The sequence below is a fragment of the Nycticebus coucang genome, chromosome 16 (genome assembly GCF_027406575.1).
Source record: "Nycticebus coucang isolate mNycCou1 chromosome 16, mNycCou1.pri, whole genome shotgun sequence".
Lineage (NCBI taxonomy): Eukaryota > Metazoa > Chordata > Mammalia > Primates > Lorisidae > Nycticebus > Nycticebus coucang.
The window spans coordinates 94,878,803-95,000,698 of record NC_069795.1 but is presented as its reverse complement, the minus strand read 5'-3'; the positions used below and the strand labels follow the sequence as shown (position 1 = coordinate 95,000,698).

At 37.9% G+C, this 121,896-nt stretch overlaps 1 pseudogene; it reads left to right on the top strand.

The window, feature by feature from the left end:
• Positions 1 to 13,582: 13,582 nt before the first annotated feature.
• On the top strand, positions 13,583 to 92,655 carry LOC128567500 (F-actin-capping protein subunit alpha-1-like; annotated as a pseudogene).
• Positions 92,656 to 121,896: the final 29,241 nt, after the last annotated feature.

Here is a 121,896-nt window from a genome sequence, read left to right as displayed (position 1 = left end):
GCTAAGTCTTCACCAGAGTCACTGATATACCAGGATCAGACAAGAACCAGTTGAATACAAGACCGAGCCACCTAACCCCACCACACCAAGCAGGTTTCCCAGCCTCAGACTGTAATTCTGTACAGGTCCTTTGCAAAGCTAAAGGGGAAAAAGATGCACTCATCAGTCCCAGATCCTTAACAAAGGGCTGGTTAACCACAACCCCAGGAAACCCCAATCCAATCTCACCTTACCACCTAGCCAACAGTGAAAAATAATCATGAGGCAGAATCAGCGGAAAAACTCTGGCAACATGAACAATCAGAATAGATCAACTTCCCCAAGAAATGATAAAGCAGACACAGCACAAGATCCTATTCACAAACAAATGGCTGAGATGTCAGAAATCGAGTTCAGAATTTGGATAGCAAATAGGATCAACAAAATGAAGGAAATGATGAAATTAGAATTTAAAGCAGAAATTCAAAAGATGTCTGAAGAATTTAACAAATTTAAAGACAAATGACCAAAGATTTTGACACATTAAAGCAAGGATTTGTGATCTAAAAAATACAGTAGAATCCCTCAGTAACAGAATGGAGCAGGTAGAAGAAAGGATCTCTGATATTGAAGACAAAGCTTTTGAATGCTCCCAAACACTCAAAGAGGAAAAAAAGTGGAGAACAAAAACGGATCATTTCCTCAGAGAGCTCTGGGATTATTTGAAGACGTCTAATATTCACCTTATAGGAATACCTGAAAGTGATGAGGTTGCTGAGAAGGATACAGATGCTTTGCATCATGAAATAATTAAAGAGAATTTTCCAGACATGCCCAGAGATTCTGAAATTCAGATAGCATACAGTTTCAGAATGCTGGCATGACTCAACCTGAATAAAAATTCCCACAGACACATTATAATTAATTTCTCTATAGTTAATATGAAGGACAAAATTTTGAAAGCTGTAAGACGTAAGAAAATCATTACATACAAGGGGCAGAACATTAGAATGACTGCAGATCTCCCCACTGCAAACTTTCATGCTAGAAGAGGGTGGTCATCAACCTTTAATCTCCTTAAACAAAATAACTTTCAACTCAGATCCTATATCCAGCTAAACTGAGTTTCATCTATGATGGAGAAATTAAATACTTTAATGACATTCATATGTTGAAGAAATTTGCCATAACTGACCCAGCTCTTCAGGTCTATTCTCAGACCTATCCTCAATAATGAATAACACCATCCTCTACCACCAAAGTAAAATCACTCAGAAACTTTTGATCAAATTCTAACTTCCATAGTGGTAAAAGGATTAAAAATGTCCACTGGACTTTTGAAAAACTCGATACCCAAAATTCTGTTTGGTTTATTATTACTCTTAATTAATGTGAATGGCTTAAATTGCCCTCTAAAGAGACACAGGTTGGCCGACTGGATACAAAAACTCAGGCCAGACATCTGCTACATTCAAGAATCTCACTTACATTAAAAGATAAACATAAACTCAGGGTGAAGAGATGGTCATCTATAATTCAGGCAAATGGAAATCAGAAAAAAGCAGGTGTTGCAATTTTATTCGCGGATACGATAGGCTTTAAACCAATCAAAGTAAGAAAAGAGAATGATGGTCACTTCTTATTTGTTAAGGGCAACACTCAACATGATGAGATTTCAATTATCAACATCTATGCACCCAACCAGAATGCACCTCAATTTATAAGAGAAACTCTACCTGAAATGAGCAATTTGATTTCCCCAAGCACCATAATTGTTGGAGACTTTAAAACTCATCTGGCACTGTTGGATAGACCCTCAAAAAAGAAGCTAAACAATGAAATTTTACAATAAGCTTAACCATTTAACATTCGCATCTAATAGACATCTATAGAACATTTCATCCTAACAAAACCAAATACACATTCTTCTCATCAGCCCATGGATCATCCTCCAAAATTCATCACATCTTAGGTCACAGGTCTAACCTCAGCAAATTTAAAAGAATTTGTATTTTATCATTTATCATTTATCATTCCTTGTATTTTCTTGGACCACCACAGAATAAAAGTTGAACTCAGTAACAACAGGAATCTCCAAATGCTTACAAAAACATGGAAACTAAATAACCTCATGCTGAATGATAGCTGGGTCATAGACATGATTCAGAAGAAAATTACCAAATTTTTGGAACAAACAATAATGAAGAAACAAACTATCAAACCTCTGGGATACAGCAAAGGCAGTCCTAAGAGGAAAATTTATAGCATTGCAAGTCTTCCTCAAGAGAACGAAAAGAGAAGAAGTCAATAACTTAATGGGTTATCTCAAGCAATGGGAAAAGGAAGAACTTTCCAACCCTAAACCCAGCAGAAGAAAAGAAATAACTAAAATTAGAGCAGAACTTAATGAAATTGAAAACAAAAGAATCATAGAACAGATCAACCAAATAGTTGGTTTTTTGAAAAGGTCAATAAAATAGATAAATTGTTGGCTAACCTAACCAGAATTAGAAGAGAAAAATCCCTAATTTCATCAATCAGAAATGATAAAGACCAAATAACAATGAAATCCTCAGAAATTCAGCAACTCCTTCATGAATACTACATAAAACTCTACTCTCAGAAGTATGAAAATCTGAAGGAAATAGACCAATACTTGGAAACATGTCACCCTCCCAGACTTAGCCAGAAAGAAGTGGAAATGTTGAACAAGCCTATAACAAGCTCTGAAATAGCATCAACTATAAGAAATCTTCCCAATAAGAAAAGCCCGGGACCAGATGGCTTCACATCAGTATTCTACGAAACCTTTAAAGAGGAACTAGTATCTATATTACTTAATCTTTTCCAAAACATAGAAAAAGAAGGAATACTTCCCAACTCATTCTATGAAGCAAATATTACCCTGATACCAACACCAGGAAAACACCCAACAAGAAAATAAAATTATGGACCAATATCTCTAGGGAATATTGATGCAAAAATATTCAATAAGATCCTAGCAAACAGAATCCAACAACACATCAAACAAATTATACACCACAACCAGGTGGGTTTCATCCCAGGATCCCAAGGATGGTTCAATATACATAAATCCATAAATATAATACATCACAGAAACAAATTAAAAAACAAAGGCCATATGATTCTCTCAATTGATGCAGAAAAAGCTTTTGACAATATCCAGCATCCTTTCTTGATCAGAATGCTTAAGAAAATCGGTATAAAAGGAACATTTCTTAAACTGATAGAGGCCATCTACAGCAAACCCACAGCCAATATCATAGTGAAAGGAGTAAAATTGAAATCATTTCCACTCAGATCAGGAACCAGGCAAGGATGCCCACTGTCTCCACTGCTTTCTAACATTGTAATGGAAGTCTTAGCCAGTGCAATCAGGCAAGAGAAGGCAATCAAGGGGATCCAAATAGGACCAGAGGATATCAAATTGTCACTCTTTGCAGACAATATGATCGTATATGTGGAAAACAGCAGGGATTCTACTACAAAACTCCTAGAAGTGATCAAGGAATATAGTAACATCTCAGGATACAAAAGTAACACTCATAAATCTGTAGCCTTTATATACACTAACAATGGTCAAGGGGAACAAACAATCAAAGATTCTATTCCCTTTACAATAGTGCCAAAGAAGATGAAATATCTGGGAGTGTATCTAACTAAGGATGTGAAAGATCTCCATAAAGAGAATTATGAAACTCTAAGAAAAGAAATAGCTGAAGATGTTAACAAATGGAAAAATATACCATGCTCATGCCTGGGAAGAATCAACATTGTTAAAATGTCTATACTACCTAAAGCAATTTACAGATTTAACGTGACTCCCATTAAAGCACCTCTCTCATGTTTTAGAGACCTGGAAAAATTAGTACTTCATTTTATATGGAAACAGAAATAACCTTGACTAGCCAAGACATTACTCAGAAATAAAAACAAATCGGGAGGAATCACGCTTCCAAACTTCAGACTATATTATAAATCGATAGTGATCAAAACAGCCTGGTACTAACACAAAAATAGAGAGGTAGATGTATGGAACAGAATTGAAGACCAAGAGGTGAACCCAGACACTTATCTTCATTTGATTTTTGATAAGCTTATTAAAAATATAAATTAGGAGAAAGGTTCCCTATTCAATAAATGGTGCTGGATGAATTGGCTGGCAACTTGTAGAAGACTGAACCTGGACCCACACCTTTCTCCTCTAACAAAAATTGACCCTCACTAATTAAACGTCTTAAACTTAAGACACGAAACTATAAATATTCTTACAGAGAGTACAGGGGAAATGCTTGAGAAAATTGGCCTGGGAGAATACTTCATGAGGAAGACACCCTGGGCAATTGAAGCAACATCAAAAATCCATTACTGGGATCTTATCAAATTGAAAAGCTTCTGCACTGCCAAGAACACACTAAGTAAAGCAAATAGCCCTCAGAATGGGAGAGGATTTTTGCAAGTTATACTACTGACAAAGGTCTAATAACCAGAATCCACAGAGAACTCAAACTGATTACTAAGCAAAAAACAAGTGATCCCATTTCATTGTGGGCAAGAGACATGAACAGAATCTTCTCTGAAGAAGACAGGCGCATGGCCTACAGACACATGAAAAAATGCTCATTGTCTTTAATCATCAGAGAAATGCAAACCAAAACTACTCTGAGATACCATCTAACTCCAGTAAGAGTAGCCCACATCACAAAATCCCCAAACGTCAGATGTTGGCGTGGATGTGGAGAAAAGGGAACACTTCAGTGCTGGTGGAATTACAAGCTAGTACGTTCCTTTTGGAAAGCAGTTTGGAGGGATCTAAATGTAGACCCTCTGTTTGATCCTGCAATTCCTCTACTAGGTGTATACCCAAAGGACAAAAAACCATTTGGCAATAAAGATATTTGCACCAGATTGTTCATTGCAGCTCAATTCATAATTGCCAAGTCATCAAAGAAGCCCAAGTGCCCATGGACCCAGGAATGGATTAATAAATTGTGGTATCTGTATACCATGGAATATTATGCAGCAGTAAAAAAAATTGAGACTTTACCTCCTTTATGTTTACATGGATGGACCTGGAAAATATTCTTAGTAAAGTATCTCAGGAATGGAAAAAAAAAGTATCCAATGTACTCAGTACTACTGTGAAACCAATTTATAATAACTCACACTTGCATATTAAAAATGAAACACAACTTTAGTCTATGATGAAGGAGGGAAAGGGAGGATGAGGGATGGGGAGGGGGTGGGAGGAATAGTAAGGAATAGTAGGGGGACCACAACTATTGAGCACATTGCCAGTACAAGTTGGTTCTATCATGTGTAGAACACAAATGTCCTAATGCTATGGTTGGGTAAATGAGATGAAAGCTATGCTGATTAGTATGATGAAAGCACTCCAATTTGTACAAATAATCTGAACACACTGAAATGGCCATAAATGTATTTATGATCTATGTACAAATACTTAATAAAAAAATTTTTCCTCTTCAAAAAAAAAAAATAAATAAATTTAGGAAAGGGTTCTCACTCTCTCACCCAGGCTGGAGTGAGTGTAGTGGTACAAAGTTCTTTATTACCTTAAACTCCTGATTTAAGTGATCATCCTGCCTCAGCCTTCTGAGTACCTGGACTACAGGCATGTAGCACTGTGCCCAGCTAATATTTATTTATTTATTATCATATTTGTTGTAGAAGAGTAGTCTCATTATTTTGCTCAGGTTGGTCTTAAACTCCTGGGCTCAAATATTTCCCCTTCCTCAGCCTCTCAAAGTGCTGGGATTACAGATGTGAGCTACTATGCCTGGCCAGTAATTCTTTACATATTGCGTATCTTGGTCTTTTTCTACTTTCTTTTACTTTTATTTTTGATGTCTTTTGTGCTTCAAACTTTAAAATATTTCATATTTTCTTCCAGAATTTTTATGTCTTACTTTTTTATCTTTTCTAGTTTAATCCACAAAGAATTTTTTATTGCAGTAAATAGAACTTCCCTTTTTTACCCTTTTTTGGTGGCATTAAGTACATTCACATTGTTGTGCAACCATCACCACCACCCATCTCTACTACTTTTTCTTTTGAAACTCTGAAACTGAAACGCTGTGGCCATTAAATAATAATTCCCTATGGTGTCCTCCCCTCATTCCCTGGAAACTGCTATTCTTCTTTCTGTCACTGTCAATTTGACTACTCTGGGTAGCTCATGTAATTGGAATCACAGAATATTTGCCTTTTTGTCTGTCTTATTTCACTTAGCATAATGTATCGAAGGTGCAGCCACATTGTAGCATGTGTCAGAACTTCTTTTCCTTTTAAGGCTAATAATCCATTGTGTATACATATGCCACATTTTTTTCACCCATTCATCTGGTGATAGACATTTGGGCTGTTTTAGCTACAGTGAATAAAGCTGCTGTGAACACGGATGTACAAACACTTATTCAAGTAGGAATTTGTTTCTAAGTGTGGTGGAAGATTGGAATATAATTTTCTTTTCCCCCAAGTGAATAGAAATTGTCCCAACAGTATGTATAGATAATTATTTCTTTCTTTGATACTTTGTTTTTTAAATTTTTAAATTTATTTTTATTTTTTGATGTCCCAACAGTATGTATAGATAATTATTTCTTTCTTTGATACTTTGTTTTTTAAATTTTTAAATTTATTTTTATTTTTTGATGTAGAGTCTCAAACTGTCCCCCTGGGTGAAGTACTGTGCATGGTGTCATAGCTCATAGCAACCTCCAGCTCTTGGGCTCAAGCGATCCTCTTGCCTCAATTTTTCTGTTTTTAATAGAGACAGAGGTCTCGTTTTTTGCTCAGTCTTGTCTTGAATTCATGAGCTCAAGCTATCCACCTGCCTTGGCCTCCCAGACTGCTAGGATTACAGGTGTGAGCCACACCATGCCCAGTCTCTTTGATACTTTGAAATGATACCATTATAATATACTAAATTCCCATATGTACATGGCCCTGTTTAGGAATTCGCTTTGTGATGCTGTGATGTATTGGTCTATTCCTTAACTAATTTTATAATGTTTTAATTATTATAGTTTTATACTATATTTTGATATCTGATAAGATATATTACCTTTACGGTTACTCTTTTATGATGATTATTTTAGTGCATTTTCTCTTCCAGATGAATTTTAGAATGAGATTGTCTACTCATGTTATTTCTGGGTTTCATATGCTACTATTTTTGAAGATGTTTGTGTTCATGCTTATAAAGGACAGTAGTCTGTAGAGTTCTGATAATGTTCTCTGTCTGATTTTGATATGAGGGTGATGCTGGTCTCATAAAATGAGTTGGAAATAGTTCTCTTCTCTTCCCTAGAAGAAATTATGTAGAACTGTTATATTTCTTTCTTAAGTATTTCTCCTTAAATGGTAGATTAGCCATCTGGCTTGCAGTTTTATTTTCTATAAAATTATTTATTTATTTTATTTATTTATTTTTTATTGTTGGGGATTCATTGAGTTTTCTGTAAAATTTTTAACTGTGAATTAAATTTATTTAATAGATGAAGAATAATTCAGGTAACATATTTCTTCCTGAATGAATATAGTTAGTTAGGGTCCTTCAGGAAATTGATTTATTTAATCTAAGTTACTAAATTTATGGGCAGTAGAATTCTCATTTTTTTCATGTCTATTTTTTTTCATGTCTGTAGTTATATATTCTAGCTTTTGCTACTGACAGTAATAATCTGTGTCTTTTCTTGTGTAATGATTTGGTCAAAGTTTATTACTTTCACTGGTCTTTCCAAAGGATTAACTTTAGATTTTATTGATTTACTCTGTTCTCAATTTCATTTACTTCTGCTCTGGTCTTTATTTAAATTATTTTTCATGCTTTGGGTTTGATTTGCTCTTCTTTTTCTGTTTCTTAAGGGGAAGCTTAATTATTCAGCTGAGACCCTTCTCTAATATAAGCATTTAATATTATAATTTTTCCATTAAGTGCTGATTTATTTGCATACCACAACTCTTGATATATTTTATTTTATTTGCATTCAGCTCAATACATTTTTATGAAAAAATTTATTATTCACATTATATATATATTGAAGTACATATGACACGTGTCAGATAAAACATCTTTAAACTCTTAGACTTATATTGAGATATTCTCTGTTATTCATGAGTTATTTAGAACTGTGTGTCCAATTTTAAATACTTGGCAGAAGATGGAGAGTGGTTTCCAGATATCTTTCTGCTACTGCTTTCTAGTTTATTTTCTTTATGGTCTTAGAGCATACTTTGTATAATTTCTATTCTATTAAAATAGTTAAGGATTGTTTTATGTCCTAGAATATGAGCTATCTTGATGAATAATCCATTTGAATTTGAAAATTATTATTCTGCTATTTTTTGTATTCTACAGATGTCATTTAAGTCCTGCTAGTTAATAGTGTTACTTAGATCTTTATTCTACATGATTTTCTTTTTTTTTTTTCTTTATTGTTTGGGATTCATTGAGGGTACAAAGAATGAGGTTACTCTGATTGCATTTGTTAGGTGGAAGTCCCTCTGATACTTGTATCCTGCCCTAAGAGGTGTGCCACACACACTGTACAGCATGACTCCCATCTCCCTCCCTCCTTCCCTCTCTGCAATCCGTCATTCCTCTGCCCCCACCTTGTATTAGATCCTACATAATTTTCTATTGATAACTGTTTAAGTCTTCACTTGCAGTTGTGGACATCTATTTCTCTTTTTATTTCCATCAGTTTTTGCCTCTTGTATTTTGAAGTACTATTTTTTTTTAGGTACATCCAGATTTAGAATTAATTTATCTTCATGGAGAATTGACCCATTTATTGGTATATAATACTATTATCTTTGTTAATATTCCTATCTCTTATTATTAAATCCAGTTGGTTTGATTTTAATCTAACTACTCAAAGCTTCTTCTAGTTTGTGTTTGTATGATGTATCTTTCTCTTTTATTTTTATACCTTTCCCTTTTATTTTTAACCTATTTATGTCTTTAAACTTTATGTGGCTTTTTAACATAGACAGTATTGTCAATAAGTCTTATTTTTTATCCAATCTGAAAAAATCTGTGTTTTTAATTTGTCATGTTTATTTTTTAACTGAAAAATAAAAAAATTATATATATCTGTGCTTATAAAAGGATGTTTTAGTTATACATTATGACTAAAGTGAGCAAATTACATATGTATAACCAGTATACTTGTCATTTTTTATGTGGTTAGAACCCTTAAAATATGCTCTCTCTTAGCAATTTTTAAGCATATATATACTTCTAATTAACAATTGAAACTTTCTATCTTTTAACTGGTATGTTTTGATCATTCATATTTAGTGTGATTAATGCTATAGTTAATTGAAAATATAACATTTTGCTTACTGTTTTCTTCTGTTCCATTTGTTCTGTGCTACTTTTTTCCTCTTGTCTACCTGCCCTTGTAATAATTGAGTATCTTTTATAATATCAATTTATCTATTCTCTGACTTACTATTTGTTCCTTTATTATTTTTTTAGTTGTTACACTAGGAGCCAGAATTTATATCTTTAATTAAACAGAGTTTACTTGCAAATAATATTAGTACCTGTTGCATAATTGTAAGAACTTATAATGGTATATTTCCAATCATTATCTACCATTCTTTATGTTATTGTTGGTAAGCCTTTAACCTATTCGATAAACATATGTTACATTGTTTCTATTCTACCTTAACATCAGTTATCTTTCAGAGAAATTAAAAATAAAAAAGTAATTTTGTCTTCATTTACACCACTTATAGTGTTCCTTATTTCTATGTGTGTATCTGTGTTTCAGTATAAATATATATTCCTTCTGTTTGAAGAACTTCTTTAGCACTTCTTGTTGAGTAGTTCTGTTGGTAACGCCCACTGGGCTTTGTTTGCTTGATAATGTCTTTATTTGTTTTTTATTTTTTTATTATTTTTTTTTTTTTGTAGAGACAGAGTCTCACTGTACCGCCCTCGGTAGAGTGCTGTGGCCTCACACAGCTCACAGCAACCTCTAACTCTTGGGCTTACGCGATTCTCTTGCCTCAGCCTCCCAAGCAGCTGGGACTACAGGCGCCCGCCACAACGCCCGGCTATTTTTTGGTTGCAGTTTGGCCGGGCCGGGTTTGAACCCGCCACCCTCGGCATATGGGGCCGGCGCCCTGCTCACTGAGCCACAGGCGCCGCCCCTGTTTTTTATTTTTAAGACAGATTTCCATGAGGTACATAACTGTGTTGACAGTGTATTTCCTTCAGAACGTAAAAGATGTCACCCCATCATCTGCTGGCTTGCATGGGTTTTGATGCGAAGTCTGCTGAAATGCTTATCTTTGTTCCTATAAATCCTAAGCTGCTAACTCTTGTTTATTTCCTTTCTCTCTTTTTCTGCTTACTCTCACTTATTTATTTTTTTATCTGTGATTGCTTTCAGAATACCTCCAATTTTGTTTTTTAGCAGTTTGAAATATATTTAGTAATTTGAGGTTTAGATCAATTAATTGATTGATTAATTAATTAATTGTGTGTTCATCCTGTTTTATGTTCTCTAAGCTGCTTGGATTTGTGCTTTAGTGTCTCTCATTAATTTATTTATTAAAATATTTCTTCTGTCCATTTTTCACTGTTATACTTTTTCAATTCCAATTAGGTATACATCAGAATGGCTGACTTTTTGCAGTTCTTGGGTATTCTCTTTTGCTTCTGTCACTATTTGTTTCTCTTTAAGTTTCTGTTCAGTTTCTATTGCCCTATCTCCAAGTCTTTTATTTTTTCTTTAGCTATGTTCAGTCTACTGATGCACTTATAGAAAAAAAAATTATTCTTTTTGGTGTTAAGTATCCATTCTTAGTATTGTCTTTAATCATTGTTCTTTTTTACAATTTTCATTCCTGGTTAAAATTACCTATCTGATTTTTCATATTTTCTGCCTTTTTCAGTAGATTTTTTCACATATTCATTATAATTATTTTAAATTTTCTGTCAGATAGTTCCAACATCTGTGTAATAATCCAGGTTAGTGCTAGTGTTTTCTTTGTTATATTTTATGTAATAATTCTGCATCTATATTCACAGATGAAATTGATCCATATTTTCCTTTTTCGAGTGTTATTCTTGCTAATTTTTTGCATTATGGTCATAATGTGATCTGGGAATTGCTTTATCTTTTTCTGTGCTGTGGAACAGTTTATATTACATAAGAAGTAATAAATGTAATCTCAGAACTACTACATCCACCTTACATCCTCCTGTATGGTTACCTAGGTGATAGGATGCTATTCTAGCTTGGGCTTTCCTGCTCAATCCTCTCTAGTGTATTTCCCCACAGTTAGCGTGAGTATATAATTTATCACTCAAGTAGGGAAAGTTTTGAGTATACAAGGATACACTAATAATAGTTATAGCAGTTTAAAATAGGTGAAAAGCAGGATGTTGGAGAATAAGAGGTGATGGTGAGCACACCTGTAGGTGACTGTCTCAATGTTATGATTCTCAAAGGCAATTCAGTTTTAAGAATTACTTGAAGGGAGAAAATGAAAGGAAGAAAAGGGAGAGAGGGAGAAGAGAACCTCAAAGGTCACATATATGTTAGATACCTACTTAGTGATTAATATTCTGATGGTGATTGAAGTAGAATAGGGAAAGAGGTTTTGTTTTTTTTTTATTGTTGGGGATTCATTGAGGGTACAATAAGCCAGGTTACACTGATTGCAATTGTTAGGTAAAGTCCCTCTTGCAATCATGTCTTGCCCCCATAAAGTGTGACACACACCAAGGCCCCACCCCCCTCCCTCCTTCCCTCTTTCTGTTCCCCCCCATAACCTCAATTGTCATTAATTGTCCTCATATCAAAATTGAGTACATAGGATTCATGCTTCTCCATTCTTGTGATGCTTTACTAAGAATAATGTCTTCCACGTCCATCCAGGTTAATACGAAGGATGTAAAGTCTCCATTTTTTTTGGCTGAATAGTATTCCATGGTATACGTATACCACAGCTTGTTAATCCATTCCTGGGTTGGTGGGCATTTAGGCTGTTTCCACATTTTGGCGATTGTAAATTAAGCTGCAATGAACAGTCTAGTACAAGTGTCCTTATGATAAAAGGATTTTTTTCCTTCTGGGTAGATGCCCAGTAATGTGGTAGGTAAAAGAGGTAGGACACCAAAATTGTACAAGTTCTTGCTTCTTCCCTAGAGGGCTCATATTGTAGTTATGGGAACAATATTAATAGGTAGAAAAAAATAACTGCATAAGAGAAACTATAGTTATGTTTTCAATTGTGAGCAAAAGAGTCTGAAAGCATCAGAGGAAAGGGTAATAAGTGAGACAAATTAATGAATATTGCACTCAAGAAGTCTTATTTTTCAAATAGAGAAAGCTATAAGTACTTCAGAGAAAGGAATTTGTCCCTGTGACAAAATATCTGGCATATTCAGCACAGTTCCTGACGAATGCCTGATAATTGTGGTTATTGTTATTATAGACCACTTAAAGCATTTAAAGACTGAATGAAAAAAGGAATGACATACAAAATAAATTTGGATATGCCTTGCTTGGAAAAGCTGCATTGCTTATGTTATTTTAGGATCAAATCATTCATTCATTTACTGTCTTTCATTTATTGAGTTTCTTAAAATCCTTATTGGATAAATGAAAGAATGGCGTAATGCTGGCTACTAGGGATTTTCTGTATGAAAAACCCATTTCTGAGCAGCTCATAATCTAGCAAGAACAGTGAGAGAGGGATCCAGCACATTCCCAAAAAAACACAATACAGAAACTTATCTGGAGGAGAGAAAACCACGTAGGGAGGTGGAAGTTCAGTTTCATGTGAAAGCTACAACCCAGTTATAACCTAAGAATAGGGGGAAGGGGGAAAGGGAGGGGAGGGAGGGGGAGATGGGTAGAAGGAAGGGGATTGGTGGGATTACACCAGCGGTGCATTTTACGAGGGTATATGTGAAACTTGGTAAACGGTCTGTGAAGCTAGTGAATGATGCCCCACGATTATATCAATGTACACAGCTATGATTTAATAAAAAAAAATTATGAGGAACTATTTTTTTTTAGCAGTGGTAGAGGGAAGGAAGTTCTTCACTGTGTGCCCTAACACCCTATATAAACAATACCTATTTGCATCACATAAAGATGCCCTGGATTCTGAGGCAGGAGATAAGACTGGGGACACAGCTGGGGCAGAATGGTGGGAAAAAACCATGGCCAAGCTGCAATTGCACCATTGTAGAAACACCTTGCTTGCTCTGGTTTGGGGGAGGCCCCTTGGGAGGTGCCTACATAGACAGATACAAGAGTGTCCTCAGTGACTGTGACTTTATCATACCATCATCACCATAGTACAGCATTGCTGCTTGACTCCTAAATGGGCTTTGGAAGCCACAACACATTGGGATCTTAACAAATAAAGTAAATAAAGTGAAAATCTCCCCTGTCTGACAGATAGGTGGAGATTACATTCCTTTGGCCTAAGGGACAACAATGTAGAAAGAGGAAAGAAAAGGAAGGAAAAAACAAAAAACAAAGAAAGGGAGCCCTGCAGCCAGGCTGGGCCAGTGAAAACCAAGATGGCCGGCTTTGAGGATCGGGTGTCAGATGAGCAGAAGGTACCATAGCTGCAAATTCATTGCTCATGCACGCCCAGAGGAATTTAATGAAGTATTCAGTGATGTTTGTCTACTACTTAATAATGACAGTCTCCACAGGGAAGGGACAGCACATAGCCCATTATAATATGGGCCAGTTCACACCTGTGAAGATGGAAGGATATGAAGATAGATCTTAATCACAGAACACGGTGGCCTGGGTAAAAGCAGATTTTTAGATCCTAGACACAAAATTTTCTTTAAGTTTCTCCATAAGAAGTAGATGGAGGTCTGAAGTCTTAGAGAGAATCCTGTGATAGTGCCTTAAGCGCCTATGTGAAAGATCATTACTCTAATGGCTTCTGTACTATTTATGCTAAAACTACAGATGGGCAACAGACTATTACTGCATGTATTGAAAGCCACCAGTTTCAGCCTAAAACTTATGGAATGGTCATTGGAGATCAGAGTGGAAGTTCACCATCACACCACCTACAGCCCAGGTGGGTGGAGTGCTTAAGATTCAGCTTCACTATTATGAAGATGACAATGTTCGCATGGTTAGTCATAAAGATGTGCAGGATTCAATAACTGTTTTGAGTGAAGTTCAAACTGCCAGGGAGTTTATTAAAATCATAGAGAATACAGAAAATGAGTATGAGACAGCAATTAGTGAAAACTATCCAACAATGTCAGATACCACATTCAAGGCTTTACGCCGGCAGCTTCCAGTTACCAGCATCAAAAATTGGTTGGAACAAGATATTCTGTGGCTCTAGGAGCAGGGTACCAGCCCTATATAGCGGAGGTGGCAGGTTCAAACCCAGCCCTGGCCAAAAACTGCAAAAAAACAAAACAAACAAAAAAAACGTATTCAATGTGTGGTCATATGATAAATAAGTGCTTTATAAATGAGAATGATATTTTGCCAGGGCTTTCAAAGTTATCAGGTTTGCTAGCCTTGTTGGAATACCATTGAACTTGTAGCATTGTCTTGATTCTTTTGGGTTCTCTGCTTTGTAATTTTCTGTTATCACTATATCTACTTGTTAATTTTTTTGTTGTCATTAATTTTGCTACATTTAATGTTACTGAAAGAGGTCTATCCTGGAGTCATTTTACTATTTAGAAAATTTTCATAGCCACGAAGCCCTGTTACTGATTTGGACAAGGTAATAATGTTCAGTACTTTTCTACCCCTTGTCCTTTAAAGAACTTCTGATATTTCAGGGTGGCGCCTGTGGCTCTTTCGGTAGGGTGCCAGCCTCATATACGGAGGGTGGTTGGTTCAAACCCGGCCCCGGCCAAACTGCAACCAAAACATAGCCGGGCATCATGGTGGGCACCTATAGTTCTAGCTACTCAGGAAGCTGAGGCAAGAGAATTGCCTAAGCCCAAGAGCTGGAGGTTGCTGTGAGCTGTAACTTGACAGCACTCTACCGAGGGTGACAAAGTAAGACTCTGTCTCTAAAATAAAAAGGAACTTCTGGTACTTCAGTGGTTTTTACTTACCCACCAACAGCTAAAGAGGCTGTGCTATATAAGCTGTAGTTAAATGTAAGACATGTTCACCCTTCTGCTTCCAGCTGCTCTGATTACCATTTATTAGCATCTCGTAACAGTAGTTTTCCAAAGTTTGGATTAGGACTTTTCAGGTCCTTTTTGGGGGCAAAGGAAGTTTTCTGGAAATTCCATTACAGCCAGCTTCTCTGGGGAACTTGTTTTTAAATCCAAAGACATGAAACACACTCCTTGCTCATGAACATATTGATTTTTTCCCGTCCCTCACTGTCTTCTTCTCATCTAGTATCATTGTAGTTACAGACATCTGCAATTTTTTTTCTTTTTTTTAATTTTATTTTTTATTTTATCATAGCTGTGAACATTAATGCAATCATGGGGTACAATGTGCTGGTTTTATACAATTTGAAATATTTTCATTGAACTGGTTAACATAGCCTTCATGGCATTTTCTTAGTTATTGTGTTCAGACATTTATATTCTGCATTTAGTAAGTTTCACCTGTACCCTTCTAAGATGCACCATCATCTGCATTTTTAGAAAAGTTTTACCCCTTTTTTTAATAAAAAATTTTAAAACTACTGACATACTGTGGATGTAGTAGAATATAAAACTTGAAAAATGCAGAGCTTGGGGCAGCGCCTGTGGCTCAGTGGGTAGGGCGCCAGCCCCATATACTGAGAGTTGTGGGTTCAAACCCAGCTCCGGCCAAACTGCAACATCAACAACAAAAAAAATAACCCAGCATTGTGGTGGATGCCTGTGGTCCCAGCTACTCAGGAAGCTGAGGCAAGAGAATCGCCTATGCCCAGGAATTGGAGGTTGCTGTGAGCTGTGGCGCCATGGCACTTTACCAAGGGCAACATAGTGAGACTCTGTCTCTAAAACAAAACAAAAAAAAAGATTCATTTATTAAAAAAAAAAAAAGAAAAGAAAAATGCAGAGCTTGAAGGAATAAGTATCTTGTGCTTTAATACTTTGTGGCAGGATTGTGCTATAAGCAAATGAATCAAACAGCTATATGAATCACAAACAGAAACTAAAAATGAACTGACGTGAAAAGGACAACTTCCAGGCAGTATCTTTCTATTGTAACCTGTTATTTAAGGGAATACTAGTGAGTTCTTCTAAATAGGATATAAAACTTGTTCTGAACTACTCTTCCTCAGTCCTGCCTGCTAAGAACTCAAATGTAGCTGTGATATAACAACACTTCCCAGGTATATTGGCAGGTCTGTGTGTGATCTCAGAATACATAGACGCACAGATATGTCAGGATCTGACAGCTGGTAATGGTGGATTCATTTACATTGTTTGCAATTCAATGACCAGGCCTTAAGGGAAGGTCAGTTTCTTTTCTTTTTTTTTTTTTATTGTTGGGGATTCATCGAGGGTACAATAAGCCAGTTACACTGATTACAATTGTTAGGTAAAGTCCCTCTTGCAATCATGTCTTGCCCCCATAAAGTGTGACACACGCTAAGGCCCCACCCACCCCCCTCCCTCCATCCCTCTTTCTGCTTCCCCCCCCATAACCTTAATTGTCATTAATTGTTCTCATATCAAGATTGAGTACATAGGATTCATGCTTCTCCATTCTTGTGATGCTTTACTAAGAATAATGTCTTCCGCTTCCATCCAGGTTAATACGAAGGATGTAAAGTCTCCATTTTTTTTAATGGCTGAATAGTATTCCATGGTATACATACACCACAGCTTGTTAATCCATTCCTGGGTTGGTGGGCATTTAGGCTGTTTCCACATTTTGGCGATTGTAAATTGAGCTGCAATAAACAGTCTAGTACAAGTGTCCTTATGATAAAAGGATTTTTTTCCTTCTGGGTAGATGCCCAGTAATGGGATTGCAGGATCGAATGGGAAGTCTAGCTTGAGTGCTTTGAGGTTTCTCCATACTTGGGAAGGTCAGTTTCTTAAAAAAAACCAAGTAGTGTCTTCTTACCTATCTCCAAATACATGTCAATAAAGAAGGGCATTTCTGCTTAAATTTTGTTTTTGCTCAGTAATACAGTCAAGCAAGTTTGTTTCCAAGTGACCCATTGATTGTGTAAGCATTTTTATTTATTTCAAATAAAATATATTTGTATTAAAAAAAAAAAGAAAGAAAAAAATGGAAGGAGCTAATCAGACCCCCAACACCACTGTCTCTTGGACGTACTCCGACCCCTTTGGAGTGTCCTGTTGCCTGCTTGTGTCTGAGAGTGGGCTCCCAAACTTTATGCTTATGCTTCACTATTTTGGTGTTTGGTTTCAATTCTTTGTCACCAGACACAAGGGCTGAGGAAGATCACTCACAAGTAACAATTTCATTAACCACACATTTGTATTGAATTATGCTTTTAAAGTATTTTTGTATATGAAAGTTTCACATTATTGAATCAGGAAATACATTACATTAATAGAAGTTAAACCTGCTATCACAGTTTATAAACATCATTAGAAGCTTAATTGCAAATCACATTAGTCTTAAAAAGCATGTGGCAGTTTAAGGCTTGAAATCTATAGGAATGTAACTCTGAGAATTTTTTTTTTTTTTTTTTTTTTTTTTTTGTGGTTTTTGTCCGGGGCTGGGTTTGAACCCGCCACCTCTGGCATATGGGACCAGCACCCTACTCCTTGAGCCACAGGTGCTGCCCGTAACTCTGAGAATTTAAAAAAAGAGATCCAAAATGAATATCACATGGGGAAGAGATCATTGCTGAATGAAAGAACCTCACTGAGAGAAAGAAATTGATCTTAGAGGGAGGTTGCTGATATCTAGTCAACCTAGGTATCAGAATGATACGATACTTGCAGGAAATCTTACTTCCATGACTTATAAAAGTATTTATTAGTTATTTTTCTCTAGTCAGGCTTTAAAATCACCCTGCATAATGTTTACAATGAATAGTCTGAGAGACTGACACTTATTTTTTAAGTGATGTTCCTGGAAAAACCCTAAGTCCATGCTGCAATCCATGAGGCAGCTGGAGGTGGTGGGTTTAAACCCAAACCCAGCCAAAAACTGCCAAAAATGGTATCATCCAAATAAATGTAATCAAGTAAGCTTCAGAAGGGCTATGTACCACATTCTTCTTTTAGAGATTCATAATCCACATTATCACATAAAAAGCTCTGAGAATTTTTTCAGTAAATGAAACTCTATCTTTGTTTTATCTATTTTGTTATAATTGACAACAGAATACCACCCATTCTTTAACTCAAATATTGCCCAACAGATACTTGTCCAGCAGACACTGTAATTTTCAACTGAGGAACTCTTCATGTTTGCCATTAGCCACTTACAGACTTTTATTTAGCTGCTATTCAATAATTTTCCATTTTGAAATCAAAATTATAAGACTTAAATCTGGAACTGGCCTTGGGTAAAATAAAAATGACTTATATAGCATAATGGCATTTGATGAGAAATCCTTGCAGAAAATATTCTTGTTGATGAGAAAAAAATAAGTCTTTGAAAATTCCAGAGCTGTGCTGTTTACTGCTCTTTGTAGCAAGATAAAAAGGAGAAGGATAATGAATATTAATATTCCAGGGACCATAAAAGCACAATGAATGAAGAAATTGTTGGAAACTAGAGGATTGTGAGAAATATCTTATGTAATTTAAAAACTTTCTTGTTTTCTGTTATGATCACAGTTTTTCTTTTCTTCATATTCAAAGCAAGAAGAACAAGAAGCTCTTTGGGATGTTCAACTGTTTTAACTACAAAGTTTAAAAAATTCCTTATGAAGAAACACTTAATCTTGAGGCTTGCAATAACCACAAATCCTACACAATGTATTGCTGTAGGAATCTTATTTGTTTACTTAAGTTGTAGGTGAACTCCCCAGACTTGTGTTAATTTTAATACAATCCTATAAATGAACTCTTCTTCAAAAGCCTAGTGTAATTATATATATGTGTGTGTATGAGTATTATATATATGTGTGTGTATGTGTAGTGTGGATTCTTCTGTTACAGAGAAGTAGTTGACTATAGTTCACTTCCTCCCCACAGACCTAACGGAAAGAGTGCCTCTCACAGAGTCTGACCCAAATGGTAGGTTGATAGCAAGAAATCTGGCTCTCCTGAGGAAAAAGGACAGTGCAGAAGCCCCCAGGCCCCCGTCTCACCTTCATCCTGTCTGGAGTGAGTGCTCACCCCTGGGGAGGAGGGAGCACCCCTCCAGTCTCCCAGTCAGATCTCAGTGTGCCACTGCAGAAGGACGTGGAAGACTCTGCAGCCCAGAGGCCTGGCAGCTGTACCGTGAGTCCTGAAGGTGACAGCAGCCTTGAGACCAATTATCATGTAATTAGCTTAACTCTACATTTTAGTCCATACTTACAGTCCACAATGGGCTTCCTGAGAGGCCCCTAGGAGGTCCGTATGCACAGGAAGACTCTGCTTCTAATGTGACCTCTGCCCTCTGGTGTAGGCATGATCCAGATAGTATAACACAGAACTGCAGCTGTAAACCAGGCCCCTTTTTGTCAGGACAATGGAGGCCCTTTACTATCTATCATGAATGTACCTTTTTTTTTTTTTGAGACAAAGTCTCACTATGTCACCCTTGGTAGAGTCCCATGACGTTGCAGCTCACAGCAACCTCAAACTCTTGGGCATAAGCGATTCTCTTGCCTCAGCCTCCCAAGTAGCTGGGACTACAGGTGCCCACCACAAATCCTGGAGAGGAGGTCTAAAGGCTCAGGCTCGTCTGGAACCTGCGAGGTCGGGCAGTCCAACCACCTCAACCTCCCAGAGTGCTAGGATTACAGGTATGAGTGACCATGCCTGGCCCCAACTGAATTGCTTTAAAAGAGGCCTCTTCCCTTAACTCAGCACTGTCTGTCACCATTTTGGGGGCCAGCCCACGTGTTTGCAGATGCTCTTCCTAAATCTCTGCTATTAACTCTGCTTGGCCTGGTTCTTATGGCACCTTTCTGCCTTTTGACAGATAACTCCTATGTTTGTGGGTGTCTTAGAACAGGCATAGGAGAAGAAAAATATTTTTCCTCCATACTTCATAGTTAGAAAGGGCCCCTCCAACAAGAGACAGACTATCAAAAGAAAAAACCCCACAAATTCATTAATATTTATACTTCACAGATACATGGACGATACCAAGAAGAATGAGTAAATCTCAAAAAGATGGCTTCAAATTCAAGATTAAATATTGTTCTCCACCAAAAAAAAAAAAAAAAAAAAACAACAAGCAAGCCCAGGAAATAGGGGAGTGCCCAGGAAAAGCTCTGTAAACAAGGGCAGGATTTTCTGTGCAGATTTGTGTTCACGTCCTCTCCACTGAGAAGGGTGCGTAGGGTCTGGAGACACCCTTACAAATGGTGATTTTCTTATTCTCCTTAGTGAAGTATCACAAGAATGGGAAAGTAAGTATCCAATATTTGCAATACTAATATGAAACCAGTAGATGAACAACTTCACACCCACATGCCCACTGGAGAGAAAAACACAATTAAATAAAAGTGGCAGGGAGGAGGGAGGAGAGAGGGAGCAGAGGCTAGGAGAGAGGGGCATTGGTGCATTCACACCTGATGGGCACCAAGTAAGGGTATATGGCACACCTCTTGGGTGACGGGCTCAACTGCAACTTTGATTCTACCTGACAAAAGTGAACAATGTAACCTAATCATTTGTATCCTCATATTAATCTCAAATTTTAAAAAATGTGCATTTCTCTTATAAAAGATAACTTATCTGTTTTCAGAGCTTCTCCTATATCTGTAGTTTCTCAAAACAATCAGCTCAAAATTTCAAAATTATTCTCATGCCAAAGAGGCATATTTGGGGAAGGTATATTCTGGTCAACTACAGTCAGACTTTGGGGTGGGGTATTCTGATCTCCAATGTAGGCATTAGGATGGTTCTGTTGTTTGGAAGAGATTGTAATGTGTTTCATTCCTCATTTTTTAAAAAAAATTTTTTATTTTTAATTTCAGCTTGCTTGTTCATTCTTCTTCGTTTGAAGTACTCTTTTTTTTTTTTTTTTTTTGTTCATTTTCTTCTTCCTTTGGCGATGCTCTGTCCTGCTGTTTTTGATGTTAGTAGAGATGGGGTCTTACTCTGGCTCACTGCTGGTCATACTGGTCTCAAACCTCTGAGCTCAGGCAATCCACCCGCCTCTGCCTCCCACAGTGCTGGGACTATAAGCATGAGCCACCACGCCCGGCCCCTCATTTTCTTTTACTTATCTTGGTGTTTCAGGAAGATGAGGACCCATATGGAGGTAAGGCTTTATTTCAGCCGGCAGAGCCATGGTGGACTAACATGGCTCACCACTGGCTCTGTCTTTTCCCTTTTATCTCCAGCTGAGGCCTCCTTGGTCCCTTCTCATTGTTTAGTTTGAATTGTGCTAGAGAAGGAGGGCATGGGTTTTCATGTAAGTGGAAGGAAGCTTAGTTTCCACGTCCCAGGAAGTTATGTTTCTACAAATTCCAAAGAGCTGAGTCTGGCAGGAGTAACCTTGGGTTCCTGTGAGAAGACTTTTGGTTTTTTAGACCTTATTTTTTCTGGGTATCCTCTCTCATTGGCAACTCTGCTTCATAAAGTATATCAATATCTTCTTCCATAGCATAACAATTTCTGCAGATTTTGATGAATTTAGGAAAACTGTCTTTCTACTTGAATGTGAATTTAAGCTATATTATTTCTCAAAATTACTTAGTCCTTGTGGGTTGTGTGTGTATGTCTGTGAATTTGAAGTGATTTTTCTCGCAAAAATTACACCAGGAAGAACAAATAGTATGGGGGAAGGGACTAATAAGGGAGCAGATGGGCTGGATTGCACTGTGCAGTGGTGGGAAAAGGGAGCCAATCCCATGTTCCAAACATCTAGAATTCTCTGTCATACCCAGGATTGCAAAGTCCACCTGGCCTGTTTTCCTGTCCTCCACCTCCCACTCAGACACACGGCCACACCCCGTGGACTTGTTAAGGGGGGATTTATTACAAACCTGCTTGTCACTGGAAACACTTGAGGAGGTTTTAAGCATACCCAGGGCCAAGAGCCCACTGCAGATCTCTTAAGTTAGTTGATGTGGAGTGAAGCCCAAGCATAGTCCTATTTGAAATACTTATTAAAAACTTAATTTACAGTGACAATAGCAGTCGTTCATTCAGTGCAAACAATTGCTGTCTGTGATTTAGGAGTTTCCCAGATTAAGGTGTGTGTGGGGGGCAACTGCTGAGGGATGTCATGGGTGGGGACAGGGCCAACTCTCCTCTCTAGTTCTTCATTTGCTGGAGGAAGTCGCCCTTGAAGATCTTTTGAAGATGGAGAGAGTCTGACACTGAATTATAGTTTGAAAGCTTGAAAATTTCATTTTAAAGAAGGCTTTATTTTCTTTGTTCTTGTTGAGAGATTTGATGAGGTCATGAAGTAGTAAAATTATAAATACTGGTTTGTTATTATTGGTCTTAAACCAGAGAAAATAGTGCAAACTGTACCTGTAGCTGGCATTAAACTGGCCACTCTCAAGATCAAAGAAGATTTTGTTTCTTTTTCTAGTTCCAGCGTGTGTAGCAGACTGTGCACATAGGGTTTTCTCTTTCCTTTCTTTTGAAATTTCTTTTTTTTAAAAGCTATGTTTTAAGGCTGAAGATCTCTCTATTTAAACTTTAAAGAAATAAAAGATAACTCTGTGTCCCTTGACTGTCCATTATGTAAATGAGGTGTCTACAAGTGGAAAATTATTTGGGTATTGTTTTTCCTTTTGAGTTTCTGTGAGGTACTTTGTTACTTTTGGCTTCCTGTAATTGTGCACTGTGATAATTTACAATAAGGCTGGCACAAAGGTGTTCTTGTTCAACTAAAGGACTGCTCTTGAAATCTGTAACTGATACACCATTAAAAAAAAATCACTTACTTGATGAATAATGTGGCTAAGTAAGACCTTTCAGCCCAGTAAAGTAAGGAGAAATCAATTAGTATATTTTAAGTACACTTTTGTCTGACTTCTGAGATACAAACAACTTTCTTCAAAAAGAAAGAATTTTGCTGGGTGCAGTAGCTCACGCCTGTAATCCTAGCACTCTGGGAGACCAAGGCGGGTGAATAACCTGAGGTCACAGGTTCAAGACAGGTCTGAGGGAGAGGGAGAGCGAGATCTCATCACTAAAAATAGCCGGGCGTTGTGGTGGGTGCCTGTAGTCCCAGCTACTTGGGAGGCTGAGGCAAGAGAATCGCTTAAGCCCAAAAGTGGGAGGTTGCTGTGAGCTGTGATGTCATAGCACTCTACAAAGTGACACTTTGTCTCAAAAAAAAAAAAAATTTTATTCATTGCATGCCTATTATGTACAAATTTTTGTGCCCTTTTTTCAATAGTTATTTCTAAAGATACTCTCTCAAAGAGACACTTTGAGGATAATTATCTTGAAAATATCCTATTTAGTCTTCACTTTATGGTTATGGAAAACATGAAGGAATGAGGTCGATACCCCTCTCCCTACTCATGCCCTTTTCCAAAAGATATAAACATTAGCAGACCCTGTCAGGATAAGAAACAAATACTCCAGCTGTGATACTGTGATGCAGACTTGGGTTCTGAAGCAAATAATTAGGTCTCACAAAATCATTTACCAGGAATAGGCAATCTTTGTAAAGGTAATTTCTGTGAATTAAGCAGAAAATCCTTAGCTTATCACTTGGGTGAACAGAGCCAAACAAGTATTAAGTTGGGGAATAAAAGTCTTTTTAGAAAGTCTCTTGTAATTTGTTGTTAAATGAATAGTCTATGTTTTATTTTACTCTGTGTTAAAGTATAGTTTAAGAGGATGTGTTATTTTTCATAAAATATTTTCTTAAAGTATAAATACTCAGAGACTGTGTTTCAGAAAAATTAAAGAATGGTAAACCAATTACTTAAACTATCAGGGTTCATTAGATATTTGCAATTTTGTTTTGTTGAAATACCATAATTTTTGGTTTGCTTCTTTATTCCATTTTGCTAATTGATCTTCAACTCCTTATTTGGCAACTCTTAGCTTTTATCTGATATAATACGTATTTCCAAAGTAGTTTTTACTTCTTCTTTTAAGACTTTCATTTAGGAGACATTATATAGAAATTACATTAAACTTTAGCATCTTAGCGGTTATCCTTTTTTATTGGTTTGTTCATATTTTAAAGGCAGAGAGTAGTTTTTTTAAGAACTGGAAAGTTTACATATGATAATCCTGAAAACTCATTTTAGGAAGAGAATATTTTAGGTGCAATGTGGGGGCTGGGTTTTAAGCACTTCACTTTCTTTTACAGCAGTTATTTTAAGCAGCAGCTGTCATTTCTTCTCTATGTGCCAGGTCCTGGAGTAAATGCTTCACATACATTGTTTCATGTAATCTTCATAAGCAGATCGCTTAAGCCCAGTGGAGGCTGCCGTCAGCTATGATGACACTACTGTACTCTAGTTCCAGAAACAGAGGGAGACCCTGTCTCAAAAAAAATTATTTTAAGGCAAAAGAAACTAGAAATTTGTTTTTATTACTCACCCTGATAATACAGGTCACTAAAAATTTGAGTGGGAAAAATGGGACACATTTTTAGGATGTCAGTACTGAGAAGCTCACTAGTGTGATCGCCATTTTTCCTCCTAATTACTAACTGAGACACCAGTGCTTGAACACTTAGGATGATCACAGATAGAATCTTCATTTTGTTCTTTATGGTTTTTTTTTTTTTTTTTATGCTTTGCCAAGAGAAAGCACAATAAATGGAAGGGCTTAAAAGCCATAGAGCAAATGTGACAGAGACTTCTGACTGTGCTGGCAAGCCCCCGTCATTGAGAAGGTCTCATTTTAACTTACAACTGATACGAAAACAGGAGATGTTTTAAGGGAAATGACTCTACCTCTTAGAGTCTCAGACTTGGAAATGAAACTTCAAACAGGTGCAAACAAAATACTTTTCTAATAAAGCCTAGGGAAATGACCAGAATTGCGTGAGTGAAGACTGACCACAGTTGAGAGTCTCTGAGAAGTGTGCCCACCATGAAAATCTGCCCATTCAGTGACATCCATAAATCCCAAAGAGATTGCACTATTGAAAGTCAACACTTTTATAAAAGGTGAGGCTGAGAAGAAAAGATGCAATGAAACTGATTCAGTCAATCAACAAATATTACTGATAGTTGTATCAGCTCTGAATGCATTCCTTGGCAAGCAACAGAAAGCCAGAGTAACATCAGATGAACTCATAGGGCTTTATTTGTCTCTAGATGAGCCAGTCTAGAGCTGACAGGTATAGATGGATCAATAGAGTCCATCTAAGAGATGGACTGAGCTCCTCTGTCGTTCTATTCTGACATCTTTAATCTTTAGTGTTTTTTATTTTTATCTTTTGATCTCACAATCTAAAGTGTTCTCTTAGACCCACCTCTAGGCAAAAAGAAGACAGAAGAACATAGAAACAAAAAATAAAAAAGTAATGTTTTAACTTGGTTTCCTATTATCTGTTATTGTATATCAAATTACTCCAAATTTAATGGTTTTAAAAAACAAACTAAAAATATATGTCATAATTTTGTGCAGCAGGAAATTGAAATATCTGAGAGCTTGTCCCTGTCCCACCATATAGTCCCTCTCTGCACGGCCAGCTTGGGCTTCCTCACAGCTGGGTCCCCTCAGGATAATCAGAGTCCTATATACTGGCTCAGGAGTCCAACAGGAAGGAAGAGAAAAGTGCCGTGTGTCATAAAGGCTAAACGTGGGGGTGGCAGGGAACCACTTTCACCACACTGTGTTGGTCAAGGCAGCCACAGGCCAGCCCTTAGTAGAAAGAAACAGATATAAAGTCCTCTCCAAACCTTCTCAGTAGGAAGAATATCAGAGTACGCTTCCTTCTTTACCACAGACTGCACTGTTGTCATAAATTCCTTATATTTCTCCATGTGCAAATATACAATTAGCCTCTTCCAAGACCCCAAAAGTCTCATTTCATTACGGCATCAAGCTCAGGCTCCAAGTCTAGGAACTTATGTCCTGCATCATGTCCAGATGAAGATAAAGCTTCTCAAGTGTGACTCTTTGATTCTAGTTCTACAAGTACTGTTTCTCTTTAGCTGAAAAACCTATAAGCTAAAGAGACAAGTTCTCTGTCTTCCATACACCCCATATACGAATGGTGAAACAGACTTAGGATAACCAAAATAAAGACTATTCAAATAAAGGGGCTTTTATCACTTCTATCTTATTTTCTTGGTCAAAGCAGTTGCAGGCTAACCTAGATCAAAGGTGGAGGGGGGGACACTGAGGCTAGGACCCATTTTTTGATGGGATAAACATCAAAAGATATGTAGTCGTTTTTTTTTAAACCTGCATGCAGTGATAATTTTCTCTTTATTTGGAAAAGAAAACCATCAAAAACCATCCATAGAACTTCTACCTACCTATGATTGACCAGAAGTGTGTAGCAATGGCCACCCTTGACTGCTGAGGAGGGTAGAAAGTTGCATACAGTAAAGGAAGAAAGTATGAAGAGAATTCTACGTAGCAACAACAGTGCTTGCAGAAAACTTTTCTCTGTGCCAGACATTGTGTCAAACATGGGGGAAAAACCTTCCTTGGCTTTCAAAGAAATTGTCATAAAAGAGTAAAGACAGATAAAACAGATAGTGATTTTAGAGTATTAAAGGATAAGACAGGGACAAGAGGAAACCAGATGAGTGGGTCCCATCCAGGAAAAAGAGGGTCAGAAAATCACTCCAGGGAAGGTGCTGCCTTGACTGGATCTTGTATATGCACATGAGCTATCAGGTTAAGGCATGTGTAATGAAGACCAGGGAGCAGTGATTGAGGATTTTTCAGAGCAAAGAAGAATGGGCAAAGGTCCAGAGTCAACAGAGAAGGCAATATATTTAGGGAGAACAAATAGTTCATAAAGACTGCAGTGTTGTTTGAGAGGATGAAGGGTGGAGAGCTGAGACTGTCTTTGTATTTGGAATTTAATAAAAAGCACTTCAGTATTTCTTGAGACACGAGCTGAGTCATTTTATAGAACAAAACCACAAAAGAAGTAATTCACCAACAGCCCAATTGGAAATGAAAACTTGTGTATTACTGTAAATTTCCAGGTTAAAATGTAAAATTCAGGGTGCTTGCAACCAAGCTTTTCAGCACTGACAACTGCATGTTATGATTATCAGGCATTCTATCATGTACTCCAATTTACACTGTTCCTGTTTAAGCCATTTCAATCACTATGTAAAAGTCCTATTGTATACTAGCTCTATTTATAAAAGCAACAGCAACATTTAATGAAATATCATTTTGCAGATGCTCACTTTTAGAGCAACCTCTTTATACATGGAAAATATAGTTGTCATAAGATTTTGAATAAGCTTGTCTAGTAAAATATTCCTTGCTTCTTTATCTAACGTACTTGTCTTATTTACTCCTCTCCTCTCATTCTTCCCTCACTTCCTCCTTCTTTCCTTGCTTCCTTCCTCCCTTTCTCCCTTCCTTCCTTTCTGCCTCTTCCCTCTCTCCCTCCCTTCCTTCACTTTCTTGTTCTCACCCTCCCTTCTCTACTTTCCTAATTATAGTCTTCATTTTACTTTTTTTCCTTTTATGACAGATGGTTCTCTCATGGCTTAAAAAAACCTCTCCTATAACTCTGAGAACTCTTACTATTGCCATGTCAAATGCCATACATAAACATCTAGAACATTTAAATGTTCTACATTTTAAATCCCTGAAGGTAGTAAATTTGTCACATTGCTTCTTTTCTTTCTTAATTCTAGTCAACTAATTTCAGTTAATTATCTTTTGCCCTGTCACTCAAAGAGAGAAAGGAATAATTGGCTGTAAAAATAATCAGTGTCCTCCTTATAGCAGTGAAAAGTCAATATAGTTTATCCTTATTTATTGACTATTTTGCAAGATAGTTTATGTAGTGACATTTCAAAGATGTTTTATTTCAGGTAGAAATTCAGTACACTTTTTGGCCTCTATTTGTTTAAAACTTTTATAATATCCTGAAGTGATAGAATTTTATGAATAAAAGACCATCTGGCTCACTAGTGTGTGTGAAATTTTTTTCAGTATCTTTGAATGGGATTTATTTTCAACACGCTACATTTAAAAAATAGATTTTTGATGAATAAACCAGTGAGGCCTCACAAAGTGCTAATTTTGTCTTTCAAATGACCCTTTCTTTATCTCTTGTTTCTATATTTTTTCCTATGGTCATAGGAAATGAAAACTGGCCTAGTTCTCTATTACCTGCTTTTATCTTGTCTTGAGTTTTTAGCTGGAGTAGTCTGGGATTGAATCACAATGGGCCACGGTAACTGATCCCTCTGAACGTCAAGGCCTTCTGTGTAAATTGGGGAAGATAGTCTATTCCCCCTGTCCTGAGAGTCCAATGAGAATAATCCAGTCAATAGTTCAAAACCCAAGAGATACACCTGCATCAGTTCTGGAAATGAAGTATTCTGTCATTCATATTTTAATATGATCAGTAATTTTCTCTTAATTGCATGCAGGTGGGACAGGACAGATAGAGACAGAGGGTTGACTCATAACTTTTCTCTATGAAACAAAAATTATGCTAGGGAATTAAGTGGTAAGCGTTAACTAGGTTTTATTCTATAACAAACAACCCTAGAATCTCAGTAACACAAACACACAACACATAATTATTTATTATTTCCCAAACAACTAAATTATTTCAACACATAAGTGCTCATGTACAATGATACTAGAAGAGATAATGAAGTAGTTAGATGTCTGTAATTATACATAGAATAACAAAGTATTAAAGCTACAAATGCAGATTTATGGAGATATAATGCTTTAGTGGTTTGCTTTACAAGAAACATTGCCCTTGAGGAAGTTACTTCCTGGCCCATCATTTGCTCAAATTCTGAACAAAAGAAAGTAGTTGTATTTTACGAAATTCAGTATTTCCTAAAATTATTTTAAAAATTGCTCTTCCATATGAAATATATAAATATGCTCTAAGATAACTATAGCATTTGCTTACATAACTATACAGTGGATTGTATAAAATTATATGGGCATGAAAATAATCATCATTCTATGGAACTTTTCTTCACATTGTAAGATGTCTAGTATCTTGTATTTATTATCTACATGTTAAAGAACAATAGTCCCAGCCTCTGTGCAAAACAGTATGGCAACTCCTTAAAAAAATGAAAAATAGAATTTCCATCTACTTCTACAATTCAACTTCTGAGTATATATGAAGAAGAATTGAAAGTTGGATCTTGAAGTGACATGCATTATTTTTTTTTTTTCACAAACTGTTGTTGCAGTTTGGCTGGGACCAGGACACCCTTGGTATATAGGGTCAGTGCCTTACTCACTGAGCCACAGGCACCGCCCATCAGCTAAAATTTTTAACAAATTACTGAAGGCCAAATGTGGAACAGCTTGAGAATATAGAATACCTACGACCACAGATATAAGGAGATTTTGTACCAATTCACAAGGTATTCTCATATCCCTGTACTGGGGCCTTATAAGAAAGACTGAGTGGGAGATTAGAGAAAGGCTCTGTGGGTAGTGCAGTTCTAGAAAAAGAGAGTGTCCTGTATGGGAAAGGTACTCTGTCTGGGTGCCACATAACTATAGAACAGAAGCCTTAAACCTCTGAAGGAAGAAAGCAAAAGATGTTCCCTCTGAGACACAGGTGAAGACTTATTGCAGCTGGGGAACAGGTAAAAGCTAAACCAAAACCCAAACCCTCTATCTTTTTTTTTTTTTTTTATTGTTGGGGATTCATTGAGGGTACAATAAGCCAGGTTACACTGATTGCAATTGTTAGGTAAAGTCCCTCTTGCAATTATGTCTTGCCCCCCATAAAGTGTGACACACACCAAGGCCCCCATTTCCTGCAATCCCATTACTGCGCATCTACCCAGAAGGAAAAAAATCCTTTCATCATAAGGACACTTGTACTAGACTGTTTATTGCAGCTCAATTTACAATTGCCAAAATGTGGAAACAGCCTAGATGCCCACCAACCCAGGAATGGATTAACAAGCTGTGGTATATGTATACCAAGGAATACTATTCAGCCATTAAAAAAAAAAGGGAGACTTTACATCCTTCGTATTAACCTGGATGGAAGTGGAAGACAAACCCTCTATCTTAAGTAGGGCTGATGGAAAATTCTCCCCTTCCCTATCCCCCACCATGTACTAGGTCATTAATTGTCCTCATAACAAAACCAAGTACATAGGATTCATGCTTCTCCATTATTGTGATGCTTTACTAAGAATAATATGTTCCACTTCCATCCAGGTTAATACAAACGATGTAAAGTCTCCATCTTTTGTAATGGCTGAATAGTATTCCATGGTACACATATATCACTGCTTGTTAATCCATTCCTGGGTTGATGGACATTTAGATTGTTTCTACATTTTGGTGATTGTAAACTGAGCTGCAATAAACAGTCTAGTGCAAGTTTCTTTATGGTAGAAGGATTTTTTTCCTTCTGGGTAGATGCCCAGTAATGGGATTGCAGGATCAAAAAGGAGGTCTAGCTTGAGTTCTTTGAGGGTTCTCCATACTTAATTCCAAAAAGGTTGTATTAGTTTTCAGTCCCACCAGCAGTGTAAAAGTACTCCTTTCTTTCCACATCCATGCCAGCATCTGCAGTTTTGAGATTTTGTGATGTGGGCCATTCTTACGGGGTTAGAGGGTATCTTGAGGTGATTTTGATTTGCATTTCTCTAGTAATTAGGGATAGGGATGATGAGCATTTTTCATATGTTTGTTAGCCCTTCATCTGTCTTCTTTAGAGAAGGTTCTATTTATTTCTCTTGCCCATTGATACATGGGATTGTTGGCTTTTTTCATGTGGATTAATTTGAGTTCTCTATAGATCCTAGTTATTAAACTTTGGTCTAATTCGAAATATGCAAATATCCTTTCCCATTGTGTAGGTTGTCTATTTGTTTTGCTTGTTGTCTCCTTAGCTATATAGAAGCTTTTCAGTTTATTTAAGTCCCATTTGTTTATTTTTGTTGTTGTTGCAATTACCATGGCAGTCTTCTTCATAAAGTCTTTCCCCAGGCCGATATCTTTCAGTGTTTTTCCTATGCTTTGAGATTTTTATTGTTTCATGCTTTAAATTTAAGTCTTTAATCCATCTTGAATCAATCAGTTTTTGTGAATGGAGAAAGGTTCAGGTTTCAGTCCTATACATGTGGATATCCAGTTCTCCCAGCACCATTTATTGAATAGGGATTATTCCCCCCAGTGTATGTTCTTGTTTGGTTTATTAAAGATTAGATGGCTTTTAAGATGTTAGTTTCATTTCCTGGTTTTCTATTCGACTCCAAGTGTCTAGGTCTTCATTTTTGTGCCAGTACCATGCTGTCTTGACCACAATGGCCTTGTAGTACAGCCTAAAATCTGGTATGATGCCCCTGGCTTTGTTTGTATTACTAAGAACTGCCTTAGCTATATGGGTTTTTTTTTTGGTTCCATACAAAACACAGAATCATTTTTTCCAAGTCTTGAAAGTACAATGTTGGTATTTTAACGGGGATGGCATTGAATCTGTAGATTTTTTGGGAAGTATAGACATTTTAACAATGTTGATTCTTCCCAGCCATGAGCATAGTATGTTCTTCCTTTTTTAAATGTCTTCTGCTATTTCCTTTCTTAGAATTTCATAATTTTCTTTATAGCAGTACTTCACCTCTTTTGTTAGGTATATTCCTAGGTATTTCATTTTTTTTGAAGCTATGGTGATGGGAGTTGTGTCCTTAATTAGCCTCTCATCTTGGCTGTCATTGGTGTATACAAAGGCTACTAACCTGTGGACATTGATTTTATATCCTGAGACATTACTGTATTTTTTGATGACTTCCAGGAGTCTTGCAGTTAAGTCTTTGGGGTTCTCTAAGTATAAGATCATATCTTCAGCAAAGAGGAAGAGTTTGACTCTTCTGCTGCCATTTGGATTCCCTTTATTTCCTTATTTTGCCTAATTGTATTGGCTAGAACTTCCAGCACCATGTTGAATGGTATTGGCGACAGAGGACAACCTTGTCTGGTTCCAGTTCTAAGCAGAAAAGCCTTCAGTTTTAACCCATTCAGTAAAATATTAGCTGTGGGTTTGTCATAGATAGCTTTGATCCATTTCAGAAATGTGCCACATATGCCTGTATTCTTCAGTGTTCTAATTAAAAAAGGATGCTGGATTTTATTGAATGCTTTTTTTGAATCTATTGGGAGGATCATATGGTCTTAGTTTTTGCTTCTGTCAATATGGTGAATAATGTTTATGGATTTGCGTATGTTAAACCATCCTTGCATCTCTGGGATGAAACCTACTTGATCATGATGTATGACTTTTTTGATGATAAGCTGTAATCTATTGGCTAGGGTTTGTTGAGAATTTTTGCACCTACATTCACTAGATGAAATTGGTCTGATTCTCCTTTGTAGTTGAGTCTTTTCCTTTTCCTTTTGGTATGAGGGTCATGTTTGCTTCATAGAATGTGTTAGGAAAGATTCTTTCCTTCTCAATTTTTTGCAATAATTTCTGCAGTATGGGAATAAGGTTTTCTTTGAAGGTCTGATAAAATTCTGGTGCGAAGCAATTCAGACGAGGGCATTTTTTGGGGGGCTGGGGAGCTTTTTTATTGTTTTTTTGATCTCAGTGCTTGAATTGGTCTGTTCAGGAGATCTAAGTCTAGGGGGAGGGTATGATTCCAAATATTGATCCAAGTCCTTCACATTGTCCGATTTCTGGGTATAGCGTTTCTGCTAGTATTCAGAGATGATCTCTTATATCTCTGTGGCATCAGTTATTATTTCTCCTTTATCATTTCCTATTGAGGTTACTAGAGATTTTACTTTTCTATTTCTAGTTAGTCTGGCCAAAGGTTTATCTATTTTATTTATTTTTTCAAAAAACAAACTCCTTGTTTCATTAACTTTCTGAATGATTCTTTTGTTTTCAATTTCATTAATCTCTGATTTAATTTTGGCTATTTCTTTTCTTCTGCTGGATTTAGGCTTAGATTGTTCTTTTTCCAATACCATAAGATGGCTTGTATGTTTGTTGATGTACTCTCTTTCTGTTTTTTTTCAATGTAGACGTCTAAAGTGATAAAATTTCCTCTCAGGTCTACTTTTGTTGTATCCCATAGGTTTTGGTAGCTTGTATCTTCATTGTTGTTATGCTCAAGGAAGGTAATGATTTCCTTTTTTGTTTCTTCCTGCACCCAACTGTAATTCAGCATAAGGTTGTTTAATTTCCATGCCTTTGTATGAGGTTGAATGGTTTTGTTGGAGTTGAGTTCCACCTTTAATGCCTTGTGGTCTGAGAAGATACAAGGTAAAATTTCAATTTTTTTGATTCTGTCGAGTTTTATTTTGTGTCCTAGGATATGATCAATTTTGGAGAATGTTCCCTGGGGCGATGAGAAGAATGTATATTCTTTAGCTTTTGGATGGAGTGTTCTATATACAGCTCAAGCACAGTTGTTCCAGGGTCTCATTTAAGTCCCTTATATCTTTGTTTAATTTCTGTTTAGAGGATCTGTCCAGCTCTGTAAGAGGAATGTTAAAGTCCCCTGTTATGGTGTTATAGGATATCATATTGGTCAGACTAAGTAAGGTCTGTTTCAAAAATCTAGGACCATTTAAGTTGGTTGTGTAAATATTTAGAATTGAAATATTTTCTCATTCTATTTTTCCCTTGACCAATATGAAGTGACCATCTTTGTCTTTTTTTGAGTTTAATTGCTTCAAATCCACATGTCTCTGAAAATAAGATTTCTTCTGAATTCCATTTGCCTGAAAAATTGTCTTCCAACCCTTAACTCTGAGTTTTAATTTGTCTCGTGAGGCTAGGTGTATTTCCTGCAGACAGATGGCTTGCTTGTGTTTTTTAATCCAGTCAGCCAATCTATGTCTCTTCAGTCGGGAATTCAAGCCATTAACATTTATTGAGATGAATGATAAGTGTGGTAGCATTCTATTCATCTTATTTTGTGAAAGTCCATTGCTTAGTTTTATCTTTTGTGTCTTTGTGAAAGCTAGGTTCTTCCCTTTGATTTCTGGGTGCTTACTTTGCTGATGGTCCATTGTGATGGTTAGTAAGTAGAACAGGTAGAAGTATTTCCTGTAGAGCTGGTCTTATTGTAGCAAATTTCCTTAATGTTTCATATCAGTAAAAGATTTGATTTCTCCATCAACTTTAAAGCTTAGCTTAGCAGGATATAGAATTCTGGGCTGGAAATTGTTCTGTTTAAGTAGATTAAAGGAAGATGACCATTGTCTTCTGGCTTGAAAAGTTTCATTAAGAGAAGTCTGCAGTCACTCTGATGGATTTGTCCTTGTAGGTGAATTGGCACTTACTCCTGGCAGCTTGCAAAATCTTTTCTTTTGTCTTGACTTTGGACAGGTTCATCACAATATGTCTTGGAGAAGCTCAGTTAGAGTTGAGGTGACCTGGGGTCTGATATCCCTCTGAAAGGAGTGTGTCAGAATCTTTGGTGATATTTGGGGAATTTCAATTGTAATATTCTCTAGGATGGCTTCCATTCCCCTGGGGCATTCTTCTTTCCCTTCTGGGATACTATAACTCATGTGTTTGAACGTCCCATAATGTCCCTCAATTCTGTCAGTGAACATTCTGCTTTCTTTCCTTTTCTGCCTCTTTAACTATCCAAGTTATCTCAAGAGCTTTGCTCTTTATCTCTGAGATTCTTCTGCATGGTCTAATCTGTCTATCAAGTTCCCTAATTGACTGCTTTAATTCCTTCAACTCTGCTTATATCCTTTCTATATTCTTCATATCTTTCATCTCTTATTTGATTCTATTTTTGGATTTCCTTTTGGTTATTTTCCACTTCCTCAGAAATTTCATTCATTTTGGGGGGTTATTTTCCATTTTCTCAGCAATTTCCTTCATTGTTTTCATCATCTGTATTTTCAATTCCCCTTCTGTCATTTCTAACATTTCCTTATAGATGGAATCCTCTGCAATAGCTACCTCATGGTCACTTGAGGGAGTTTCTCTGGATTGGTTTTTCATGTTGCCAGGACTTTTCTGCGGATTCTCTCTCATGAGTGTTTTCTTTTGTCTGTTTCCTTGCCCTAATTTTCCTTTTACTTCTTCTTGCTCTTTAAGTTACTATGCCTCTGACCTAAGGTTTTGATGACTCCTTTTAGTACAGGACCAAAAAGATGAGAAGATTGAAGAATAAGAAGGGAAAAAAGATTAAAAAAAAGAAAAAAGAGAAAAGAGAGAGGGCGAGTAAAAGAGAATATTGACAAAAATAAGAGAGGCACAGAAAGAGGGAGATAGGAATAATAAAGGTGTAGGGTACTTTGACCCACACCTTAAAACCCCCAATCTCTGGAGGTGCTGAGTTCAGTGGTTCCCTTGAAGTCAGCATCTCTTTGCCAGTCTGAGTAGATACAGTACCCCACCTCCACCAAATAGAGAGGAAAGACAAAAATACTATAAATCAAATGAAAACAAACAAACAGAAAACCTTACAGGATAAAGTTGGGGGAAAGAACAAGTAACAGGGGCAGAAACACTAGCAAAAATGAAGTTCTTATTATTAAAGCAGGCAACAAGGGAAAATTATATTTAAACTAGAAAGATAAAGAAAGAAAAGAAAAAAAAGAAAAATCTAGGGGAAAACTTGAAATAAAAAAAACCTAAAGCAGTATATATATATCTTGCTGAATATTGTCTGGGCAACATGTTATCTTCTGGGGTATGAGATGCAAATCACAATTCTGATACAGCTGTATACGATGGAGATTGGAGGCCTCTGCTGACTTCTTTGCCCTCAAACCCTGCAGGGTTGAAAGTCTGAATCTCTCCTCACCTCACTTAAAAGACACTTTGAACCATTAACCTTGGCTAAGCAGAAGCTTTCCCAGGAACACACTTGTTGCTGTGATCTTTCATGAAGTGGCTGCCTGCTTATCCAATGTGCAAAAACCAGCTTCACTCTATGCCCCTGAGGGCCAAGGCTACAAGGCAGTCCTCACACTGCCAGACACTGAAAGCTCCACTCTTCCCCAGCGTCTCAGTCCTGGCCTGAGTCACTAGATCACTTGCTGAAGGTCTCCCAGACTGAGCCCTGTGACCCTGAGGGCGGAGCCTGCACAGGCAGTTCTCCCACAATGGCTGCATGCATGGGGCCCATAGATGAACAATGTTATCTCTGTTCTGGCCCAGAGGCTCAATTCCAAACCTTGAACAATGCTTAAAGTCACCCGCACTCTTACCCAAGTTCTCCCAAAGTAATTCAACTGATTGCCCAAGTCCGAAAAACCAAAACAACCCACAGGGAAGGCCTTCTCTGTCTGCAATCTTGCTTCTGTAGTAGTTACAGCTATGGCAGCCTCAGACCAATCACAACCACTTGCCACTTCTCCACTGCTTTTGTCCTTCTCCTGGGGTCCAGAAGTCTCTTCCTGTCTCCCTGTGTCCCCAAAGGGATGTTTCTTGGCAAAGCCCACGAGCCAGAGATGTTGGGAATCTTCTCTCCCCAATTTTACTGCTCCCAGTTGCAAAGAAGCTGTTACTTGGCTGCCATCTTGCTCCCTCTCCCCATTTTCCTTTATTTTTTCAATGATAATCTAAAGGCATAAATAAATTTCAATTCGAATTATTTACCACTCAATGCTCTGGAGACATTGTCCTTTTCCTTTTAAAATGTTTTTAAATGAGCCTAAATTTAACAAAGATGCCACTGGTTCTTTAGGTTAAAATATTCATAACCCATCTGACATAGCTCTAGAAAGCCTGGACTGTCATTGTGTTCCCTTGTTTTAGTATTTCTGAGTGGTTGAATTTTTCACAGCTTGATACCAATTGACCCTAACCATGTCGCCTACCGGAGCTGAGTATCCTTGCCTTCCTCTGCATTTCTCTTGCCATCTTATCCTTTGTCCACTCTCTTGCTTTGTCTATAATGGTATAGATTCCTCTTGACATTTTTCCTGAAGTGTGTACCCCATGCCATTCTTATAAATTCTCAAAGCATAATTAATAATACCTATCTATAGTATTTAATAAACCTTTGCTGAGTATGGGGATTGTGGTGTGAAGAATTAACATGTAGCATAGTGCAGTAGTTGAAATATAGACTCTGCAGCCAGACTGCTTGGATTTTTGATTATAGGCAAGTTCCTTAATTTAACTTTGCTCATTTTCTCTAGTTTAAAATGGAAAAAAATAATACCACCAAAAGGTCTAGTTTAAAATGGAAAAAAATAATACCACCAAAAGGTTACATGAATTATGTATAAAATGATTAGAACAATGTCTGGTACTTAGTGATTGCTTATATGCATGTTAAACAAGTTTTAAATAAGTGTGAATAAGGTAAACTCAAAACAGTTAACAAATGTGGCTATTGCTGGCTAAGCAGTGACTCTAATGGTGAATTTAAGCATCCACCTCCAATAGGGTAAAAAAACCAGTGGCAATATCCAGCAATGTTATTATTGCTCATGCAGCATTCTTTCCTTAATTTTAAAATTCATGAACATCATCACATAAGTTGTGTTAAAGTCAGTTTTCATTTACTTTGATTTGCCTGTAAAATATCATAACATAATTTCCTGTGGCTTTTAGCTGGTGGTTGATTTTTCACCCTGGGTTTCTGTTGTTGGTTTTTGTTTTAGATAACTTTTGCGATCTATATGTCTTTTTCCGTGGAAACTTTCAGGATTAAGAAATGTAGATGTATTTGCTCAAATATTCACATTATTCAAAACCTGAAGACTATTATTAGTATTTTTTTAATTAAATCGTAGCTGTGTACATTACTGCAATCATGGGGTAGAGTGTGCTGGTTTTGTATACAATTTGAAATATTTTCATCAACCCGATTAACATAGCCTTCATGGCATTTTCTTAGTTATTGTGTTAAGACATTTATATTCTACATTTAGTAAATTTCACATGTACCCTTGTAACATGCACCGTACGTGTGGTCCCACCAATTACACTCCCTCCACACGTCCTCCCTCCTCCCCTCCCCTCCCTCTCCCCTTTCCCCATATTCTTGGACTATAATTGGGTTATAGCCAAATTGGTTTCATAATAGAGGTGAGTACATTGGATACTTTTTCTTCCATTCTTGAGATACTTTGCTAGGAAGAATGTGTTCCAGCTCCATCCATGTAAACATGTGTGAGGTAAAGTCTCCATCTTTTTTAAGGCCAATAATATTCCATGCTATATATATACCACATTTATTAATCCATTTGTGGGTCGATGAGCACTTGGGCTTCTTTCATGACTTAGCAATTATGAATTGGGCTGCAATAAACATTCTGGTACAAATATCTTTGTTATAATGTGATTTTTGGTCTTCTGGATATATACCTGGTAGAGGAATTGAAGGATCGAATATCAGGTCCATTTTTAGATCCCTAAGTGTTCTCCAAACATCTTTCCAAAAGGAATGTATTAGTTTGCATTCCTACCAGCAGTGTAGAAGTGTTCCCTTTTCTCCACAGCCACACCAACATCTCTGGTTTGGGGATTTTGTGATGTGGGCTAATCTTACTGGAGTTAGATGATATCTCCAAGTAGTTTTGATTTGTATTTCTCTGATGATTAAGGATGATGATCATTTTTTTTATATGTCTGTAGGCCATGCACCTGTCTTCTTCAGAGAAGTTTCTCTTCATGTCACTTGCCCACCCTGAGATGAGATCACTTGTTCTTTTTTTGCTACTACATTTGAGTTCTCTATGGATTCTGGTTATTAAACCTTGGAGACATAACCTGCAAATATTTTTGCCCATTCTGAGGGCTGTCTGCTTGCTTTATTTACTGTGTTCTTGGCTGTGCAGAAACTTTTTAGTTTGATCAGTCCCAGTAGTATATTTTTGATGTTGCTTCAATTGCCCGGGGGCTCCTCATAAAATATACACCCAGGCTGATTTCTTCAAGAGTTTTCCCTGCACTTTCTTCTAGTGTTTTTGTAGTTTCATGTCTTAAGTTTAAATCTTTAATCCAGTGAGAGTCTACCTTGGTTAATGGTGAAAAGTATGGGTCCAATTTCAGTCTTCTACAGGTCGCCAGCCAGTTCACACATCATTTGTTAAATAGAGAATCATTCTCCCATTGAAAGTTTTTAACTGGCTTGTCAAAGATCAAATGATGGTAAGTAGCTGGGTTCATCTCTTGGTTCTCTATTCTGTTCGATACATCTACCTCTCTATTTTTTGTTCCAGTACCATGCTGTTTTGATCACTATCGATTTATAGTATAGTGTGAGGTCTGGTAGTGTGATTCCTCCTGCTTTGTTTTTATTTCTGAGTAATGTCTTGGCTATCCAAGTTTTTTTTTTATTCCATATAAAATGAAGTATTATTTTTTTTCAAGATCTTTAAAGTATGGCAGTGCAGCTTTCATAGGGATTGTATTAAAATTGTATATTGCTTTGGGTGGTGTGGATATTTTAACAATGTTGATTCTTCCCAGCCATGAGCATGATATGTTTTTGCATCTGTTAACATCTTCAGCTATTTCATTTCTTAGAGTTTCATAGTTCTCTTTATAGAGATCTTTCATGTCCTTTGTTAGGTAAACTCCCAAATATTTCATCTTCTTTGGCACTACTGTGAATGGAATAGAGTCTTAACTGTTTTTTCAGCATGACTATTGTTGGTATATATAAAGGCTACAGATTTATGAGTGTTGATTTTGTAACCTGAGACACTGCTGTATTCCTTGCTCATTTCTTAGAGTTTTGTGGAAGAACCCCTGGTGTTTCTAAGATATACAATCATATCATCTGCAAAGAGTGAAAGTTTGATCTCTTCTGACCCTATGTGGATATTCTTGATCACCGTTTCTTCCCTAATTGCAATGGCTAAGACTTTCATTACAATGTTAAAAAGCAGTGGGGACAATGGGCAACCTTGCCTGGTTCCTGATCTGAGTGGAAATGATTTCAATTTAACTCCATTCAATACATTATTGGCTGTAGGTTTGCTATAGATGGCATCTATCAGTTTATGAAATGTCCTTTCTATACCAATTTTCTTAAGTGTTCTGATCATGAAATGATGCTGGATATTATGAAAAGCTTTTTCTACATCAATTGAGAGAATCATTTGCTCTTTGTTTTTTAATTTTTTATGTGATGAAATATGTTTATGGAGTTGCTGGATTCTGTTTGCTAGGATTTTGTTGAATATTTTTGCATCAATATTCATTAGAGATATTGGTCTATAATTTTATTTTCTTGTTGGGGCTTTTCCTGGTTTGGGGATCAAGATGATGTTTGCTTCATAGAATGTGTTTTGTAGTGTTCTTTCTTTTTATACCAATTTTCTTAAGTGTTCTGATCATGAAGGGATGCTGGATATTATCAAAAGCTTTTTCTGCATCAATTGAGAGAATCATATGGTCTTCATTTTTTAATTTGTTTATGTGCTGAATTATACTTACAGATTTACATTTATTGAACCAGCCTTGAGACCCTGGGATAAAACCGACTTGGTCATGATGTATAATTTGTTTGCTGTGTTGCTGGATTCTCTGTGTTAGGATCTTGTTGAATATTTTTGCATCTATATTCATTAGTGATATTGGTCTATAATTTTCTTTTCTTTTCTTGTTGGGTCTTTTCCTGGTTTGGGGATCAGGGTGATGTTTGCTTCATAGAATGTGTTGGGTCTTCCTTCTTTTTCTACATTTTGGACCAGGTTGAGTAATATAGGTCCTAGTTCCTCTTTAAAGGTTTAATAAAAATCTGACGTGAAGCCATCTGATCCCGGGCTTTTCTTCTTAGGGAGATTTTGTATAGCTGATGCTATTTCAGAACTTGATATAGGCCTGTTTAACATTCCAATTCATTTTGGCTAAGTCTAGGAAGGTGGTGTGTTTCCAAGTATTAGTTAATTTCCTTCGGATTTTCATATTTCTGAGAATAGAGTTTCTTGTAATATTCATTAAGGATTTTTTTATTTTCTAAGGAGGCTGTTGTTATTTCATCTTTACCATTTCTGATTGATGAAATTAGAGACTTTACTCTTTTTTTCCTGGTTAGGTTAGCCAAAGGTTTATCTATTTTATTGACCTTTTCAAAAAACCAACTTTTTGATTTATTGATCTGTTTTATAATCCTTTTGTTTTCAATTTCAGTTTAATTCAGCTCTAATTTTAGTTAGTTATTTTCTTCTGCTAGGTTTGGGATTGGAATGTTCTTCCTTTTCCAGTTGCTTGAGATGTCCCATTAAGTTGTTAACTTCCCCTCTTTCATTCTCTTTAGGAAGGCTTGCAGTGCTATAAATTTCCCTAATAGGATTGTCTTTGTGGTATCCCAGAGGTTCTGATAAGTCATGTCTTCATTGTTGTTTTGTTCCAAAAATTTGGTATGTTCTTTCTTAATCTCATCTATGACCCAGCTATTCTTCAGTATAAGGTTATATAGTTCCCATGTTTTTGTATGATTATGCAGATTTCTGTTATGGAGTTAAGCATTTATTCTATGATGGTCTGATGAGATACAAGGAATAATTTCTATTCTTTTAAATTTGCTGAGGTTAGACTTGTGATCTAAGATGTGATCAATTTTGGAGTATGTTCCATGGGCTGATGAGACTAATATGTATTCAGTTTTGTTAGGATGAAATGTTCTGTAGATGTGTGTTAAATCCAATTGTTGAATGGTTAAGTTTAAGTCTAAAATTTGTTTCCTTAGCTTCTTACCAGAGAATCTATCCAACACTGCCAAAGGAGTGTTAAAATCTCTGACTATTATGGTGCTAAAGGAAATCAAGTTGCTCATGTCTGTTAGAGTCTTTTGTATAAATTGAGGTGCATTCTGGTTGGGTGCATAAATATTTATGATTGAAATCTCATCCTTTTGAGTGTTTTCGTGAACAAATATGAAGTGACCATTCTTGTGTTTGCTTACTTTTGTTGGTTTAAAGCCTATTGTATATGTGAATAAAATTGCAACACCTGCTTTTTTTCTGATTTCTATTTACCTGAAATATAGGTGACCATCCCTTCACCCCAGTCTATATTTACCTTTTAAGGTAAAATGAGATTCTTGTATGCAGCAGATATTTGACCTGAGTTTTTGTATCCAGTCAGCCAACCTGTACCTCTTTAGAGGGCAATTTAACCCATTCACATTAATGGAGAATATTGATATGCCTGGTAGAATTTTGGGTATCACCTTTTTTGAAAGGTAAGTGGACATTTTTAATCCTTTTACCACTTTGGAAGTTGGAAGTTGATCAAACATTTCCATGGGAGTTGACTTTTATGGTGGAGGATTGATTGCACTAGTCATTATGGAGAATAGGTCTAAGAATATCTTGGAGAGCTGGTTTAGTTGTGGCAAATTTCTTCAATAGGCAAGTGTCATTAAAGTGTTTAATTTTGAGGAGGGTGGGGCAAGATGGCTGACTGGATGCAGCCTCCGACATAGGCTCCTATCCATATAGAAGGATAATGTCCAGAGAGTATCCAATTGAGCTGAAGACAAGAAGCTCAGTCAAGAGAGAAGAGAGATAACTACAGGTCACCCTTGCTGAGGCAAGCTGTGATTCCAAGACAACAATCTCCATGTACAAAACTCAACCGAAATGAAAAATGTCCAACCTCTCCCCCAAGAAAACTGCGGGTTCTTTTTTCCTTTTCCTTTCACTCTTTGTTTGTTCCTGTGGGATTTCTACAGGCAAGTAGTGAACTGAGGATATCTTGTCTCAACTCACAGGTGAGAGCAGTAAGAAGTGGGGACTACATCTTCCAGAGGGACCCTGTGGTGACTCTGAACATTCTCTTACCAGGCAGAAAAATTTAACATACATTTTCCCTGCATTCTGAATGTTCAGTCCACCCTTACCCCCTAACCGGATAAACCAGACCCCTAACCCCTGCAGAGACTGAGGGAGGAGGCTCATGAGCAGTGTCAACCCTCCCAACCTGCCTGCCGGACTACCCAGCCCCCTGACTGGTCAGTCCCCTGATCCCTCCCTGTCTGCAAGCTGCGCCATACCCCTGATGACCTCTCTGCCTCTGCTCCATGCCTGGCCCACCTGGAGACTGCCAAGGCCTTGCACTGCACCCCACCTGCTCAGAGACCACCGAGGCTACGTCATGCCCCACCGTTGGCTAACCTAACCAAAATTAGAAGAGTAAAATCCCTAATTTCATCAATCAGAAATGATAAAGATCAAATAACAATGAAATCCTCAGAATTTCAGCAAATTCTTAATGAATACTACATAAAACTCTACTCTCAGAAGTATGAAAATCTGAAAGAAATAGATCAATACTTGGAAACATGTCACCCTCCCAGACTTAGCCAGAAAGAAGTGGAAATGTTGAACAAGCCTATAACAAGCTCTGAAATACCATCAACTATAAGAAATATTCCCAAAAAGAAAAGCCTGGGACCAGATGACTTCACATCAGAATTCTACCCAACCATTAAAGAGGAACTAGTACCTATATTACTTAATGTTTTTCAAAATATAGAAAAAGAAGAAATACTTCCCAACTCATTCTATGAAGCAAATATCACCCTGATACCCAAACCAGGAAAAGACCCAACAAGAAAAGAAAATTATAAACCAATATCTCTAATGAATATTGATGCAAAAATATTCAATAAGATCCTAGCAAACAGATTCCAACAAAACATCAAACAAATTATACACCACAACCAGGTGGGTTTCATCCCAGGGTCCCAAGGATGTTTTAATATATGTAAATCCATAAATATAATACATCACAGAAACAAATTAAAAAAAAAAGACCATATGATTCTCTCAATTGATGCAGAAAAAGCTTTTGACAACATTCAGCATCCTTTCTTGATCAGAACGCTTAAGAAAATAGGTATAGAAAGACATTTCTTAAACTGATAGAGGCCATCTATAGCAAACCCACAGCCAATATCATAGTGAAAGGAGTAAAATTGAAATCATTTCCACTCAGATCAGGAACCAGGCAAGGATGCCCACTGTCTCCACTGCTTTTTAACATTGTATTTTAAGTTTTAGCCACCGCAATTAGGGAAGAAAAGGAAATCAAGGGGATCCAAATAGGACCAGAGGATATCAAATTGTCACTCTTTGCAGACGATATGATTGTATATGTGGAAAACAGCAGGGATTCTACTACAAAACTCCTAGAAGTGATCAAGGAATATAGTAACATCTCAGGATACAAAAGTAACACTCATAAATCTGTAGCCTTTATATACACTAACAATGGTCAAGGGGAACAAACAATCAAAGATTCTATTCCCTTTACAATAGTGCCAAAGAAGATGAAATATCTGGGAGTGTATCTAACTAAGGACATGAAAGATCTCCATAAAGAGAATTATGAAACTCTGAGAAAAGAAATAGTTGAAGATTTTAACAAATGGAAAAATATACCATGCTCATGGAAAAGGAAAATCAAACCTTCCTACAACCACACACCCAGGGCACCACTTGAATAGTCCTTAGGCAATTGGCTCAGTTTAAATGGTCCAAATCAATTGTCTCAGTCAGCACCTGTCTCAGGTGTGAGAGTTTCAAAGGTCTCTGGGAACTGGATTGCAAGGGTCTGGTGACAACTCAAATATGACTTGCTCCAGTGCTCTGTGAAGTCAGGAGGACCCACCCAGCAAATAGAGTTGTCTGGGAAGGTTGATGCCTCCTTCCAAACCTTGCACCTCTGTCACACCCAGTCACTGATAGCCCCGCAGGGTTGTGACTCTGTTGCCGACCGTGAGCAGATACTCCAGGGGTTGCACAAGGAAATCTGTATGTGCTCAGCCAAGCCACTGCTCTCTGCCTCTATCCAGCAGGTGGTGGTCAGGCCTGACAACCTCAGGCGCTTGATGGAGGCTGTCATCAGCCTATGGACAAAGCTAGGCAGGAGGCTAGAGCTGACTGTGCTACAAATACAAACCCACAGGAGTAAAGACAGCACCTAAGGAACAGGTTCTGGGAACTCCAAACAGCTTCTCTTCTGCAGAGGAATTTAGCAGGGACAGAAACAAATTCCCACAAAATTTTTCTGCTCTTTCAAGTAATATCAATCAGGGGCAGGGCTGGAACTGAGTGAACATCCCCCATGCTTAAACTGTCCTCCAAAGACGCACAGGATAGCTGACTGGATACAAAAACGTAGGCCAGATATTTGCTACATAGAAGAGTCACATCTTTCCTTAAAAGATAAATATAGACTTAGGGTGAAAGGATGGTCGTCCATATTTCAGGCAAATTGTAGCCAGAAAAAAGCAGGCATTGCAATTCCATTTGCAGACACAATAATCTTTAAATCAAGAAAAGTGAGGAAGGATAAGAATTTTCACTTCATATTTGTTAAGGGTAATATTCAATATGATGAGATTTCAATTATGAATATTTATGCACCCAACCAGAATGTGCCTCAATTTATACGAGAAACTCTAACAGACATGAGCAACTTGATTTCCTCCAGCTCCATAATAGTTGGAGATTTCAACAGTCCTTTGGCAGTGTTGGATAGATCCTCCAATAAGAACTGAGCGAAGATATTTTAGGTTTAAAGTTAACCATCCAACATTTGGATTTAACAGACATCTACAGAACATTTCATCCCAACAAAACTGAATATACACATAACTCTCATCAGCCCTCAGAACATACTACAAAATTGATCACATCTAGGTCACAAGTCTTACCTCAGTAAATTTAAAGGAATAGAAATTATTCCTTGCATCCTCTCGGACCACCATGGAATGTAAGTTGAACTCAGTAACAACAGGAACCTGCATACTCATACAAAAACAAGGAAGTTAAATAACATTATACTGAATGATAGCTGGGTCAGAGATGAGATCAAGAAGGAAATTGCTAAATTTTTGGAACAAAACGACAAGGAAGACACAAATTATCAGAACCTCTGGGATACCACAAAGGCAGTCCTTAGAGGGAAATTTATAGCACTGCAAGCCTTCCTCAAGAGAACGGAAAGAAAGGAAGTTAACAACTTAATGGGACATCTCAAGCAACTGGAAATGGAAGAACATTCCAACCCCAAACACAGTAGAAGAAAAGAAATAACCATAATTGGAGCAGAATTAAATGAAATTGAAAACAAAAGAATTATGCAACAGATCAATAAACCAAAAAGTTGGTTTTTTGAAAAGTTCAATAAAATAGATAAACCTTTGGCTAACCTAACCAGGAAAAAAAGAGTAAAATCTCATCAATCAGAAAAGACAAAGACGGAATAACAACAGACTCCTCAGAAATTCAAAAAATCCTTAATGACTATTAAAAGCAACATTATTCTCAGAAATATGAAAATCTGAAGGAAAGTGCCCAATACTTGGAAGCACGTCACCTTCCAAGACTTAGCCAGAATCAAGTGGAAATGTTCAACATGCCAATATCAAGTTCTGAAATAGCATCAACCATACGATATCTCCCTAAAAAGAAAAGCCCGGGACCAGATGGCTTCACGTCAGAATTGTACCAAACATTTAAAGAGGAACAAGTACCTATATTACTCAACCTGTTCCAAAATGTAGAAAAAAAAAGGAAGACTACCCAGCACGTTCTATGAAGCAAACCTTACCCTGATCCCCAATCAGGAAAAGACCCAACAAGAAAAGAAAATTATAGACCAATATCACTAATGACTATAGATGCAAAAATATTCAACAAGATCCTAACAAACAGAATCCAGCAACACATCAAACAAATTATACATCATGATCAAGTTGGTTTAATCCCAGGGTCTCAAGGCTGGTTTAATATACGTAAATCTATAAGTATAATTCAGCACATAAACAAATTAAAAAAAAAGACCATATGATTCTCTCAATTGATAAGAAAAAGCTTTTGATAATATCCAGCATCTCTTCAGGATCAGAACACTTAAGAAAATTGGTATGGAAGGGACATTTCTTAAATGGATACAGGCCATCTACAGCAAACCCACAGCCAATATCGTATTGAATGGAGTTAAATCGAAATCATTTCCACCCAGATCAGGAACCAAACAAGGCTGCACATTGTCTCCCCTGCTCTTTAACATTGTAATGGAAGTTTTAGCCATCACAATTAGGGAATAAAAGTCAATCAATGGTATCCATATAGGGTCAGAAGAGACTTAACTTTTGCTCTTCGCAGATGATATGATTGTATATCTGGAAAACACCAGGGATTCTACTGCAAAACTCTTAGGAGTGATCAAGGAATAAGCAGTGTCTCAGGTTTCAAAATCAACATTCATAAATTGGTAGCCTTTATATATATAAACAATAGTCAAGCTGATAAAACAGTTAAGGACTCTATTCCAATCACAGTAGTGCAAAAGAAGATGAAATATTTGGGAGTTTTTCTAACAAAGGATGTGAAAGATCTCTATAAAGAGAACTATGAAACTCTAAGAAATGAAATAGCTGAAAACGTTAACAAATGGAAAAACATACCATGCTCATCGCTGGGAAGAATCAACATTGTTAAAATGTCCATACTACCCAAAGCAATATACAACTTTAATGCAATCCCTATTAATGCTCCACTGTCATACTTTAAAGATCTTGAAAAAATAATACTTTATTTTATATGGAATCAGAAAAAACCTCAAATAGCCAAGACATTACTCAGAAATAAAAACAAAGCAGGAGGAATTACACTACCAGACCTCAGAGTATACTATAAATCGATAGTGATCAAAACAGCATGGTACTGGCACAAAAATAGAGAAGTAGATGTATGGAACAGAATAGAGAACCAAGAGATGAACCCAGCTACTTACTGTTATTTGATCTTTGACAAGCCAAATAAAAACATCCAGTGGGGCAAAGATTCCCTATTTAACAAATGTGGCTGGGTGAACTGGCTGGCAACCTGTAGAAGACTGAAACTGGACCCACACCTTTCACCATTAACTAAGATAGACTCCCACTGGATAAAAGATTTAAACTTAAGACATGAAACTATAAAAATATCAGAAAAGAGTGCAGGGAAAACCCTTGAAGAAATCAATTTGGGTGAGTTTTTTATGGGGAGGACCACCGGGCAATTGAAGCACCTTCAAAAATACACTACTGGGACCTGATCAAACTAAAAATCTTCTGCACAGCCAAGAACACAGTAAGTAAAGCAAGCAGACAGCCTTCAGAATGGGAGAAGATATTTGCAGGTTATGTCTCAGACAAAGGCTTAATAACCAGAATCCACAGAGAACTCAAACGTGTAAGCAAGAAAAGAACAAGTGATCCCATCACAGGCTTGGCAAGGGACTTGATGAGAAACTTCTCTGAAGAAGACAGGCGCACAGCCAGCAGACATATGAAAAAATGCTTATCATCTTTAATCATCAGAGAAATGCAAATCAAAACTACCTTGAGATACAATCTAATTCCAGTAAGATTAGCCCATATCCCCAAATCCAAAGACCATAGATGTTGGCATGGATGTGGAGAAAAGGGAACACTTCTACACTGTTGGTGGGAATGCAAATTAATACATTCCTTTCAGAAAGTAGTTTGGAGAACACTTAGACATCTAAAAATACATCTGCTATTCAATCCTATAGTTCCTCTGCTATGTATATACCCAGAAGACCAAAAATCACATTATAACAAAGATATTTGTACCAGAATGTTTATTGTAGCCCAATTCACAATTGCTAAGTCATGGAAAAAGCCCAAGTGCCCATCAATCTATGAATGGATTAATAAATTGTGGTATATGTACACCATGGAACATTATGCAGCCTTAAAGAAAGATGGAGACTTTACCTCTTTCATGTTTACATGGATGGAGCTGGAACATATTCTTCTTAGTAAGGTATCTTAGGAATGGAAAAAAAAGTATCCAATGTACTCAGCCCTACTATAAAACTAATTTATTGCTTTCATATGAAAGCTGTAACCCAGTTATAACCTAAGAATATGCGGAAGGGGGAGAAGGAGGGGAGCAAGGGGGTAGGATGGACATAGGGAGGGTGATTGGTGGGGTGCATCTTACAAGGGTACATGTGAAACTTAATAAATGTAGAATATAATTGTCTTAATACAATAACTAGGAAAATGTCAGGAAGGCTACGTTAACCAGTGTGATGAAAATGTGTCAAACTGTTTATAAAACCAGTGTATGGTGCCCCATGATCGCATTAATCTACACAACTATGATTTAATATTAATAAAAAAAAAGAATGGAAAAAAGAAGTATCCAATGTAGTCAGTACTACTGTGAAACCAATTTATATTAACTCACACTTGCATATTAAAAATGAAACACAACTTTATTCTATGATGAAGGAGGGAAGGGTAGGCTGAGAGATGGGGAGAAGGAGGGAAGGGTAGGCTGAGAGATGGGGAGTGGTTGGGAGGGATAAAAGGGTATAGTAGGGGGACCACAACTATTGAGCACATTGCAAGTACAAGTTGGTTCTATCATGTGTAGAACACAAATGTCCTAATGGTATAATTGGGTAAATAAGATGAGAGCTATGCTGATTAGTAGGATGTAAGTACTCCAATTTGTACAAATAATCAACACACTGAAATGTGCATAAATGTATTTATGATCTACGTATAAAAGACTTAATAAAAATGATTTTAATTTCTCCATCATAAATAAAACTCTGTTTAGCTGTATACAGGATCCCGAGTTGAAAGTTATTTTGTTTTAGGAGGATAAAATCAATGACCACCCTCTTCTAGCTTGAAAGTTTTCAGCATAGAGATCTTCAGTCATTCTAATATTCTTCCTCTTGTTCATTATGGTTTTCTTCATTTGACTGTTTGCAGAATTTTCTCCACCATTTCCACTTTGGCAAAGTTAATTGTAATGTGCCTAGGATATATCTTATTCGTTTGAGTTGTGCTGGGGTTTTGAAACTGTCTGCTATCTGAATTTCAGAATCTCTTGCCATGTTTGGAATTCCTCCTTCATTATCTCATGAAGAAGAGCCTCTGTGCCTTTCGAAGCCACCTCGTCACCTTCAGGAATTCCTATAAGGTGAATATTAGCTTTCTTTGAATTATCCCAGAGCTCCCTGAGATAATGATCCAATTTTGCTCTCCTCTGGTCTTCCTCTTTGAGTGTTTGGGAGTGTTCAAAAGCTTCGTCTTCAATGTCAAAGATCCTTTCTTCTGCCTGCTCCATTCTGTTACTGAGGGATTCTACTCTATTTCTCAGATCTTTGAGGGCTGAAAATTCTTGTCTCAATGTGTCAAAATCTTTGGTGATTTTGCCTTTGAATTCATTGAATTCTTGAGACAACTTTTGAAATGCTCCTGGAATTTCTAATTCTAACTTTACCTCTAATATTAATCTTATTTGCAATCCAAATTCTGAATTCGATTTCTGACATCTCAGCCATCTGTTTATGAATGGGATCTTCAGTTGTGTTTGCCATGTCATTTCTTGGGGGAGTTCATCCACTCTGGTTATTCATGTTACTGGAGTTTTCCTGCTGATTCCACCCCATGATTATTTTACACTGTTTGGCTAGATGAGCAGATAAGGTGATATTGGGTTGGGGGCTTCTGGAGTAGTGATTAACCAGCCCTTTGCTCCAGAGCTGGGACTGATGTCTGTACCTTTTCCCCTAGCACTTTGCAAACAACATACAGTGTTATGGCCTGAGACACTGGGGACCTGCTTGGTGTGGTGGGGATAAGTGTCTCTGTTTTGTTTTCAGCTGGTCTCTGTCCCACCCTAGTGAATCAGTTACTCTGGGGTGAAGTCTCAGCGGTGTAGAAATACCAGCAATTAAGTCACCCCAGCCCCCATGGGCAACAACTCGAAAAGGAAAATCAAACATTCCCACAGACACATACCCAGGATACCACTTTTGGATAGTCCTCAGGTGATTGGCCAAGTTCAAGAGGTCCAAATCAATTATCCCAGTCAGGACCGGTTTTAGGTGGGAGAGTTCAAAAGGTCCCTGGCAACTAGATAGCAGGGGTCTGCTGGCAGGTCAAGTATGACTCACTCTGGTGCTCTGTGAGGTCAGAAGGACCCACCCAACAAATGAATTAGTCTGTGAAGGTTAATGCCTCCTCCCCACCTTGCACCTCAGTCATACCCAGTCACTGGTAACCCTGCAGGACTGTGACCCAGTACCCTCCAATGAGCAGATGCTCCAGTGGTTTGTGCCTGCCTGAGTCACAGGGAGATCTATGCCTCCTTGGCCAGGTTGCTGCTTTCTGCCTCTGTCTGGCTGGGGGAGCTGAGGCCTGACAACCTCAGATGTTTAATAGAGGTTGGGGCAGTTCACTCAGTTCCAGTCCTGCCTTGATTGATGTTGCTGACAGAACAGAACAATTTTGCAGAATTTGTTTCTGTCCCAGCTATATTCCCCTGCAGATGCTGTTTGAGTTCTCAGAAACTGTGACAGCCCCAGTCTGTGCTGCTGCCCGGAGCTGGCGTGTCTGTCTCAGCTGTAGTCTGTGTTGGGGCGGCGTGGTTAGAGCTAACACTAAGCTGTCAATTCCAGCCTCTGCCTGCCTTTCTCTGTCTCAGTATGATCCCCTGAGGTCCAAGTGCTTCTTAGGCTCACTAAAGCAGTCCTCTGGCTCAGCCCCACCCTTGGAGTATGCCGTCTCTGTGCACGTCCCCTCTGAGCCCTGCCAAGCCAGGTACCACCTCAGGCATATTCTTTACTTACAGGACCTGGGTTTCTGTCCCAGATCTGTTCCACCAGTGGCTGCCACCAGTGAAGATGCCCAGCTTCCTCTGGTTGCCCAGAGAGGCAGGGAGTGTCTCTCCAATATATCCCCAGAGTTTTGAGCCCTATTGTTCTACAGCAGTAGAACCAATGGCAGTCAAGAATCTGGACTCCATGTGGAACAGGCCTCCAGACGTTGGGGTGAGAGTGGGGGGGAGGGGTAGGAGTTCAGAATTGTAGGTAGAGAATATATATAGTTTTATACAGTTTTATGCCTGGCGGGAGAGTGCCACAGCACATCTGCAAGTCCTCTCTAGGGAAGAAGTTCTGGTTTTTAGAGGGTTTCTCTCATGCGATAAAATAGGAGGGGATCTGAACTCTGCTTGCTTGTTTGTATAGAGTATACTACAAGCCATTCTCATGGAGGAGGGACTCCCGTACTCTTGGAGATGGATTTTGTACCTATTGTTTGTTTCCTTAGGGTTGCAGTTCACCTCAGCTGTGTTGATGTACATTCTTCAACATTCTCTCTTGGCTCAGCTCCAAACCTTTGGCTTACTTGCTAAACTTCTGTCCTTTAACTCTCCTTCTGGACAGGGGCCTCTGTGGAAAGCTGGTTCCAGTCGGCCATCTTGCCTCCCTCCCTGAACACTATTATTAAGCAATAAAAATAAGAACACAATATTTTGTAAAAATCACATTATAAATCTGATACATGACTAATAACCAGAATCTATAAAGAACTCAAATCAAATCAACAAGAAAAATGCAAATAACCCAATTAATCACTGGGCCAGAGACATGAATGGAAACTTCTCCCAAGAGGACAGATGAATGGCCAACAATGCCGCACCCCCGGCATCTAGCCGGGGTGAAGTGGCGCTGTCCGCATTATAAAATGCGTGAGTAGGTGGTATGTGCTCCCCGGAGCGAAACCCCCAGCACCCCTGGTTTGCGACAGCAGCGCATAAGTTGCCTAGCATGCCTTTGTTTGAACGTAATGACTCACGAGGTGCGGCATAAAAGCCTAAAAAACCTTTACTCTGAAACCTGTCTATTCAGTTGAATGCCTGATTGTTTTGAGAAACTAAGAATAAACATAATGACTTACTGATCCACAATTAAACACAGCAAGAATGGCTGTGCTGAACTCAGTGGCTCCAAGAGAGCCTGCACAAAAGCACGTCCCTACCATAAATGTCAGTGACTTGAGACAATGCAGGCACGGCAAACAAGATGTTCCAACATGACATACACTATCACCTCCTGCAGTAAAACTTTACTTAGAAAAACATCTTACTTCACTAATTAGTAAAACTTTACTTAGAAAAACATCTTACTTCACTAATTTTCATATGTAACACAAATCAATAGAGTAGTTTAATGTTTAACAAACAATAAATCAAAATATAGTTACTAATTAGAGTAAAAATGCATAGAAAATATATATAGAAGTAGTCAAGCATTATACATAAAAGAATATGTTCAGCTGTTTTTAAAAAGATCATAAGAAACTGAGACCAATTACAGAACTAAGAGAAGTCACAAACCTTGACATTCTTAGATAAGGAGAAGTAACCAGGTGTTACTGATAAAACCACCTCCCTAGAGCAAAAACCTTGAAAACATATAATGCATGATAAACCACATATGGAGACACAAAAATAATTTACAAGCATAAGCAAAATAATGATTACATTGTTTAAACCCTGAGAAGAAAATGTATAAATACTAGACTTAAAAATCAATAAAGCACAGCTGCTTTCTTCATCATTCGTGGTGTGTGGCAGTTTGTCATTTCATCCTGCGTCGACCTTTTCAACCAACCTGTACCGTTCACCCTGAGCACCCTCGGACTGAGGCCCATCGACTGGCGGTCCGCGACACAACAAACATATGAAAGAAAATGCTCATCATCCCTCGTCATCAGAGAAATGCAAATCAAAGCAACTTTGAGATATCACCAACTCTGGTGAGAATAACCCACATTACAAAGTCCCAAAGCTGCAGATGCTGGCATGGGTGCAGAGAGAAAGGAACACTTTTGCATTCTTGGTGGAATTGCAGACTATAGCCTTTGCAGAAGGAAATATGGAGAATCCTCAAAGAGCTAAAAGTAGACCTTTCATTTGATCACACAATCCCATTACTAGGTATCTTCCAAAAAGAAAAAAAAAGCATTTTATCACAAGGACATTTGCACTTAAATGTTCGTATCAGCTCACTTTACAATCACAAAGATGTGCAAACAACTCAAATGCCCATTAACCCATGGAGGGATTAATAAACTGTAATATATATAATATCATGGAATACTATTTATCCATTAAAAAGTGGAGGCTTTACATCTTTTGTATTTACTTGGATGGAGTTAAAGAACATTTTCCTTAGCAAAGTCTGTCAAGAATGGAAAGCACCCTAAGTGCTCAATACTAATTTGAAACCCGTAGATAAATAACTACAGGCCCACAGGAGAGAAAAACACAGTTCAATTCAAGTGGAGATGAGGGGAAAAGGGAAGGAGAATGCTTGTTAAGCTCCCACATAGGTGCAATGTAAGAATGTATGGTACACTTCCCGGCTGAAGGACTCAACTACAACTTGGACACTACCTAACAAATGCAAACAACGTAACCCAGTTGTATGTACCCTTATATTAATCTGAAATAAAAAAATTAAAAAAAATATTAGATACAGCTAAAGCTTTATTCTGAGATAAATCTATACCTGTAAATACTTTCATGATTAAATAAGAAAGAAAAAATTATCGAATCAAATGTTATACTAGTTAGTCAAGAAAAAAAAGTAAATAAGCATTTATTAAAAAAGGAAATAAAAACATATGATAAATAAATAAATTTTTAAAGAATTGTAAGTCAGAAAAAAGATTTAAAGCAGAATAAAGGCAAAATAACAAATGAATTTAAAGCCAAAAACAAAAGAGAACAGTAAAATGCAGACAACTTTTCACACAAATATAATTTAAAGGAAAGAAATCGTATAGAAATTATAATTGGAGAGGATATATAAAATAGATAAGTAGGTAATTAAAATCATAAAAATAATTATATACACATTTATGCTAATCAAGTAGAAAACTTTACTTCATTTTTAAAGAAAGAACATATATAAATTATTAAAATAAATTTAAGATGAAGAAAAACTGAATCTGAACAAATCATAAAACAAATGGTAAATATATTTCCTTAATTCCACATACCAAAGATGAGTCCAGAGCAATTAAATACCTAAATATGGAATGTAAAGCAATAACAGTAACAGAAGAATATAAAGGAATATTATTTTGACATAGATGTGGGATGGAAGTTCTTAAATAAAATTCAAAAGAACAATCCATGATTCCTTTTTAATTAGAAGTGATTCATTGGATATATCAAAATTATCTTCTAAGGAGCAATAAATAGACTGATAGCAAATTCCTCAGGAGCAACAGCAGATGTGTGAAGACAATGTAATAACAGGTTCAAAATGTACAGTCAAATAAAATATACCTGTCAGATCAAGTATTACTCCAGGGTGAGGAAAGACAGGTATTTTCAAAAACTAAGAAGGTTTACCACTCACAGACACTACTGAAGGAATTATTCAATGTAGTTTTAAGGGCAGCCAACTATTTGGGAATAAAGAAAATAAGAAAACTTAAGTCTATTCAACAAATGTAGGAAAGAAAAAATAAATAGAAAACAAAATAATACAGAAACAAATAAAAATGTATGTGTAATAAAAATTATGAACATAAAATAACTCAATAATTAAAAGACTTTTAGATTTGAGAAAAAACAAACTGAAACAATACCTAGGTATTTGATATTTCCAAGGGGCACATTTAAATTATAATAATCTAAACAAATGATGAAATATATAATTTTCTGGGTAGGATTTTAGAATCTGTGATTGTTAATTTTCTCCATATTTGTCTATAAATTTTATGCAATTCCATCCATAAAAATTTGATTCAGAAATTTGCCTAGCAGTGGAAAGACACCAAAACTGGCAAGACAATTCTAGAAAAAACCCCATTGAACATAATTAAAGTATATAAAGGAACTAAGTCTCTAAAACATAATGCTGAATTTAGAAGAAGCATAAGTTACACATATGAAAATAAACAGAGTATAATTTAGATAAATATTTGACACACAGAGTAATATCATATATGTTTTATCTGTGTGTACTTATGCGGTAAATGACTAAATACATGAACCGAAGGGATACACTTTGCACTTGTCTTTGAGTAGTCAAAAGCAAGAGTGGGCTTAGATGAAGATCAAATGAAATTCAACTCCATTGTTTTATTTTATTTAAATACATTAAGTAACTAAAGAAAATATTGCCTTTTTAAAAAACTAGCAAATATGAGAAATGTTACGACATGTTCATTCTAGGTGGTGTGCATGTGGCTTTTGAAATATTACTCTTGGTCCTTCATTAACATTTCACTAATTACAAATGGGAGAATAAACAAAAGACTGGTAACACTGTTGCAGAGGGAGAATGTAATAGATAATTTCTCAGTCATTGACAAATCAAGCTGGCAAAAATTGAATAAAATTTGAATTGCAATAATTTATTTGTATAAGCCATAAAAATTTAAATATTTGGTGTATATTACTAATAAGCTGAATTTCTGTATATGTAATTTTCATGAACTATTTATAAAAATTCTTCATATAAACCACAAATTACATCTCAATTTATTTCTAGAGGCAAAAATTGTAAAAGTCACATTCCCCCACATCAATAGAACCAAGTCGTAATTTAATAAGAAGAGTCCAAGAGTCTCAACAGTCCAAGAGAACATTGACAAAAATAACTCCTTCAATTAAAAAATAGTCAATTTTATATCTATGATAAATAGATTATTAATATAAATGAAAACATAAAAATCACCAAATATTTGAGAAAATCCTATAGTATGACAAAGAAAAACCAAGGTAATAAAATAGAAAAACTTTAGAGAAAGTTTAGTAGAGAAAATAGAAATTAATTAGAGGGGAAAGAAAAATTAATTCAAAGAGAAAAGCCCAATTAATAATATCCTCAGGGAACTCTGAGACTATAATGCAAGCAAAAAACCAACTACTGTCTCCTATGGAGAAGGAAAATTTAGATAACAAGGCAGCACTCTCAAAAATTAAATGTATGATCACTACATTTTAAAAATAATGTAAAATTAAAAGGTAACTTATATGAATGTAGGATAAAAAGAGAACCAGAAAAATATGTGGAAAAAAAATGGTAAGAAATCAAACCATCCAAAAGAGAAGTCAGTAGGAAACGGGAAAGAAAGTTATTGAATTATAAATATAAATGTTATCATTATAAAATTCTACTAGAAGTGAAGGGAAAATATGTTTTGTATTGCACAAGATGAACGAATAAAAGACTCAAACCTTGATGTATCCATGCCAAATATTAGAAAATGAAGCAGAAGGAAAAGTTCCTAAAACTTCCAAAGAGAACCAAAGATAATACTCAAAGGAACGAGAATACAACTGAAATCATGCTTCTCAGAAATTCTGGAGACACTGAAGTAAATGAGACACTGAAGTAAATGCCCTCAACTATCCGAGGAAAAGTGATTTTCAGCCTAAATCTCTTTTCCAAGTCACGTTACCTGGCAAGTGTGAGGACCAGGTAAAGGTATTTGAAAGCATGCAGCCTAAAGGCTGTCTTGGGATGTATTCTGTTGAAATAAGAGAATGAACCAAAACAGGAATCCACGAGGAGGAAGTACATTCTATATGTGGCTCAGTGGATAGTCAATTTGGAGAGGTGGGAGGAAAGACATGAAACAACTTAGAATGTCTGGAACACACATTGTGATGGAGCATTGCAAGTATTTTATATGATAAAAGCACAGACACGCATGCACCAGAAATTCCACGAAAGCAAAACAAACAAAAGAAAACTATATGAGAAAGGCATGGTCAAAGGAAGCAGCCTTTGGGGTCATTCAGTAGAGTATAAATAAGACGAATAAATTTAAACTTGGACCAGGAATATTCTCCTTTGAGCAGCAAAGGAGAATATTTTCTTTCTGTGAAGAAAAACAACTGGAATTTTGCCTTGTCATTGGAATGCAATAACCATTTATTGGTTTTCATCTTTCAAGATCTTACAGTTTGTTAGCAAAACATGGATAAGCTGAGACTATAGAAAAGAATTAAAATGTTATTTAGAAAAGAATTAAAATGTAATTAAAAATGACAATGTAAAAGCTAAGGTAAAGTTAACACTAGATGTGATTTGGAAGGGTAAGGGATGATGGATAACAATGTTATTATCATACAAAGACAGTAAAAAGCTCTGCTTGTTACTGGGAAAAAAAGCAGTGGTTTAATGCTGCTGTCAATGGAAATTGAAAATATGGATAACTGTTGAGAAAAGAGAGAGGGGGAAGGAAGAGTAATAGGAGTGTTTTAAATCCTTATCCATATAACTAGGAAGTTAATAAATATCTTAATCATGAATGTTGAGTATAGAGTGTCAGTAGAGGCATTAAAACAAAATTGGTTAAAATGGCAATCACTAGTTAGTGACATTTGAGTGGAGATGCATAGGGCATAAGATGGTTAATTTTCTTTATAAATTTTTCAGAAGTCTAATGTTTGAGTATATATATTACTCTGAAAAATCTTCAATTCAAAGGCTATGCAAAATTAAGTAATAATGAGAAAACTACACAGAAAATACCCTACACAGAGAATGTCAGAAATGAATTCAGAGATACATTCGTAATCTCAAAGGCTGTTGTAAAATAAGAAAGAATTAAAATAAATGAATTAAATATTTGATACAAACTAGAAAAACATGGCTAAGGAGACCAGAAGGAAAAGAACAATGAGGATACAATACAAAATTATAAATTATAACCAAGAAAATTGTAATGGCAGTGTATTGGATGCTGTTTTAAACCCTTTATGTGTTTAACTTCTTTAATCCTAGCAAATTATGAGGGAGTTGCTATTATCATTTTCAGATGAAGAAACTGAGGTACAGATAGATAACTTGCTCAGAGCAAAGATTCAAAGCAGTGTGCTGATAAATGCTTGGCAGTGTTTGACAAACAAGTCTCTTCCCACTCTCCACTCCCCCTTCCCCTGCAAAAGCCCTTATCTGTAGTGTTTGCAAGCTCTCTCTTCATTGTCCATTTCAAGCCACCAGAAAATTTGTGGGCTGTTTGGAGCTGAAGGGAGATGCCCACAGCGTGCTTTTAGGAGCCTGTGCAAGCAGCCTCCAGTGAGCTGCTGATTCAAACACGGGCAACCTGGCTCCAGAGGATCAAAGCATAAACCAACACTGATGACATCTGAGGGCATGTCCATTAACACTGGTTCTCAGAGAGAGAGCTTACCTGTAATTGTTAGATTGCAATGTTCCTACCATGTTTTACACTACACTATCAATTAACGCAGTGAAACAAGTGACTACATAGCTAATGAAGTGATAAAGTGGCATTTAATTCCAGTCAAATAAAGTATGGATTTAGTAAATAAATGATGTTGGACAATTGGCTGTCCATTAGAAAATGTCTACACATTAAAACAAAGTCTGAAAGTATTAGAATAAAATAGGAAAGTATTTCTGAGGCTTTTCTCAGCAAGCCATGAATTAAAAGATTGTTAACATACATGTGAGCACATGAATGAGCAGATATGGAAAAATATACAATCAACAATGAAATAGCAGCAAATGTGATTATTTCTGAGGTTGCAATCAGAGGAGGTGGATATACATATATGGAAACTGAGTGGATGTTTTGCATTGTTTTGTTTTCAGAATTTTTTCAAGGAAAACACACATTAAAAATAAAGGAATATAACCTACAATTTTGGACTAAGTGGGTAGCTTTCTAGACAGTAGACATATTTGGTTAAAAAGCCAGGTGTAGTTGTTCAAGCCTGTAATCCTAGCACTCTGAGAGGTCGAGGCAGGTGGATTGCTTGAGCTCAGGATTTCAAGACCAGCCTGAGGAAGAGAAACACCCCATCTCTAATAAAAATATAAAAAACAGCTGGGAGTTTTGGAGGTCACTTGTAGTCCCAGCTACTCAGGATGTGGTAAGAGATCACTTGAGCCCAAGAGTTTGAGGTTACTGTGAGCTAAGATGCCATGGACCTCTACCACGCAGGGTAACAGAGTGAGACTGTTTCAAAAACAAATGAAAAGAAAAAATTGGATAAGAGGAACTACAGAATATAAATAGACCAAAATGCTGAGAAAATTAAAGGAACTTGTTGAACTCCTTTGCCTCATTCCTTCCTGCTCCACAAAAGACTACGGTGTGGTGTGTGTTGGGTATTTGTCATTTTAACTTTCAGGGACAGCTAATTCTCAAGTTACAAATTGAGTGTAACTCAAAGAAAAGGTAAGAAAATCAAATTCAAGTTAATAAAATGTATTAAGTGCATGCTGAACGAGACTTTGGGTCTTTTGAGTGAGAGTTCTCATGGAGTTTAAAATCTAAAAAATAATATCAAAATCAAGTTACAATATTTACAGTTATAATATTAAAATCAGACAAAGATAGGAAACAACAAAACAAAGCAAAACAATCCCAGAATACTTTGCAGGATAGATCCACAATAGTCCATTAAATATTGGTTAATTGAATTTAGCAGTATATGAGGAGACAATTATGCCAAAACAAATTAGGTTTTATCTTAGACATATAAGAAGGATGCAACATTTAAAAAAATATATTGGTATTGCCATCAGTTGGTAGTTCCAAGAAAACATACACAATGATCATCTCTGTAGATGTCAGAAGATATTTAATATTTTCCAGTATCTTTCTTCATTAAATGTTAATTTATTTAACAAATATTTATTGAACACTAATTCTAAGTTTTCTACTAGGTACTAGACAAAAAATAGTAGAAAAGACAGCTACTATCTCTGGCTTCGGAGAGTTTACATTACAGTGGAGAAGACAGAAGGGTGATAAAGTAATTGCAATACAGTGTGAAAAATGCTGTTATGCCAAGTACAGGTGCTAAGATTGCAAGGGCACTTCTCCCAGCCTTGAGTGTTTGCGAAAGCTTGCTGGAGGAAGAATAAGAGTTAGCCAGAAAAGAAGAAAAAAAGTATTTGTGACAGAAAAAATAATATAGATAAGGACTACAAGTTGAGAGAAAACAGAATATGGTTGGAGTGTAGAGCTAAAATCGGCTAGTGACTAGAGATGAGGCTGGAGAGACAAGCAGGGGTAGAACATTCAGGTCCTTGAAAGTCACTAAAATTAAGGAGTCTTAAATTTTATTTTAAGAACAATAGAGAGGCATTGAAAGATTTTATGTCATGATTATGACATAATCACATTTGTATTTCATGAGATTCACTTGAGCTGCAGTATGGGAGTAAATTGGAGGGGCTCAGCACTGGTGGCAGATAGGTACAAGTTCATGTGATAATAGGAAGGCAGGAGTTCCACTACAGGGTCCAATGAATGGCAGCCAAAGAGAAAAGACAGAGCAGATTTAAGGACATTCAGGAGGTAGAACTAGCAAGGCTTTACAATGGATGGATGTGGAGAAAGAAGAGTTAAGAGATACTTGGTTGGAGGTGACAGGATTCACTAAAAGCACTCAGCAACCTTTTTCTTTTTCTTTTTTTTTCCTTTTTTTCCTTTCTCCTTCCTTCCTTCCTTCCCCTCCCCTTCTCTCCTCTCCTCTTTTTTAAATCCACATATAAAAGTGTACATATTTATGGGGCACATAATGATATTTCAGTATATAGAATGTATAGTAGCCAATAAAGGTAATTAGCATATCCATCATCTCACACATTTATCATTTCTTCATGTTAGGAATATTCAACATCCACCTATTAGCTATTTGAAACTATATATTATTGTTAACTATAGTCACTCTGCACTGTTACAGAACACCAGAACTTTTTTCTCCTGTCTGGCAATAATTTTTATCTTTTAACAAATCTCTCCCTATCTCTTCCTTTGTTTTACCCTTCCCAGCCTTTAGTGTTCTCTGTTGAACTTTTTACTTCTGAAATCAATTTTTTTTAGCTTCCACATATGAGAACCTGCAGTGTTTAATGTTCCATTCCTTACTTATTTCACTTAATATACTGTCCTCCAGTTCTGTCAATGTTGCTACAAATGACAGGATTTAATTCTATTTTATGGCTAAATAGTATTCCACAGTGCATGTATCACACTTTCATCACCCATTCATCTGTTGTCACCTGGGTTGATTTTATGTCTTGTCTATTGTGAATAGTGGTGTAGTAAACATGGGGGTACAGATGTGTCTTGGACATACTAATTTCTTTCCTTTGGATAAATGTCCATTAGTAGGAATGCTGGATCATATGGTAGTTCTATTTATAGGTTTTGAGAGACCTCTATACTGTACTCCCTAGTGGCTATACTAGTTTACATTCCCACTAGTGTTTGAGTTCTCTCTTTTCCACATATTTGCCAGCATTTTTAAAATCTTTTTGATAATAGCTGTCTTGACTGGGGTGAGATGATATTTTGCTGTAATTTTAATTTGCATGTCTATATATCATATATATGATTATATATATATAATCATGTATAATATATCATCATCATTATATATAATCATATATAATGATATATATCATCATCATATATATTATATATCACTGGGGTGAGACGATATTTTGCTGTGGTTTTATTTATTTTATTTATTTTTTTTATTAAATCATAGCTGTGTACATTAGTATGATCATGGGGCACCATACATTTGGTTCATAGACCATTTGGCACATTTTCATCACACTAGTTAACATAGCCTTCCTGGCATTTTCTTAGTTATTTCGCTAAGACCTTTACATTCCACAACTTCACATGAAAGCTATAACCCAGTTACAACCTAAGAATAGGGATAAGGGGGAAAGGGAGGGGAGGGAGGGGGGAGGTAGGTGGAGGGAGGGGGATTAATGGGATTACACCTGCGGTGGAATGTAAAGGTCTTTGCTGTGGTTTTAATTTGCATGTCTAGCCATCATATATATTATATATCATTATATATGTGTATATATATTGAGCATTTTTAAAACATATCTGTTGGCCATTTGTATGTAGTCTTTTAAAAAAATGTCTGCTGAGATCATTTGCCGACATTTAAATTGAATTTTTTCATTATTTTAGTATTCTAGGTATTAATCCCCTGTTGGATAAATAGTTTATAACCATTTTCTCTAATTCTGTTTGTTGTTTCCTTTACTGTGCAGAAACTTTTTTGTTTGATATAATTCTATTTTCTTATTTTTGCTTTTGTTGCCTGTGCTTTGGAGGTCTTATTCATAAAATATTTTTAGTCCAATGTCCTGAAGCATTTCTCCTATGCTTTCTTCTAGTAGCTTTATGGTCTTTGTTCCAATTTTAATTGATTTTTGTATAGGGTGAGAAATGGGAATCTAATTTCATCTTCTGCATATGGATTTCCAGTTTTTCAGCACCAAGAATAGGCTATCCTTGCCCTAATGAGTGTTCTTGGCTCTTTTGTCAAAAAGCAGTTTTAAGATTTCTTTTTCTATTTCTATGAAGGATGCTATTGGTGTTTTGATAGAGCTTGGATAGAATAAATAGCTTGTTTTGAGTAATATGGTCATTATAGCAATGTTAATTCTTTTGATATACAAGCATGGGATGTCTTTTCATCTGTTTGTATTGGCATTCTCTAGAATTTCTTTCATTAATGTTTTGTAGTTTTTCTTGTATCTACTTGATCTTTTATTTGCTTGATTAAAATAATTCCTAGGTATTTTATTGTATCATAGCTATTGTAAATGGAGGCACCTTCTTGATTTCTTTTTCAGTTAGTTTGTTGTTTGTGCTACCGATCGTTTTATGTTGATTTTATATCCTGCAACATCACAGAATTTATCAGTTCTAAAAGTTTTATGGTAGATCTAGACTTTTCTGCATATATCATGTATTCTTGTAATATCTTTTTTTCTTATAATAGCTTATAATATCATGTAATGTTTTCCTGTTCTTCAAATAGGAAAAAATTGACTTCTTCTTTCCAGTTTGGATGCATTTTGTTTCTTTTTCTTGTCTAATTGCTTGTGGTAGGATTTTAAGTCTTATGTAGAATAAGATTGGTGAAAGCCAGAATTCTTGCCTATTTTAGATCTAAGAGAAAAAGTTTGAGTAGAATTAGTATTCTTGTTTTAATGTTCATTAGAACTAAGTGGTAAATCCAGTGGTATTGGACTTTTTTGTTTTGGTGGGAGTCTTTTTATTACTGACTCAATCTCATTACTTGTTATTGGTTTGTTCAGGTTTTCTTTCTCTTCTTGGTTCAGTCTTAGTGTGTTTTATGTTTCCAGGAATTTATTCATTTCCTACAGGTTTTTGAATTTATTGATATATAATTGTTTACAGTAGTCTCCAATGATCTCATGTATTTCTGTGATTATTGTTGTGGCATCTTCTTTTTTTGTTTCTGATTGTTTTTATTTCTGTGTTTTCTTTTTTCTTAGTTATTCTAGCTCATGGTTTGTTGATTTTGTTTATGTTTTCCAAAAAGCAGCTTTTTGTTTTGTTGATCTTTTGTATTTCTTTTGTTTCAGTTTTATTTTTTTCTGATCTGATCTTTATTATTTATTTCCCTCTACTATTTGAGGGTTTGATTTGTTCTTGCTTTTCTGGTTCCTTCAGATGCACCAAGTTGTTTTTTGAAATCTTTCTATTTTTTTGATGTAGACATTTGATGCTGTAAATTCAGATCTTAATACTGCTTTTCTGTATCCCATAGTTTTTATATGGTGTGTTTCTGCTTTTATTTGTTAAAAAAATTTAATACAATTCTCAATTTCTTCCTTCACCCTTAGTTGTTCAAGGATGTAGTGCTTAATTTCTTTGTAACAGTTTAGTTTTAAGTGTTACTCTTTTTATTAATGTCTAGATTTATTTCTCTGTGGTTAGATAAGATACTTGATATAATTTTGATTTTTAAAAAAAAATTTTGAGATTTGTTTTCTGCCCTAAAATATAGTCACATGGAAATGTTCCATGTACTAATGAAAAGAATATGTATGCTAATAGCAAATATATATAGCTATTGGGCAATATATTCTGTAAATGTCTGTTAGGTCCATTTGGTCTGTGGTGTTATTTAAGTCTGATGTTTCTTTGTTGATTTTCTGTCCTGATTATCTGTCTAACTCTGAGAATGGAGTATTGAAGACCCCAATATTTTTGCATTGGGGTCCACTTCTCACTTTGGATCTAAAAATATTTGCTTTATATATACTAGTGCTCTTGTGTTTAGTGCATATGTATTTATAATTGTTATATTCTCTTGCTGAGTTGGTACCTTTATTATTATCTAATATCTTTCTTTGTCTCTTTGTATAGCTTTTGACTTGAAGTTTTTTGTTTGTTTATTTTCAAATATATGTATAGCTACTCCTGTTCATTTTTGGTTTCTGTTTGAATGGAATACCTTTTCCATTTCTTCACTTTCAGTCTATTTGTGTCTTTACATGTGAAGTGAGTTTCTTGTAGTCAGCACATAATTGGATGTTATTCTTTTAACATCCTTGCTTATTTGTTGTGGTAAAAGCATTCACACTCTATTCTTAATAGTTTAGAAATATATCATTGCATTATACCCTCCCTCCCTCCTCCTGGCCTCTCCCCGTCTTTTCTCTTCCCTCCTTTCTGGACTATAGTTATGTTTTACCATAAATTCCTGTTGAATGTGTGGGTGATTAAATACTGATTTCATAGTAGTATTGAATACATTGGATACTTTTTTCCGCATTCTTGAGATACTTTACTAAGAAGAATATGTTCCAGCTCCATCTAGGTAAACATAAAAGATGTAAAGTCTCCATCTTTCTATGGCTGCATAGTATTCCACGATGTACATATACCACAATTTGTTAATCCATTCATGGGTCAGTGGGCACTTGGGTTGCTTCCATGACTTGGCAATTATGAATTGGGCTGCAATAAACATTCTGGTGCAAATGTCTTTGTTGTAAAATGATTTTTGATCATCTGGGTAAATGCCTAGTAGGGGGATTACAGGATCAAGTGGTAGGTCCACTTTTAGTTCCTTGAGTATTCTCTAAATTTCTTTCCAAAAAGGTCATATAGCTTGCATTCCCACCAGCAGTGTACAAGTGTTCCCTTCTCTCCACATCCATGCCAACATCTGTAGTTTTGGGATTTTGTTATGTAGGCTAATCTTACTGGATTAGATGATATCTCAAAGTGGTTTTGATTTGCATTTCTCTGATAATTAGAGATGGTGAGCATTTCTTCATATGTTTGTAGGCCATGAGCCTGTCTTCTTCAGCGGAGTTTCTGTTCAAGTCTCTTGCACACATAGATATGGGGTTATTTGTTTTTTTCTTATTGATTAGTTTGAGCTCTCTGTGGATTCTAGTTATCAGATCTTTGTCAGAAGCATAGCCTGGAAATATCTTTTCCCATTCTGAAGGCTGTCTATTTGCTTTATTTACTGTGCTCTTGGCTGTGCAGAAGTTTTTAATTTGATCAGATCCCAAAATATAATGCACAAAATATAATTTTGGTGTTGCTTCAATTGCCTGAGAGTTCTTCCTCATAAAAAATTCTCCCAGGCCAATTTGTTCAAGCATTTTCCATGTACTATCTTCTAATATTTTTATTGTTTCATGTCTTGAGTTTAGATCTTTTATCCAGTGAGAATCAATCTTTGTTAATGGTGAGAGATGAGGGTCCAGTTTCATTCTTCTACAGGTTGTCAGCCAATTCTCCCAGCACCATTTGTTAAATAGGGAATCTTTCCCCCATTGAATGTTTTTGATTGATTTGTCAAAGGTTAAATAAGTATCTGGGTTCATCTCTTGGTTCTCTATTCTGTTCCATACATCTACCTCTCTATTTTTGTGCCAATACCAGGCTGTTTTGATCATTATAGATTTATAGTGTAGCCTAAAGTCTGGTAACATAATACCTCCTGATCTGTTCTTAATTATGAGTAGTATATTTGCTATTTGAGGTTTTTTATGATTCCATATAAAACAAAGAACTATTTTTTTAAGTTCTTTAAAGTATGATGATGGTGCCTTAATAGGGATTGCATTAAATCTGTATATTGCTTTGGGTAGTATATACATTGAAAGGATCAATAATTTTTTTTTTTTAGAATTTTTTATTTGATGTCTGACAGTTTTAGTCTAATGGGTGTTGGAGGTAATGTGTTTGAGTTTTAACTATTTGTGGTTATTTGTGGTTCCTGAAGGTGAATGTCCATCTCCCTCTCCAAAGACTTGGGATATTTTTGGCTTTTATTTTAGTAAATGTTTTATATGCTTTCTCCCTTCTCTTTCCCTTCTGGAATGCTCATAATGCAAATTTTTGTTTGATTGATGATGTCCCATAAATCATGTAGGCTTATTTTATTCTTTTTTTTTTTTTTTTTGGTCTGCCTGTGTTATTTCAAAAAAGTAGTATTCAATGTCAAAAATTCTATTTCCTGCTTGGTCCAGTCTATTGTTAAAGCTCTTGATTGTATTTTTTAATTCATGCATTGAGTTCTTCATCTATAAGATTTCTTTTTGGTTCCTTTTTATCGTATTTACCATTTTTTTGAACTTATCATTCAAAATATGAATTGTTTTCCTGATTTCATTGAATTGTCTATTTATATTCTCTTGTATCTCCCTGACTTTCCTTAAGATTATTATTTTTCGGAGGAGGAGCAAGATGGCAGCCGAGTAACAGCTTCCTTGCATCTGGGCACTGTGAGTCTGGGGAGATAGGACTCCAGGCATCTCTGGCTGGTGGGCTCTGCCTATCATCACCCCTGAGAGGATACAGGGAGTCAGCGAGAGACTTCTGGACCCCAAGAGGAGTACTAAAACAGTGGAAAACCGGCAAGTGGACACGTGTGTTCAATCCGTCTAAACCCGCCCGCAACTTCCACAGGCATGAGAACTTAAAGAGCAAGAGGAAGTGAAAGGAAAATTAGGGCAAGGAAACAGATAAAAGAAATCACTCATGAGGAAGAATCAGCAGAAAACTCCAGGCAACATGAAGAACCAGTCCAGAACAACCCCACCAAGGGACCATGAGGTAGCTACTGCAGAGGATTCCACCTATAAAGAAATGTTAGGAATGACAGAAAGGGAATTTAGAATACACATGTTGAAAACAATGAAAAAAATGATGGAAACAATGAAGGAAACTGCTAATAAAGTGGAAAATAACCAAAAGTAAATCCAAAAACAGAATCAAATAAGAGATGAATGATATGAAGAATATAAAAAGGATATAGCAGAGCTGAAGGAACTGAAACAGTCAATTAGGGAACTTAAAGATGCAATGGAAAGTATCAGCAACAGATTAGACCATGCAGAAGAAAGAATTTCAGAGGTAGAAGACAAAGTTTTTGAGATAACTCAGATAGTAAACGAGGCAGAAAAGAAGAGAGAGAAAGCAGAACGTTCACTGTCAGAATTATGGGACTTTATGAAGCGTTCCAACATACGAGTTATAGGAATTCCAGAAGGGGAAGAAGAATGCCCCAGAGGAATGGAAGCCATACTAGAGATTATTATAAAAGAAAATTTCCCAAATATCACCAAAGATTCTGACACACTGCTTTCAGAGGGCTATCGGACCCCAGGTCGCCTCAACTCTAACTGAGCTTCTCCAAGACACATTGTGATGAACATGTCCAAAGTCAAGACAAAAGAAAAGATTCTGCAAGCTGCCAGGAGTAAGCGCCAGTTGACCTACAGGGGCAAATCCATCAGAGTGACCACAGACTTCTCTAATGAAACTTTCCAAGCAAGAAGAGGTAGATGACAAGGGTCATCTACCTTTAATCTACTGAAACAGAACAATTTCCAGCCCAGAATTCTGTGCCCTGCTAAGCTAAGCTTCAAAATTGACGGAGAAATCAAATCATTTAGGGGTATACAAACATGGAGGAAATTTGGCACAACAAGACCAGCTCTACAGGAAATACTTCAACCTGTTCTGCACACTGACCACCACAATGGATCAGCAGCAAAGTAAGAACTCAGAAATTAAAGGACAGAACCAAACCTCCACACTGATGCAAAAGGTAAAACTAAGCAATTGACTCTCACAAAATAAGATGAATAGAATACTACCACACTTATCAATTATCTCAATAAATGTTAATGGCTTGAATTCCCCACTGAAGAGATATAGATTGGCTGACTGGATTAAAAAACACAAGCCATCCATTTGCTGTCTGCAAGAAACACACCTGGCTTCAAAAGACAAATTAAAGCTCTGAGTCAAGGGTTGGAAGACAATTTTTCAGGCAAATGGAATTCAGAAGAAAAGAGGAGTTGCAATCTTATTTTCAGATACATGTGGATTTAAAGCAATTAAAGACAAAAAAGACAAAGATGGTCACTTTATATTGGTTAAGGGAAAACTACAACAAGAAGACATTTCAATTCTAAATATCTATGCACCCAATTTAAATGCTCCCAGATTGTTGAAACAGACCTTACTCAGTCTGAGCAATATGATATCTGATAATACCATAATAACAGGGGACCTTAACACTCCTCTTACAGAGCTGGACAGATCCTCTAAACAGAAATTAAACAAGAATAGAAGAGATTTAAATGAGACCCTAGAACAACTGTGCTTGATAGACGCATATAGAACTCCATCCCAACTCCATCCCAAAGATAAAGAATATACATTCTTCTCATCACCCCATGGAACATTCTCCAAAATTGATCATATCCTGGGACACAAAACAAATATCAACAGAATCAAAAGAATTGAAATTTTACCTTGTATCTTCTCAGACCATAAGGCACTAAAGGTGGAACTCAACTCTAACAAAAATGCTCAACCCTACCCAAAGGCATGGAAATTAAACAATCTTCTGTTGAATAACAGATGGGTGCAGGAAGAAATAAAACAGGAAATCATTAACTTCCTTGAGCATAACAACAATGAAGACACAAGCTACCAAAACCTGTGGGATACTGCAAAAGCAGTTTTGAGAGGAAAAGTCATCGCTTTAGATGCCTACATTTGAAAAACAGAAAGAGAGCACATCAACAATCTCACAAGAGATCTTATGGAATTGGAAAAAGAAGAACAATCTAAGCCTAAACTCAGTAGAAGAAAAGAAATATCCAAAATCAAATCAGAGATCAATGAAATTGAAAACAAAAGAATCATTCAGAAAATTAATGAAACAAGGAGTTGGTTTTTTGAAAAAATAAATAAAATAGATAAACCATTGGCCAGACTAATGAGAAATAGAAAAGTAAAATCTCTAGTAACCTCAATCAGAAATGATAAAGGGGGAATAACAACTGATCCCACAGAGATACAGGAGATCATCTCTGAATACTACCAGAAGGTCTATGCCCAGAAATTTGACAATGTGAAAGAAATGGATCAATATTTGGAATCATACCCTCTCCCTAGACTCAGCCAGGAAGAAATAGAGCTCCTGAACAGACCAATTTCAAGCACTGAGATCAAAGAAACAATAAAAAATCTTCCAAACAAAAAATGCACAGGTCCAGATGGCTTCACTCCAGAATTCTATCAAACCTTCAAGGAAGAGCTTATTCCTGTACTGCAGAAATTATTCCAAAAAATTGAGGAAGAAGGAATCTTCCCCAACACATTCTATGAAGCAAACATCACCCTGATACCAAAACCAGGAAAAGACCCAAACAAAAAGGAGAATTTCAGACCAATCTCACTCATGAATATAGATGCAAAAATTCTCAACAAAATCCTAGCCAATAGATTACAGCTTATCATCAAAAAATTCATTCATCATGATCAAGTAGGCTTCATCCCAGGGATGCAAGGCTGGTTTAACATACGCAAGTCTATAAACGTTATCCACCATATTAACAGAGGCAAAAATAAAGATCACATGATCCTCTCAATAGATGCAGAAAAAGCATTGGATAAAATCCAGCATCCTTTTCTAATTAGAACACTGAAGACTATAGGGATAGGTGGCACATTTGTAAAACTGATTGAAGCTATCTATGACAAACCCACAACCAATATTTTACTGAATGGAGTAAAACTCAAAGCTTTTCCTCTTAGAACTGGAACCAGACAAGGTAGTCCTCTGTCACCTTTACTATTCAACATAGTGCTGGAAGTTCTAGCCAATACAATTAGGCAAGACAAGGAAATAAAGGGAATCCAAATGGGAGCAGAGGAGGTCAAACTCTCCCTCTTTGCTGACGACATGATCTTATACCTAGAGAACCCCAAAGACTCAACCACAAGACTCCTAGAAGTCATCAAAAAATACAGTAATGTTTCAGGATGTAAAATCAATGTCCACAAGTCAGTAGCCTTTGTGTACACCAATAAAAGTCAAGATGAGAAGCTAATTAATGACACAACTCCCTTCACCATAGTTTCAAAGAAAATGAAATACCTAGGAATATACCTAACGAAGGAGGTGAAGGACCTCTATAAAGAAAACTATGAAATCCTCAGAAAGGAAATAGCAGAGGATATTAACAAATGGAAGAACATACCATGCTCATGGATGGGAAGAATCAACATTGTTAAAATGTCTATACTTCCCAAAGCAATCTACCTATTCAATGCCATTCCTATCAAAATACCAACATCGTACTTTCAAGATTTGGAAAAAATGATTCTGTGTTTTGTATGGAACCGGAAAAAACCCCATATAGCTAAGGCAGTTCTCTGTAACAAAAATAAAGCTGGGGGCATCAGCATACCAGATTTTAGTCTGTACTACAAAGCCATAGTGCTCAAGATAGCATGGTACTGGCACAGAAACAGAGACATAGACACTTGGAATCGAATTGAAAACCAAGAAATGAAACTAACATTTTACAACCACCTAATCTTTGATAAACCAAACAAGAACATACCTTGGGGGAAAGACTCCCTATTCAATAAATGGTGTTGGGAGAACTGGATGTCTACATGTAAAAGACTGAAACTGGACCCACACCTTTCCCCACTCACAAAAATTGATTCAAGATGGATAAAGGACTTAAATTTAAGGCATGAAACAATAAAAATCCTCCAAGAAAGCATAGGAAAAACACTGGAAGATATTGGCCTGGAGAAAGACTTCATGAAGAAGCCTGCCATGGCAATTGCAACAACAAAAATAAACAAATGGGACTTCATTAAACTGAAAAGCTTGTGTACAGCCAAGGAGACAATAACCAAAGCAAAGAGACAACCTACACAATGGGAAAGGATATTTGCATATTTTCAATCAGACAAAAGCTTGATAACTAGGATCTATAGAGAACTCAAATTAATCCAAATGAAAAAAGCCAACAATCCCATATATCAATTGGCAAGAGACATGACTAGAACTTTCTCTAAAGACGACAGACGAATGGCTAACAAACACATGAGAAAATGTTTGTCATCTCTATATATTAGAGAAATGCAAATCAAAACAACCCTGAGATATCATGTAACCCCAGTGCGAACGGCCCACATCACAAAATCTCAAAACTGCAGATGCTGGCGTGGATGTGGAGAGAAGGGAACACTTTTACACTGCTGGTGGGACTGCAAACTAGTACAACATTTCTGGAAGGAAGTATGGAGAAACCTCAAATAACTCAAGCTAGACCTCCCATTTGATCCTGCAATCCCATTACTGGGCATCTACCCAGAAGGAAAAAAATCCTTTTATCATAAGGACACTTGTACTAGACTGTTTATTGCAGCTCAATTTACAATCACAAAAATGTGGAAAGAGCCTAAATGCCCACCAACCCAGGAATGTATTAACAAGCTGTGGTATATGTATACTATGGAATACTATTCAGCCATTAAAAAAAATGGAGACTTTACATCCTTTGTATTAACCTGGATGGACGTGGAAGACATTATTCTTAGTAAAGCATCACAAGAATGGAGAAGCATGAATCCTATGTACTTAATTTTGATATGAGGACAATTAATGACAATTATGGTTAATGGAGGGGGAAGCAGAAAGAGGGAAGGAGGAAGGGGGGTGGGGCCTTGGTGTGTGTCACACTTTATGGATGCAAGACGTGATTGCAAGAGGGACTTTACCTAACAATTGCAATCAGTGTAACCTGGCTTATTGTACCCTCAATGAATCCCCAACAATAAAAAAAAAAAAAAATTCTCCAGGGAACTTACAAGGCTCCCATAGGGTGGTCTTGATCTGCTCAAAGGTTCCTGCATAAAAAAAAAAAAAGAAAGATTATTATTTTTCTTAGCATTTTGTATATTTCCTTATGCCTGGAGTCTGTTACTAGACAACTATTATATTCCTTTGGAGATAATGTTTCCTTAATTTTTCATGTTTGATACGTTCCTATGTTGATTTGTACACATCTGGTGGAAGAACCACCTCTACCAATTTTATGGATAGAGAAAGACATTAATTTGGATGGATTTTGAGGTGTCGATTCAGTGGGGTGCATTGGCTCTGTTTCTAGGTGGACACAGTAGTGTATTCTCTGTGTACTTTCTTCAGCTCTAATTGAGGCTAGTGATGTTTTCAAGTGCCTTGATTGTCCAGGCTGAAAGAGTTTGTGATGGTAGTAGTGTGGCTTTACTGAGAGGCTCACTGGGCTGTTTGTCAGGTCAGGGATGCATGTATACACACAACTGGTTGGCCAACTTTGGGTCTGACTTGTTGAGGTTGGGATCATGGACATATTACTCTGGCCAGTGGCAAGGGTGTCCAATTGCTCATCCAGCCTAGAGGTATGTTTTCCTACAGGTGCAGCTCATGGACCTGTTCCTGAGCACAAAGCTGTTTAGCCAGCCTGGATGCATATCTGTTTAGGTCAGCCTGCAAGAATGATTCTCAGGCCCAAGGCATGGGCACACACTTGCTTGGTTAGCCTTTGTTTTGCCTGAAGGGGATGGTTCATGAAGCTGTTTCTCAGACCCAGAAGAACAGCACACAGCTGTACAGTTTGCCTGAGGGTATTGCTAGCCAGAAGCGGTCCAAGGGCTGTTGCTCAGACCCAGCTTCTTGGCTGGCCTGGGAGTACATCTATAAGGAACAGCTCATGAAGCTGTTTCTTACAGCCTGATTTCAGGGTCTTTGGGAAAGCCAGGGGTATGTCTGGAAGGAGGGGTTGGACACTGAAGGATATTCCTCAGACCATGGGGTTGGGTGTTTTGCCACTCCTTCAGCTTGAAGATATGCCAACTACTTGATGTTTCAGAGATCTTGCCTACTTGGGGAAGGTGTACAATTGTTTGGCTGGCTCAAGACCAGGGTCCTGGGTAGAACTGCCAGACTGTTCCTTCATCGAGACATGTGGTGGCAAGGGTTGCCTTCTCTGCTGTTCAGGACCACATTCACTAATAGATTCTGGACGTAGGCTCCACAAAACTGGGATTGTGATGTTCACCACTGTGTGGAGTCCCACTATTAGCAAGGTACATTGGCTACTGGTCCCTAGACGAGGGCCCAATCAAAGTGATGCTTTACTGTAGAAGCTTGGCCCACAGGTACTGGAGAGTCATAAGAAGTAGGTAACTCATGCTCCTACTCTGCATGAACTCCTGGAAGCTCTTCTAACTGGGTTTGGGGCTTACCAGGACTATGGGATTCTCCTGTAGTAATGGCTATTGATATTTGTGGTGGTAATGATGTAGTGGGGTTCTTACCTCCTCTCCTGTAGTAATGGCTGTAGATATTTGTGATGGTAATGGGGTAATGGGGTTCTTACCTTCTCTCTGTAAAGGAAAGCCCCTCTTGTCTTTACACTAGCCTCTGTGGCTTTTAGTCATCATAGGTTACACTCACCTGCTGTATTCCAGCACTCCTCATTCTACACTCCAGTCAAACAAGTCATTACCTTGGTTCTTTCTTAGGGGATGACAAGCATCGAACATGTCTAGTCAGACTTCTGGTTGACATCATTCCCATCACATTTTTTTTTTTTCTTTGAGACAGAGCCTAAAGCTATCTTCCTGGGTAGAATGCCATGGCATCATGGCTCACAGCCACCTCTAACTCCTGGGCATAAGTGATTCTCTTGTCTTAGCCTCCCAAGTAGCTGGGACTACAGGTGACTGCCACAACACCCAGCTATTTTTTGGATATAGTTGTCATTGTTGTTTTGGCAGGCCCAGGCTGGATTCTAACCCACTAGCTCTGGTGTATGTGACTGGTGCCTTAATCCCTTGAGCTACAGGCTCCGAGCCTCCCATCACATTTTTAAAGTGATAGAGGTTATTTATTTGAAACTGACAGTTACATTTATTTTGAATAATAAATCATTAAAGACATACTTATGAAAGTCTATAACAAGATAACAATGTCCATTATTACCACTATTATTTAATGTTATATTTCAAGTAGTAGCTAGCATAATAATGCAGGAGACTGAATAAAAATAATTCTTGGAAGCCAGAAAACTACTATCATTATTTGCAGATGATATGACTATGTACTTAGAAAACCTAAGCGGCTTAAGAGGAAACCTATCAGAGGAAATTAGTAATATGTAAAATGTCAAGTTATGGAGTGAATTTTATAAAATTCAGTAGTTTTTCATTTTAGCAACAAAAACACATTAAAAAATATTTTAAAAACTCTTTTCAAAATGAAATACAAACATTCAATATCGAAGGATAATTTTCAGAATTAATCTGTATTGATATGAAAGAAATATAAAACTTTACTGAACAGAGACTCATACCAAGTTTTTAAATACAGAGACACTAATTTAAAAAGTCAGTTTCACAGATGGATTTATAAATTTGATACAAGTTGATTTTAAAGTTAATCTATAAAATGTGAGAATAGCCAAGAAAATTTGAATTTTTTTTTTTTTTGTGGTTTTTGGCCGGGGCTGGGTTTGAACCCTCCACCTCCGGCATATGGGACCAGCGCCCTACCCCTTTGAGCCACAGGTGCTGCCCATGAAAATTTGAAATTTTTTTAAAAGAAGAATTATGATTAGAAATTGTACTGCAAGATATAAAAATATATTTTAGAGCCATGATAATTAAAATCCTGGTACTGGTACATAATTAGATAGCACAGTAGAATAGATTAGAATGCTATAAAACATTGCAAATTACATGCCAATTTTAGTAAGAACTTTTTGTATGAAAAAGTAGCATTTAAACCAGGGAGAAAAATATGTGAATCCGATTGAATAGATGCATTTATCTTCTCTCCCTATGTAAACCTTACTACAAAACAGTGGTTCTCAACCTTCTTTATGCCACAAACCTTTAATGTAGTTTCTCATGTTGTGGTGACCCCCAACCATAAAATTATTTTCATTATTACTTTATAACTGTAATTTTGCTATTGTTATGAATCATAATGTAAATATCTGATATGCAGGATGTATTTTCTTTTTTTTTCTTTTTGTAGAGACAGAGTCTCACTCCATTGCCCTTGTTAGAGTGCTGGGCCATCACAACTCACAGCAACCTCCAGCTCCTGGGCTTAGGTGATTCTCTTGCCTCAGCCCCCCTAGTAGCTGGGACCACAGGCACCTGCCACAATGCCCGGCTATTTTTTGTTGCAGTTTGGCCGGGGCTGGCCCTGAACCTACCACCCTCAGTATATGGAGTCAACACCCTACTCACTGAGCCACAGGCAAGATGTATTTTCATTGTTACAAAGAGGTCGCTACCCACAGGTGGAGAACCACTGCTATAAAAGGATTTTAAAAAGGCATAGAACTACAAGTATAGATGTATCAGGAGCAGAGACAAAAGCAGATGAGAGATGATAAATTTGGGAAGACAGAGAAATTGAGGGATAATAATGAACTCAGGAGGGGAGGAAGCTGTAGCATAGGTGACACTGAAATTAAGTCTGGACACAATGAACAGATTAAGCTAAAACCAAAAGGGATGGAAGACATCTATATCCTGAATGATAGTGCCCTCAAATATACTTTCCAAAACAACAATCTGTCATTTATCTACTCCAGGGTGAAGGCAAGGGAATTATTTTCTCTAGAAAATGAGAAGGCACCCCAATGTCAGTTACATCTGGGATCCATTATCTAAAAAGGTATTTTCTAGCCCTGTGACTCTAAAATGAAGCCAACTAATTTAAAAGCTCATCTTCCCTCCCACTTTCCTTAAAAACCCCAACCAGATTTTTGGAATATTTCTCTTAAGTATGCATGACATACCAACGATTACTAGAACATTCAGAAAAATCACCAACTTGGAATGGAGGGGCCAAAGCATAATGGAAATGTTACAAAATCTTTAGAGGGAACAAAGACCACAAAAATATAAAGAAATATCCTATAACTTATAGTCTCAGAAGGATAAGTAACAATATTGTATCTATATAATAATAACAGATTAATATACAAAAGGAGAAGATGGCGGACTGAAGCCAGCTTTCAACAAAGGCTCCCGTCCAGAAGGAGAGTTAAGGGACAGGAATTTAGTAAGTATCCTGGTGGACTTGAGCCTCACCAAGAGAGAAGGCTGAAGAACGCACATCAACACCGCTGAGGCAAGTTGTGATCACAAGGACGCAAACAAAAGGTACAAAATCCACCACCAAGCGGACGGGAGTCCCCCTCCCCCATGAGACCGGCTCTGGAGCCCCACAATTGAACAAGTGGGCAGAAATTAAAGCCCCTCCCACTACACTCCACGGGAGAGACCTTCTAAAAACTGGACCTACCTCCCCTACTGGGGTGCCGTGGCGTTCTCCTGCCGGACATAGGGCTGAATAAAACTTTGGGAATCCTTTGCCGGCAACCCTGAATCCCCGACGCTCCCCTCCCGCCCACTGAGGTCCGGAGGCCTGTCCCCCAGGACTTCGGATCCTTGGGTGATTTCTCAAGGGGAGTGGACAGTCCCCGAGTTGCGACTGGTCAGCATTGACTCTGAGGCTCGCCGAGTGAGGAGAGGGCACCGGGCTGAGGGGGAGTCACTCCTCGCGGCACTTCCCTGCGGTGCAGTGCACCAACCCTCCCCGGGCATACGGGGCCCAAGACTGAATAAGACTCTGGCCTCCCCGCTGAGAGCTGAGAACCCCTACTCTCACTCGGGGTCTGAGGGCCTATCCCCCAGGAGTTCGGCTCCTTGGGTGATTTCTCGAGGGGAGTGCACAGTGCCTGAGCTGCGTCAGGTCAGCGCTGACTCTGGGATACGTGAGCGAGGAGAGGGCACTCTGCTGAGGGGAGATCAAGCCTTGGCGGCACTTCCCTGCGGTGCAGTGCAGGAGCCCTCCCCGGGCACAAGACTGAATAAGACTCTGGCCTCCCCGCTGAGAGCTGAGAGCCCCTACTCTCACTCGGGGTCTGAGGGCCTATCCCTCCGGAGTTCGGCTCCTTGGGTGATTTCTCGAGGGGAGTGCACAGTGCCTGAGCTGCGTCAGGTCAGCGCTGACTCTGGGATACGTGAGCGAGGAGAGGGCACTCTGCTGAGGGAAAATCAAGCCTTGGCGGCACTTCCCTGCGGTGCAGTGCAGGAGCCCTCCCCGGACCGTAGTATTGCGTGAAACTGAATGAAACTCTAGCTTCCCCCCGCCCCACTCCCAATCCGGGTCTGGGGGCCCATCCCCCAAGAGTTCTGATTCTTGGGGGATCTCTTAAGGGGTGTGGACCCAGCACAAACTGCGGCCGCTCAGTGCTGACTCTGGGGCGCGGGACAGAGGAGAAAAGGGTCGCCTGAGTGCCCACACCAGAGCAGCAGTTCCCTGGAGGTAGATCAACAGCCGTTTTTTCTTTAACGGCAGAACGCTCACTTCTGGATATTCTGAGGCCACACCCCCTGTCTCCCTGGGCAACCAGAGGAGGCCACCGGTGTCACGGCTCACAAACCCAGAAGCCTCCAGGGCGGGGCCGACCCAGAGAGGTGTTCAGACGCAATTCTCCAGCAGCAAAGACGTTTGAACTCAAAACAGCCCGTCTCCTGTAGGCGACGACAGGAACAGAGACAGAACCTCACAAAGTTGTCTGTTCTGTTCTGTTCTGTTAGCAGCATCCATCAGGGACGGGGCTAAGCCTGAGTGAACACCTCCTTCCCATCACCTGCATCAAACACTCAAAGATGTCAGGCCCCATCTCCTCCTGCTAGATAGCGGCAGTCTGCGGGGGCCTGGCAGACTTCCTCGCGATTCAGGCAGGTGCAAACCCCTGGAGTGTCTGTTCACTGCAGGCAACTGGGTTAGCCATCTGCAGAGATACCAGTGACTGGGTCCGACGGAGGGGCAAAGTGAGGAAGGAGACGTCAACCTTCCCAGACTGCTCTGTTTGCGGGGTGGCTCCTCCTGACTCCACACTGCACTGGGGTGAGCTGTCTCAGAGGAGTCACCAGGCCCCTGTGATCCAGTTCCCAGAGACCTCTTGAACCCTTCCACCTGAGACAAGTGCCGATTGAGACAGTTGATTCGGACCTTTTGAACTGGACTAATAGACTGAGGACTTTTCAGGTGGTGCCCTGGGTGTGCGATTGTAGGAAGGTTTGATTCTCCTTTTCCAACTGGGGCCAGAGGTGGGCAGGCGGGGTGACTTAAATTGCTGATTTTTCCACACAGCTGAGACTTCAAGCCAGAGTAGAAGTTGCAATAGGATCGAACAGAAACCAGCTGAAAACAAGACAGAACCACTTTGCTCCACCACACCAGACAGGGCCCCAGTTTCTCAGGCCACAACACTGTACGGGCCCTCGATAAAACCCCAGGGGAAAAACCAAAGGGAGTAAACCATGGGGCGGAATCAGCGGAAAAACTCTGGTAACATGAATAACCAGAATAGATCAACCCCCCCAAGAAAAGATACGGCAGATGTGATTGAAGATCCCATTCATAAACAACTGGCTGAGATGTCAGAAGTCGAATTCAGAATTTGGTTTGCAGACAAGATTAATAAAACGGAATTAGGAATTCGAGGAGAAATTCAAAAACTGTCTCAAGAATTTAACGAATTTAAAGACAAAACCACCAAAGACTTAGACACACTGAAACAAGAACTTACAGCCCTCAAAGATATGAAAAATACAGTAGAATCCCTCAGTAACAGAATGGAGCAAGCAGAAGAAAGGATTTCTGACATTGAAGATAAAGTCTTCGAACGCTCCCAATCTCTCAAAGAGGAAGAGAAATGGAGAGCAAAAACGGATCACTCACTCAGAGAGCTCTCAGATAATTCGAAAAAAAATAACATAAGGGTTATAGGAATTTCGGAGGCTGATGACGTGGCAGCCAAGGGCACAGAGGCCCTTCTACATGAAATTATGAAAGAAAATTTTCCAGACATGCCTAGAGAATCTGAAATTCAGATAGCAGACAGCTTCAGAACCCCAGCACGATTCAACCCCAAAAAGCCATCTCCCAGACATATCATAATTAGCTTCACTAAAGTTAACATGAAAGAGAAGATTCTCAAAGCAGCCCGGCGAAAGAAAACTATAACGTACAAAGGTAAGAATATTAGAATAACTGCAGATCTCTCTGCTGAAACTTTTCAAGCAAGAAGAGGCTGGTCATCAACTTTTAATCTCCTAAAGCAAAAAAACTTTCAACCCAGGATCTTGTATCCAGCTAAACTGAGTTTCATCTATGATGGAGAAATTAAATACTTCAATGACATTCATATGTTGAAAAAATTTGCCATAAGTAAACCAGCTCTTCAGGATGTTCTCAGACCTATCCTCCACAATGACCAACCCAATCCTATACCACAAAAGTAAACTCACTCAGAAACTTCGGATCAAACTCCAACTTCCACACTGGCGAAAGGATTAAAAATGTCCACTGGACCTTTGAAAAACTCGATACCCAAAATTCCACCAGACTTATCCTTACTCTCCATCAATGTGAATGGCTTAAACTGTCCTCTAAAGAGGCATAGGTTAGCTGACTGGATACAAAAACTTAAGCCAGATATTTGTTGCATACAAGAGTCACATCTCAACTTAAAAGACAAATACAGACTCAGGGTGAAAGGATGGTCATCCATATTTCAGGCAAATGGTAATCAGAAAAAAGCAGGTGTTGCAATTTTATTTGCAGATACAGTAGGCTTTAAACCATCAAAAGTAAGGAAGGACAAGAATGGTCACTTCATATTTGTTAAGGGTAATACTCAATATGACGAGATCTCAATTATTAATATCTATGCACCCAACCAGAATGCACCTCAATTTATAAGAGAAACTCTAACAGACATGAGTAACTTGATTTCCTCCAGCTCCATAATCGTTGGAGATTTCAACACTCCCTTGGCAGTGTTGGATCGATCCTCCAGAAAGAAGCTGAGCAAAGAAATCTTAGATTTAAACCTAACCATCCAGTATTTAGATTTAGCAGACATCTACAGAACATTTCATCCCAACAAAACTGAATACACATACTTCTCATCAGCCCACGGAACTTACTCCAAAATTGATCACATTTTAGGTCACAAGTCTAACCTCAGTCAATTTAAAGGAATAGAAATTATTCCATGCATCTTCTCGGACCATCATGGAATAAAACTTGAATTGAGTAACAACAGGAATCTGCATACCCATACAAAAACATGGAAGTTAAATAACCTTATGCTGAATGATAGCTGGGTCAGAGATGAGATTAAGAAAGAAATCACCAATTTTTTGGAACAAAATGACAATGAAGACACAAGCTATCAGAACCTCTGGGACACTGCAAAGGCAGTTCTAAGAGGGAAATTTATAGCACTGCAAGCCTTCCTCAAGAGAACGGAAAGAGAGGAAGTTAACAACTTAATGGGACATCTCACGCAACTGGAAAAGGAAGAACATTCCAACCCCAAACCCAGTAGAAGAAAAGAAATAACCAAAATTAGAGCAGAATTAAATGAAATTGAAAACAAAAGAATAATACAACAGATCAATAAATCAAAAAGCTGGTTTTTTGAAAAGGTCAATAAAATAGATAAACCTCTGGCCAACCTAATCAGGAAAAAAAGAGTAAAATCTCTAATATCATCAATCAGAAACAACAAAGACAAAATAACCACAGACTCATCAGAAATCCAAAAAATCCTTAATGAATATTACAAGAAACTTTATTCTCAGAAATATGAAAATCTGAAGGAAATAGACCGATACTTGGAAGCACGCGACCTTCCAAGACTTAACCAGAATCAAGTGGAAATGTTGAACAGACCCATATCAAGTTCAGAAATAGCATCAACTATACAAAACCTCCCTAAAAAGAAAAGCCCGGGACCAGATGGTTTCACGTCAGAATTCTACCAAACCTTTAAAGAGGAATTAGTACCTATATTACTCAACCTGTTCCAAAATGTAGAAAAAGAAGGAAGACTACCCAACACGTTCTATGAAGCAAATATCACCCTGATCCCCAAACCAGGAAAAGACCCAACAAGAAAAGAAAATTATAGACCAATATCACTAATGAATATAGATGCAAAAATATTCAACAAGATCCTAACAAACAGAATCCAGCAACACATCAAACAAATTATACATCATGACCAAGTTGGTTTTATCCCAGGGTCTCAAGGCTGGTTCAATATACGTAAATCTATAAATGTAATTCAGCACATAAACAAATTAAAAAACAAAGACCATATGATTCTCTCAATTGATGCAGAAAAAGCTTTTGATAATATCCAGCATCCCTTCATGATCAGAACACTCAAGAAAATTGGTCTAGAAGGGACTTTTCTTAAACTGATAGAGGCTATCTACAGCAAACCCACAGCCAATATCATATTGAATGGAATTAAATTGGAATCATTTCCACTCAGATCAGGAACCAGACAAGGCTGCCCATTGTCTCCATTGCTTTTCAACATTGTAATGGATGTTTTAGCCACCGCAATTAGGGAAGAAAAGGCGATCAAGGGTATCCATATAGGGTCAGAAGAGATCAAACTCTCGCTCTTCGCAGATGATATGATTGTGTATCTGGAAAACACTAGGGACTCTACTACAAAACTCCTAGAAGTGATCAAGGAATACAGCAGCGTCTCAGGTTACAAAATCAACATTCATAAATCGGTAGCCTTTATATACACCAACAACAGTCAAATTGAAAAAGCAGTTAAGGACTCTATCCCATTCACAGTAGTGCCAAAGAAGATGAAATATTTGGGAATTTACCTAACAAAAGACGTGAAAGATCTCTATAAAGAGAACTATGAAACTCTAAGAAAAGAAATAGCTGAAAATGTTAACAAATGGAAAAACATACCATGCTCATGGCTAGGAAGAATCAACATTATCAAAATGTCCATACTACCCAAAGCAATATATACTTTCAACGCACTCCCTATTAAAGCTCCACTGTCATATTTTAAAGATCTTGAAAAAACATTACTTCGTTTTATATGGAATCAGAAAAAACCTCGAATAGCCAAGACATTACTCAGAAATAAAAACAAAACAGGAGGAATCACACTACCAGACCTCAGACTTTACTACAAATCGATAGTGATCAAAACAGCATGGTATTGGCACAAAAACAGAGAAGTAGATATCTGGAATAGAATAGAGAACCAAGAGATGAATCCAGCTACTTACCGCTATTTGATTTTTGACAAGCCAATTAAAAACATTCAGTGGGGAAAAGATTCCCTATTTAACAAATGGTGCTGGGTGAACTGGCTGGCAACCTGCAGAAGACTGAAATTAGACCCACACCTTTCACCATTAACTAAGATAGACTCTCATTGGATTAAAGATTTAAACTTAAGACATGAAACTATAAAAATACTAGAGGAGAATGCAGGGAAAACCCTTGAAGAAATTGGTCTGGGTGAGTATTTCATGAGGAGAACCCCCCGGGCAATTGAAGCAGCTTCAAAAATACACTACTGGGACTTGATCAAACTAAAAAGCTTCTGCACAGCTAAGAACACAGTAAGCAGAGCAAGCAGACAGCCCTCAGAATGGGAGAAGATATTTGCAGGGTATAACTCTGACAAAGGTTTAATAACCAGAATCCACAGAGAACTCAAACGCATCAGCAAGAAAAAAACAAGGGATCCCATCGCAGGCTGGGCAAGGGATTTGAAGAGAAACTTCTCTGAAGAAGACAGGCGCACGGCCTTCAGACATATGAAAAAATGCTCATCATCTTTAATCATCAGAGAAATGCAAATCAAAACTACTTTGAGATATCATCTAACTCCAATGAGACTAGCCTATATCACAAAATCTCAAGACCAGAGATGTTGGCGTGGATGCGGAGAAAAGGGAACACTTCTGCACTGCTGGTGGGAATGCAAATTAATACATTCCTTTTGGAGGGATATATGGAGAACACTCAGAGATCTAAAAATAGATCTGCCATTCAATCCTGTAATTCCTCTGCTGGGCATATACCCAGAAGACCAAAAATCACAACATAACAAAGATATTTGTACCAGAATGTTTATTGCAGCCCAATTCATAATTGCTAAGTCATGGAAAAAGCCGAAGTGCCCATCGATCCACGAATGGATTAATAAATTGTGGTATATGTATACCATGGAATACTATGCAGCCTTAAAGAAAGATGGAGACTTTACCTCTTTCATGTTTACATGGATGGAGCTGGAACATATTCTTCTTAGTAAAGTATCCCAAGAATGGAAGAAAAAATATCCAATGTACACAGCCCTACTATGAAACTAATTTGGGACTCTCACATGAAAGCTATAACCCAGCTACAACTTAACAATAGGGGGAAGTGGGAAAGGGGGTAGAGGGAGGGGAATCGGTGGGATCACACCTGTGGTGCATATTACAGGGGTATTTGCGAAACTTGGTAAATGTAGAATATAAATGTTTTGGCACAGTAACTGAGATAACGCCGGAAAGGCTATGTTAACCACTGGGATAAAAATGTGTCAAATGGTTTCTGAAGTGAGTGTATGATGCCCCATAATCATATCATTGTATACACTTATGATTTAATAAAAAAATTAAAAAAAAAATAATATACAAAAGGAACCAAAAAAGAGCTAGTAGAAATTAAAAAATGAGAATGAGAAAAACAACAATAAATAAAAGGGCTAGAAGATAAAGTTAAAAAAGTGTTACAAAGGATCAAAAATAAAAAACAAATGGAAAAGATGAAAGTATAGGAAAAAGAATTTTTGAGGATCAATCCAGGAAAAAGCAATAACAATGAATTGAAGAGTTCCTGAAAAAGAGAACAGATAGTGTAGGAAGAAATAAATTAGAAAATAATGTCTGAACAAAAATTTCCTAGTACTTAAGATCTAAGTTTCTAGATGAAAGAGTCAACTATCAATGACCTTCAACTCTTCTGGTCATTAACAATAATTGTGGACTCCAACTACTGGTGGCTGTCTGGTCTCTATTACTTTGGGGTATTATTCATCATCATGGCTATTAGCAAACCCAATTCTGTGGCTGACTTTTCTGTCATCAGCACTGCCGTGCAGAGGACAATGACCACTAAACCTTCAGTGATTCTGGTGTCCCTCTCAGGGACAGATTTCCAGTGGCCTTGGTCAGTGTTGTCTCATTAGAATAATATATTGGTTGCTCTTCTGGTCTTTCAAAATATATCTATCGCAATATGCCCATTTCCCTCAGACTCTTTATTCTTTTTCTCTGTCACCTGCAAGGACTCCTCAGATACTTCAGTGTTCCTGGCCACTGGCCATTATTTTTTCCATGTGTTTAATAACCACCCTAGCAGTGACCTTGTGGTCCTTGCCAACCTTATAAAGCCCATGTCTGAGAAAAGTTTCATAAAACCAATGAACTTTTGCAACAACATTCCTGTCCATTAGGATTTTTTTATCAGACCACTGGAAGTGAAATATTTATCAACTGAACTGCCACCTTAGGCCAAGTGTTGTCCATGGCTGTTTATGCCCTACTACCAAATAGATGTTGTGCTCTATACCCACCAAGCTGTGAGTGAGCCAGCCCCAAGTCCCCATTGTTTTTATTAGTCCACTCTTGATACAACTTGCCTTAGTCTACTGAGAGAAAATTAGATGTCAAACCAGGACTAGAAATGAAAGATATTTTCTGAGGAAATGCCTATGAGAGATAATGGGGAAGGATTTTGAGGTGACTAGAAGAGTAATCAGACCATGATACATGTTTGATTTTTTTTTTTAAAGAAAAAAATGAAAGGAAGGAAGAAAGATCTTAGATTGAAGTATAATTTTAAGGCAATTTGGCAATTCGGATCAGAGTTGAGCCTAAGTCACTCTGTACAGTTTCACTGTTCTGAGACTATGGCAGGCTGTTAGATGTACTAAAATTGCAGGACTATTCTGTCCTATGGTTTGAATATTAGTTTCAAAATCCTGGTCTCAGATTCAGAGTCGCCTTACTTCTCCCAGAAGTGAGCCTGCCATAGTCTCTGAACAGCCTGTGGGAAGTGTGGCCTTGGTGTGAGTACAGTCCTGGATTCAGAGCAAAGAAGTTGTGGCTATCAGTCCATTTTTTTCTATGGTATGAGATCTTGGAAGCAATTTTAGGATCACCACACTGGGAAATAGTAGATATGGTGTGTGTGTGTGCTCACATGCATGTGCTTGTGTGTGTAGGAGGACTTCCAAGAAGGAAGAAAAAAAATAGAAGATCTTGAGGTAAGGGAAGTTGGAAGTCTCAAAAAAATTAAAAGAGGGTGAAGGAGGAACTAACCAAGTTAGTAATTATGGGCATATTTAGGAATGACATGAAAAATGATCTAGTTGGAAACAAAGAGTGTGCACAGAGTCCAGAAGTAAATATAAGCATGGTACACTCACAAAATGCAAATGATACAACATGGTTGAAACATACATTGCAGAGAGAATTAGATAGATGGTCTGAGATGAGGCTGTAGAGATAAACAGGGATCTAGTTATGGATGGCCTTTCAAAACTGAGTAAGGAGTTCAGCCTTTATCCTGTAATGGTAAGTTTTAAAGGGCTTTAAGGAAGAGGATGCTGCGATCAAATTTATGTTTTCAAAGGATCACTCTGGCTGTAGCATGAAGAATGGATTAGAGAAGAGGAAGTGAGAACCATTGGTAAGCTGTTGGAGGAGTTAAGACAGGAGTTGACGATGACCTGGAGTAGAATAACTACAATAAAGCTAGAGAGTTGAGACTGATTCTGCTGAAATTTAGAAAACTCTTAGAATGCAAAACTCTAGGATTAATTGGATATGGTACATTCAGAAAAGGGATGTATTAATTACCAATATTACCTATGTTTCTTTCTTGAGATCTTGGTGTTGTTAGGTACTCAGAGAATACAGCAAAAGACATTTTGGAGAAAGATAATGAGCTTTTAGTACATTTAGTATCAACAGTGCAGAGATGTGTAGCAGGCACTTAAATACATGAGCCTGAGTTTGGAAGTGACGTCTGGTGTAAGAAATAAGAGGTGGTTTGTGTAGCTATGGGAATAGATCAGCTGTGTGGGGGGTATATCCCAAATAAGATTAAAAGGAAGACCCAAAATAGAACAGATTATAATGATCAAATGTTATCCTGCTGTAGATTTATACTATAAATCTATGTTACCATTACCTTACTGTCAGACCCTAAATATTTCTTTCTCTAATTTTTATAATTAACTCTTATAACTGACCTTGCAATGAATAGTTATGCACATAAATCATTGTCCACATTTTGGATTATTTTCTTAGGATAGATACCCATAGGTGGAATTGCTGGGATTCCGTTCCACTTTGAAATGGTCGGTCGCTTTTGAAGTTGGTTGATCATTCGAAGGTTTCTTATGGACAAAGTGAGATGACACAGTTTGAGAAAAGAGCCTGGTTGATCTGTTCTTTCTATGAGGGAATGTAAGGAAAGTTGGGTCTCTTTAGGGTCCTCATATATGAGAAGTTATTGGAGGGGTTTGGGGGGCCAACAGACAGAACAAACCCCAAAGGTGCATTCATGAACTTGTGAAGAAGAAACTGGGAGTTGTCTCCCAGATTTTCCAGGAAAGAGACAGGGTGGTATTGAGTTTAAGATGGGGACCATGGAGTACAGTTAACGTAGTGAGAAAGAGTCCTTCGCTTTCCTCTTGGTCACAGTCATCTTTCCCTTATCCCTTGCTTGAGTCTCAGTCAGACTTTGTTTAATGCTTCTTTGCTGCTGTCTTTGTCTCCATGTCCCTTCAAGGCAGCATGGAAAGATGCATGGGTTTGAGCGTCATAAAGAGCTGAGAATATGACTCCATTCTTCCTCTTATTTGATGGTGTTTCAATTATTTATTGCTACAAAACAAACCACCTTATGAAATTGCAATTTGGTCAGGATTTGGCAGGGACAGCCTGTCTCTGCTCCACTTAATATCAATTGACCTGGATCAAGGGCTGGAGGCTGGAGTCATCTGAAGCAGGTTTTCTCAGTCCTTGGTACTATTGACATTCTAAGTCAGATTATTCTTTGTTGTGGGAAGCTGTGCACTGGAGAGTACTTGGGAGCCTCCTGGTCTCTACCCCCTAGATGCCAGTACCACTCCCCCTTATTGTGATTACAGCCAAAAATGTCTCCAGAAATTCCCTAATATCTCCTCCTTGGGTTGGGGGATGAAATTGCCCATGGTTGAGAACTGAGGCTTGTTTCCTGTCCTATGTGAGAGCTGATGCTGGCTGTTGATTTGGACCTTAGGAGAGAAATATTTGAAACAATCACATAGTCTCTCAAAAATGATGCCCTTCCTCACATCATGGTATGGACTTCCAAGGGTGAGCACCAAGATAGGGTGGGCAGGGAAGCCATATTGCTTCTTATAATACAGCCATGGGTGCAATCTTGCTTCTGACACTTCTGTTATTGAGGCAGCCACAAAAGGCCATTTCTAATTTCAAGGAGAGGGGAGGTAAATTCTACCATTTAATGGAGTAATGACAAAGTTCTGAAAGAACATGCAGGATCAGAAATATTATCATGACCATTTTTTAAAAATACAATCAACGACAAAGTGAAAGAAGTGACTTCAAGCAATTGACTAATCTGTAAAATAGAATGAAAATAACAGTATTCTATAGGGTCAATTATTTTAGAATTAAGTGAACTTTTTCTACAAAACGTGCCTACTACAAAAATTTAATTCTGTAGGTGATTCATTTGTAATTATCAATTATATACTTATGAGTGAATACCCTTTCTATTTCTATAAGTCTTGTTTTGTATTTCCTGCAGAAACATTCCTTAGATTTTCTCCAGAGGGCTCAGGGAAGAACTGGGATATTGTTTCTGGCAAGGGCCTCAAGGCCTGGAACAAGAGGATGAATGGTGGCTGGGTAGCAGCAGCCGTATCCCAAGTAGACCCTGTGTGTAGAAACTGTGTGTGGAGGTAGTCAGGGGACAAAGAGGAGAGCCCTTGTAGAGTTGACTCAGTGGTGCTAGGGTGGAGTAGTGCTTGCTTTCACTGGGTTTGGGTCACAAAATGTGAGGCCATGAGTCCAGCACGTATCCTTATCTAGACTAGGTGAGAAGCCGGAGCATTTTCCCTTTTAACACTTTTACCAAGCAATCATTTCTGACACAGGAGCATGATGGTAGAAATGTCTTTAGCTTCTTAGTTATATTACTGTATCACTAAAACTCTGCTTCTTAGGACTCCCAGTGTGGTGTCCAGCCTCAATTACATCCTGATTCTAAATCTTTCAGAGAATGAACTAATGGAGATTTTTAAGAGATGCTATATTATTTTATATATCAAGTGTCTTGGGGAAAGTTGCAACAATATTTTTTTTAAAGGTGGATTTATTTGTCTTGGACTGCATTAATACAGTTGGTTTTCACCAAGATTGACTTCATATAGTTCAAGATACACCTTGTTCCAAAAACAAAGCACAGCTTTCCTGGGGCTACTAAATCTTTATTAGGTTTTTCTTCCACAAAAGACTGCTCTGGCTGAGTGACTACATTGCCTCCTGGGAAAAGATGTTCTGCAGCCTTGTCCTTACCAATTGGAGAACGCTTTCTGGAATACCAAGTAGTTACTGACATTGGATTCCACATGCTGTTAACAGCAAGCCACCATCCCACCACCTGGCCTCAACTTATAGTGTTGGATTTGGGCTCAGCCCCCAAATTTGGTGGCAGAAACATTGCTTATTAAATTATTAATTTAAGGTTAATAGTCTCTTAGCTAATGGTAAAAAGGGGAAAATTGACAAAATAAGATAAAGCCTCATTATTTATAGAGACTTTTTTGAAGTGTGGGGGGGAGAGTAACAGGGTCTTACTCTTGGAATCAGTAGGATTCTTCAGTTCATTAGGATTCTTAATCTTCCATCGACTAATCCATCCTGGGGCACTAATTAGAAATGTATTTTCAAAGTGAGGATGATTAAAAACTTTGCCACCAAAACCAGGTGTATATTGCAACATTATTGACAATGAAAAGTTGATAACAATGCAAAAGTTCAGGATTAGGAGTTAAATTATTATGTGAGGGGGCACATTTAATGAATGGAATATTAGACATTATTGAAATATTGGTTATGAAAAATGGTAAATTATTTGGTATAATACTGAATGAATATGATATCTAAAATTATATAACTCATATATTTTCTTTGCCTCAAGATTTAAAATAGAAGTACATAATCATATTATAAAAATTCAAATACACATATACAAGCTCGTTTTAAAATTTTAAAAAATTCAAAGAAGTACTAATCCCTCTTTATGACTTTCTCTCATTTTATTCTTACTTTCAGATGCAATCATTGTTCATGTCCTGGTGTGTTGCCCTTCTCGCCTCTAAGCACATTTCCATGTGTCATGTTTTTTCATAGTGAGATTATATTAGATCTATTGTTCTACCCAAGCTTTCATTATTTAATGATATGTGTCGGAAATCTTTTCCCTGATGCTGCTATTAACATTGCTTCCATTTTTTAAACATCTGCAGAATCCCCTAATATAAGTATGTTATAATTTATTTAATCATTCTTCTACTGATACAGATGATTCCTAACTTTTCAAATTCTATAAAGAATGATTCCATGAACCTTGTTGCACATACATGTTAGTGTACGTAGGTGAATATTTCTGTAGAATGATACCTAAAAATAGAATTTTAACAAATATTACCAAATTGTTCCCTGCAACCTTTTCCCAATATGTATTCCAACTAAGGAAATGCAGTAATGCCTACAGTAAAGGGGACTATTTTTCAATCTTTTGAATTATTGCCAATAAATGAGTTCTTAGTATTTTGATTGTAACTTTCTTGATTATCAGTGAAGTTTTCTCACTGGCCAACTGACATTTCTTCTTTTATGAATTCCTTCTTTGTATCTTTTATGGACATTATTATTTCAAAGAGGAAACTCAGAAAAATCAAAAACATGTAAAGATACTATCATCCTTAACCATAGTGATTTTTTTCTTCTGTAGTTTTGAAATTTTAATATAATTAATATTAAAAGTAATTTTTATTTTAATGCAGAATCTTAAGTATTTGTATGGCTGTTGTAACATTATTGACAATGAAAAGTTGATCACATTGCAGAAGTTCAGGATTAGGAATATTATTATGTAAAAGATCACATTCACTGGATGGGATATCACACATTATTAAAATACTGATTATTAAAAACTGAATTTACCTCTCTCCCTTACAAGCCTCTTAGGGTGCTTAATTTCAAGAAACCTATACCCTTAATTGCTGTGGCAAGCTGGAGTGGTTTGCTTACCTGTTGAAGCTGCACACTTTTTTTTATAGCTTGAGAAAGCAATCCTAAGAGTTGGTTCTGAACCTTCTGCTATGGTAGATCCCAGCTTCTCTGTCTTCTCCACTGAAAATTTGGTATCTGCTTTCAGCTGGTGGAATTACATAAATTGATTATAGAATACAGTGCTGAAAGAATCAAAGTGATAAAAATGAATGATTTTCTCGTAAGGAATATACTTTATGGGGGAAAATGATTCATTATTTCATAAAGTGGTCTCTTGTCCCTTGTTCATACTATCGACATCTCTGAGAATCGCAGCTGTCTGGTGCTCCTGAACCCACTCCAGCATTGTCAGCACGTAAGGGAAGGAAGCACATCAGAGTGCTCAGGACAAACTAATTTTGAAACCCTATTTTGATTTCAGTCCTCTCATTATCGATCCATGCTCAGACAGGAGGCCAGGAGGCTCCCCGCACCTCTGGGGTCTGCAGCATAGCTGAGTGGGGTAAAGGGGCTGCAACAAGCATATATGCATCGGCTATCAAGCCGCAGCAACAATCTGGACATCAGATGAAAAACAAACTCAGAGGGGGAACTGAGCAAGGAAGATTCAATCCTTGGAGCTGGCTTTGGAGTTAGACAAACTTGGATCCCAGTCTTGGCTTGGCCTGTTCTGGTTGTGAGACTTTGAGTGAGTAGTTGTCGGTGTTGCTCGGCCGCCGGCCAGCAGGGAGGAACACACCAATGCAAACAGCTTTCAGCAAGTTTATTATGGGGGGCAAGCAGCTTGTCCGGGGAGAGCAGGATGGAAAAGCCCTAACCTTGTCTACAGCACTCTGTATATATACTCTAGGACACATCCTGTTATTGTGGTTTCTTGACCTAGGTATCTCTCCAATGAGCGCAAAGGGCACGGGCGGCAAGGTTGTTGCCAGGGGCAGTCTGCAAGCAGGTTTCCTAAAGTACGCCTCGCCATCCTGTTTTTGTGCCTGATTGATACATTGTATAAGGGCCCTCCACATCTCCCCCTTTTATTTATTTATTGCGAGTTGTGACCCTGCCTGTCTTAGGTTGTCCCCCTGTCCGAGTATAGTCTTACCCGTCATGGAGGGTACAGGCAGCAGTGGCCTGTCCTCTGTCTTAGGTTGATCTACATCGGGGGGGGATCTTACCCGTCATTGGCTACTGGTCCAGCATGCTAATCTAGATTTGGGGGGAACCTCCTGCTTGGAGGGCGAGGAGGGCCTGCTGGATGATGACGTGGTCTCGTTGTTGTCTTTGGCGGAGGGTAAGGAGAAGTTTGATGCAAAAGACTATGGCAACTAGAAGTATAATACTTAAAGCCGCGGTGCCGGCCCAATTGCGGGCATGGGAGAGCAAACTAGTTACTTTTCCTAGAATATCACGAGCGGTAATTACTTGTACTGGAGTGCTATTGATACTAACAATATGATTCAACATTTGGTGGGTGAGGTTTTCAAATTCCGCATCCCAGCTCCCCAGAAGGTAACGGAATAGTTGCAAGGAAGCATTACGCAGGGTACCATTAGGTTCAAAAATTGTGGGGGTAACACACAAGGAACTAAACAACCAAAGGAGAGGCATCTCTCCACATCATCCACCCGCTGCTGCAAAATGTCCACTCCCTAATCGACCAACAACAGTCCAGCGCGAAGGGGTCCGGCTGCGGCGACCCGGGTGCGCAGGGCCTCCGCAACCGAGGCGGCCTGGGTGGGCAGGGCCTCCGCAACTGAGGCGGACAATTGGTTGACAGCAGCAGCGGTGGGGACCGTTGTGGCAAGGGCTGCAGTCGCGGTGGCGGCGGCTGCGAGGGCTGTGGCGATGGCCGTGACAAGGGCCACGGTGACTCCGAAGTCGCGCTTCGATGTGGCTCCATGGGCGCGGCTTCATCGTGTGAGGGGTTCACTGGATGGGTGAGTCTTTCCGGGACCCACACCGGGGAGCTCTGGTCCTGTGGAGAAACACAAACTGCACCTCGGTTCCAGATGAGAACCGGGTCTGGGCCAGGTCAGTGGCCAGTTAACAAATTTTTAAATGAAATTATTAATGAATTTTTGAATGAATTTTTTTTTTGTTTGTTTGTTTATGCGGCTATTCTGCGAAAGGCCAGGGTAGCTCCCCCTTTTTTATTTATTTGTGAGTAGTAAGGGGAGGCTACTGTCACTGCCTTCACAAAAGCCTTGGCAGTTTTACCTTTCAAAGGGGTACCATTGCGTTTCAACAGTACCTGCAGCGGGGCCTGAAGCCGCACTTGGTAGGTTTCATTCCCCATTTCCGTCCAAAAACCCAACGGCGGCACTCTTTGTGCCACCGGCCATTAGATAATTGAATGAGGACAGGCAACAAACCGCTGTTCTCACTCAGACTCAAGACAGATACAACAAAAGGGGTCATGAACACCAGACAGTACACACACTTAACAAAAGACTAACACCCGCCACTATGGTCGTGGCCAATGACCCGTGTACACAATCCCCCACTCTGATCGCGGGCCCTCGCTTTTGTCGAGAGCTGGATCCCTTTTCCTGGATCCCTTTTCCTCCCCCGCTTTGAACGCGGGCCCTCGCTTTTGTCGCGAGCCGGATCCCTTCTCCTCCCTTGCAAGCTCTGCGGCTACCGCAGAAGTCTCCCCCACCACTTATCTACCTGGTGGGGCTACCCGGACAAACCCGGCATGGGGGGCGGCTTACCTGTCAGCTGAAAGCAGTCTCGAGAGGGGATCATGAAGTTCCTGGGTTTCGGCACCAGTTGTCGGTGTCGCTCGGCCACCGGCCAGCAGGGACGAACACACCAACGCAAACAGCTTTCAGCAAGTTTATTATGGGGGGCAAGCAGCTTGTCCGGGGAGAGCAGGATGGAAAAGCCCTAACCTTGTCCGGGGAGAGCAGGATGGAAAAGCCCTAACCTTGTCTACAGCACTCTGTATATATACTCTAGGACACATCCTGTTATTGCGGTTTCTTGACCTAGGTATCTCTCCAATGAGCGCAAAGGGCACGGGCGGCAAGGTTGTTGCCAGGGGCAGCCTGCAAGCAGGTTTCCTAAAGTACGCCTCCGCCATCCTGTTTTTGTGCCTGATTGATACATTGTATAAGGGCCCTCCACAAGTAATATGTATTTTAGCTTCAGTTTTTTCCTAATAGAAAATGGGAATAAGAATATCTCTCTCTCAGCCTGGGAGAGAGATTATGACAATTAAATAAGTAGGTAAAGTGCATTATAGAATGTGTAGCACAGAGAAATTGTGTAATAAATAGTGGCTTGCTTTTACTATTTAAAGTTTAGTAAGGTCAGATGAGGTAGTTGGGAGTGGTTAGCTACCAACCCAAGAGACTGGAATTTGAATCTACATTTCAAACCCTGGAGGGCTTGAGGAGGGAAGTCTTACTCTGTCTTATATCCTTTACTCGATGTCTGTTCCTCGATGCCTGATTGATCTCCTAATTCTTCACGGATTTAGAACCAGTGCAGCCTCACCTGAGAGGGAAACATTAAACTGTTTGTCTTTGACCTATTTAAATCCCCTAGTCCAGTGGTAGGATTGGCTTCAGATTTTGCAGTGAGGATAAGATGGGTTTTCAGGGTACTCCAGAGGTGAGGGCAAGGAGTCAGTGGGAAAGTACTGACAATGGAACAATGGATTATCTGGGAATCATTTTAAAGGGAGAAAAAGGGAAAGAAAGAAAGAAAGAAAGAGAGAGAGAGAAAGAAAGAAAGAAAGAAAAGGAAACAGGGGAAAGGAGGAAAGGAGAAAGAAAAAAGAAGGAAAGAAAAAAGGAAGGAAGGGAGGGAGGAAAGGTGAGAGAGAGGAAGTTCTCTCTTTTGGGAGAAGTTCTCTGACAGTTCTGGGCATCAGTGAAGAAAGGAAGAGTCAAAGACACAGGAGCATTTTCTAACCTGACAGAAATGGGGAAGTAGAGAGGAGGATTCTCACCACAGCACTAGTATATTTTGCCTCTCACAGCGTTGGCGTGGCACTCAAAGTGAGTCAAGACCTGGTGCACATGCTTACCAGACTATAATTCTTTTTTTTTTTTATTGTTGGGGATTCATTGAGGGTACAATAAGCTAGGTAGACTATAATTCTTAACACTTCTGCTCTCTCTCTCTCTCATCTTTGGAAAGACCTCTGTCATCTCCTTCTCACAACTTACTTGTCATGTGTTTATATAAAATGACTCCTCCAGCATCCTAGACTTCTATTAGCGTCAGTCAATGAATTTTACAAATTGTCTCTGACACAAACTGTTTTCAGAAAGAGTATGTATCTTTAATCACAAATTGTGATTTTGCAGAAGAATTCCCTGGGAATAACTTCTTGATTGTGCAAGATTACTCCAAATGATTCAACTTTCTGATACAGCACTGATGTACTGTATTTATGATAAAAATAACCCAAAGTAATTGACATTACACTGGTAGAAACTGTGCTATGAACTTTACATTCCTTATTTTGCAACAAAGATAACCACTTTGTTCTCATTTGATAAATAAAATTAAAGTTTAGAAAGCTAAGACAAGCTAGGTGTGGCAGCACTTTGGGAGGCTGAGGTAGGAGGATTGCTTGAGCTCAGGAGTTTGAGACCAGCCTAAGCAAGAGCGAGACCCTGCTATTTTCTGCTAAAAATACAAATAGCTGGACATCATGGTGATTGCCTGTAGTCTCAGCTACTCAGGAGGCTGAGGCAAGAGAACCGCTTGAGCCTAAGAGTTTGAGGTTGCTGTGAGCTACGATGCTACAGCCCTCCACTGAGGGCAACATAGTGAGACTCTGTGTAAAAAAAAAAAGAAAGAGAAAGAGAGAGAGAGAGAGAGAGAGAGAGAGAGAGAGAGAGAGAGAGAGAGAGAGAGAGAGAGAGAGAGAGAGGAGAGAGAGAGAGAGAGAGAGAGAGAGAGAGAAAGAGAAAGAAAAGACTCCTTGCAGAGATGGGGTTAAGATCCAGGCTGTGAACGTTGTATCTGTGGCATCTCAGGCTGGGTCCTGAGGGTTCATAGCAAAGTGACAGAAGTTCCATGAAGCCACATGTTAAATCTTCCTGGAATTGAATTTGCCTAGTTTCTTTGGATGAAGGCATTTTATATTAAATAAACATGCACCACAAGGATATCTATAGCCATGAGCTTGAAGTAGAAACAATGTGGTTACAACCCAGAACTCCAGAGCATGACAACTCTGAGACCCTCACTTGCCCATTTTACTAGGATGTCCAGGCTTTTCTAGTGGCTCTTAACTTCAAGTGTCCCAAGGGGGATCCCTTGAGTTTGGAGGCTCAGGCTTGTCTGCTTTCACCTTTCACTAGTTAATCCAGACCTCAGGTGTTCTCCCTTCAGAATGAGGGACAACAACATGGCTGTGGAGCCCAAATATCCCAGAACCTGCCACTTCTATGCTGCTGCTGCTGTCCAGATGAGTGTTTGCTTTCTGTCTGTCTGTCTGTCCAAGCCACTGGGCATTCCATGAATGCCTTGTTAGCCTTGGATGCCCTCCTTTACTCTAGATGTGGTAGAGGGGTCCTCTTCTGTATTGATTCCTCCAAGCATTCCCAGGCTTTTCTCTGGGTCCAAGGCCTTTCATCCTTGGTCTCTCCTGGCACATCACTCCCACTTTCAGACTGTGTTCATGTGGCCAAGAGCAACTTACCCCCCATGACTAGTTTCTCCACGTCCTCTACCAGTAGGTGGGACAATGTGTGTTACCGACATGCCACACCAATACAGATATTCTCTACAAATAGGGACACTTTTTGCTTTTCAAATCAATTGTTCATGTTCTGAATCCCTTCTATGACTCATTCAAGGAGAAGACTAGAGTCAACTCTGTCAGAGCAAGAAAACTAGACGTGATGAGCGTACCAGCATCACTGGTTTGGACACTGTCATGACATGTTGCTGCAGGATCAGATCTCAGAGGTGCTTGTCCAGACACAGTGACACTCCTGCTGGCGCAAGGAATAACAGTGCCCATGCTTGGCCTCCAAGCTCACTGCCATCTTAGCTTATGCTTCTAAGGTCAACAGGACTCCATGTCTGGTAGATGAATCTGGATAAAATCCCAGACCTCGGCTGAATGTAGTGCTGAAGCCAATGTTTTCCCACAAACGTCTGGGCCTCATCTCCCTTTCTTTGCCTTCACAGTGAGTTCCCCTTGGATAACAGGGCCTTTGGTAGATTTTCCAAGCAAGAGGCTTTTGTTGGCGCTGCTCAACCCTTACAAGGTTTTTCCATTTTTTTTCTTTTAAACAAACAATATTGAACCTTAAAATCTGACAGGGCTCATTAATTTTTTTTTAGGAAACTTTTAAACACCTTATTTAAATTGGTTTACTCCTTCAATAGAATTTTTCACATCAAGGAATATTATAGTATAGGAAAAAACGTTATTAAGCACCTGTCACCATTGATTCCCAGGAGGGACAGGCTGGCTCACATTAGGTGTGTCTATATACAGATAGCTTTACACGTGTAGCTGACCCCTGCCTAAGAAAGGGGACAAAGTTTTGCCTTCTTTAGTACTAGCTCCCCTCTTCATGCTGCAGTATAATAGACAGTGAGAACATGTTTTTTTTTTCTTTCTTTCTCTTTTTAGAAAAAAATTCCACACAGAAACTCTGCTATTCTTAAATTCCAAATTTATCCATGGTTACCTATTAAACATAGATGTCTTATAGTTTCAGTGTAAAATCTATGTTATATTTTAAATCATAAAATGGCAAGGTATTTTAAACTTGAGGTGAGTGGTCATGGGCTGAACCCCCAAACTGGCATTTAGGTACTTTGGAGGAAAAATTGAGAACTACTCTAGTGTAAAGATACTGTTAGATTTTTTATTAGAAATTATGGAAAGCTTTCAGGTATAGAGTTTGACATAATATATAAATACAAACATACAATATTACATCACTGTAAGAGTTGTTACTGTAACCTGTACTTTCATATCACATTTTATAGAAAAGTCAAACTGAGATAAATTCAACAAAAAATGGTCCTATTAACACATTCACATACAAAGAGTTTTCCTTTTCTTTCTTCTTCTTTTTTTTTTTTTTTATATAGAGACAGAGTCTCACTTTATCACCCTTGGTAGAGTGCTGTGGTGTCACAGCTCACAGCAATCTACAACTCCTGGGCTTAGGTGATTCTTTTGCCTCAGCATCTCGAGTAGGTGGGACTACAGGTGCCCGTCACAATGCCCAGCTATTTTTTGTTGTAGTTTGGCCAGGGCTGGTTCAAACCTGCCACCTTCAGTATATAGGGTCAGCACCCTATTCACTGAGCTACAGGCACTGCCCACAAAGAGTTTTTCAAAATGAGGGCACACTTAAAACTTTGACATAAAATATACAAAAGCAAACTATGTAACCAAAATGTGTGTATCCCTGTAATATTCTGAAATTAAGCAAAAGAAAGAAAAAAGTTAACTATAATAATAGTTGATATGATACTGCATAAACCTAACAGATCAATTTTATTTATTTTATTTTATTATTAATTCATAGCTGTGTACATTAATGCGATCATGGGGCACCATACACTGGTTTTATAGACCATTTGACATATTTTCATCACACTGGTTAACATAGCCTTCCTGGCATTTTCTTAGTTATTCTGTTAAGACATTTATATTCTACATTTACTAAGTTTCACAAGTACCCTTGTAAGATGCACCGCAGGTGTAATCACACCAATCACCCTCCCTCTGCCCATCCTCCCCCCACGCTCCCCTCACTGTCCCCCTTCCTCATATTCTTAGGTTATAACTGGGTTATAGCTTTCATATGAAAGCCATAAATTAGTTTCATAGTAGAGCTGAGTACATTAGATACTTTTTCTTCCATTCTTGAGATACTTTATTAAGAATATATTCCAGCTCCATCCATGTAAACATGAAAGAGGTAAAATCTCCATCTTTATTTAAGGCTGCATAATATTCCATAGTGTACATATACCACAATTTATTAATTCATTTGTGGATCGATGGGCACTTGGGCTTTTTCCATGACTTAGCAATTATGAATTGGGCTGCAATACACATTCTGGTACAAATATCTTTGTTATAATGTGATTTTTGGTCTTCTGAGTATATACCTAGTAAAGGAATTATAGGATTGAATGGCAGGTCTATTTTTAGATCTCTAAATGTTCTCCAAACATCTTTCCAAAAGGAAAGTATTAATTTGCATTCCCACCAGTAGTGTAGAAGTGTCCCCTTTTCTCCACATCCATGCCAACATCTCTGGTCTTGGGATTTTGTGATATGCACTAATCTTACTGGAGTTAGATGATATCTCAAAGTAGTTTGGATTTGCATTTCTCTGATGATTAAGAATGATGAGCATTTTTTCATATGTCTGTAGGCGATGTGCCCTGTCTTCCTCAGAGAAGTTTCTCTTCAAGGCTCTTGCCCAGCCTGAGATGGGGTCACTTGTTCTTTTCTTGCTAATACGTTTGAGTTCTCTGTGGATTCTGGTTATTAAACCTTTGTCAGAGACATAACCTGCAAATATCTTCTCCCATTCTGAGGGCTGTCTGCTTGCTTTACTTACTGTGTTCTTGGCTGTGCAGAAGCTTTTTAGTTTGATCAGGTCCCAGAGGTATATTTTTGAAGCTGCTTCAATTGCCCGGGGGTCCTCCTCATAAAATATTCTCCCACACCAATTTCTTCAGGAATTTTCCCTGTACTTTCTTCTAGTATTTTTATAGTTTCATGTCTTAAGTTTAAATCTTTAATCCAGTGAGAGTCTACCTTAGTTAATGGTGAAAGATGTGGGTCCAGTTTCAGTCTTCTACAGGGGGACAGCCAGTTCACCCAGCACCATAGATTAAATAGGGAATCTTTTCCCAAACTGAATGTTTTTAATTGGCTTGTCAAAGATCAAATAACAATAAGTAGCTGGATTCATATCTCAGTTCTCTATTCTGTTCCATACCTCTACCTTTCTGTTTTTGTGCCAGTACCATGCTGTTTTTATCACTGTTGAGTTATAATATTGTCTGAGATCTGGTAGCATGATTCCTCCTGCTTTGTTTTTATCTGAGTAATGTCTTGGCTAGTCGAGGTTTTTTCTGATTCCATAAAAAACAAAGTGTTATTTTTTCAAGATCTTTAAAGTATGACAGTGGAGCTTTAATAGGGATTGCATCAAAATTGTATATTGCTTTGGGTAATATGGACATTTTAACAATGTTGATTCTTCCCAGCCATGAGCATGGGGTATATTTTTCCATTTGTTAACATTTTCAGCTATTTCTTTTCTTTCTTAGAGTTCCATAGTTCTCTTTATAGAGATCTTTCACGTCCTTTGTTATATAAACTCCCAAATATTTCATCTTCTTTGGCACTACTGTGAACAGAATAGAGTTCTTGACTGTTTTTTCAGCTTGACTATTGTTGGTATATATAAAGGCTACTGATTTATAGATGTTGATTTTCTTTTTTTTTTTTTTTTATTGTTGGGGATTCATTGAGGGTACAATAAGCCAGGTTACACTGATTGCAATTGTTAGGCAAAGTCCCTCTTGCAATCTTGTCTTGCCCCCATAAAGTGTGACACACACCAAGGCTCCACCCACCTCCCTCCTTCCCTCTTTCTGTTCCCCCTCCATAACCATAATTGTCATTAATTGTCCTCATATCAAAATTGAGTACATAGGATTCATGCTTCTCCATTCTTGTGATGCTTTACTAAGAATAATGTGGGAAAGATATTGATTTTCTACTCTGAGACACTGCTGTATTCCTTGATCACTTCTTAGAGTTTTGTAGTAGATCCTTGGTGTTTTCCAGATATACAAGCATATCATTTGTGAAGCGTGAATGTTTGGTTTCTTCTGACCCTATATGGATATCCTTGATTGTCTTTTCTTCCCTAATTGTGATGGCTAAAACTTCCATTACAAAGTTAAAGAGCAGTGGAGACAATGGGCAACCTTGCCTGTTCATGATCTGAGTGGAAATGATTCCAATTTCACTCCATTCAAAGGATATTGGCTGTGGGTTTGCTGTAGATGGCCTCTATCAGTTTAAGAAATGTCCCTTGTATACCAATTTTCTTCAGTGTTCTGATCATGAAGCTATGCTGGTTATTATCAAAAGCTTTTTCTGAATCAATTGAGAGAATAATATGGTCTTTGTTTTTTAATTTGTTTATGTGCTGAATTATATTTATAGATTTACGTATATTGAACCAGCCTTGAGACCCTGGGATAAAACCCACTTGGTCATGATGTATAATTTGTTTGATGTGTTGCTGGATTCTGTTTGTTAGGATCTTGTTGAATATTTTTGCATCTATATTCATTAGTGATATTGGTCTATAATTTTCTTTTCTTGTTGGGTCTTTTCCTGATTGGGGATCAGAGTGATGTTTGCTTCATAGAATGTGTTGGATAGTATTCCTTATTTTTCTATATTTTGGACCAGGTTGAGTAATATAGGTACTGGTTCCTCTTCAAAGGTTTGGTAGAAATTGGACGTGAAGCCATCTGGTCCCAGGCTTTTCTTTTTAGGGAAATTTTGTATGGTTGATGATATTTCAGAACTTGATATGGGCCTGTTTAACATTTCCACTTGATTCTGGCTAAGTCTTGGAAGGTGACGTGCTTTCAAGTATTGGTCAATTGCCTTCAGATTTTCATATTTCTGAAAATAAGAAATATGAAAATTTTAACAGTCATTAAGGATTTTTTAAATTTCTGAGGAGTCTGTTGTTATTTTGTCTTTGTCATTTCTGATTGATGAAATTAAAGATTTTACTCTTTTTTTCCTGCTTAAGTTAGCCAAAGGTTTATCTATTTTATTGACCTTTTCAAAAAACCAACATTTTGATTTATTGATCTGTTGTATAATCCTTTTGTTTTCAATTTCATTTAATTCTGCTCTAATTTTGTTTATTTCTTTTTCTTCTACTGGGTTTGGTGTTGGAATGTTCTTCCTTTTCCAGTTACTTGAGACATCCCATTAGGTTGTTAAGTTCCTCTCTTTCCATTCTCTTGAGGAAGGCTTGTAGTGCTATAAATTTCCCTCTTAGGACTGCCTTTGCAGTATTCCAGAGGTTCTGATAATTCTTGTCTTCATTGTCATTTTGTTCCAAGAATTTGGTCATTTCCTTCTTAATCTCATCTATGACCCAGCTGTCATTCAGCATAAGGTTATTTAACTTCCATGTTTTTGTATGAGTATGCAGATTCCTGTTGTTACTGAGTTCAACTTTTATTCCATGGTGCTCTGAGAAGATGTAAGGAATAATTTCTATTCCTGTAAATTTACTGAGGTAAGACTTGTGACCTAAGATGTGAACGATTTTGGAGTATGTTCCATGGGCTGATGAGAAGTATGTGTATTCAGTTTTGTTGGGATGAAATGTTCTATAATGTCTGTTAAATCCAAATGTTGGATGGTTATGTTTAAATCTAAAATTTCTTAGCTCAGCTTCTTATTGGAGGATCTATCCAACACTGCCAAAGGAGTGTTAAAATCTCTGACTATTATGGAGTTGTAAGAAATCTAGTTGCTCATGTCTGTTAGTTTCTCTTATAAATTGAGGTGCATTCTGGTTGGGTGCATAAAGATTAATAAGTGAAATCTCATCATATTGAGTATTACCCTTAACAAATATGAAGTGACCATTCTTATCCTTCCTTATGTTTGTTGGTTTAAAGCCTATTGTATCTGCAAATAGAATTGCAACACCTGCTTTTTCTGATTTCCATTTGCCTGAAATATGGACGACCATCCTTTCACCCTGAGTCTATATTTATCTTTTAAGGTAAGATGAGATTATTGTATGCATCAGATATCTGACCTGAGTTTTTGTATCCAGTCAGGCAACCTGTGCCTCTGTAGAGGACAGTTTAAGCCATTCACATTAATGGAGAATATTGATAAGCCTGGTAAAATTTGGGGTATCGAGTTTTTCTTTTTTTTCTTTTTTATTGTTTTTTATTTTTAAAATATATATATATTTTTTAATTTCAGCTTCCTTGTTCATTCTTCTTTGTTTGAAGATTCTTTTTTGTTGTTCATTTTCTTCTTCCTCTGGCGATGTTTTTGATGTTAGTAGAGACAGGGTCTTACTCTGGCTCATTGCTGTTCATACTGGTCTCGAACCTCTGAGCTCAGGCAATCCACCCGCCTCAACCTCCCACAGCACTGGGACTACAGGCGTGAGCCAACACGCCCAGCCAGGTATCGAGTTTTTCGAAATTCCAGTGGACATTTTAAATCCATTCACCCCTGTGGAAGTTGGAGTTTAATCAAAAGTTTCTGAGTGAGTTTACTTTTGTGGTAGAGGATTGTGCTGGTCATTAAGGAGGATAGGTATGAGAATATCCTGAAGAGCTGGTTTCCTTATGGCAAATTTCTTCAACATGTGAATGTCATTAAGGTATTTAATTTCTCCATCATAAATGAAACTCAGTTCAGCTGGATACAGGATCCTGGGTTGAAAGTTATTTTGTTTTAGGAGATTAAAAGTCAATTACCACCCTCTTCTAACTTAAAAAGTTTCAGCAGAGAGATCTGCAGTCATTCTAATATTCTTCCCTTTATAGATTATGGTTTTCTTAAGTCTGGCTGCTTTCAGAATTTTCTCCTTCATATTAATTTTAGTGAAGTTAATTATGATGTGCCTGGGGGATGTCTTATTCAGGTCGAGTCATGCTGGGGTTCTGAAAGTGTCTGCTATCTGAATTTCAGAATCTCTTGGCATGTCTGGAAAACGCTCTTTCATAATTTTATGGAGAAGAGCCTCTGTGCCTTGAGAAGCCACTTCATTGCTTTCAGGGATTCCAATGAGGCAGATATTAGCCTTCTTCGAATTAGTTCAGCGCTCTCTGAGAGAATGATTCATTTTTGTTCTCCATTTCTCTTCCTCTTTGAGAGTTTGGGAGCATTTGTATTCAATGTCAGAAATCCTTTCTTCTGCTTGTTCCACTCTGTTACTGAGGCATTCTACTGTATTTTTCATATCTTTGAGGACTGCAAATTCTTGCTTCAGTGTGTCAAAATCTTTGTTGCGTTTGTCTTTAAATTCATTGAATTCTTGAGACAACTTTTGATTTTCTCCTCGAATTTCTAATACCAACTTTTGAATTGCTCTTCAAATTTCTAATTCCAAATTTTCCTCAATTCTATTAACCTTCTTTGCAATCCAAATTCTGAATTTGATTTCTGACATCTCAGCCAGCTGTTCATGAATGAGATGTTCAGTTACATCTGCCATATCTTTCCTTGGGGGTGGAGGTGGGGTTGATCTATTCTGGTTATTCATGTTACGAGAGTTTTTCTGCTGATTACACCCCATGGTTATTTTACACCATTTGACTTTTCCCCTGGAGCTTTGTCGAGGATCCATACAGTGCTATGGCCTGAGAAACTGGGGACCTGTTTGGTGTGGTGGGGCTAAATGGCTCTGTCTTGTTTTCAGCTGGTCTCTGTTCAACCCTAGTGAAACAGTTACTCTGGGTTAAAGTCTCAGCTGTGAGAAATACCAGCAATTAAGTCACCTCACCCCCCACAGGTAACAGTTGGAAAAGGAAAATCAAACCTTCCTACAACCACATACCCAGGGCACCACTTGGATAGTCTTCGGGTGATTGGCTCAGTTCAAAAGGTCCAAATCAATTGTCTCATGCAGCACCTGTCTCAGGTGGGAGAGTTTAAAACATCTCTGGCAACTAGATCACAGGGGTCTGCTGACAACTCAACTCAAATATGACTTTCTCCGGTGCTCCATGAGGTCAGGAGGACCCACCCACCAAATAGATTAGTCTGGGAAGGTTGATGCCTCCTTCCCCACCTTGCACCTCTGTCACATCCAGTCACTGATAACCCTGCAGGTCTGTGAACCAGTTGCCTCCAATGAACAGATACTCCAGGTGTTTGTACCTGCCTGAATCACAGGGAGATCTATGTCTCCTCAGCCAGGCCACTGCTCTCTGCCACTGTCCGACAGGGAGAGGTGAAACCTGACAACCTCGGGTGCTTGATGGAGGCTGGGGCTGTTCACTCAGTTCCAGCCCTGCCCCTGACTGATTTTACTGACAGAACAGAACAACTATGCGGAATTTGTTTCTGTCCCTGCTAAATTCCCCTGCAGAATTGAAGCTGTTTTGAGTTCACAGAACGTGCGCCTGAGGCCCTGTCTTTGCTGCTGTCCGGTAGTTTGTATTCGTAGTACGGTTAGCTGTCAGTTCTAGCCTCATGCCCTGCTTTGTGTAGGCTGATGATCCCCTGAGGGCTGGGTGTGTCTTAGGCTTAGTAAAGTGGTCCTCTGGGTCAGCCCCACTCTGGGAATCTGGTGGCTCTGCACGTGTGTTTTCTAGTCCCTGTGCTACACCCAGGCTGGTACCACCTCAGGCAAACCCTTTACTCATGGGGCTTGCGTTTCTATCCCTGATCTTTTCTGCCAGTGGCTGCCACTGGAGAAGATGCCTGGCCTTCTCTCATTGCCCAGAGAGACAGGGGGTGTGACTCCAGAGTATCCAGGGGTGAGTCCCATTGTTGCCAAAAACGGCTGCTACTCTGCACCTCGGGGCACTGCTGCTGTGGTGTGGTTTCCTCTCAGCTGACAATCCTCTCCTCACTCCCATGCTGCAGGATCAGCTCTGGCCAGCAGAAGTCCATGCCTTATCCACACCTCTTGAGATAATACCCATGAATCTGGACTCCTGGGGGACAGGCTTCAGACCTCAAAGCGAGAGTGGAGGCAAGTGCTGGGAGCTCAGAATTGCAGGTAGAGAATATGTACAGTTTTATACAGTTTTATGCCTGGAAGAAGAGTGTCATGTCACCCTAGTCGGGGAAGTAGGTCCAGTTTTTAGAGGGTCTCTCCTGTAGGATGTAATGGGAGGACTTTTGAACTCTGCTTATTTGTTTATGGGGTACTCTGAGCCATTCTCATGGGAGAGGGGACTCCCATTCGCTTGGTGATGAATTTTGTACCTTTTGTTTGTATCCTTGGGGTCACAGCTCATCTCAGCAGGGTTGATGTGCATTCTTCAACCTTCTCCCTTCCCACAGCTCTAATCGGCTGGGTTACTTGCTAAATTTCTGTCCTTCAACTCTCCTTCTGGATGGGAGCCTTGGTGAGCGACCCAAAGGAGGCCAGAGAGATCCTGGGTACTCGATGTGAGGGAGCATCATGCTGTGAGGGTGCAGTGCAGGTGGTGGTTTTAGCAGGGGCATTGATTGGAGTCCCCACTCCTGCTCTGCCTGCTCCAACTTGGCTCTGAAGTCCTAACAGATCAATTTTAAAGGAAACTGTCCATATTGAATGCCTGATTAAAAAATAAGAATTTATTCTAAACAAAATTATTGATGAATATGAGAATGCCACAAGAAATAAAAGTCTTATTTATATGAAGAATACCAGATTATCCAACATGACAAAGGGGACAGATTTCAAAGAACACGATTTATTTTCTATACCACAATCTTTACCTCTACAGATCATTTGGTGGTCAATTCACATGCTGGTGACCAATTAGCCAAATTCTGTCAACTGGTATTATTTTCTTTCTCCAGCACAGTGTTGTGAACCTGTTGAATGAGTTGACAACATTTTTTATATTGTGAGATTTTAAAAAAGAAGTTTCTAAGTTTTTCAAAAAAGAGAATTGGCAACAATCATATATAGTACTGAATATGAGTCCCTGGAAGGACCACCACTCTATGTGACATGAGGAGACACCATCCATGTGGATTGCAAGTAAATCATGGTTGCTAGAGCACTCTGGTCCTTGACTTCACAACCACATTGAATTATTTATCTATGTTACTTGGGCAACCCTTATTTAAGGACTTTATGTCATAAATCATGTACAATCACTATTTTTTTCTTCCTGCAGAAACCATCAATGTTTAAATAAGCTCCCTCAGAAGAAAAAAGAGCCACACCAGAGTGAGGGATTTGGGAGTCAGAACCAGCAGGAGTCATGGAGGAAATGCATTTTCCAGGTAAAGGATGACAACTAGAAAGCCTCAAATAAAAATGGGTCCAGGAAGCAAGCAAGGAAGATCTATAAGGTATTTTTGTTTTTCAATACACAGGTGAGAAATGACCTCAGTTGTCTAGGTGTAGAGATTACTCCAGATTCAGGAAAATAGTTGAATTCCAAGAGGTTTATGTGTATGGAAAGAATATCAACAACAGGACTGAGATGAGAGAGAAATCTCTAAAAAAAAAAAATTGTATAAATTTATAGGGTACAAGTGTAATTTTGTTGCATTGATATAATGCATAATGGTGAAATCAAGGCTTTTACTGCGTCCATTACTGGGTTAGTGCACACTGCACCCCCACGGAATTCATTATCATCCACCTCTGAGTCTCCTCTCTCTATCATTACACCCTTTATTTTCATGTGTACACATTTAGCTCCCAGTTAAAAATGAGAACATGTCGTATTTGTTTTTCCATGTATAAGTTACTTCATTTAAGATAATGGCTTCCAGTTCCACCTTTGTTGCTACAAAAGACATAATTTCATTCTTTTCTATGGCTGAATAATATTCCTATATACACACATAAAACATATTTTCATTATCCATTCATCTATTGATGGACAATTAAGTCGATTCCATATCTTTGCTATTGTGAATACTGCTCTAATAAATATTTACGTGCAGGTATCCTTTTGATATAATAATTACTTTTCCTGTGGGTACTCAGTAGTGAGATTGCTGGATCACATGGTAGCTTTAGTTTTTTTCTTTGAGATATTTTCATGCTATTTACCATAGAGGTTGTACTAATTTATATTTCCACCAACAGTATTCTCTTTTTGCCACATCCTCACCAACATCTGTTATTTTTTGTATTTTTAATCATAGCCATTATGATTTATGTCAGATGATACCTCATGTGGTTTTAATTTGCATTTTTCTGATGATAGTGATATCAACATTTTTAAATATACTTGTTGGATATTTGTTTGACTTCTTTTGAAAAATGTCTAGTCATATCCTTAGCCTACTTTTTAACGGAATTATTTGTTTTCTGTTGCTACAGAGTAGTTTGAGTTCATTATAAATTCTGCATATTAATTCCCCATTGGATGAATAGTTTGTAAATATTTGTCTTTCATTCTGCAAGTTGTACATTCACTTTATTTATTACTGCGTTTGCTGTGAAAGAAGGCTTTTAGTTTAATTACATCCCATTTGTCCCATTTTTTTATTTTCTTGCCTGTGCTTTTAAGGTCTTAGTCCTGGAGAGTTTTCCTTAGATTTTATTATAGGATCTTTATAGTTTTAGGTCCTTAGATTTTATTATAGGATCTTTATAGTTTTAGATATTTACAGTTTTAGGTCTTTATTATAGGATCTTTATAGTTTTAGGATCATTCATCACCCAGGTCCATCTTGAGTTGATTTTGTATATGGGGAAACACTGAGGTCTACTTTTTACTTCTGCATATGGCAATCCAGTTTTCCCAGCACAATTTACTGAAGGGTGTATATTTTTTGTCAATTTTGTCAAAGATCAGTTGTCTGTAAGCAAGTGGTTTTATTTCTGGGCTCTCTATGCTGTTCTATTGGTCTGTTTTTATACCAAATATCATGCTGATTTGGTAACTGTAGCTTGCAGTTTAATTTGCAAGCAGACAATGTGATACTCCAGCTTTGCTCTTTTAGTTTATGTTTGCTTTGGCTGTTCACACTCTTTTTGGGTTCCATTTGAGATTTAGAATTGTTTTTTTCTACTGCTGTGAAAAGTAATATTGGTATTTTGATAGGGATTACATTGAATGTAGATTGCTTTGGGTGGTATGTTCATTTTAATGACAATAATTCTTCTAATCCATGAGCATGGAATATTTTTCCATTGGTTTGTGTCATCTACAATTTCTTTCCTCAGGGTTTTTGTAGTATTCCTTGTTGAGATCTTTCACCTCCTTGGTTAAATATATTCCCATGTATTAAATATGTGTGTGTGTGTGTGTGTGTGTGTGTGTGTGTGTGTGTATTTTTGTAGCTATTTTAAATGGCTTCATGATTGAAGCCTTCATTATTGTAGCCTTCATGATTTGATTCTTGGTTACATTGTTACTGGTAAGTATAGCATCAATACAGAGTTTTGTACATTGATTTTGTATCATGAAACTTTATTGAATTCAGTCATCAAATTAAAGACGTTTTTGGTGGAATTTTTAGACTTTCTGAGTATATAATTATATCATCACCAAATATGAATAATTTGATTTCCTCTTTTCCAATTTGGATGGTTTTTATTTTTCCCTCTTGCCTGATGGTCTGTCTAGGACTTCCAGTACTATGTTGAATAGGAGTAGTGGGAGTGGGTATTCTTATTTTGTTCCTGTTCTTGGAGTGCTTTCAAGTTTTCTCCATTAATGTTGGCTGTGAGTCTATCATATATGTTCTTTATTATTTTTTAGGTATGTCCCTGACATGCCTAGTTTAAGGTTCCTTTTTCTCATGAAAGTTGCTTAATTTTATCAAATGCTTTTTATGCATTTATTGAGATGACCATATAATTTTTGTCCTTCATTCTGTTTATGTGATAAATCACATTTATCCCTTTGCATATGATGAGCCATCTTTGCATCCCTAGAATATAAGATGCATTATATTTTTGATGTGCTGTTGTATATGATTTGATGGCATTTTATTGCATATACTATGGAAATGGAAGCCAAAAACAAGCAGGAGTAGCTATACTTATATCAGATAAAACAGATTTTAAATAAAAAATAATAAAAAATAATGAGATAAAGTCATTATATTATGATAAAGGGATCAATTCAGCAGAGGATATAGCAATCCTAAATATATATGCACCTAACATCAGGGTACCTTGATTCACAAAACAATATTACTTTTTGAGAAAGAGATAGAAAGCAATACAGTAATTTTCTGCTGTGAATGGGGTGTACAGCCCCTCACTATTACTGTATTGCATGGTATATCTTTTCCCATTCCTTTCAATCTATGTTTCTTTAAGGGTAAGACAAGTTTCTTGTAAATAGCATATAGTTGGATCATTTTAAAAATCCATTCTGCTTATCTATATCTTTTAGCTGCAGCATTTAATTCACTTACGTTGAAGATTCATACTGATATGTGATTCTTTGTTCCTGTCATATTGTTAATTGATTTGTAGTTTTCACAAATAAATTCTTTGTTCTTTTTTTCTTTGTGGTTTGGTGAAATTATGTCATGTTTCCATTTAATTCTTTTCTATTCCTCTTTTGTGTGATTGTTTTATAATACCGATAAACTTTATACTTATGTGTGTTTTCATGATAATGAGTGTCTGTTTTGGTGTTTAAGATCCTTTTGATCATTTCTTATAAAGCTGATCTAGAGTGACAAATTCTGTCAGCATTTGCTGAAGTACTTTTTGCAATGTTATTTGCTTAGGGATCACTGGGCCTCCTGTAGAATTTTCTAATTCTGAGAACCAAGGCATAGTTCTTCATACTTTCAGAAGTCAAGAATTAAGCAGGAATTTGAAATTGTGTTTTTAGTTGCTGGTATTGCTGTGTGCTGGAAACACTGAATATATATCAAATTAGTCAAATCTGATGCTAGAGTTTAAATATCAGATTTGAGTTCTCAATATCTTGAGTTCATTTAATTATATTCCTGATTAGGAACATAAATGGTGAAATCCAAGAGCAAGGGTCTCACACACACACATCACAGAGAGCCTCAGATGGTGATTAAGTGTACGCAGCCATGGGGGTTGGACTGATAAGATATAAAGGGTTTAGAAAATCATTAGAGTCAAACTAAAAGTTTAGTTTTGTACTAAAGCTAAAGTGCTGATGACTTTAAATGCCCCAAAAGGAAAAATTGATCCAGCAATCTCACTACTATGTATTTACCCAAAGGAAAAAAAAAGATTTTATAAAAAAGATACTTGCCCTTGACTGTTTATAATTTACAATTGCAAAGATATGAAAACAACCCAAGTGCCCAGCAATACATGAGTGGATTAATAAAATGTGGAGTACATGCATATTCAGCCACAAAGAAAGATAATGATTTATCTTTTGTAACAGTCTGTTTGGAACTAGAGACTACTCTGCTAAGTATTGCAAGAATGGAAAAATCAACACCACGTGTATGCAATACTAAATTGAAACTAGTTGAGCAACACTTACACACACATATGGAAGTAAAACTCAAAGGGAATCAAGTAGGTTGGAGACAGGGGATAAAGGGGTTGGATCACTTCACACCTAACTGATACTATGCACATATTATGGGTGAAAGGCATACTTATAATCTTGAATTAAAATGTACAAAAGTGAATTATGTAACCAAAATGCATGTACCCCTGTAATAGCCTAAAATAAAAAAAAAAGAGAGAGAAGAATGGCTAACATTATCTAATTCAATTCAGAGTGTTAAGTGCTTTCTTATCACTTAACACGTTTCTTTATGTCCATATTGAGTCATTATTCCTGAATTTATGCAAAACTATGGATCAAGTATACTCTTGAATCTTTCCAATCCAAATCCAATCTTTATTTACTAGGCAAATAAGAACATGTTCCAGATGCTATCCTGTCTGCACCTACATTTGCTAGGAATTATGGATCTGGATTCATTGCCTTATAAATGTGGTGAGAAGATGGGATTGCATTAAAATTGCATATTGCTTTGGGTAGTATGGACATTTTAACAATGTTAAAAAGCAGTGGATACAATGGGCAATCTTGCCTGGTTCCTGATCTGAGTGGAAATAATTTCAATTCAACTCCATTCAATACGATATTGGCTGCGGGTTTGCTGTAGATGGCCTCCATCAGTTTAAAAAATGTCCGTTCTGTGCCCATTTTCTTAAGTGTTCTGATCATGAAAGGATGCTGGATATTATCAAACACTTTTTCAGCATCAATTGAGAGAATCATATTGTTCTTTGTTTTTTAATTTGTTTATATGATGAACGTCTATTGAACCAGCCTTGAGACCTCGTTTTTATGTGTTGCTAGATTCTGTTTGTTAGGATCTTGTTGAATATTTTTGCATTAATGTTCATTAGTGGTATTGGTCTATAATTTTATTTTCTTGTTGGGTGTTTTCCTGGTTTGGGGATCAAGATGATGTTTGCTTCATAGAATACATTGGGTAGTATTCCTTCTTTTTCTATATTTTGGAAAATGTTGAGTAATATAGGTACTAGTTCCTCTTTACACATTTGGCAGAATTTGGATGGGAAGCCATCTGGTCCTAGAGGGATTTTGTGTAGTTGATGCTATTTCAGAACCTGATACAGGCCTGTTAAACATTTCCACTTGATTATGGCTAAGTCTTGGAAGGTGGCATGCTTCCAAAGTATTGGTCAGTTTCCTTCAGATTTTCATATTTCTTAGAATAAAGTTTCTTATAATATTCATTTTTCAATTTCTGAGGGGTCTGTTATTTTATCATTACCATTTCTGATTAATAAATTTAGAGATTTTACTCTTTTTTTCTGGTTAGATTAGCCAAAGGTTTATCTATTTTATTGATATTTTCAAAAAAACAACTTTTATTTATTGATGTGTTGTATAATCCTTTTGTTTTCAATTTCATTTAATTCTGCTATAATTTTGTTTATTTCTTTTCTTCTGCTGAGTTTGGGATTGGAATGTTTTTCCTTTTCCAGTTGCTTGAGATGTCCCATTAAGTAGTTAACTTCCTCTCTTTTCATTCTCTTGAGGAAGGCTTCTAGTGCTATAAATTTCCCTTTTAGGACTGCCTTTGTGGTATCCCAGAAGTTCTGATAATTCATGTCTTCATGTCATTTTTTCCCAAAAATGTTATTTCCTTCTTAATCTCATCTCTGACCCAGGTATCATTCAGCATAAGGTTATTTAGTTTCCATGTTTTTGTATGAGTATGCAGATTCTTGTTACTGAGTTCAACTTTTATTCTATGATGGTCTGAGAAGATACAAGGAATAATTTCTATTCTTTTAAATTTTCTGAGGTTAGACTTGTGACCTAGGATGTGATCAATTTTGGAGTATGTTCTGTGGCCTGATGAGAAGAATGTGTATTCAATTTTGTTCTATAGATGTCTGTTAAATTTAATTGTTGAATGGTTAAGTTTAAGTGTAAAATTTATTTGTTTAGCTTCTTATTGGAGGATCTATCCAACACTGCTAAAGGAGTGTTAAAATCTCTGACTATTATGGAGCTGGAGGAAATCAAGTTGCTCAAGTCTGTTAGTGTCTCTCTTATAAATTGAGGCACATTCTGGTTGGGTGCATAAATGTTAATGATTGAAATCTCATCATGTCGTATTACCCTTAACAAATATGAAGTGACCATCCTTATCTTTGCTTACTTTTGTTGGTTTAAAGCCTATTGTATCTGCAAGTAAAATTGCAACACCTGCTTTTTTCTGATTTCCATTTTCCTGAAATATAGATGACCATCCCTTCACCCTGAGTCTATATTTATCTTTTAAGGTAAGATGAAGTTCTTGTATGCAGGAGATATCTGGTCTGAGTTTTTGTATCCAGTCAGCCAACCTGTGCCTCTTTAGAAGACAATTAAGCCATTCACATTAATGGAGAATATTAATAAGCCTGGTAGAATTTTAGGTATCGAGTTTTTCGAATGTTCAGTGGACATTTTTAATCCTTTTGCCACTGTGGAAGTTGGTATTTGATCAAAAGTTTCTGAGTGAATTTACTTTTGTGGTAGAGGATTCTGCTGGTCATTATGGAGGATAGGTCTGAGAATATCCTGGAGAGCTGGTTTGGTTATGGCAAATTTCTTCAACATGTGAATGTCATTAAAGTATTTAAGTTCTCCATCATAAATGAAACTCAGTTTAGCTGGATACAGGATCCTGGGTTGAAAGTTATTTTGTTTTAGGAGATTAAAAGTTGATGACCACCTTCATCTACCTTGAAAGGTTTCAGCAGAGAGATCTGCAGTCATTCTAATATTATTCCCCTTGTAGGTTATGGTTTTCTTACATTTGGCTGCTTTCAGAACTTTTCCCTTCATATTAACTTTAATGAAGTTAATTATGATGTGTCTGGGGGTTGTCTTATTTGCATTGAGTCATGCTGGGGTTCTGAAGCTGTCTGCTATCTGAATTTCAGACTCTCTTGGCATGTCTGGAAAGTTCTCCTTCATAATCTCATGAAGAAGGGCCTCTGTGCTTTGTTAAGCAAGTTCATCTCCTTCAGGAATTCTTATAAGGTGAATATTAGTTTTCTTTGAATTATCCCAGAGCTCTCTGAGAGAGTGATCCATTTTTGCTCTCTATTTCTCTTTCTCTTTAAGTGCTTGGGAGCATTCAAAAGCTTTGTCTTCAATGTCAGAAACCCTTTCTTCTGCTTGCTCCATTCCGTTACTGAGGGATTCTACTGTATTTCTCAGATCTTTGAGGGCTGCAAATTCTTGTCTCCATGTGTCAAAATCTTTGGTGATTTTGTCTTTGAATTCATTGAATTCTTGAGACAACTTTTGAATTGCTCCTTGAATTTCTAATTCCAACTTTACCTACATTCTATTACTCTTATTTGCAATTCGAAATCTGAATTTGATTTCTGACATCTTTACCATTTATGAATTGGATCTTCAGTTGTGTCTGCCATATCGTTCCTTGGGGGAGTTGATCTACTCTGATTATTCACGCTACTGGAGTTTTTCTGCTGATCCTGCCCCATCATTATTTTACACCGTTTGGCTAGATGAGCAGATAAGGTGAAGTTGGGTTGGGGGGCTTTTGGAGTAGTAATTAACCAGCCCTTTGCCCAAGAGCTGTGACTGGTGTCTGTACCTCTTCCCCCTAGAGCTTTGCAAAGGACCTGTACAGTGATACGGCCTGAGACACTGGGTGCTTACTTAGTGTGGTGGAGCTAAGTGGCTCTGTCTTGTTTTCAGCTGGTCTCTGTTTTACCCTAGTGAATTAGTTACTCTGGGTTGAAGTCTCAGCTGTGGAGTAATACTACCAATTAAGTCACCCCACCCCCTACACATAACAACTGGAAAAAGAAAATCAAACCTTCCCACAAGCAAACACCCAGGGTACCAGTTTGGATAGTCCTCAGGTGATTGGTTCAGTCCGAGAGATCCAAATCAATTGTCCCAGTCAGTACCTGGTCTCAAATGAGGGAGTTCAAAAGGTCTCTGGCAACTAGTAGCAGGAGTCTGCTGGCAGCTCGAGTATGACTTGTTCTGGTGCTCTGTGGAGTCAAAAGTACCCCCCACCACCCAGCAAAGTCTAGGAAAGTTGATGCCTCCTTCCCCACCTTGCACCTCTGTCACACCCAATCACTGGTAATCCTGCAGGGCTATGACCCAGTTCCCTCCAGTAAGAAGATGCTTCAAGGGTTTGAGCCTGCCTGTGTCACAGAGAGATCTCATTACTCCTCGACCAGGTCACTGCTCTCTGCCACTATCTGGCCAGGGGAGCTGAGGCCTGACAACCTCGGGTGGTTAATGGAACCTGGGGCAGTTCAATTAGTTCCAGCCTTGCCCCTGGTTGATGTTGCTGACACTTATATTTGTGCAGAATTTGTGATTCTGTCTTGGTTATATTCCCCTGTGGACCAGATGCTGTTTGAGTTCACAGAAACTGTGAGTCATCCCTGGTCTGTGCCATTGCCCAGAGCTAACATGTCTGTTTCCATTGCAGTCTGTGTTGGGTGGGTGCAGTTAGAGCTCACATTGGGCTCTCAGTTCCAGCCTCTCACTGCCTGCCTTTGTCTCAGCTATGATCCACTAAAGGTGTTTCTTAGGCTCACTAAAGCTGTCCTGGCTCAGCTCCACCCTGGGAGTATGCCGTCTGCGCGTGCTCACTAAAGCAGTGGTCTGGCTCAGCCTTGCCCTGGGATTATGCTGTCTCTGCATGCATCTTCAATTCTCTGTCCCACAGCACTCTGCCCAGGCTGGTACTGCTTCAGATATACACTTTGCTCATGGGGCCTGTGTTATCATCCCGGATCTATTCTGCCAGTATGTGCCACCAGAGAAAATGCTCAGTTTTCTCTTGTTGTCCAGGGAGACAGGGGGTTTCCTTCCAAAATATCCCCAGGGGTGTGAGCCCTATTATTTCTGCTACTGCCGCTGCTGTTCTGTGCCGGGGGCACCGCCTCTCCCTTTCCCATATGGTTCCTTCAGTCCACTGTTTTCTCCTTACCCCTGTGCCACAGAATCAGCACAGACCTGCAACAGTCCACATCCTGTCCACACCTCCCGAAAAAATGCCCAAGAATCTGGACTCCAAGGGGGACAGGCTTACAGACCTCGGGGTGAGAGTGGAGGGGAGTGCTGGGAGTTCAGGATTGCAGGTAGAGAATATATAAAGTTTTATACAGTTTTATGCCTGTCAGGAGAGTGCCATGGCACCCTGGTAGGGGAAGGAGGTCTGGTTTTCAGAGGCTCTCTTCTGTGGGATAAAATGGGAGGATGTTTGAACTCTGGTTTCTTGTTTGTAGAAAGTATACTGTGAGCCATTCTCATGGGGGAGGGGACACCTGTCTGCTTGGTTGTGAATTTTGTACCTATCATTTGTATCCTTGGGGTTGCAGCTCACCTCAGCAGGGTTGATGTGCATTCTTCAACCTTCTCTCTTGGCTCAGCTCCAAACCATCAACCTACTTGCTAAACTTCCATCATTTAAGTCTCCTTCTGGATGAGAGTCTTCATGGAAAGCTGGCTCCAGTTGGCCATCTTGCCTCTGCCCCAAGTCCAGAAGATTTTTAAGAGTAAGAAAACCAGCTGTGGAATAGGATAGGCGGCTACACTGCCCCGCCATCTCCCTGCCCCAACCACCACGTTGTCAGATGCTGATAGTGGCTCATTATGAGTTGGCATGTTTTTTATTCATCACACTGCTCATTAAGGTTTAGAGTACATAAAATATCATCAACTGCCTCAATTAATTATAGAGCAATAACCACACAATGCTTGCATTTTCTCATTCTTTATTTCCACAGTTCTCTTTCTGGATATCTGTTGTGCAGAGGATGTGGGACTGAATGAAATAAGATTCTTTTCTACATTTTTTTTTAAACACTTCAGTTCCAATGTTAAAATCCTACTTTAAAATCTAGCTGCACTTTTTTCCCCTCAGTGAATATCTATAACAGTCTCTCATCACTCCTCAGGTGTTATTGCTTTTTTAGAAAATACATTACAGAACGTTTGCTGGAGTAGTATTAATTAGAAATAAAATACATTTGTCAAAATCAACAAATTTTGTCGTGTGAATTAGCATTCCCTGTTTCTATTGCTTTAAGCCACAGTTAGGGGTAGTTTTTGCCACAGGTCTGAAAAAGTATCACAGTCAGGGTCCCAAACAATGTGACCTACATCTGTGATGCTATCAGGGTCACTATTAGATCTCATTTCTTTTTTTTTTTTTTTTTTATTGTTGGGGATTCATTGAGGGTACAATAAGCCAGGTTACACCGATTGCAATTGTTAGGTAAAGTCCCTCTTGCAATCATGTCTTGCCCCCATAATAGATCTCATTTCTTTATTTTTAATTATCTGCCTGCATGACATGTTGCAGAATTCCCTTACATATAGTAATGTTCCTTAATAATTAATGGCAAGGTGTTGTCATCCAACATTTTGTAGGCTATTATATTTTGACCTCAGTTCTAGTCCGTTCCAGCTTTGATATTACCAGATGCATAGTTTTGGATAAGTCCTAAGCTGTCTAGGCTCAGTTTTCCTATGTAAAATATATTTACTCAGCATATGTAGCAGGGCTGAAGATTTATCTATTATGCTGAAGATTTATCTATTTAGGAATATAGATAAGAGATTTTGCTAACTCATAAACTACATATAATTTAAAATTATAAAGTATTTACAGCTAGAGGACATGGTTTAAATCCCCAAAACAAACTCCTTCACGGCAGGGACTTGGTCTGTTTTGTTCATCACAGTGCCTGACATGATGGCCTCTTAATGAATACTTGTAAATGTATCTGTGATGGTTCCTGTTCTACTTCACACTAAGCCAGTAATAGGGCTTTAATTGTGACCCCTACCTCTCACCACCACAGAAAGACACATTGAAGTCTTAAACTCTAAAAATATGACTTTATTTGGAAATAGGGTCTTTGTAGATATAATCAAGTTAAGAGAAGTTTATTGGATTAGAGCAGGGGTCCTCAAACTACAGCCCTAAGGCCACATGCAGCCTTCTGAGGACATTTATCCGGCCTGCTGGGTGTTTTTGATGCCACTGCATGTCCTGCTGCATGTCCTGCTTAGCAGCCACTCGTCCCAGACCCAGACCCACAGTGCACATGTGTAGAATGTGAGCCGAACTCTCTGACTCCCCTGCATTTATATTCTAATTGATATTCAGTTGTGTATGATGTTGTTTGTTGTGTGCTGTGTAAGCCCTGGTTCACACTGTTGCAATCTCTGAGCAGTGTGAGTTCAGCCATATTAGATTCGGAAGAAAAAAGGCATACGTGCCTTCTTTTCTCCTGCAGTGGAATCTGATTGCATGGTATTCTCACCCATGCAATCAGATTCCTGTGCGAGTTCACAGATCGCAGTGCGGCTCACACAGGGGTAGTGTGAACTGGAAAGGTGGTGGAGGAATGGGCTCTGTAATCATGCTGGTTCCCGCACTGCACCAGTGTGAGCCTGAGGTAAAAGCAGACTTCCACCAATATGGGCACTGGTGAGGCTGAAATGATGTGGACTTGCAAGGCTGCATTGATGGACACTGATCAGACTTCCTTGATGGGCAGTGCAGTCTATATTTCTCTGTGTGGGCAAAGTTATTGCTGGTATATTGTTTTTGTAGCACTTTATATAATTTTATGGTATTTTACTAATAGCAATTTGGAATCCCCAGGAAACAATGATATCAAGAAAGAGAAAAATTGAGTCAGAGTGTAGGATATTCAAAAAACAGTGGACTTATTATTACTTTTCCATGCAGTACAAGGAAATAGCTGTGTGTTTGATATACCAGAATATAGTGTCTGTGCTCAAAGAATACAATTTGCATCAACACTATCAAACTCAACATAAAGATAAATATGATTGGTCAGAAAAGTGAGAAAAGATCAAATATTAAAACTGAAAAATACATTGACAACTCAGCAAAATACTTTTGTGAAGCAAAAGCAGCTAAATATTTCATCACTGCGAGCAATTTTTCAAGTTGCCAGGCTAATAGCATGCCTGGGCAGACCATTCCTGGAGGGAGATGTATCCAGAGAAGGCTGATTTATTTAGTACAGTGAGTCTTTCAGGACCTACAATTACATGAAGGATTGAAGAAATGGGAGACAATTTGCATCAGCATTTGCAAAACTCCACAAAAAAACTTTCCTATTTTTCCTTGGCACTCTATGAAAGTAATGATGTTCGTGATTCTGCATAACTTCTAATTTTTATTTGTGGGACGAATGACTATTTTGAAGTCACAGAAGAGCTTGCTGCACTTCAAAGCATCAAAGGAACAACTACAGGAGAGGATATCTATGAAAAGGTTTGCCAAACTGTGAATGGTTTGGAGCCGGACTGGGCTAAACTAGCCAGTGTGACAACTGATGGTGCTCCCAGCATGGGGGAGTCTAAGAAAGGAGTAATTGCTCGCATTAATCAAGAGATGGACAAACATAACCATTCTCATCCAATACCCACTCACTGCCTCATCCACCAACAAGTGCTGTGTAGTAAATCACTAAAGTGGGACTCTGTTATGAAAATTGTGGTATCTTGTGTTAACTTCATTAAAGCTAATGCACTAAACCACAGACAATTTCTCTCTGAACTAAATGTTGCTTCTGAAGATGTGCTGTACCACACACAAGTCCATTGGCTGAGTCGAGGGAGAGTTTTAAAACATTTCTATGACTTACTTCCACAGATTACAGCTTTTCTGCTTTCAAAAAACAAAGAAATACCAGAGCTCAATGATGCAGAATGGAAACGGCATCTTGCCTTTCTGACAGATGTAACAGAGCTACTCAACAATTTCAATGTGCAACTTCAAGGAAAGGGGAAGCTCATCTGTGATATGCAATCACATGTGAAAGCACTTGAAGTAAAATTAGGCCTCCTCATCAAACAAGTGAAGGAGGAAAATTTATGCTGTCTCCCTACAACTCAAAATCTGTTAGGGGAAAAACCACTGATTGCATTCCCAAATAAAACATGTATGGATTCACTGGAAAAGTTGCAAAAGGAGTTCCAATTTAGATTTAAAGAGCTTCATCTCCATGAACAGGACATACAGCTTTTCTGTAATCCATTTTCTATTGACATTGAAAATGTGGATACAATTTACCAAATGGAACTGGCTGAACTCCAGAATTGTGACTCTCTGAAAAAAACATTAGTCAAACAGCCTTCCTAATTTCTATCCATCTCTCCCCTCTGATACATACCCTAATCTCATGAACCATGCACTCAAAATGGCAACCATCTTTGGTATCACTTATGTCTGTGAACAGACTTTATCCAGAATGAAACATCTAAAATCTCCAACCAGATTTAGACTAACTAATGCACACTTGCAACCAGATTTAGACTAACTGATGCACACTTGCATCCCTTGTTACGACTACCAGTGACAAGTATGGAACCGGATGTTGACCATCTCATTAGCCAAAAGTAGGCCCATAGTTCCCATTGAAATACTGGTAAGTTTGTTGATTTAACTTTACTTGTTCTTCATTTTAAATATCGTATTTGTTCCTGTTTTTTTTTTTTTTTTTACTTAAAAATAAGATATGTGTAGTGTGCATAGGAATTTGCTCATAGTTTTTCTTTCTTTTTTTTTTTAACTATAGTCCGGCCCTCCAACAGTCTGAGGGACAGTGAACTGGCCCCCTGTTTAAAAAGTTTGAGGACCCCTGGATTAGAGTAAGCCCTAATACAATTACTGGTGTCCTTGTAAGAGTGAAATTTGGACCCAGAGATAGAGAGAAGACTGTGTGAAGGCAGAGATTAAGGCAAGGAATATGTAAGTCAAGGAAACCAAGACTACTTGGAGCCACAAGACATGAGAAGGGCAGGCACATACCCTTGCTGAGAACTTGATTTCTTGTCGGCCTCCAGTACCGTGAGAGAATACATTTCTATTGTTTTAAGTCACAAGCTTGCATTACTTTGTTATGGCAGCCCAAAGAAAGGAATGCAGTCAAGTCTCAAACAACATGGTACCTGTGTGTGATGCTACAAAAGTCCCTATTTAATTTCTGTCTTTATATTTAGGAATTTTATTTTAGAGATAATTTGATTTACTTTAACTTAAAATGAATGAACGGAACAATTAATTCTGTTACAAGAAATTTCTTTATTGTTGGAAAGAAAAATAACTATCTAGTAAGCATTATTAGCACTTAGTCTAATGAATGAATGGAACAATTAATTCTGTTACAAGAAATTTCTTTATTGTTGGAAAGAAAAATAACTATCTAGTAAGCATTATTAGCACTTAGTCTAATGAATGAACGGAACAATTAATTCTGTTACAAGAAATTTCTTTATTGTTGGAAAGAAAAATAACTATCTAGTAAGCATTATTAGCACTTAGTCTAATGAATGAATGGAACAATTAATTCTGTTACAAGAAATTTCTTTATT